Genomic DNA, 144179 nt, shown 5'->3' on the forward strand with positions numbered 1-144179 from the left:
TTAAATTTCTAAATAAACTTTTACTTAATAAACAGACCGATTAAGGACTGTTCAAAAAAAATTATCGACAATTTGCTAAGTAACTTCAATGTGTTGGATATAATAAAATTTATCGACCGATTGTGCCGCATAAGGGACTAATGTTATGGCAAGGCTATGTTATGAAAAACTTTCCATACTAATTCGTTCTAAATATTGACAAAAGCCATGAGGTTGCGTTTTTCTCAGGTTTTCAGATAGAAACCTTAACCTAGAAACCGCACAAACGTCAAAAAACGATCTTATATAACAGGGTCTATCTGAACCAGCTTCATAACTTACGAGTGACGTTGCACTTTATGTGTAAACCGCCTGAATGCACAGCAAATACATGACATTTTGATGTATTCAGTACAATTTTGTAGCGTAATGTATGCAAGTTGCATCGTAACATGACCTTGCAATAACATTGGTCTGCTGTGCGGCAGAATCGGCCCATTAATGATAAAGTCGATATTTGATGTCTTCGTTGCGAATTTAGATATTCCCAACAAAAATTAAAAAAAAATTAAAAGCCTTTTTATTGAAAACTGCTCTTATGAAATTGTTAGTTTTGTTAGATATTATTCAGATTTAACAGGATATACGATTTTCGATGTTTACTCAAGCTTTACCCCACTATACCCATCTAATATACAACAGGGTGCTTATACAAATGTTGTTGGACCAATGCAAGATTGGGACATTGAACCCGCAATCGCACCGAATGCAATGCATTTGCATTCATTCTATACAAGATAATGCTAGTGTAAAACACTCGATAAAATCTTATGTATGTATCCAGCTCGTTATCACGAGATACTTAAGAAAGAAGTGCAAATAAAACCATTATATGGGTTAAAGTAAAACGATGACACCTATTGACAAAGCTTATAACTAGCTCAAGACACTTTTGGATTATGGAATAAACACATAGTTTACAAATTATTGCACAAAATAGTTTTAGAAGTAAAACTTCATTAGGCGCAACTAGGCGTAACTCAGCGAAAATGCAACGGAAATACGTTGCAAATACTGATTCATCATTGGTTATCGAAGTGATCATTCGAAATCAATTGATGTGATTGGTCGAGATCGTCTTGTCACGTGTTTTGTCTTGTACGACAACCATGTAAACGTCAAATGTCAACCTAACTTACGTTAGAGGTTATGTCGTCATGAAGGGTATTTTTACGAATAATTGCGTAAGAGGGCCTATGTCAATAGCGTTATGCATTTATTTTTGTCTAAATCACATATCTAAATAACAGAATGCTATATTCGAATCATAATTCACCTGTTAATATTCTCTTATTAATACTAATCGTACCGACGTTTTAGACCGAACTTTTCTTACCGAGTGAATAAAATATTGAAGTTAGAAAGACTAATTAGTAGTAAATCGTTTTTATTTAACCGCATAATTATAAATTACATTATAGTTTCGTCGAAAATGCTGTTCATCAATATCAATTTATCCGCCAGATTTGTAACAATTTTGTCAATTGTCTATAAAAATTACAAAGCCATAGCAAATTAGTTGTTTATTCATACATTGATTCTGCTGACTTTATCAAAACGCATAAAACTAAGAATTTTGTTGAATTTGTTTCTACTCATAGTTTTAAAAAGAAATAAGCGTGCAATTGTTATTTTATTGCTGGTTAGGCTTACATATGAAATTGCAATAAATGCGTTTATATTTTCTCGAGAAAAACTTCAAAAATATCTTTACACCAACAAAAGAAATTATTGATGTTTTTACAATTCAGAGTTCAAAACTAGTGGTGTATAGCATCGTATACACGTAGTATAGTGCTTTAAGGAAAATTGCTATTTTTCCGTACTGTAATAGAATATTCAAATAATATAAAATGTTTTCAAATATATTATTATAAATACTATATTTTTTATTATTTGTATTTTATAGACATAATGAAAGAGCCTATAAATTGGACGATGGTGTTTATATAAGTTTGCATGAAAAGTAAATGCGCAAAACTCAATGTTTCCTTTTGAAGTGGAGTTAGAATGAAGAATCTTGTCTAATATTTATAAGAGTTATATAAACTGAATATCAAAGATAAAATTATTTATTAGTAAGATTAAAATTGAAATCCGAATTATTTTCGATACTCAAAAAAGAATTGGATTTTTTTTCAAATTTCGAATTTAAAAATATATATATTAAAAACAATCGTTTCGTCAACACAAGCAAAAAGTTTTTTGAATCATCAGATGCTTCGTTCTCTCTAAAACTGCCACTTTTTACACATTTAGATCCGTATCGCCGAAACATCTGGACCTGTCTTTGCCAAAAACTAATCACGACTTCTCCTAATCATTACGAATTAAATGTTTCTCCTAATCATTACGAATTAAATGTTTTTTAACCATTCCAATCGGTTCTCGCAACGGTTCTCGCAACAAGCGAGTTTCCATTTTCTGCACTCTTTGGTTTGTATCTTGGAAACGGCTGGACCTGCCTTGTCCAATAACTTATCAGCACTAATCTCCATCAGTAGGAATCGACTGCTTTTTCAATCATTCAAATCGGTTGAGCGGTACTACCGAGAAGGTTTATGAAAAATTGTATCTACGCATACATACACACGCACACATACATTTTTTCTGAGGTATGCCAAAAAGTTCAAAAACCTCTAAAACGTAAAGATATGCAAAAAAATTTATTTTCATATTTTTGCCCATTACTATAATTTGCCCTACGAAAAGTTCACAAGTCATTTGACCCGCCTTTGGTATGATTAGTGTTAAATATATATTTAAATTTAAACGGTTTGAATTGTAAATCTAAATGAGATTCTAACAAGCCTAATACCGTGCAAAATATTCATAAAAATCTCATGAGTGTATATGTATCCCAGTATGGGTATATGTATGAATTTATTTAATTTGTAATTGTATGCGACTTCATCCTCAAATGTATCGTGAAGGCAAGCCATCAGAATATTATTCGAAAGCGAATGCAATATTAAAGCAATGTAACCGACGGCACAAAGTCTAATCACAAAATCGATTTTCAAATCAAAAAGTACTTGCCGTACTTTAGCATAGCGTTTGAGAACTTTGATATATCTGCCTCCTCCGCGCAAAGAGTCGACTTGATAAAACCAACGCGTGCGGGTACAGAAAATACTTCGATATTAGTTGGATCCGTGAGGCAAATGTTTGCATAGAATTTCTTTCATTCGTAATGTTTTCAGATTCCACGGTAAAGTCTCGTGTTTCATATCGGTTTCATAAATTCAATGGGAGGAAAACCTATCGAGCGCTTGAGCTAGCGATAAAAAGTGCAGGGAGTAGATTCAAGATGCAAGTAGAGACTTTGATGCTGAGGAAGTGTAATTGACTAGATAGGTAATAGTTTTATGACAACTATAACTACAGACTTTTCTTAATATATCATGCTTCAAATAAATAACACATTTGTGATATTTATGATTTTTGATCTGACAAAATGCTCAACTCAACACTCAACTTCTTTTACTATTATGGAAAATACGAAAAATATTAAATGTTTCGAAATAGATATTTGCTGTTACAGTTCTTATTCTTATTTTAGCGCAAAATATAATAGCTTATAAATTGAAAAAAAAATATTTTGTAGAGATTAAAAAAATAGTTCCGTATATCCGAAATGGCAGTGCTTGTCTTTGCCACTAATTACCACTTGTCCTCACCATTACAAATTGAATGTTTTTTGGATCATTTAAATCAGATACGCCGTTCTCTCAAAAACTCAATTTCTATTTTCTGCACTCTTTGCTCTATTTCTCCGAAACGACTGGACCTGCCTTAGCCAAAAACTAATCAACACATCTCTCTGTCAATAGAAATCGAATGCTTTTTGAAACATTCAGATCGGTTGATCCGTGTGCCCAAAAACGTGGACGAAAAATTGTGGACACACAAACACATCAATTTTTTTCTAAGGTATGCCAAAAAGTTCAGAAACCTCTAAAACGTAAAGATTCAAAAATTTTCAATTTCGATTTTTAGACGATTATAATAACTTAACCTACGGAAAGCTAAAGTCTTGTTTTTTTATCTAACTAAATTTTTGAACCTTAAATATTTGAAAGTAGATTGTAAATATATCGTTGATATTCTTTTACTTTTTTTGTTAGATTTGTTAGATTTTGTTAGAAACCGCTATACCTGCCTTCATGAAAATTTGATCAATTCTTCATCTTGGCAATACAACTAAAATGATTTTGAATTATTCAAATCGGACGCTCCTTTCTCTTAAAAACTGAGTTACGGTTTTTGGCACTTTTTACCCCATATGTTCGGAACGGCTAGACCTGCCTTTACCAAAAATTAATCAGCACGTCTTCTTATCAATACGATCGAATGTTTTTTGAATTGTTCAAATCGCTTCATCTGTGTTCCCGAAATCGTCGACGAAAATTTGTATCCGCACACACACACATACACACACACGCGCACACACACACATACATCTATTTTTTCTAAGGTATGCCAAAATGTTCAGAAACCTCTGAAACGTAAAGATATATAAAAAATTTCATTTTCGATTTTTTTGCGATTACTATAACTTGCCCTACGGGAAGTTAATTAATTATATAGAATATAATAAAATATATAGTAAACATGTTTTTACTTCAGCAACCAGATTGTATTTCATCTGTGAGTTCTCGCGGACTCGAAGTTTGACAAAAACTATTATTAACAGAATTTCGCTCCGCTCAAACTTTAATTAATAGCGATCGCAATCTGCGTCCGTGCCGTGAATCGATTCCGCGTCTCGGCGGCAAAGTTGAGACTGTTAGGTTATTCTTAAGTATTTATTTCTAATGAACGAGTTCTGGGCGTTGCATTAATCATTCTCTATGTGGCTACCTCGGACATATATACGAGAAGCGAGTCGAAAATATATCTTCCGAGCCATTACGGGGCTGATTTAAAGCGGCACACTCGAAAATATCCAACATTTCTCACTCAACAGTTTAATAGTCGCTGATAGAAAAATTTTATTTAATCATATATCATTTTAAACGTATCATTATTTAATTTAATTGCAGCACGGCGATGTTGGATGGGACAAATAGCATAATATATGATTTTCACTTAATATAATGTAATTTACTTGTATAAAGGCAAATCTGTGATGGGAGAGTACCACATTTACCATATATATTACCTACTATGTAGGTTAGAGCGGGGCTTAAAGGTGCGCGGGTGATAAAGTCCACCACCGATATTTCTAAAACCAGAAAAGTTAAGGATTTTTTAACAACAATATTTGAAAGTAGCGGGAAAAAGATGTATAACCAGCCATCACCTTGATTCTTATGACATTACATCGCGAGATAAACGACAATGTTTGAAAATCCATAACAAAAGTATTTTCTTTCGTTGTTAGTATTTTTGGTTATGAGTACTATTGTTTAGTTTACTAAAAGTTAATAAAATTTCTAAGTATATGTTATTTAATTGTTTTATAAGATGTATTGCTAATTTTAAGTTAGATTTAACAGTTTTTTTTATATAACCTATAAGAGCTTACGCGTGGGTGGGGTAAAATGACCAACTGAACTTTTACCCTGGCAAAGGCGTAAACAATGCAAAATAGTAAATAAAAAAGTAAACTCAGTTAAGAATCAATTTTACAAAAAATGATTTAAATAAATGTTTATTCCAGTTAATGAATAGTTTTGATGAAATACCAGATCCAGGTTTAATGCAGTGTCATTTCCGTAAAACATATACCTAGGAAATTTATATTTTGCATTGATTGAATAATGTACTTATTGCTTTGTAATTTCTTTTAAATTAAGAATAAGATATATTATATATATATATATATATATATATATATATATATATATGTGTGTAAAGAAAGAGAGAAAGAAGTTAATCAATATGGAATATTTTATTATGACCTTTTATATGGTTGTACCCTGAAGGCACTATTAACATGAAAACATATTTTTTTAAAATAAGTATATGAGTTACTTTCCATCAAAGTCTCGCTTTGTAATATTTGTGCACGCTACATATTTTATTATAGTTTTGCCCGAAGGCAGGTTCAAAGTTTATTTATCTCTTTATGTTATTCTGTTTATAACTAACTTTTTACTGCACAATTTTTCAAATTTCTATATTTTCTCTATCAAGTCATTAGCCACGAAGTCAACTAATCCATCATGTGCATATTTATTTGCCTTGGTTATTTTAGTTTTATTTTTTTTTTAGACGACTTTATTCAGAAGAGTCTCTTTATCCAATGTGGGTTCACTGCAATTTCCATTTCTATTCATAATTGAACCTACATTTTTTCTTTGAGTATTCCAAATAAAATGATATTTAAAAACGATATTAATATTATAAAATAATCATTATTCAGACGTTCATACAACTAATAAAAGAAAAAAATATGTTTGGATAAAAAAACAAAAATTCTGCAGAGGTTTCTAGTTCCAATTGGACTTATCCTTAAATATGAATCATACAATTAACTTAAAATAGCACAATATCCAGTAACAATAAAGAATTTATATGTATAGAACACATATACGTGAAATAAAAAAAATTAAAATTTTATGTTTCAAAGCCTTCGGGATATTTTCACACACTTTAGGAAAAATGGATGTAATTTTTAGGTGTATGTGTGTTTGCGTTTGCGTTTGTATCTGTAGTATGTATGTATGTTTGGATACAATTTTTCATGAACGATTTCGAGAGCACGGATCATCCGATCTGAACGATTCGAACAGTTTGATTTCTATTGATGGGTTGACGTGCTGTTCAGTTTTTGGCAAAGCCAGGTCTAGCCAATTCGGGACAAAAAGTGACGATCTGTTTTTGAGTAAACAGGGGTGGCTGTTGAATACACAACTCATAAAACATGTCAGTTGCATTGACAGAGTGAAGCATGTCTTAAAATTTTGAGCGGGCAGGTTCAGCGGTTTAGAAAATCATAAAAAAATTGAAATTTTTCAATAAATTTCTAGAAATTCTAAAAAATCTATTTTTTTTTTCAGATTTTTCCAAAAAAAATTAAGCTTTTGAAAAATTTATATTTGTTTAAGGAATTTACATACTAATAATAAAGTTACGTTTTAAGACATAATAAAGTTTTTAAATAAATTTGTAGTTCCACTGAATGATGACTAGGACTATAGCTGAAACGTAAGGGTTTTAAAATGTTTAAAGGAATACATTGTTGAATTGATGTTATGCCCGATTATTAGACTATGTAAATTCATATAAAATTTAGAATTATACAATATATAGGTACAATGCATATATACGCAGTTTTTTTTAGTTTTTCCAATTTCTCCAACAGTTTCACAATTTCACGGTCCACCTTTTGCTTCAGCTTAAGTCCAGGATAATCTTTCACATCCGTATAGTAATCTTTAAGAACTGAATAGCGCTGAATATCCAAAATGTGCTTCGAGCTATATGAAGCATCGCGTAGAGAAGAAAGGCTCAAGTTTGTGTTACGGTAATAGGCGAAAAGGTGGAAACTGGAAAGCGAACCCGGCAGACAGTAGAGCCAAGCTAGCACCTAATACATAATAGGAAGCCGAACAATTATTTGGCCAAAGTTAGGAGAATAATTCAACAAATACAATCAAAGACGAAGCCCTTACGTAAAAGATTATAAACCTTGAGCAGTGCACGGGAAATTGTATATTTATACGCATTAATTATTCATTACCTGGCCATGAAAACACACAAATTAAGGCGTATATATATATATATATATATATATATATATATATATATATATATATTAGAGATAGGCTTATCACATCCGAAGCCGGATCGGTTAGGATTTGACCCCGCTTAGAGGAGTTGTATCCACTTAACAACTCCACAACTCCGACAATTTGAAACATAATACTTGAAACAAATGTGTTCTCTAGTGTGTTGTTAACATATCTAATGATTCATTGATACTTTGGAAATAGTTTACAAATAGTTCAAACATTTTAGTTCATTTTATTATAATGATTACTATTTTATGCATTTCAATATGCATAAATATTTCAAATTGACAAATACTTGGGAATCAAAATCAATTTTGTAATTATTTTTGAAGAAAAAATATAGAATTCTTTGAATATGTTTATTTTTATATGAAAATAATGCAGTGAACCTTATATATGAAATGAGAACAAATCTTTGTGTACAATATTTTTCACAAAATAATAATACCTCACATTCTGTTATTATCTCCTTTTCGAGAATTAAATAAACATCAAGTAGTTTGATTAGCATACTGTTACTTTCACACAATTATAAAATCATAATTGTGTAAAAGTTATAATATAATACTAACTATTTTTAGCTGGTTGTATACCATTGAAAGAGCTCATTTACGGACGAACATTATCGTATACAGAATGTAGAATACAAAATAGCATTATTTTGATATATTATATACCTGGAAAGTCCTAAAACTGGCTGTGAGACGAGAAAAAGACCACTTTTTTCGATCCAAATCTTTGTATTAGTAAAAAATCTCAAGCAAATATCTGCACATGTGAACAGGTTTAGTACCAGTTTAGGGAAGTCGGATATGACAAATCCTGTGAGTCAACTACACTCGGATTCACTCCGAGGGAGGAGTTGTATCGGAGTGATAACTCCGGAGTGAGTTACGCATCTCTTATATATATATATATATATATATATATATATATATATATATATATGTATGTATATATGTATGTATTTATGCAAAAATTTCGTGCAAACATATTCATTATATACACGTAATTCTACACTATTTTTCATTCTAATTTTTAGTGTATTAGAAGCGCAATTTTTAATTTTTCAACGCATTTTATTCACATTTTTGTTATTTTTATATAATACAAAATAAATTTTTTTGGAGGCTGAATTCAGGTGTAATATATAATGACGGCTGATCATTACTTTTGTTGTTCAATCAAATTATATTTAAGGATATGTTCTAACTGTTATCAATATCAATTAATACTAACTTATTTTTGATAGTCAAGTTATTACATTTTTTTATCCATGAAAAGCTCTGGTATAAGAACAAGTGCTTTAAAAATAATTTAGGTATGTAATGATCAGAACAGATTATGATTAGGTATACAAAGAAAACTTATTTGAGAAGTGCGGTCTTTGAATTAAAAATTATAATCGTTAAGATTTCTTGAATATGCTGTAATGATGTAATGCAATACGAATTACATTACTACTTAAACCCAATCTCCTTTCTACGATTCAAGTATGAATTTGATGTATTATATCTAATAGGCAATAAGTTATCCAGAAGTACCCGTGCATTCTATGTGTTCATAAATCCTTTTTGTAAAGATTATTATATATTGGGTTTATCATAGTTTGAATACCATCGGGTGGAGCGAAAACGTAGCTATCGTAGATTAAAAGTCCGGAAGCGCCAGGCGCTACGTACCGGGCGGAGCGTTTCCTTACCGAGATATACCTAGTACCCACCTCTGTGAAACAGAACCCAGGTAGTCGATAACGATTATTGCACATATTTCTGACACAAGTATTTTATTATACATATACACATGTATATATACATATATATATATAAATATATATATATATATATATATATATATATATACATACAGGGTGTCACAGGCTTTGACGTCAAGCCGAAACGGAGTGATAGTATAGACCTAAATTGTAGTGTATCCCTAGTGATGATGTTATTAAACGTTAGTGTCAATTATCATAATGTATCACTATGATAATTGATCAATTTAAAAATGTCAATAAAAAATTAAAATTTACAGTAGAATTGGAGACAATGAACTAGATAAGTTTCTTAAACATAAAATTTATACGTACTACTGATAACAAACTAATAACAAATTAGTACTAAAAACCAACTAACTCTGGACGTTACCTTAATTATTTTTCTTATCATCCACTCAAAATGAAAATAGGTACTATAATAAATCTAACCGACCACGCAATACTTTTGTCTGACTAAACATTTAGGGACAACAACATCAATTTAATTACAAAAATTTTAACAGATAACTCCTATCTCTTAAAACTCATAAACTTCGTAACCAGTAACAGACAAACTTACCTTTTTTATAAAGTGGACAATTCCACAGTACATAACGATTTACCTGACTCAGAAACTCATTCTGGTGTAATATGTTTACCATACATTAAAGAATTGTATGTTCCTTGGAAAAAACTTTTTTATAAATCTGGACTCCGACTTGTAAACCATTATAGTACAACGACTAGTACTATTTTCACCAAAACAAAAACCCCTTTCAATATCGAACGACTTAGAAATCTCGTCTATCAAATAAATTGTCTAGATTGTAATTTAATTTACATAGGAGAAACAAGTCAGAACTTAATTAAACGTTTACATACATAAACATAAACATAAAAACAATTCAAAAAATCCGAAACAATTTAAAACTATGATTGAAGAGCATATTTATGCTTTAAAACACAATATGGACTTTTCTAACCCAACCCAACTGTACTACAATTTGAACAAAATTTATTTAAACGAAGAATTATAGAAGGATCTTTTTTAACTATTCATAACAATAAAACAATAAATAAACGGAATAAACTTAACACGCTGTGCAACACAAATCTTTTTTATTTAGATAGCATTTCCAAATTTCTCACAAAACAAAAAAAAAAACCGTCGCGCAAAGGATTTGCAATTCGTTCCACACATGTGTAGAATCTTAGTAAAAATATTTTTTAAAAAGTATTTTCTCCATTATATCTTCAACCAGTCTATAAACAACACACTATCTATTTGTGATTTTTAAATTAGTATGCTCTGTGAAAATATTGTGTAATTACAAGTTTAATGTTTATAATACATAGTGTAGTGCATTACCATATCCTAATACCGTGGATTATTAAAACCTTGCAATTTAACACTAAGATCAACTAATTTTAAGTTCTATTAACTCTTTTTATTTTTTTTTCTATTAAATTTTATAAAATAAATTTTTGAAAGAAATTCATGTTTTTTATTGATGTTATGCCTGATTAGTAGACTTTGTTAATATATATATATATATATATATATATATATATATATATATTTGTGTGTGTGTGTGTGTGTGTGTGTGTAATGTATGTATATATACCCGTATGTGAATGTCGAAAAATTTTATTTTCTATTTGAACATATATGGTCATGTTCTTTTCTTAATAAAAGAAACATCAAACCACTAGGGCATGTCAATCACACCTACATTTTGCCTCGTATTCGAGCGACTAATGAATAAGTAATTATATTTTGATACAAGGAATTACAGTCGCTTGGTCTGAGGATCAAACGACAAAAGACAGAAGTTTATTATAAATTTATATTGTTTTCTAAAAATTCTCGCGATTGTCTCGTCTTTTGACCGGAAAGTTAATCAAGAACGACGACTGTGGAAAAAACCCTAGTCAATGATGAGACGTAGACAGAAGATTTTAGAGTGCTTCTCATTCTGTAAAGAGATTTTTGTGTCGTAATAATGGTTAGAATGTAATTAAAATGACATTTTTGATAATTAATTCTAGATACACAAAGGGTCTAAGAATCAAACACATAATAAAAGCATGGGTGGATGATGCACAAATAGAAAGACAGAAATGTATTTTTAGCGAAAGTAGTATTATTAGAAAAGTAGTATTATTAGAAAGTAGTATTATTAGAAACTTTTATTTTCTATAAGTAGATTGTGATTATTTTTATCATAACTGAAACATCATTGTATATTTTTGGTAGGCGTAAATCGTGGGAAAATAATTATGATTATGATGAGATTAAAGTAAGAATGAAGTTTTAAAGTAAATTTGTTTGTGGAGCCCTAATTACCGCAAACAAAATAAGATGGTTAAAAAAACATCAATAATGGTTAAACTAGTGGGGCGCATGGCATCGTGCCTTAAGGCAAATTGCTGGAACTTCCCGTACCAAAAATTATGTTTTTTAAAAAGGTTAATATTTAAAAAAAAATACCTCTGAAAAAATTAGATTTTTGAGAAACTATAAATTTTTGACAAAAATTTACTTTTTTTTTAAAAAAAAAAACTTTTTGAAATATTTTGAAAATTCTGAACTTTTTTCAAAGCAATCGTACTGCTTTAACTGCATATAGAGTAGAAATATTGAAGCGTGTAAGCGCCGCGTCGCCGTATAACAGATAAACATTGGTACGGAACCCATAGGAATGTAAACGAGATTTATACTTATTGTTAAAATCTCTATAAAATATCTGATAATTTGATGTGCATATGTCTAATGATCATTTTTGACCGTCAAATGGCATTTTTTTACTTTTTTTACTAGATCTCCGAAACCGCTAGACCTGCCTTCACGGAAATTTGATCAGTTCTTCACCTTGTTAATTCAAGTAAAATGTTTTGATTTATTAAAGTCGGACGCTCCGTTCTCTTAAATACTGAGTTACCGTTTTTGGCACTTTTTGCCCCATATCTTCGGAACGGTGAGACCTGCCCTCGCCAAAAACTAATCAGCACGTTTCCTTATCCATACAGATAGAATGTTTTTTGAATTATTCAAATCGGTTAATCGGTGTTCCCGAAATCGTCGACCAAAATTTGTATCTGAACACACACATACACGCACATACACACACATACATCAATTTTTTCTAAGGTATGCCAAAATATTCAGAAATCTTTGAAACGTAAAGATATATACAAATTTTCATTTTCGATTTTTTTGCGATTACTATAACTTGCCCTACGGGCAGTTAATTAGGCCATTAAAATTTCTATAACTATAACTATTTCTATAACTTTCTATAAAATCTATTAAAAATTCTATATCTTGTTTGTAATTTAGGAAAGACTAAGTACGGTTGTGACACTTTTTTCTGAAAATCAATTATTTTGTTAATTTACCAGTTAGCTGGAAAAAATATATTAAATGGTAATTTGAAAATTGGTCTTTGTAGAAATACTGGAATACGATGGATTACTCGGAGTGTCACAACCGTCCACACTTCTAGGACAACTGTGACAGGCATAAACATGGGTTGTAGAAACAAGAGCTATTGTCGACAAAATAGATTATAACGACTTTTATCGTTAGAAATTAGTAACACAACACAATTGAATCTTTTAAACAATGCTCATGAGTGTAATATAACAATATAATTTTTTAAACAAAGTTAACAACGAATTTTTGTGAAATCTTTTCTTTTTTTTTGTACTAAATTGTCTTTTCCGTTTCTCTTACTTATTTTGTCTTACTTACGTTAGATTTTTTTTATCTGTTTAATGTTCATCCGAAAAGCACAAGAACCAAAATCACATGTCACAACCGTACTCAACGCAAAAAAAAAACAACTTAAAATCATTCTGACCGAGCTAAATTATCTACGCAGAAACTACTTTCTGATCAACTACTAATATTTAACATAACAAACAAATTGATCTATTTGTATACAAGTAACCATTATTATTAAAAATATTAAGCAAAGAAATTTATGACTCGAGTAATGCGGTCTACAGATCATGTTAATGTAACATAATTCAATAATGGAAACTTGTTCGAACAAACATACTCTTTCTTATTTTGTCTTACTTACGTTAGATTTTTGTTATCTGTTTAATGTTCATCCGAAAAGCACAAGAACCAAAATCACATGTCACAACCGTACTCAACGCAAAAAAAACAACTTAAAATCATTCTGACCGAGCTAAATTATCTACGCAGAAACTACTTTCTGATCAACTACTAATATTTAACATAACAAACAAATTGATCTATTTGTATACAAGTAACCATTACTATTAAAAATATTAAGCAAAGAAACTTATGACTCAAGTAATGCGGTCTACAGATCATGTTAATGTAACATAATTCAATAATGGAAACTTGTTTGAACAAACATACTTTATCTTTCTCTTTTGAACTCTCTCAAAATCAATGTAGGTTAGCTGTAATGGCAACTGCCACTAATTCCAAAATTAAAATTTTGCTTATTTTCAAATATTCAATATGATCATACACTAGCTGACAAAGGATTAAAACTTATTTTAAAGTGATTTCTGAGTAAGTAATACTATACCACTGTAAACTATGTAATTTGGGAAAGATGATGTATGTAGTGAACTCTTGATTTCATACAATCTGATACCAAGGAGTATACATTGTTATCAGTGTTATCCATTCTAACTGGTAAATGCAGAAGAAAATATGTTTGTATGTCAACATTTCTGAAAAAGTTTGAATTGTCGTCGCCATTTATAAAATACACTTTAGAATATATTATATAAAATAACCTCTGGTGGTTTACTTTCTAATAAGTAATAGAACATTTTAATAGTTCATGAAGCACATGGTTCTGAATTCTGTTTAAATAAAAATAATTAAAACACTTTTTAATAATTTATTACTCAATAATATTAATTTTTTACTAATAAATATTATTACTCAATAATACTTCATGTACATAACTTTTCAATCTTTACATATACAGAATAAATGTTCAGAAACTCCATCGGTATCTTTATTTTAGTTGCACAGTTCAATATTAAACATATTCCAGCACTTGTCTATATTCCATCTGTCTTTTCCCGTCGTAGGTTTCTTATAAAATAATAAAAGTATCAACAAGGAAAACGCAAAAGGTAGCGAAGAACTTTCTTTGAACCGCATATTTTCCGAAGCTGTAACATCTAATCTAGCGTGAAACTTTCCGATAGAAATTTGCTTCATGAATTCTGATTATATTTTGCATATATTTTCCTTTCGTATTATATATTTAATATCACCTCTGCGAGTTTGCTACTTATCTTGCTATGACCTAGTAAAGAGAGCAGAAATATTTGTGATAAGTCGCTTTTTGTAAAAAGGAATAATAAATTATTGAAAATTGTAGGATTTGTGAGAAAATCTATTTAAAATGAATGAATCGTTCCGAGTATAATGTGCTCAAGATCTTCTGCTAATGATAATTTTTTATAACATTTATCACAATTTGTTACTATCTATTTTTTTTGCTATATAAAGTTTAATTAGGTAGACGATAATTAGGCAAACATTGTTTATATATTTACTTCTTTGTCATAGTATATCTTAATTTAATAGCAAATATAATAGTTTCAAGGAGTCTGACATGCACTAAACTTGTTTATTTTATGTTATTTTATAGAGAATTAGATCGCTGACTGAAAAGATCATCGTGTCACTTAAAACTTGATTTTTCAGATAAGTGCCCACATATAAATTTCAAAATTTCGAAAGTACAATGGTAGTCCAACATACGAGTTGAATTCGTTCCATAACCAATATCGAAAAATAACTCATATCGAAGTTATTTTTTCTTTATAAATACATAGAAAAACCATTAATTTACAAGGGATTTAGTTTAGTTTACTATTTATTAATTTAATTTATTATTAATAATTAAACAGAAATTTTTAAACAGAAACTTACTATTTATTAAATTAATCGTTGTTTTTTTCTGCTCATTCATGATATTGCGTTAGACATGTTTCGTTGAATAACTTCCATGCTCGAACTGTTGCAACTTTTTTGGGGCAATTTTTATCCACAAATTTTTAGAGCTCAGAAACCGGCTTATTAATTTTTTATATGTCTTTAGCTGGAGTTATACCTTTCAACTCCTTCTGTTTAAATACATTACCTACATATCCATGATGTGATACACTCGTATATCCTTGCCATCCTCATATTTTGAGTAATTTTACGATTTAATTCAGTAGACATGGCCCTTTTCTTTGGACTCATAGTTAGAAAAGTAAATAATATTTTGAAAATGTACAAACAATAAAAATGACAACTTGACATACAAAACTGTACTGTGACTATTAATGTTTAGTTGAAATTGCAAACGTTAAAAAAATCTTCTATATTTGGGTAAATCGTTACTGCATAATTAATATGATTATATAATTAAAATGAATAACTATAATATAATTTACTATCTATTATAGGAAAATCATTGTTATACCTGAAAAAAAATTCATATTTTTATTTTGTCATTAACGTTTTTCGCGAAAATTCTTACTTGATTAAAGCTCGTATCTCCAATTCGGCTCGTATGATGAAGCATCGAATTGCTCCTTTGGGGGTATGGGTATGAACACCAAAATAGTTTATAACGACTTTTATTGTCAAAAATATGCGACTCAAAACAACATAATCATTTTTACAAAGCTTATGAATACAATATATAAAAAACATAATATTTTAAACCAAAAATCTTTGTGATATTTTTTTGTTTTTTAATATTTATTTTCCTTTCTCATTCATATTTTGACCTAGTTAAATTAATAGTTTTTTTTCTGTTTGAATTTCACCCAAAAAGAAGAATCACATGTCACAACATATACATCCCACATAAAACAAAACTAATTGCCGGTAATTAACTAGTAAGGTTCAACTTACACTCAAACAACAAAAAAAATGATATACAACGTATTCAAGTAACAGTTATTATTAAAAGAAATCGAACAAAAAAAATACTTTGATTATTTAAAAGCAAAGCGTTTTACAGATCATGTTAAGGAAGGGAGTAATTGAAAGCAATAATGGAAACTTGTTCGAACAAACATACTTAATTTTTCTTCCTTTGGACCCTATCTCAAAATCAGTATAGTTTAGCTGTTATGTCATGATCATGTTAAGGAAGGGAGTTATTGAAAACAATAATGGAAACTTGTTCGAACAAACATACTTAATTTTTCTTCCTTTGGACCCTATCTCAAAATCAGTATAGTTTAGCTGGTATGTCACTACTTCTCCCATGTATAATATCTATCCATAAAACTATAAATATACAATACAAATCACTTGAGATTAGTGCTATGTTTTTTTGAGAATTCTTTATTTAGTTTAAATTTCGTCAGATCTGATGGGCCGATTCTGTCGTAAAATAGACCAATGTTATGGCAAGACTATGTTACGATCCAGTTCTCATACAAAGTCGCACTGAATACTGTCAAAATGCTATGTATTTGCTCTATGATCAAGCGTTTTATACATAAACTGCAAGTTCACTCGTATGTCAGTAAACCATATCAGAAAGATCCAGATATCATAAGATAGTTTTTTTTTGACAATTGTGCGTTTTCAAGGTTAGCTTTTCCATCTTAACCACTGACTGCAGAGCAACCACATAGCTTTTTACAGTATTCAGATCGATTTTGTATGAGAACTAGATCGTAACATAGCCTTGCCATAACATTGGTCAATTTTTTGGCAGAATCAGTCCCTGAGTCCTTCAGAAGCATTGTAGCTCGAGTAATGACACATATCATAAAACAGGTCATGCTTTATTTGTAACAGAATTGTATGAAGTCGAAATATCTACATGATTCAATTAAACTTTAATTTAGTTTACCATGTATCATGAATTTATCAAAATGTTTTGCTCTGTGTATATTGATACATCTCAGTTGCATGATAGACCAGACCGTACATAGAGTGAGTAGCTGGCAGGCAGGCATCGCGCAATTAAATAAGTTCCAACTCAGCCATTCCTCCGAATTTAATTACTGGCAAACTATGTCACCCTCCGCATAACTAACATCTCAGTAGGCAGAAGGTGGATACATGAAGAAACATCTATATGTGCATAAATTAAATCATTCGCGTACGACGGCACTTCCATATTTCAACGTGGAGAACGTTCGAGGGCGAAGAAAATATATCTTTCCGGGGTAGAGAGAAACTACAACAGCGCAAATTGTTTCAATCAAGCGTATCTCGATTGTCAGACTGTTTTAGTAATATCGTTACGTTTCAAAAGTGAATAATCGCTCCAGAACAATGGTTTTCAAACTTTAAAGATTTAACGTACAGTACTGATACAGCATTTAATAAGCACTAATCGTTATAACAATACCCTTCTTACATTCTTCAATATATCAAGCTATATATTTTCTCATAATCAACCAAATATTCGAATTCGAATTGGGTACCTTCCTTGGTCTGCTTATTGTCAAGCATTAATAACATCAAAATTTACTTGAGACTTTTGTTTGGTTTCTCAAAATTCAATATATCAAGTGACAATTTTTTTCCGGGTAATGCTGCAAGTGCCATTAAGTTATAAAGACAAGTGAATTATGTGTAAAATTTATAACAACTAGAAAGGATATAATTACTGTAATGCCTTTTAGTCGCCGTAGCTAAATTTTGGTACGAGAGATTGAATCTGAATCAGAGATCCCGAGTTTGATCCCGTCTCGAGGAGCCTTATGACAAACAGTAGAGACATCTCTTTTCATATCAATATGTTTCCAAGTAAACATTATCCGGCATTGCTGCATCAATAAAAATATTCGCTCTATTACAGAACTTGTAATAATAAAAATTATCATACAGGGTTGAAACAACTATTTGGGTTGCCATCTGTAAAGCCGACGTAGTGATATTAGGTCGAAAGATCACAATATAAATATATTTACAAAGTAAATATACATACATAAATTGTCTACTAAATATAAATTATCCACAAAATCATGAAAAAACAAGGCTGCTATATTACAATATTTCAAATATATAAAAAGCAATACGTCTGTAGTGCCTTCTTAATTTAGACAAATTGTTATTAAATAGTTGGTATAAAAACATTTATCTACTTTTTCGGAATGTGTGCAGAAATGTTGACCTTTTTCTTTCTTTAAACATTTTTTCAATAAACTTTAATTATTTATCATCAATGTAAAATTCTTTGTAGTATAGCTCAAAACATGAAATTAATATACAAAAATGGTATACTGTTTTCTTAAAACATACAAATTGAAATTAAGTAGAAGTTTAATACATCAAATATAATAAAATAATTTTTCCTACAAATAAAATCTATTTATCAAACTTGACAAAATAATAAAGTCGAATAGTATAATGCTTTTTTCACATCAATTTATCAGGGTTAGAGCTTGCCGTAGCTTTGTGGTTAGTGCTTGGTATTGCAACCACAGGTTTCACGTTCCTTGCCCCCCCACTCCAACAAGCTTGATATCAATCAGTAGTGATATCAATTGTCTCTTGTTCGATTCTTAATAACATATAGCCACTTGCATTAGTTTTATCTCATAACTTTTTTCTTTTCTATTTGAATCACTGCCTCAGAATGCAGCATTTCATTACGATTACAAAATGGCTTTGTATGATAAAATATGTTATATAATGATATTCTGTAATTGTTCTGGTAATTAACAAAATTTATTCGAAGACTCAGTTGTTCATTCTCTTCTAATAGTGATTTTTAACATACTTAATTAGTAGTTTTGATCTAATTATTTTCGAAGCAATGATCTGAAAGACTATTTTCACTTTATATCAGATTCAAAATCTACAATTTCAACTGAAATCCTCATGTCGCTACTACTTGATATCAAGCAGGCCGGGGTAATAAACTAAAAACTGTTAGTTCTGCATTATAATAATATTTACATTCCTTTTTTAATTTACATATTTTAATCTTGTATATATTCAATATCATATAAATCAAAATCTATCTTCTGATTTTTTATATATCTTGCCCTACAGTAGCTATTTATAATAGTATCCCGGAAAATCTGCTTTTACTTGGAAACATATTTTTGTTCTAAATAAAACTTAAATAGAACTTTTGCGCAATATCACGTTGCAAGCAAGCTTCATAATTATATATCATCTCAAAATTCTGTATCTAATTCTTATCCCTTACAATGATACTTAAAGATTGGTCCATTCGGCTTCTATTTGCAGTATCGCAAACGTGTCTAAGTATCGAATTGTATTATCAAGACTTTTCTACTTTACGGATTTGACGTGAATTGAGGGGCGAATGATAATGGGGACGCGGAAAACGTCGTCTTTATTTATTTTGATAAAGATTCATGGCCTTATCTAAACGCACACGCGCCGGGCGTAAAATTTACAAAACCAGTAATGCGACTATAAGCATGCACATACATATCGCTCTCGAGATGGAGATGGAAAATATGATAAATGCGAGATGGATGGAAATACTGATTATTATGGCAGAGAAAAAAGATATACTGAGCTAAATATGTTGATTTAAAATACTTGACATTGCCCATTGTAATATACAATGAAAAGACTGGGTACAGTTGTGCCAGCGTACGGTAGTGATAGTCGTCATACAAAATAAACTGAACTGATTTAGAGATCGGGTCCGAAGTGAGAAAAATGAAGTATGTTTGTTCGAATAAGTTTCCACCATTGCTTTTTGTCAATGCCTTCCATTAATATGATCTGTAGACCGCATTGCTTTTAAAGAGTCAAAAATAAGTTTTTACGTTCGAATTCTTTTTATTCTAACTGTTAATTGTATACAGATAGATAACTTTTTTTACTACTTTGCTGAAAGTTGAACATCAGTGGTAATTTACTAGAAATTAGTATTAGCTTAGATAATTTAGCTCAGTCATAATAAAGATTTGTTATCTAAAGTGTGCGTTAAGTACGGCTGTGACAAATTTTGGGGTACGGTTGTGACATGTATTTCTTGTGCCTTGCAAGTTAATGATATAAAAAAATTAACATAACTAAGACAAAATACGGTCGAAAAAGGAAAATAAAAATAAAAATTCAACGGATTTCACTAAAAAAATTTGATAACTTTGTTTGAAAATTCATTAAATTAATGGCAATAAAAGTTGTTATGGACCATTTTGGTGTTAATGCCTATTGTTTTTAACCTATTTTTATGTCTGTCACTTCTGACCTCAATTGATGTCTCTGCCGTCCCTCCCGTGGACGGTTGTTTTACTGTTTCTTGTTTATATGATTTGATTTAATGACTAATACATTGTATTTAAGGACAGAATTTCAGTATTTCCACGTAGACAAATGTTTAAATTATCATTTAGTTTACTTTCCTCCCAGCCAACTGGTAAATTAACAAAATTATGGTTGATCAAAAAAAGTGGCACAACCGTACCCAGTTTCCTTACAACAAATCAAACACCAGTATATGACATAGCTTGTTTATTGATTTGATTATTCATTAGTTAAAATAATCTTCTTTTTAAATATCTCATAATTAACTTCACGTAGGGTAAGTTATAGTAATTTCTAAATTATTTGAAAACATTTCTGATTCTAGAGATATTTTTAAGGAAAATATTTGAAAAGACCGTAAGTACGTGCTATAATGCAAATACTATAATAAGACTTGTTTATTGATTTCCAATATTTCAGTAATCCTAAGTAAGCAAAAAATGTGATGATTTCAGAAAAAACATGATAATTTATTCTATTCTATAATGATGAAAATGTCATTAATGCTTATCACTATGCTAATTATAAAATACGACAACAGTGATACCCTCAAAAAATTGCAAATTATCGGACATTCCTTGATATTTTCAAAAATATTCCATTTCTAAAATAGTTCTTAAGAAAAATATATTCTATATTTAAGCTATTTGACGTGAATATCGGAAAATATATGAAACAATGCAAATATTTCCAATAGCCTAGTATTTACAAGTTGAGCAATTGTAAATTTTTGAAAATGTTTCAATAAATTTTATAAAAAATATGAAAAATATAAACTGATTTCAGGAATATATTTGTAAAAAATATTTCAAATATAAGCTATATACATTTTAAAAACAAACAGAATGAGATATTAAGCTTATTAATTGTTATAAAAAAATTGATTTCAGAGTTATATTTGAGAAAAATATATTAAAAATAAGCAATATACATTTTAAAAATAAGCAAAATAAGAGATTAAGTTTATCAATGATTTTCATAATCCAAATATCCGAAAAGCGGCTAATTATAAAATGTTTGTATATGTAAATATTCTAAAAATAAACTATTAATCCGCAATTAAAGACCTGAAAATTTTAAAGAAAATTTCAAAAAACTTTCTAATGTTTTGATTACTTACTGAATGAATATTCGAGAGAAAATCGCGTCTCTAAATTTTTATTTTATTTCGTGAAAATTTCAATAAGAAGTTATTGTGAAATGTTGATACAAGCAATTATTATATAATTGAACCATTATTTTTCAGTTGAAATATACAAGTTATTGAAATTAAAAATATCTGTTAACAATCATCAAAATTTTATTAAATGTTTTGAAGAATATTTAAACTGGTTTCAAATACATTCAAGAAAGAACTGCATGTTATTTCTATTTTATTTTAATATTTTAAAAACAGCTTAATTGTAATTTGTTGATGTGTTCAAATATTATAAAAATGGGTTGGCTACATATTTTGTATAATGCTCCAAATCGATATTTTCAAAAGTATTTTATTATCTGGTATTGTATCAAGCTTTCCTATTGCTTTTACTAATATCATACACAATTATATGATGTAAATGCAGCAATGTATGATAAAATTTTGTGAATATAACAAGTACAAAATGTTGAATAAATTATGTCAAATCATATTTATATATTGATTTTCAAATAATTTCGTCCTGATAATTAATAATAATATATATATATATATATATATATATATATATATATATATATATATATATATATATATTACTCACTATTATACATTATACACCCCCCAGTGTTAAGTGGATAATCCTTAATCATATTATTTTTTGTCACAACTTAAAATAGCCGTGATGAAAGTATCATTCGGAAACTTGTTGAAAAGTTGTTATGGAGTTATAGAAGGAAAATAAGAGGAGAGAGTTTTATTTATAAAGTTAACCTCTTATACGCCTAAACTTGTCTAAAATATATTGCACACGAGCGGGAAAGTTCGAAACCGACTATTATACGATATATAAATAGATAAACATCACTTAATAGAGATCGGAGGGAAGACACATTGGCAAAAAAGGAAAAAAATGATATTAAATAATTGAATTACTTAATTTAAAACAGAAAATGATATTACCTGTTTTGATTAGTCATAATATTTAGTATAATCAAGCAGTCAGCTGTGACTCGACATTCGTATTCATTTTTATTATTGTTCTTAAGATATGATGTATTACCAGATATCATCAATAGTTTACGCACACTTTTGGAAACAAATCATCATTAGAAACGAGCTAAATTATCTACGCAAAAACCATAGTTAAACGAGCAAAAACCAATTTCTGGTAATTTATTACTCCTGCTCTACTTGTAGCAAAGTAATAAAGTAATCTATCTATATACAAGTAATAATTATTATTATAAGAAATCTAACAAAAAACTGACTTCTGACTCAGTAAAAGCAACGCGGTCAACAGAACGTGTTTATGTAGAGCGCTGACTCGACACAATTATGGAAACTTATTCGAACAAACATACTTCATCTTTCTTCCTCTGAATCTTATCTCAAAATCAGTATAATTTAGCTGTTATATCGACTGTCACTACCGTACCCTGGAACAACCGTACCCAGTCTTCGCTACATTATTTAATTAGTTATAATAGTTATATTATCATAATTAAGTATCAAATACTCCCTTAGTGTTTGTATTTATATTAATTGTTTCTATAACTGCGTGATATTGTATACTAAAAATATACAAAATTAAATTTTAAAGACTTCTAAAATTGAATTTCTAAAGACTCACTGATTTTCAAAGAACACCATTGTGAATATTTTAGTACGAATAATAGCTTGATGTAACTATTTATATTTTTATGATCTTGCTACGGTTTGCTTGAATCGTAGTTTTCTATGTTTTCATTTAACCGAAACCAGAATATTTATGTAAATATTTATCAAACATCTCAATAGCTCGTAGAATGTTCAACATTCTGTTTGATGTTTAACAGAAAAATACAAATATTGAAGCTTTATGATAATGTGGCACTATTATTTAAATTCATTGATCGTCTGCCTGTCTATTATATTTGTTTTAAAGTTCCATATCCGAGATGAGAGACAGCTTGAAGTGAATGCAGAAAGACATCGTTTGAGATATATGAAAACGTATGAAATTCCAAATAATATTATTCTTTAGTAGCTTTGGAATTTAAAATGATGTTTAAATCAAAATATGCTGTAATAATTGCAAAATACAACCAAAAACAGAAAAAAACTAAATTTTTATAATGCAACTTTCTACAAATTTGACACACAATATTTAACTTCTTATAGTAGAGTAAGTTATAGAACTGAAAAATGAAAATATTTGCGTATTTTTACGTTTAAGAGGTTTCTGGACCTTTTTCCATGTCTTAGAAAATAAATGATATATGTATGTGTGTATGTTTGGATAAAATTTATCGTCACGTGCTCGTGGGCTTATTGTTTTGAAAAGCATTCAATTTTTATAGACGTAAAAACATACAAATTACATTTTGGAAAAGGCACGTCCAGCCGTTTTGGAGATAAGAGAAAATTTTGGAACCAAAGTACAAAAAGTAGCAGTTTTTGAGAGAACAAAGCATCCGATTAGAATTATTTAAAAAACATGTTGATGGTGTGAATAAATGATTAGTTTTTAGAAAAAACAGATTCAGCGTTCAATTTAAAAAATATCTAATCTTGTTTTACATATTTCCGAAATTTATCAGAATTCTGAAAAAAAACACAATTTTTTTTTGCGCAATTCAGTAATTCACATATAGTTATAATAATGCAATTCATGCATATTATTACCTTTCCCCAGGATAAGTAATAGTAATTGCAAAATAATCCAAAATGTAATTTTTTATGCATCTTTACGTTTCAGCAGTTTCTGAACATTTTGGCATACCTTAAAAAAAACTGATGTATATGTGTGTATGTGCGTGTTCGGATACAAACTTTCGACGACAATTTTGGGAACAGAGTTCAACCTGTTTGAATGATTCAAAAAACATTATATTCCTGTTGATAAGGGTCCTGATTAGTTTTTGGACAAGGCATGTCCAGCCGTTTTGAGCGGGGCATAAAGTGCCAAAAATGATAATACAGTTTTTAAGAGAACGGAGCATCGAAATTTAATAATTCAGAAAACGTTTTTCTTGTATTGACAAAATGAAAAACTAATTAAATTTTTGGTGGGGCATATCTAACGGTATCGTAAATCGAGTATAAAAAGGCAAAAAAATGCCAACTCAGTCAAAAATGATCACTAGGCACATGCTCATTAAATTATCAGATATTTAATAACAAGTATAAATTTTGTTTACTTTTCTATGGATTCCACAAATTTTTTTATCCGTTAGATTACGACGCGGCGCTTACGCGATTTGATGTTTTTTATCTACGCAGCTAAGGCAGCGCGAGTGCTTTGAAAAAAAGTTTCAAATTTCCAACATATTTTAAAATATAAATAAAAATTTATATAAAAAGACAATTCTCTTTAAACATTTAATAATTCTCGAAAATCTTTTTTTAAAGTTAGTAAATTTAAATAATAAATATTTTTTGTGCGGAAATTTTCAGCAATTTGGCTTAAGGCACGATGCCATACACCACAAATTAACAATTTATTTATTTATAGAAACGACAAACACCTATGTACAGAAAACGTCATATAATATAATAATAAATTTTCAATTATCACCATACATTTTAAATCCGAGGTCATAAACATTCGAGTCATAATATCTTCTATTCCGAATACTCATTTTGCTCTATTGTATGATTTCTCGGCGCATTACACGGGTTAACATGATTGTCGGTTAAACGCTTCGCAATTTGTTATGAACCCGGAACGTCCTATTGTAAAAGACGCCTTTAGAAAGCGCAGCAAACGCCTTTTCATTTGAGCCATTTGAAATTCTGCATTAGTGCGCCAATTCATCTATTCATTACCTAAACTACTGCAATAATTCCTATAGAAACGGAACCAACTCTCAAATTTGCGACTCGAGCGATTATTCACAGACCTGAGCCATGATTATTCGCAAACGTTTAATAAATTATTCTTTGCAAAGTACACCGTCATTTGCAATCATAAATTTAGATGCTTAAAAGTTTGCAATTCTGAATAATTATTATGAATATTGTGAAAACAGCATAATAGCGCGTAATAAATAGTGGCTATATGTGGTAGAACTTTAAAGGTCCGCGAGTAGCAAGGTACATATCCGCTATCTCAAAAACAAGTAAAGTTGAGATTTTTTTAACAACAATATTTAAAAGTAGAGGGAAAAAGATGTATAAGCCATCACCTTGATTCTTACGGCGTTGCCATCCGGATATAAACGTTAATGTCTGCAAATCCTTAACAAAAATATTTTCTTGCGATGTTAGTATTTTTTTTGATGAGCACTATTGTTTAGTTTACGAGACTTTAATATAAAGAATGCGTTATTCATTTTTTTCACAAGATGTACCCCTCCCCCCGATGGGCTGATATAGATCACCTGAACCCTTACTTTGGCAAAGGTGTACACAATTGTAAATAGTGAATTAAAAAGTAAGTTAAGCACAAAAACCCAATTTTATAATAGATAAATCAAATTGATAATTATTCCACCTCTGCTGGTAAATATTTCTGAAGATTATATACAATGTTATCTATGTATAAAAAATGAACCCATAAAATTGCTTGAATAGTTTAGCTATTATTTCGTAAAACTTTATTGAAAAATAAGAGTTTGTACCTACTGTTTGCCGCCTGGCTATGCCATTTTACCTCACCCACGGGGTAAAAATTTCAGGTGACAACTTTTTGAATAACAGCAAAGTAACCACAATTTTACAATAATGAATTAGCTGAAAGTTTTACTAAACATAGTCAGACAGTTCGGTTGGTTTTCACAATATATTTGCTCAAGGTCCAGTTGTCCTTTATGCCCCACCCTAGCCTATATGCTCATGTTGTTAAAGAAGTAGAATGTTGTTATAATTTTATTAACTTTCCGTAGGGTAGTTATAGTAATGGGCCGAAAATAGAAAATAAAAATTTTAGCTTATCTTCACGTTTTGATTGTTTCTGAACATTTAGGCATAACTCAGAAAAAAACGATGTGTGTATATGTGTGTGTGTGTGTTTTGTATGCACGCCTTTTTTGTCCACGTTTTCGGGCGCAGGAATCAATCGATTTGAATGGTTCAAAAAACTTCCGATTCCTTTTGGTAGGGAGATGTGCTGATTAGTTTTTGACAAAAGCAGATCCAGCCGTTGCGGAGATACAGAGCTAAATGTACAAAAAATGTCAGTTTTTGAGAGAACTAAGCGTCCGATTTCAATGATTCAATGAACTTTCTGCTTGTTTTAATAAAATAATTGCTTTTGAAAATAAAATTGTTTCATTTTTTTTTTCAAATAATTCAGATTTAAATTTTATTCTGACTAAAGTTCTAATATATATTTATATTTATTTATAATGTATTATTTATATAATATATTTCAAACAAATGATTTCAACTTTGAAATTCAGTTTATATAATTCTTATAAATGTTAGACAATGTTACAATATTTATTTATAATAATCTATTTAAAAACATTTAATATTCCTCGAACATTTCGTTACGGTACGGACAGTTTCAGCAATTTGCCTCCAGACACGATGCTATACACCACTAGTTTAGTGTTAGTTTACTATCGTTATACATACAATTTGCTAGACATTTGACCGCATATATAATATATGTAGGTGTGCCATATGTAAATAAAATATGCTCAATTGAAGCAATATACTTTTCGTTTTCAGCATCGTCTGAGTATTCATTAATCCAGCTGCTTTTCGTAATTTATTGATATTTGTTATAATTCAATTTAGCTTCAGCTAGAGATATTCATCATACATTCTCCAGACTCATACAATCTAATTTAATAAGACGTTTGAGGATTTTCATTTAGATTCTCATTACGACGGCCGAACTTCCCAGACATCGATTCGGTCGGAAAGCTCTGATTTTATCAAAAGCTGTAATCAGAGCATGTGAAATATTTAACGAATGAGAGTTTAACGCAACAGTAATACAATGTCTGCAAATGCCAGTCAGTCCTTACAAGTTTCAAGGATACAATAGTATTGCCTCAATGCGATTGTTCGAGAATATGTGTTGTTTGATTTTGCTCCTACGAGACTCGGCAGCGGAATATTTTGCTACTATAGTTGGGGTTCTCTACGAAAACGAAACATTAAAATTTAAATAATGACTACGCATATTTTGAATTGTGTATTTTTGTTGTGAATTGTGTAACAGATCAAATGTCTTATTTCTAATTTTAATGCAATTTTACAAAATAATAGCTACATTATGCAGCAAATGCATTATATAAATATCATAGGTTCATTTTTTACAGAGGTAACACTGTATATAACCATGATCTAGTATTTCGTCTGACATTATCAGCCGTGTTGGTATAACTATTAGTTTAATTTACTCTTCTAAAATAGTTTTTTAACTGTACTTACTTTTTCATCTATTTTTTCTTTTTTACGCCTTTTCAGGGTAAAGGTTCAATTGCTCTTTTTTACCCCACGTGTAAGTTTTTAAGGTTATATTAAAAAAAAAACTGTTGAATTTAACTTAAAATTAACAATACATCATATAAAATAAAAAATAACGTATACCTAGAAATTATATTGAGGTCTCTTAAACTAAATAAAAGTGCTCACAACCAAAAATACTAACAACGAAAGATAATACTTTTGTTTTGGACTTTCACTTATTAACATTTATCTCTTGAAGGCAACTTAGTTAGAATTAGGTTGATGGCTGGTTATACGTCTTCTTCCCTCTAATTTCAAATATTGTTGTTAAAAAAATTCTTAATTTCACTTGTTTTTGAGATATCGGAGGTGTACCTTTATTCTCGCAGAACTTTAAGCCCCGCTCTCCCCTATACATATGTATTAAACTAAAAATTGATTAAATTCAATGAAATATTGTACATAGAAATGTAAGAAAGTAAGAATAGTCCTTGATCAAAATAACCAAAAAATATTTTCCGAATAAATGGTGAAAAGTGTTATTCAAGTTGCTGAATATTAATACTTATTGATTAAGTACATCATTTTCACATTTTCGAAAGTTCATGCAACTTGCCTTAATATAAAATGCCACTTTCAACTACTTATTTTATACAGTCATTGCTTTATAATATTCTAAAAAATTTAATATTTCAGAATATATATATATATATATATATATATATATATATATATATATATATATATATATATATAATATATTTATAGTCATTGCAAATATACTCTTAAATACACAATTTTCACCACTTTATGACGAGAATATTTGTCAGTCGCAGTTTGACCAATTTGTCAACTGTTTAACGTTTAAATTTGGAATGCTTCAATGCTGTTTTCTTGCGATAAGAAAATGTGTGTCTTAATATAATCACAATATTGCAATTTTATAAACGTTAATATAGAAGTGCTATTAGCAAGTTCTGTTAACCTTCAAGTTATAATTGGAAAAGTTGCAAGTGAAGTGGAAAATGTTTATTTCTAACATTAAATTAGATTTGTAGTTGCTTTAATATTAGTTGTTCCAGTTTCGTTTCAAACTTATTGTTTCTTCTTGTTATAACTTAGCACTAAGATATTTCGAATCTCATCTTTAATACTGACAATTTTAAGTTTTACTGAGGGTTGTATCACAATTACATACCAACAAAATGCCACACTGTTGAAATAGTTTTTATTTAAAGATTTATATTTTTCGTGGAAAAAACTATTTCTATAGTGTGGCATTTTGTTTGTATGTAATTGTGATACAACCCTTAGTTCAATTTTTACAAAAATTAAATCTAAGTTTAATTCTGGCCGCCTCAGGAACTTGGTATATCAGATTAATTGCGCACTCTTTTATATTGGAGAAACTAGCCAAAACCTGAGCAAACGCCTTCATCAACATAAACTAAAAAATTCCGAAGCAATTTAAGACGATGTTAACTGAGCATATTAAAAATTTAAACCATAATATAGATTTTTTCAACCCTAAAATTTTACATTTCGAAGAGAACGTAATTAGATAAAGATTCGCTGAGGGGTTGTTTTTGCAATTGCATAACGACAGGCCCTGAACGAAACAAATACATGATTTCTTTTTGGTACTTTATTTTTCAAAATAGAAGTAGTTGAGCGAGGGCCGCGAGTAAAAAGATTAATCGCCAATATATCAGAAATAAGTAAAGTTAGGAACTTTTTAAGTAAAATATTTAAAAGTATAGGGAAAAAGTTGTATCAAGGAATAAAGAGGAAAAAAACAGAAAAATCTGCACGCAAAGTATTTTCTTTTGTTGTTAAATTTTTGATTGTGAGCACTCTTGTTCAGTTCATGAGATATCATTTTGAATTCTACGTTATTTGCTTGTTTATAAAATGTATCGTTAATTTTGAGTTAAATTCAACATATTTTTTTATAAAGCTTCCGATAGCTTACATGAAGATGGGGTAAAATAGACAAACTAAACATTTACCCTGGCAAAGGTGAATGCAATAAAAAACAATTAATATAAATGTAAATTCAGTTAAAAAAATTTATTTCACAAGGAATAAATGAAACTTATAGTTATTCCAAATGCTGATGAATATTTCTTACTGAAGACTAGATCAAGGTTATATACAGTGTTATATTAGTAAAAAATATGTCCATGAAATTTATATTTATTAAATCCATTTAAAATCAAAATAAGACAATGGAACCGTTTGTCCCCTGGCTGTCCCATTTTACCCTGTCTATGGTGTAAAAAGAAACATATGACAAATTTTAGAAAATAGTAACAAACACATTTCTATAATTCAGAATTAGATGAGAATTGTGCTGAACATTTGTTTGAAACAAGTTATGTGTTGTGATATAGTTCATTTGGTTCTGCCAATATAATTACGTAAATTAAAATTGGACCTCTATCCTACATAGATAATAAAATATGGTAACTATAAATGCATAAATACGTATATGTGCTTATTTGTGTGTAAGCATAATTATAATAGAAAATTTTTCTTTATTTGTTGTAAAAGAAACATATTACCAAGAATGAGTTCAAGCTTTAGGTATAAGTCTCCACCGCAATATTATTACTATGTATTTTCTTTAAATCAATAAATATCCAATATCTGGTAATACATATTATGTAGAACATATGTTTTTAATAAAATTCAAGTTCAAAGCAACAATTATCACTTCACACATTACACCAAGGCCTTCACATATATCACATCTCGAATATTATTGCGACGTATAGATTCAAAGTTGCTATAGAAAAATAATACAATAAATCCCCTAGCTCAAAATATTTTTTGTATCAAAATCCCTTATCTGATTACTATTCGCATATCTGCAGAAATACACATGTGGTTGTATACTGAGATCAATATGGGGCAAAGTTTCTCTGCCAAGTTCCCTTGGCTTTGGGCGAAGAAGATTTGAGAACTTCCATTCGCTATAAATTTATAAAGCCCAAAAGACACTCGACATGCATGTTTCGTCTTATTTGTTTGCACTGGGAGATTTTGCTCATACATAATAAGCCGAGGTAAATATTGACGACGAGATAAGGCACCGAGCAAATACCTTGAGGGCATGCCCCGGCAACATTCTTTTTGTTCTTTCAAAGAAAAATCTAAATATATATTTTAATAAAAAATAATTAAATGTGTAAAAAATGGCAACGTCGCCAAAAAGTTCAATTCTGAATTATATTATACTTTCATTTTCATTGAAATTTCTAATGCAAGATGGTAAACTATATAATTGTTAATAAAATTGTGATATTTATGCATATATTACTTCAATATTTTATCCAGCAACAATATTAATATTCAATTATATTTTACTCAAAAGGAATAGTATAAATGTTGAGTATGTATCATAATTTTATTTTTTAATAAAATAATAATTTGAACAAGATATACTTTTCATTTATTGACAAATGAGTCATTGATAAACATCTATAAATTGAACTAGGTTTAAATAGCATTTTGTCTCGAGGAAAGTTGCATGCATATTTCGAAATGATTGAACAATCGAATTTTCTAAATAAAAATTCGTGCGATATTCAACCAAAAAACAAACTTTCTTTTAATCAAATGCATAGTATATGTAATTTATTAAATAAATTTATCACGTTCATAAATGTTTATTGATACAGTATAACAAGTAATCTATCTTGTAGATTTATTATATCCGGAATGAGATTAATCTATTTAATTATGTGTAAATCTAATCTAATAAATTATATATTTTTATAAATCTATATAATATAATCTAAGTTTAGTCAAAAACTGTACCAGTTTATTTCGAAAATAATGTTTTTCTTTGATATCCTCCGGTTTATTCTTCTAGACTTTTAATGAAACTTTGCATGTTGATAGAGTTAACTGTCAAACCAAACACCTTAAAATATTATAGGCCTATGAGAAGTAGTTTAACTATCAATGCAATTTGTAATTGATATCTTTTAGAATCAAATGAAATGAAGGTTAAGGGAATCATTTATTTGTGATTGCTCTTACACCGTGGACCGGTAGACTACCATTTATTATTATTTTTTAAACAAATATATAATATCTGTAAATGTATTGATTAAATAAAGTTCATATAACTTATTTCATTCCACTTCGTGTTCTAAAAATAGTTTTTTATTTTAAGTATGGATGATCTACACAGAGTGTATTTTAAGGTCGCGGTTTATTATTCCCAATGTAATGAATTTTTATAATTAAACCAATTTTTGTAGAAATAATTTCTATTTTCTATCATATTATAGGATGCTTGTTAACACTATGAAGTCTATATTCACGGAACATTTCACTAAACTTTTTTAAAAAATAACATTTCATTAAAAAAAATATCCAGAAAGATCTTTACACCAAAAATTAATCAGCACGATTTCTAACTGATATCGCTCGATCAGTTGCTGGTTTTCAATTTTTGTCGCAAACATGGATGAACAGTTTTGCACTTATCCACTAAATCCACTATATAAATGGTTCGGCCCATCCTCATAAAAAACTAACCTACAAGAATCTATATCGAACTTCATCAAATGGCTTTTACATTTTTTAAATCAGTGCAGCTGTTTTTGAGAAAGGGTCGATAAAAACCAAATTTTTACTAACATATATACACAAAATTAGCAAATACGATTTTCTATCAACAGCACAAATTTTTCTTAGGGAGCTAATTAATATAACAATTAAATTTAATTATTTGGTAATTTCAATTACTAAAAGTTTTAGTTAAGCAGTTATTTGCGTTCTCATTAACTAAATGTCATACAAATATTTTTATAGAAATTTGTCCAGGCACTTAGGAGAAGTTCATTGACTAACGCACCGACAGAAAAAAATACTATGTAAAATAGATTTGTTACAAAATTGGACAAGTTTATTGACTAACGCACCGACAGAAAAAAATACTATGTGAAATAGATTTGTTACAAAATTGCCACCTAATCATTATAAAACTTGACTCGATATTCCATTTCATTTTCTATTTTATATTTCCAATTGTACGGTAATACCTGAACCGTATTATTTCGAAATCAATAAAAACTCTGAATCGTTGTGATATCTCTTTATGCTTCGTTCAATCCCCGTGCACTTTATAAATTTTATACGCGATAATAAAAATGTCAAATGTAAATAATACATCAAGTACGATACATTTAACGGAATTTACAACAGCAGTTTTTATTGAAATATAAAAGCTTTTACAATTGAATACATTTTTTGTATACGTAATTCTTTTTCATACATTTATTACAATTAACTAATTTAGCGAGCTATGGTTTTTGAATGTTGCTCCATATCGCTTTGTGAAAATGTTATGTGATCGATACAATTTGTTAATTCTGTTACCATGATATAATAAAATATTAATATTCTATATAATTAATAAAATCATATCATTTTTTCTGTTAACATTATTTGTATAAGTAATGATATTTACTTCATTTTTATTTCATAAAATAGATTATAATTGTATTTGGAAATATATATATATATATATATATATATATATATAATTAAAATTAATATTAATAATAAATAATACTAATTATTTAAATAGGAAGAGAAACATAAGTATTGCAGACTCTTCAACTCTATATATGATATAAACATTTTTTAGATAATGTTGCAAGTACTGTTTAGTTTAGTTTTTATACAGTTATACTATTCTTCGTAGTTTGAACAAAAATGTATTTAAAGAGTATGTGACTCTATGGACGACTTTTGTACTTGCAACCACTAGGTTTCGAGTTTAAAACCAGCGCTGCTTGTCTCTTGATATCAAACATGAAAACAAAATCATAAATATATTTCCAAGTGAAAATATCCTTACCAGGAATTACGACAAAATATTCTATCATCATAATTAGTAAATTGACATTTAGTTGCTTCTTAATAGACAAATAATTGTTGTATCTATTTCAAATATTGCTAGTATTGATAGTATTAATTTTTGCATGTTTTATTTATGAATTTGTTGAATGATTTTGCGTCATATTCATGCTTTTTATAAATATTTTTATTTATTAATACTAATTATTCTAACAACAATCACAAAAATATGATTTCTCTATGACCTTCTAACTTCAGATAAGATAATTGCAATTCAATGCCTAAATTTTTACTAGACAGGTATTTACTTTAAATGAAAATTGATATCAGTATCACATGATATCATGTTGCTTGCAACGTGGCAATGATTCATAATTCTGGATTGTAAAAATATATTATCAACTATATTGAATAATTTATTAAGTAAATAGTATTAATTATTGTATTAAGAATAGAGGTCTAATGCAACAATAAATGTTCCGTATCAATTCAATGTTAATCTGATAATCTTGGAAATATCAAAAATAAGCTTCATTTATCACTTGAAAATAATACACAATTAAATCTAGACAAGTACATCTCCTTGAATATTGACTTTCTAAAAACGAATCTTTTTTTTTTAAGTTACAGCTTTGTTAGTTTTACTTTTAAATTTTTGTAGATTCTCAAGTTTTACAAATATTATAATTAACTTTGCGTAAGGTAATTATAGTAATGGTCCGAAAATAGATAATGAAAATTTTTGTATTTCTCCACGTTTTGAAGGTTTCTGAACAGTTTGGCATACCTCAGAAAAAATGAATGTGCGTGTGTGTATGTGTGTCCGCATTTTTTCGTTAAATGTGAAAAAATGGCAGTTTTTGAGAGAAATAAGCATCCGAGTTGAATGATTCAAAAAACTCTCTGCATGTGTTGACAAAACAATTGCTTTTGGAAAAAAAAATTCATTTCGATTTTTTTTGTTATCGAAAATAATTCAGATTTTAATTTTAATTCTGGCTAAAGTTTTAAAGCTTACTTATATACTTTAAATAAATATTTTTGACTTTCAGTTTATATAATTCTTACAAATATTAGACAATGTTACAGCATTTATAATAATCTATTTGAAAACATTTAATATTTCTCGAGCATTTCGTTACGGTACGGGAAGTTCCAGTAATTTGCCTTAAGGCACGACACCATACACTAGTGTATCTTATTAATTTTCTGCAATGACTATCACATTTGGTACTTATAGTAATATTAGGTTGTCAAATATCTCCCTTCCGCCTTTTTGTATTATAAACCAAGAGCAAAAAAGCGGAAGGGAGATATTTGACAACCTAATATGTAATAAATGTTAGACATGTATCAGCACCTAATAAATTATCCGAAACAAAACTAAGCAAATTTCCCGAGTTAAAAAAATAATCAATCGAATAAATATAATCATTCATTATATAATACGGGATTAAATTCCTGGTTAACCGATATATAAAAAGGCTTTCAGTATGTCTATATATAGTAACCACGTTGTAATTTATAGGCGGTTCCTGCACGTATACAACTCCTAACGGAATCTGTACCCGGCTCACGATTTTTATTTCGAAGTCCATGAAGTGTGTTGTTGTCTTTAAGAATATCATCTGCGGAAACTGCGGAGCGGCGGACTTATTGGCACGTACACGACACTCGCGGGATATAAAGGTGAGTTTCGTGTTAATTACACACACATGAGTAAGGGTGCATGTATATATATATATATATATATATATATATATAATAGATTAGCTATTTAAATATACTATTTTAATATCTACCATTACTAAATAATGTTACAAGTGATACACGTTACATACGAGCTCGTCATTTATCTCATCATCAATGTATTCACATTGTAACCAAATAATTTAATAATAACTTTGATTTAAATTTTAAATATTGATATTATTAATTTCCCAAAGCAAAAGTTTGTTTTTTCAAAGTAATTTGATTTGATAATTTTATATTTTATCGATGTTTCAAATCATTCTGAACCAAATGGAACCAAATTTGGTAAAAGTAGGTGTGTGGGTATATGAACCAATTTGTGACATAATGTCGATGCTTTCTTAAAAACCGCTCGATCGTTTACAAACATTTAAAATGCATTCAGTTTTTTTCAGTTTGGAATGTTTTTAATGCATTGTGTGGGATATGATACAATATTTTTAATTATGAACATGGTTTTCTACCCTAAGGGTATTTTACATTTCCAAATTTTTCTAATGTCAATGAATGAATATAATTAAAAATAAAAAGATCTATATTTAAACAAAACTCTTAGCAGTAAAATGCATTCGATGTAACTCGGTAAGGAATTAGCGTTGGACAGTTTTGCGCGACGATCACCAAAGCCGTTTTTTGCTGAAAAGTGCAAAATTTTTGTTTACGTTTTAGCCAACAGTCTGTCTTTTTTTTAAATTTTTCAGTAGCAATCAGAATACATGACAATTCTATGAGCTTCACGCATATAAATTTATCTGATAAATATTATATTGTTAGTTAGAGAATCACTTCAATAAGTGATTCTACTATTCTGTTCATATAAATTTGAGATAGTTCTAAGGGTCCTCCATATTATTTTTGGGCAGCTTCTTCTTCAGTCTTCTTGAATTTGGTGTCTCAAGAAGCTGAGTGACTATATAGTTTGTATGATGTTCTAGTTTATGAAAATGTTTTACATTCTTGATTTGTATAATTCTGTTTATAAATTCAATATGAAGATCATCGTGTAAGGTTTTATTGCTACAAACCACGGATTATCAGTAATCTGCCTTAATATTTTCGATTGGGCACGTTGCATTAGCACTAGTTGGATTTGGTGTCAAATGGTGAAAATTTAAAAACGCCTTTAAAAATTCAAAAACTCTTCAAACAATTTTTGCTGGGAATAGCGTTGATTAATTTAGAAAACTATTTTGGACAATTTTGTTCAAAGTTGTTTGGATTGCGTGTGCAACATATGTTTTCTAATGTCTTTTTCACCGGTGAACACGAATCACATTTGAAAAAAAAAAAAAATACGGAAAAATCTCAGGTCTGTACATTGTCTGCTTGATGATTAAAATCTTATAATTTCTGTCATTTTCTGGCATTTTCATTCTTAAATTATCTGTGCAACGGATTTCTGCAACGCTTTTTTTTTTGTTGAGTATTTTTTTGCAACTTGCAGCAAAAATTTGCAAAAATATTTTGAGGTAAACGCATACATGTTTACAGATTACCTAGTTTGCAAAATACTGCTGAGGGCTACAAAAAGATACTCAATAGAGATTGAAGAGCGTTACAGAAATTCTTTCGACAGGTCATTTAAGGATTAAAAGACCAGAAAACGACAGAAATTATAATATTTAAGTTACATTGCATATAATTTCTAGATCAGAGTTTCTGTCGCTTTTTTCGGTTTTCTGCCATTTGACTTCTAATTTTGACTTTGGATTCGTCTTCATTGGTAAAAAACACATTAGAAAACATATGATGCATACGACCTAATTCAGACAACTTATTTTTGAGGACCATTGTTATTGATTTATAGTAATTATTAGCTATATAAATTTATTTTTATCAGATGTCTTGGCCGACACATAAAAAAAAACAATTCGTTAGAGCGAAGGATGATTCTTGAATTTTCTTATAAAATATAAGATTTTTGTTTTAATACATATATAAACCTTCAACATTATTCCACATTGACGAGATTCTTGAATTCTTTACAAATAAAATATCATAGTAAATAGTTCATCCAGTATTTACATTTACGTTCAAATACTACAAATTCATTCAACATATTAAGAAAGCACATTGACACAATATGTGAAGGGGTTCTATCAATATCACGAATAAAAATAAACGCTTTGAATAGTCAAATATGCGCATTCCAGACACCTATTTTCTCCGTCAAGACATAGAATGTTGAAATCACTTTATGTACAAAAGTAAAGGGTGCACGAATGACTATGTATGCAAAAACTTTACTCCTTTTGAAGTCGCATGCAAATTCAATTTTAAACTCAAAAAAAAAAGAAAAAATCTTGAGCACGGCCGTATCGGATACCTGAAACTTTTCGTCGGTTGACAGAAGGAGAATGAGTGGGATATATTTTCGTGTTTTCTTACCGTTTTCGAAAATCCAGAGTCTGTGAAATTACACGGGCTCTGTGATACCCCAAAGGCGTCCGTCCTTGTCATTGTCCGCTCCCCTGAAAATACGGAATCTCCGATCTCGGCTGCCACGCGTAAATATAGCAGGCGTGTGAATAATAAATAGATCAACTTCTTATTTAACATCCGAATTTTATTTTGGGTATGGAATTCGTATCTTTTTTTCTACAAAATATCTCAATGATTCATTTGATAAAGTTTGAATGAATTTTTAAATTAATTGTAACTTGTTGACAGTTCCGTTGAATAATTCAAAATATTATTATTAACTTCCCGAAGGAAAATTTTATGTTTACATAAAAAAATCCGTTTTGCTAATCTTATGTTTTTTTGACGTTTCAAGCCATTCTGAATCGAATGAGGCCAAACTTGCAATGTGTGTGTAAGAGAGAGAACCGATATTTGATCTTCCGTCGACGTTTTCTCAAAAACGGCTAAACCGATCCCAAAAATTTAAAAGCCATTCGATGTAACTCGATAAGGACTAACGCTTGTCAGTTTTGCACAACAAGCCGTTTCTTTGTAAATAACACAAGAATGAAAAAAAAATCGTCCACGTTTTAGCTCGCAATGCTGAATCGATTTTGAAATTTCAAAAATCATTTGAAAGTCATTAGCCAGGCTGCCGTTTTCTTGTAATTAACTGATAAAATAAAAATGTTGACGGCTATTATGAAACTTTTTTCGCGATGGATATCATAGTTTTAAAGAGCATACTAAAATATTAATGCCCTATGATCAGTCATTTAATTTTAAAAATTCATCAAAATTCAAAAAAAAACGACCAAAGTTTTTTCTGACGATTTTTAAAATTAGACTTTTCATTGACGTTATCTTAAAAACCGTTGAAGGGATTTCAGAAATTTAAAAATCATTCGATGTAAGTCGGTTTTGTGCGGCATTTGGCCGTGCTTTTTTTAATTGTAATTAGCAGAAAACTGAAAACTTCTCGTCCACTTTAGCCACAAATTTTGAATCAATTTTAAAAATTCAAATACTGTTTGAAATATATTATTATTTGCGAATCGTGCTGATTATTTTTGGACAAACATCGGCTGAGCTGTTTCTTCGTAATTAATTGTTGAAAAATTTTTTTGATGAAACTTTTTACGTTGGCCCTAAAGAACATACTAAAATATTACGGCAATATAACAAATCGTTTAACTTTAAAAATTCATCAAAGTTTTAAAATAAATGATTATCAAAATTTGTGTCAAAAGTCGCTTTTGTAGTGTAATAAGTCTGAATATGAATTTCGCAAATGTAGAAGCCATTGGAATAAACTCGATTAGGTTTGCAAAAAGATCGGCCAAGCCATTAGAAGTGGCTTTAGAATTAGCAAAAAAATGAAAAATGCTACCAATAATTTAAATTAAATTAAAATAATATCATACCATTAAATAATATCAAGGACTACTTATATGATCTATGTAATCGTGCCAGTATTTTCTTATAGCAGATGCTTAATATTTTATAAAATGATTTATTAAGATAATTGTTAAACAGTTCTACAAAAGTTGGTTGAATTATATAAATTCATTGAAATTTGAATTATTAGGCGCCTTTATGATAGACTAGCACGTGTTTGCGCACTCTAATTAGTATAATTACAGATATTATAAATATGTTTGGGAGATATCAATGGAAAATAGCAATATTTATATTTGAAAGTTTTATCTAAAAATTTAGATCTCAATTTCGGATGATTAATTCAATTATACTCAATAATTATATTCAATCGTAACACTTCTCGAGAAAATTTTGCAACTTGCATTAGGTTTAAAATTTCTTTGTATATCACGTTGTATCAAAAATATATACCAAATAGAATTATAACTATAATTAAAATTTCGTTGATTGAGTTTCCTTCAAAGAGTAAGAGAAAAGAACTAAAGAGAAAGAGAAAATCAATAAAAAAATCAATGTTTTTCGAAGAAAATTGTAATAAGCATGAAAATAATAAAAAAAATAGATGTAAATGTGATAATGTTATAAAGTAAATTGCATGAAACTACTGATATGTGCACGAACACGTGCGATGTGTATGTCTTGCGTGGCCTATCATTCCAAACATAAATGAATTTTTATAATTAAACCACTTTTCTTAGGCTTATAATAATTTAGGATGTTCGTTTATCTCTTTAACTTTATCTCTAAATACAGTTATATTAAAATTGTATAAAATAATAATTACTAAGAAACGGCGAAATTAATTTTTATCAAAAATGATATGTTTCGCACACTTGTTAAATTTTTTAAGTTAAATGTTCAAGACTTTTGACGAAACTCTGAACTAGAGGTCACAATTTGACTTAAACACTTCATCCAATTTTGGTGTCAACGGATTCAGGATGAATTGGAACATCAAAAAAACGTAGAAGTAACAAATCGGGTTTTCTAGCAAAAGCAAACATTTTTGGAGGAAATTTAAAAATATATTTGTTATATGTATAAGTAAGTTAATGCAAGTTACATCACCCAATATTTGGCGTGGAGTGGTGTGAGAACCGTTTTGTTCCTAGAATCGTTTAAATCATCGCGTTTACACTCTCGACAGCGAAGGCAAAATACAAAGTGTTAATTTATTAACGAAGAAGCAATTCTCGTATCGCATTGTTGTTCATACTAGGCGACAGCACAGCTGACGATGTTAATTTCAACACCCTTTTGAAACTGCACACATATATGAAAGGCATTGTACTCGATGCCAGGGATAAACAACGCACTAACAATTATAAAATATTGATGAACACATTTTTTTAACATTGTTGAACATGTTGTTATTCTTTAACTGTTTGAATAAATATTTAATTCAAGTAATACTTTGAGGATAAAAAATTGACATGGTAGATGATCCTTCATTCAGGATCACTAATTTCTCAAAAAAGATCTACTTTTTTCAGTTTTCTGTCTTAAGAGTTTGACAGCAACAGTTGTATGCTTTTGTTCACTTGATTATGAAGCCGAGCAAAATGGGATGTGCTTATTTTGCTAATAACTTCTTGAAATGTTTCGATGTGGAAATCATTATGCAGGATTTGATTGGACACATACCATGGCGGGTTTGCGATTAGTCTTAAATTTTTTATTGTTTTTTTCTGTAAGGACTTGTTTCGTGTATTACTGCCGCATTCCCAGAGCTCAACCCCATAGTTCCAAATGGGTTTTATGGAAACTTTGTATATGAGAACTTTGTTGATCAGAAATAGCTAAAATAAATACTTACAACAACATTAGAAAAATCATATTAAATAAATATTATTTATTTAATATGAATATATGATAAATTATTATTTATTATATATTAACTCATTTGCTGCTTAAAATTAAAATGGCAATCAAAACTATGTGTTTTATATGTCTAAAACTGGTATTCCAAAGAGGCAACTCAGTGGGTAATCATTGACATTCTCATGAAATTATTATTACATTTATTTCTGATAGCGATGAGATATATATTGCAACAATGGCCATTTTCACTTTATATAATATTTAAAGATCTAGAATTTTTAGTGAAAATCTGATATCATTACTGCTTGATAATTATACCCAGGAGTTGCTAGATCAAGTCTTTACTATCTGGCCACGACGGGTTTAATTATAGAAACGAGACTTTTGCATACTAATAGTTAAATCTTTTGGATTTGAAATACATATTTGAGAAGCTTTTAAAAATCGAAATGATTGTAAATTTTTACTGCATGAATGTCGTGTCCCTCAAATCGAAAAAACAATTAATGCAGTATCAAGAGAATATAACAATTTTTTTCACTTGTTGAAATTTTCACCAATTTAATACCATTACTACACCAACATCATTCCTGTATATTTTTGCTAATAACATTGTCATCTATAAAGAATAATCCTTACCGTTTCAACTTAACTTCAATATTAATTTCTCTCAATAAAACAACAAATTTGACTATAAACAACTGATCTTCGCTTCTAACTTATTTTGAATCAATTGACTGTTTAGGCAGTCAAGTTTTTAATTTACTACCACTGTATATTGGCAATTCCACTTTACCATCGTCTAACTTTTTAAAGTTCGACATCAAACAATGTTTTGCTAACAAACTCTATTGATAAAAACTTGCAACTTCTTTAACAATTGACTGCATAGGAGTACGAAATTTTAATCTACTACCACTGTATAAAAATAACTGTATAAAAAATACGTGATCAATTCCACTATACCATAGCCTAATTTTTTAAAGTTTAATATCAAAAATTATTTTGCTGACAAACTATATAGATAATAATTGATGCAACTTTCTCTATAATAGTTTTATTTATCTATTTCCATTTTCAAGACTTTTTTCACGATTTCTGTTCAACTTTTCCAAATTTATATCATCACATATATTTTAATAGTTTTTTTTAAACGGCGTTTATTTTTATTCAAGTTGGAGATTGAAAAATTTGGAATCAACGAAAAAGATTTGTAAAGAATTTTATGTCATCAGAGATTTTAAATCCAAACCATTATATTATCATTATTCAAATTATCTGTCATATTCTTATAGCTGTTTTTTCAAGTTTAGTTTTGTATTAGTGCGATATTTTGTTAATACTCACGTTAATATTATATTTTTTTATTTACTTCATACATTACAGTTTAAAAAAAGCATAGTGTAATTTGTTTGTTAATTTAACAATGGTTTATATTAGGAAACGCAATGGTTCGTTAGTAAGTTGTTGTTGTTTTTTTTCACTTAATTCTTGATATATGAACAATATTATTTCGCCAAATAGAAGTAATTATTATTATTATGACGTAAAATATTGTAGTTAACCGTGTTTATTGTTTTATAGCCCTGTCCTATGTACACAACACCACCAACACAGCACTACTTTCAGTATCCAAGAATATGACACTCTCGATGCGGAGACAACAATACAAAATTTCATAAATAGACATTCAAAGTATAATTCATAACGCTGCAAAGAGATTTACTGCATAGAATCAGTTATAAAATATTTATGGTATATTTTACTTTGATTGTTTATTTTTCAAATACTATAAGTCGAATATATTTTGATTTATTTCTCTTTAGATCTTTACCTTATTTTCATCTTTAACTTTTTTTATCTTAACGTCAATTCCCATCCAAATAAAATGAGCCAGGAGGCTCAAGCGTAAATCACCAATGGATAATATCATAATCTAGCAAATTGTTTAATGGAACAATTTCTATATTTTTTATAGTAAATCATCAAAATATGTTAGTTAAGTTAATGTTTTTTTTTTTTGTAGTATTATTATATTATTTTATTATTTACTATTATTATATATTATTATTATTATTAGTTACTATTCTTATGTTATTATCTTTATTTATTCTTATTTAGTTTATTCTTTTTAGTTTATATACATGAGCAAAGCAGCTCATAGAATGTAATAACTGTTCTGATTGCTGTATAATAATAAATGAATAAAAAACAACGTTAATTAAGAAAAGTAAAGCCTTGTGTGTTCAATTTAATACAATTAAATTAAAAACAAATCATTAATATATTGATAATTATTGATAAATGTAACAATAATAAACTTCTTTTGGTATCACATTACAATGTATCGACATTAATTATATTATTTGGCGCATTAATTTAATGATTTCATAAATGTTTTTTTTATTCAGTTTTTTTCTCTGTCACTATTATTTCGAAAGTTTTAACATTAAATAGGGCCATAATCTAAAACAAACTTTCAAAGTGGTATAAAAATTCTAATCAACCCATTAAAATTTAACATTTTTTAAGGCTGTTCCGTTTATTTGTGAAAAGCTATTTTTGTTTTCTACTGCAATAGTGATATTATTTATAACTACAGAATTTAGATATAAGATAGAGTGGGGCACAAACGATCAATTTGACTTTGAGCAATTATATTGTGAAAACCAAACCAAATATATTACAACAAATAAAACATATCAATAACATTCAGTAAAAATCTCAGCTAATTCTTTATTGTAGAATTGTGGTTTTCTGCTTATTTTGTCTAATTTTTATCTTTAAAATGTCTTATTTTTAATAATAATTTTAAAGAGATTTTGCAAAATAATAAGTGAGTTATTCAACCAATGCCAAATAAAATTTTCAGAGATAATACTGTGTATAATCTTAATCTGGTATTTCGTCAAAAATATTCATAATCAGGTTTGGAATAATTATTTATACTTCTAATAACTGTTTATGCCTTATATTGTTGGTGGAGCTTTTACCTGTGGACCTTTAAGCCCCGTTCTACTTTATAGCATTGATACCACAAATTGTTACTGGTATCAATAACATTACATTTCAAACAAGCAAAATATTCTTTACTATCATTTTATTTTTGTATAATTTTCACTTATTTTCTATCCGAAAGTTTTGCTCGAACGAGCTTTCAGTCTTTCAATTCAGAACAAACACTACATAATTTATTTGCGCTTTTAAAGAGTTGTATAAACAGCATTTGTTAAATCACAATACGCAATGAAAAGAGCCATTTACTGCTCATAATGCAAATTGTATTGCATTATTCATGGCGAGCCAAACCGCATAGAAAAACTTGTAGAACTAAAATCGGGTTTCAACCGCAGATGAATATATTTACTTTGCGTTTCAATGAAATTTTACTCTTCTCGGTCTAAATTGTTTTTCGAAAGTTCTCTATTTGATCAAGTAACTTACTTGTGAGCACTTTTTAATAATTAAGGGTAATATAAACATTATATTAGCTTCGAGGGGTTTTTCTCTAGTGAGTGAATAATATTTGTGAATAATATTGAACTTGGTTTAATATTTTGAAGCGTAATATTAGTGATTATGTTGAATCTCTTATTGATATTAAACTGTGTAAAGTATATATTTAGTTCATAATTTATGTAAATTATATGGATGTAAACACTAGAAATATATTTATTGCTATAAAAACAATTAAACTTTTACTCACTTCTATTTGTTACATTGAACAAATATATGAAAATACAGCACACATTTCTGATTTGAATTAGAATAATATTGTTGCATTGCATATAGAAATGATAGTGTTGCATAGATTTTCCAAAATTATCTTTATTTATCGAGTTACTATTATTTTAGAAATGTTATGTAATTCTTTTCATATATATGACATCAAATTTGAATTCTTCAGAAAATGCAAATGACACAAAATGAATAAAACAATTTTTATAGAAGTGTCTTTGTCATTTACTATTTAAACATATTTGGTTTCAAAGCTCTGAACCTTTGAATATTTCTATGATTTATTTTCTAATATAGATTTAGAATTTATCTTATATTTTTATAACCATGGAAATTCAGATAAATTATTACTGAGACACAAAATTGTAAATGTGGCTTTGTTTAATTTTTTTTGGTTTGCAATACAAGAACCTAAATTAATAAGTTTTTGTATTATTTACGTTTAAGAATACTTACATATATCAATGTCTAGAAACTTCAGCAATATTAGTACTTATTTACACCAATGTGTGAAAGAATCCGAAGTTACAAAATAGCATTTTAATAATACTGTCAAAAGTATAGGGACAGTAATTGTTGCACTTATGTCTAAAATTATTGACTTGTTTTAGACTTTTATTTATTATTGTGATATGCCTCTAATTTGTAGTTTATTGTAGAAAATATTGATGAATTTTACACGTTGCTGGAATTGGTGATCTAGCAAACATTTCAAAATATTGTAGGACTAGAAATATGGTTTAATTCTATATTTTTTAAATTTTGAACTACAGTTTGCGCCCTTAGGATATGTTCGGTTCTGTGTTTTAATTGATTGCCTTTGACGTCTACACATGAATTTAGACTTTTATTTATTATTGTGATATGCCTCTAATTTGTAGTTTATTGTAGAAAATATTGATGAATTTTACACGTTGCTGGAATTGATGATCTAGCAAACATTTCAAAATATTGTAGGACTAGAAATATGGTTTAATTCTATATTTTTTACATTTTGAACTACAGTTTGCGCCCTTAGGATATGCTCGGTTCTGTGTTTTAATTGATTGCCTTTGACGTCTACACATGAATTAAATGCAATTTTAGTATACAAAATAGAATGACATACGTTAAATGAAATAAAAGTGTAATTACACATATTATTGGTTAGTTCAGCCAAAAGCTGTTCAGAATTTTATCTAAGTAGGTTAAATCTCAATTATTATTGGTTCAGTTTTTTATTTACAACTACCGGGAAGTAAATGCAGTTTGTATTAAGACAAAATGTCACTCAAACCTAGTTCAAATTATATTTTGAATTACTTATTAACAGAATATAATTAAGTACATGATAGTTTTGAGATGAACTAATATTTTTATTATGATATTTGTTTGTGATAATAATAGTTAACAATAAAAACTGTTGCCTTACTTTTAGTTCAGTAAACAAATATCTTTGCATCGTCTAATTGTGTTTTGAATTTTTCAGTATGCGCTGCATGTTATACACATGTTTTATTCTATTAAAGCTTTCCTCCTCGGCTCAGAAACTATGCACCGACATGTAGCTTTGTAATATTACGAGCATTACGCTTTGTTTTGAACTAAAGTGAACTGCACACTCTCGTCTAGCACAATTACTAGCGTAGGAAATTTTGATACAGTTTAGAACTGTCTATCTCATTAATGAAGGTAAACTTTTCCCGAATTCACAATATCGTACAATATTCATAAATGAAAACGCCACGAACTGCATGTCCAGATGGGTGCTAACAAGCGACACACAACGCTTATTGTTGCTGTCATTTAAAATTTATACCCAATTTGTCGGATGGCTGTTATTATCTAAGTGACATGAACACAATCATATAAATTGAAATTGTATGCACTATTTGTCGAAAATGTTGCCAATGTACACAGCTATGTTTTCATTTCATGTTACATTTTTTATTTGTTCACATTGTATTGAGAAAATCCCATTCACTGCGCGGTTTTATCAATGCTAGGTTTTTTGTAAAATTCAACAAACAGTATAAATAAATTGACATAGTTCTTTAGCGGCACAGTTTTTGTTATGATAAAAAATATTAGCGAATATTGAATTGGAATAAAAATTCCAATCAAATAGCATACACTGTAAGTATATAGTAATTTATTTATAAAAATATTATAATAAAATATTTTAATTCGAAAATATAATGAAGTAATACATTTTAGAATTAAATTTTTATATTTTATTTACTCGAGTCTTTTAGAAATTTAAGTTGCCTGAAAGTACGTGGCGTCTCCACCGTATTCTTGAAATACGGTCGTGGTTTCATGAAACAAACATTTTTCTCGGTTTTCGTTTTGTACTGCTCTGACGTACTGATTTTTAGTTGGGAGTACGTAAAGCAAGTGGTTAAATTCCGGCCTTTCAACCACAAGCTTCCGAGTTCAAATCCCGCGTTGTGTTTTTCCCACTTTCAGTGAAAGGATGCGCAGCTTATAAGAGTTTCCAAATGCAAACCGCCTTTTCGGGCATTAATGCATGGACTAAAATAATAAGCGCAATTGAAACAAACTCTTATTAGGCTGCCTTCTTATAACTAATATTCCAAAACTAAAATGTTAGATGTTAGGATTGATTTTTTACAGAAATTAAAAAAAATAATTAACATGAACAATGAAACTTTGACTATATTACTTTATATATATATATATATATATATATATATATATATAATGTGTGTGTATGTATATATATATATATATGTTTATTTTCTATGTATTACTGAAGTTTATTCATGCATTTTTTGATGCGAAACGCACATGCCGCCTGTGCGTGTCTGAACGCGGCCCTTAAAGCTTTATCGGTCGAGCGTTTATACAATTTTATGTATTCCAAAAGAGTTTGTCGCCTTGTTTTCCTTTTCTGTTCTTTTAGATGCCTCCTTGATATTTTCCGTATTCCTTTTCCATGCAGAACATGATCAGAAGCTTTCAACCTTTGCTTTGTCGTTGTGTGTTATACAATTGTTATTTAAAAATTACACTTCATAGAATATGAAAATTATTTTCAAATTAATGATTGAAGTAAAAGATTTGATTGAACTACATTTTGTACGTACATTTTGATTACCAATATAGTGTAGATCGGGGCACAAAGGTTCACTTTGACTTTCAGTAATTAAATTGTTTAAACTAAACAAACAACATTTGTCATGTTTATACATAACTTCACAGAAAAAACCTACTTTAAATACTCTACTTATAATTCAAATCATCCAAGTGGCAGGGCTCGCGGCGGTTCGGTTATATTAATCAAAAAGAATATAAAGAATTTTGCTCTACCAAATATTTGTGCTAATTTTCTACAAGCGACTCAAATTTCTGTTCAAACAAATTTATATAATTTTTGTGTTTCTGCTGTTTATTCAAAATTAAAAATTTCTTGTTTTCAGTATTCTTCATTTTTCTCTCAATTAGGTAGTAAATTTATCTTTTGTGGTGACTTTAATTGAAAACAACTGTCTGTGTTCAGTAAAATTCCCAGGTAACTCAACATTATAGAAAAATGTTTTTTGACTACTTCTTTAAATTTGTCACCTGTCCCTCCATGTGCTAGGTAAAAAGAGATAGCTAGTGGGTAACCTGATCTAGCCTTTTTTAATTCTGAAGGAATTTTATATAATAAAGCTACCGTTGAATAGTTTAAAGATAACAATACATTTTACACAACATTAGTTGGCGTATTGCTCATAACCCAAGGGCTCTAAACCAAAAAACTACCAACAAAATATAATGTTTTTGGTATGAATATTGACACATTTTCGTATATCTCTTGATAGCGACTTCGCAAGAATTAAGGTGATGGCTGATTATACATCTTAGGCCTTTTACTTGTGTTCTATTTTATGTGTGAACATAATTAAGGTATATTATTTCCATTTTTACATAATTTATGCTTTAGTTAATATAAGTTATAAATTTTAGTTCAAAAGGAGCATCATTAGTTTTATTTTTAAATTATTGATAATTTCAAAATCAAGTAATTTTTGTGACATACATTTTGCAAAAGTTATGTTCATGTTTTCTAATGTCTGAAGGGTTTGTCAACCCTTAAGGCGGATGTGCGTGCTAGAACGCAGTAGAGGTTATTTGCATATATATCACTTGGCAGTAATGTCAATGTTTCTGCAAGAGTTCGGTTAACAACGGCGGTGCCAAAGTTTGATGTATTGCTTTTACTCTGTGCTCACATATATGCACAGATGAATCTGAGATATCGTTACAATGATGTTTCCTTGTAAACAAATCATAATAATTCAATCTGTACAAGAGATGTAGAATATTCACAGTTTCAAGTATAAAATTTCATATAACTAGTATTTATTGATGAATAATATTGAAGCGCAAACAAATCATATAGTAGTTTGATATAATAAATGTAAAATACTCAGATATGCAAGAATAAAATTCGGTATGTTTAAACATTTTTGATTAACAATGTTTTGGTGTTATTTATATGATGTTGTCTTACATAATATGATTTGTAAAACATTTTTTGTATAAATAATAATAATAATAAATAAATTTATTTGTTAACAATCTGTTGATAGCTCATATATCTATATACAGTTGGATTTTATCATTTGAATTTTTATAATTGGTTTTACGCATTATTCTTCATGATCTAATTTCCCTTCTCGGCTTAAACTTCAAAGATTTTTTAGACAAAATTGTTAGACAAATTTGTAGGAAAGACTGGGTACCGTTGTGCCTGGTTACGGTAGTGACAGTCGTCATAACAGCTAAACTATAATGATTTTGAGATAGGGTCCAAAAGGAGAAAGATGAAGTATGTTTGTTCAAACCAGTTTCTATTATTGCATTGAATCAGCGACCAACATTAACATGATCTATAGACCGAATTGCTTCTAAAGAACCAAAAGTTAGTGTTTTGTTCGATTTCTTTCAATAATAATTGTTACTTGCATACAGATAGATTTCTTTGTTTGTTAATCTGCTGTAAGTTGAACATAAATAGTTAATTACCATATATTATTTTACCATATATGTGACACGCATATGTTGTGACATGCATTTCTTGTCTTTTTGGGTGAAATTTTAACAAATAAAGAAAAATCTAACTTGATTAAGACAAAATACAAAAGGAATGGGGTAAGAAAAATTCGATACAAGAAAACAAAAGATTTCTTGTTTGTATAATTTAATTGTATGACTAATCCATCATATTTAAGGTAAGTATTTCACTATTTCCATGTTCGCAAATGTTCAAATTACCATTTAATATAATTTTCTCCCATATGACTATTAAATTTACTGGTCAAAATAATGGTACAAACGTACTCAGTCTCCCCTACTATTGACAAGCACATTTTTATATGCATCGGTAAATTTCATTTAGTTTAATTTATTAATTTTTTTGTCAATTATCATTTTACTTGATAAATACTTGATAATTTTTTGGAATTAATAAACGTTTGGAATTAATTATACTATTTCTTTACTATACTATTACTATTATATATAAAGTGAGGTGTACATTTGATAATTATCACATATACATTTATTAATAATAAAAGGTTGGCATCCGTAGCTTTTCTTCTATTTTATTTTGTTTACAACAGCAATCAAAATACAATATTGTATGAGGTATTTAGTTTAATTCATTCACTCACATTTATAAACACAAATGAAATCATTTCGATAAATTTTTGCATGTCAATAGTTATCACTCGAATGAGTGATACACCAATTATACTCAGTTCTCCAAAGATGTAGTAAAGTTAAATAATTTTGTCTTAAATATTTTTGAAGTAAAACTTCTTTAGGCGCGACTAGGGTGTAAATTCGTACAAGTGCAACGGAAGTGCGTTACGGCAGATAAGATAAGATAAGAGTCGAGTGTCAATAATTTGTTATTTGCTCTCGATGGTATCATTTCTATACGAGTCGATTGTGATTAGTCGTCGTGTATGTGAATACAGATCTGACGTAGTATGCGTACCGGCATCAAATACAAGCAGTCAATGAATGTATGTTAATTTTAATAACGTTAAGTTCTTCAAAGACAATTACGTGATGAGTGAAGTTGCGAAAACAATATTTGTTTAGGCGTTGTTCAACATAATCCAGTGTGAACAAATATTATAGAATTTATTAATCAGCAATTACTTCATTTCTCTAATGAAGGTTTATTTCTAAATGCTAATTACAATGACAAACCGGTCATGTCATATTTGAAGTATGACTTTAATTACATTATTGTTTTTAAATATTATACATATTTTTAATGCTATCATAAATATATAATTTATAATTTATAATTTACCATTATATAAATGTGTATAATGATTGATACTTATAATGTGTGCAGTAGCAAATAAGTTTTACTTCAATCGCGTGTGAACCTTAAGCGCACTTTTTTTCTAACATACAATTTATAAAAAAATATAGTAACTGTTGTGTATCAATCATCTATAATTCCACATAAGGCAAAGAGAATCAAAATGAAATATAATCCTTAATTCATCCTATCAAGTCGAGCACTTCTAGAGCGCAAATTAATTCACTTAAAGATCGAATCTCACGTCGGTGTATTTTTTAAACCGTCGACTATCCAACGTTAATTTTCATTGTGAACGCTTGGCCGATAGCCGATAAAAGGATTCGTATGTAGTTACAACGTCGTCGACGTGTATTCTTTTGGTTTTCGTTGGAAATCCGTTATTTCTATGTGAGTAAAAGAGACTTAACAAAAATAGATGTGCCGTAATGCCGGCGACTAATTCAGATTCGTTAAATGGCCTCGAGGGAATATGAGGGGCGAATCTCACTGAACGAGCGATCGACGATGGCGGGAACTCAGGGCGGCGGGAATGCGGTAAGCGGGACACGGGCCTTTCGCTTGGCATTAATTCTCGATGGCGCGCTTTCGATCGCTGGCTGCGGATTGATATATCGCACGATATATCGACGTGAGAATTCATGTCTTATTTATACTTGCGAACAGGATAATATATATATATATATATATATATATATATATATATATATCTTATATATAAAAATGGAGCTGTCTTTCAAATGTCCGAATAAAACTCGAAAACGGCTGAATGGATTTGGCCAGTCTTAGTCTTGAAAAATTTGTGCCAATCCAGAGATTGTCCAACAGGTGAGATATTATTTCAAAATCGCGTAGAAACTTTACATTTTTAATTTGAAAATTTTTGTTGATGCGTAATGTGAATAAAACAATGGACGGTGGCTAATACTTGAAATGTCAAACGTTTTTGACAGATGATTTTCGATTATGTTTAATAGGGTGTTTAGGTGAATATTATTTAATTATGATTAAATTGTAGCAAGTAGTTTTGTTTGTAGTTTTATTTACATACAAAAACGTTAGTAAACGGGCCGCAAGTGTTACTAGAAACTCAAAATATCAACTTTTTTGAAATGTTAATATGAAAATGCACTTTTTGACATATTTTTCTCAAACACGATGCTCTGAAAGATCTCATTTGTATAATTATATACTTATTGGTATTTATAAAACATTTTCTAGGTTATATTATTTTTTATTTATGTTATTAAAATACAAAACCTAAATTTGGTATCGATCAAATGGACATTTTGTCAAATAACATTTTCCCAGTTATAATTTCCCAGAATTTATCGAAGAATAGATAGTAATATATGAAGGTCCGTGGTTAAAAACGTCCACCACCGATGTACCAAAAATCAGTAAAATCAAGCATTGTTTAACAACAATATTTGAAAGTAGAGGAAAAAAGTTTGTAAGATAAAAAATATATAGCTAAAACCTTGATTTGAAAACGGTAATCTTTGTAATGGGGAGATAAACGGTAATCTTTGAAAATCCATAATAAAAGTATTTTCTTCCGTTGGTAGTTTTTTAGCATTAGTTAAAAATGTAATTATTTTGTAAAATACCTTTAAAATTATAATAAGGATTTAAACCTTTTTGCCACCTGCCCGTTTCAAGTTACCCCGCCTATAGGGTAAAAAGGTGTAGATAACGAATTTTTGAAAGACATAAAAAAAATACATTTTTACAATGATGAAGTAGCTGGCAATTTTACTGAACGTAGTCAGATAATTGTTCGTTAATTCATCGAATGTTACTTGAAACTTCGCAACTTAAAAATTTCAAGAAAAAAAAAATTGAAAAAAAAATTATAACAATTTTTTTTCCAAAAGCAATTATTTTGTTAAAACAAGCAGAAAGTTCTTTGAATCATTCAAATCGGACGCTTAGTTCTCTCAAAAACTGCCATTTTTTGTACATTTAGCTTTATCGGAATATCGGAGTATCGGAGTATCGGAATATCTGAATATCTGAATATCTGAATATCTGAATATCTGAATATCTGAATATCTGAATATCGAAATATCCGAATATCGGAATATCTGAATATCTGGATATCTGGATATCTGAATATCTGAATATCTGAATATCTGAATATCTGAATATCTGAATATCTGAATATCTGGATATCTGGATATCTGGATATCTGGATATCTGAATATCTGAATATCTAAATATCTGAATATCTAAATATCTGAATATCTGAATATCTGAATATCTGAATATCTGAATATCTGAATATCTGAATATCTGAATATTTGAATATCTGAATATCTGAATATCTGAATATCTGAATATCTGAATATCTGAATATCTAAATATCTAAATATCTGAATATCTGAATATCTGAATATCTGGATATCTGAATATCTGGATATCTGAATATCTGGATATCTGGAATATCTATCTGAATATCGGAATATCTATCTGAATATCGAAATATCTATCTGAATATCTGAATATCGGAATATCGGAATATCTATCGGAATATCGGAATATCTGAATATCTGAATATCGGAATATTGGAATATCTGAATATCTGAATATTGAATATCTGAATATCGGAATATTGGAATATCTGAATATCTGAATATCTGAATATCTGAATATCGGAATATCGGAATATCTGAATATCTGAATATCGGAATATCGGAATATCGGAATATCGGAATATCGGAATATCGGAATATCTGAATATCGGAATATCTGAATCTCGGAATATCTGAATATCTGAATATCTGAATCTCGGAACATCTCTAGAAATTGATTAGAATATTATACATTAGGGGGCGTCCATTAATCACGTGAGGTTTTTAGGGGGACGGGGGGGTTGACAAAAAATCACGAAATATTACGAGAGGGAGGGAGCGGTATAGCAAGGTATCACGTGTAATTATTTTTTTACTTTTTTTTATAAAAAAGTTCAAATATTTTAAAAAAAACTCAAAAATTTTACAGTTTTTTCACGTAACTAAAAATACACGTGATGTTTGGTGGGGGAGGGGGGGTAATTTTGAATATCACCAAATATCACCAAGGGGGAGGGGGGGTCTAAGAATCCGCAAAAACTCGCTCAGGTGATTAATGGACGCCCACTGATTAGCAAAACAACGTTTGCCGGGTCAGCTAGTATATATATATATATATATATATATATATATATGTGTGTGTTTTCTTTTTTTACACATCTATTCATGCGGGATACTAATTCCAATATCCACTGATGATGACATTAAATTGTATAGCGAAAAAATATGTTTTTTCTGCTAGTTTTTACAAATTTTCCATCTGGTCTGTTTTACCCCAGAGGCTTGGTAAGAAGCTACAGCCAGGGGGCAAATAGATCCAATATCTTATTTTTAAGTTTTAAGGAATTTTACGAAATAATAGCTACGTTATTCAACGAACGCATAATATAAATTGTATGGGTACAATTTTTTACAGATATAACACCGTGTATGAACTTGATCTAGTATTTTGTCAGAAACTTTCATCAGCAGAGTTGGAATAACTATTTATTTAATTTATTTCTTGTAAAATCGCTTTTTTAACTTAATTTATTTTTTTATTTACTATTTGTATATTGTGGTAAGGTGTTGCCAAGCAATTCATGCAATATATGCAAAAATTACCTACTAATCAATATTTCCATTAATATTTTTTTTCAGAATTATGTTATGTATGCGAATATTACTTTAGCACTCAAAGAGCTGACAAAAAAAATTAAAAATCTTACTAAATCTAACTAAAAACTTTAATTTTCAATAGTTTACGTAATTTTCAAAAATAATCAAAATTTTGAAAAATTTCAAGATTAATCAAAAATTTTTAAAAACTCGATTTTTTACAAAAATTTTACAATAGTTTGAAATTTTCAAAAATATCTATATTTAAAAAAAAGAATATCTTCAAAAATTTCCAAATTCTCAAAAAATTAAAAAAAAAACATTGTATTTCAAAAATTTCAAAATTATTAACAAAAATTAAAGTAAGCTAGTTAAATACTAGTAAATATAACGCCTCAGATGTGGTCAGGTGTATTAGTGTTTTAAGATCAATTATAATGATTTTTTTTTGTATATCAAAGTTGTATTTTTTTAAAAAGTTTTTCCTCCTCCTTACTGGATTACATTTTCTCTGCTAGAAAAATTAAAAACCCCAGATTGATCTAAATTAAAACTATGCCCTTAATCAAACAACAATATAATGTAGAGTAAAACATAAAATGATTAAATACTACAAATATCAAAAGTGTTATTTCAACACTCTGGGAAATAACGTGCAATGAAAAATTCGCCGGATTAACAAATCAAAACTCTTGTTTATTCCAAATTAGAGCTACATCCTTAGTTAACGATCAATTTGGCATAGATGTACGAACATAAATTGATACTACAAACTACAAATACTAAAAATTCTTATCAAAACGAAATATGTCTCAGGTTTGATTAGGTACACCAGACTTAAGACTTTATCAATAGACTTAACATTTTATCAAACTTTTCTGAGTTTCATATAGCACGCGACTAGTATTCTGTTAGAAATGTTATTTCTATATACTGGGAAATAATATATCTTAGGATTGATCAAGAAGCATCAGTTTAATATTCTAATATCGATAATAACAATAATTTTTTTCTTTGACATTTCTAAGTATCGCATCACACCCAGTCGTGCGTTTTCTTCAAGAATTCGTGGAGTGAAGAAATAAAAACCCCTGTTTGTCCTAAAATAGAACTGCACCCTTAGTCAAGGAACAATTTAGTATAGAGATACAAATGAATGGGCACGAGAACATTGTCACTGCCATTTCGATACGAGGACAACGGCAGCAAACACAGCAGCGCACATATCGCCAGTGCCATTCCACAGGAACAATCCGATCTATATTTACATTTATTAGCCATTAAACGGCGGTTTGCCTTACACCGAATGATTTTAGGGAAACAAAGCCATGCAAGCGCTTTCTGGCAGACAGATTTGTTTTTATTCAAATATGTTCGATTTTCTTCCTTATGCCATTTATAAAAATACAATAGGCTGCACTCTTAAAAATGTAAGAAATTTAGACGTTATTTATTTATTAACTTCCCGTACGGTAAGCTATAGTAATCATCCAAAAATCAAAAATAAAATATTTTGCATATCTTCACGTTTTAGAGGTTACTGAACATTTTGGCATTCCTCGGATAAAATGGATATGTGTGTGTTTTGTGTGGATACAAATTTTTCCTTAATGACACCGAATGATTTTAGGGAAACGGAGCCGTGCAAGCGCTTTCTGGCAGACAGATTTGTTTTTATTGAAATATGTTCGATTTTTTTCTTTATGCAATTTCTAAAAAAACAATAGGCTGTTCCCTTAAAAATGTGAGAAATTTAGGCGTTGTTTATTTATTAACTTATCGTAGGGTATGTTATAGTTGTCGTCCAAATATCGAAAATATAAATTTTTGCATATGTTCACGTTTCAGAGGTTTCTGAACATTTTGGCATTCCTCAGATAAAATGGATATGTATGTGTTTTGTGTGGATACAATTTTTTGTCAACAATTTCGGGCGTCAAAAGACAGGTTTAGCCGTTTTGGAGATAGGGAACTAAATATGTAAAAAGGTAGTTTTTGAGAGTACGAAGCATCCGAATTGAATAAATAAAAAAAACTGTTGCTCGCATTGACGAAAATTGTTTTTAAGGAAAACAAAAAAAAGTTCTTTTTTTCAAAAAAAATATAAAAATTAATATCGAAAATAATTTGAATTTTAAATTTAATTCTAGCTAAAATTATAAGGCTTACTTATATACTAAAAATGTCACTTAAAATAAAATATTGGAAAATATGTAATATTATTGCTAAAATATTATTCATGCTGATAGCTAGTTTAAAATGTATAACGTTAAAATTATATAAATATGGTTAGAGTGTTATACCTTCGGGTAGCAAACTCATATATTATAATCATATATTGTATGTGTATGTAATAATGGCTTTTTTTATAATGGTTTCGTTACGGTACGGGAAGTTTCAGCAATTTGCCTTCAGGCACGATGCCATACACCACTAGTTTTGTAATATATAATTACTATCACTAATCAATTGATTGTAAGTTCTGTAACTATACAATATTTATAAATTCACAATAAACTTCTGGTTCATTTGACATTTGTGGTTTGCCTTATATCGAATTATCTAACAATAAGGAAAAATGCAGTTTCTGACTAGCTTGTTTTATTCTATTGAAATATTTTTTAACATTAACTTTAATAGTATTACGTCTACTCTAAATAAATATCATAATTGAGCTAAAATAAAACTATGTTTCTATATAAAACCTAAACTATAGATATAAAATCAAATTTCTCATACATAGCAAAAGTTCATGTGAGTGTGTCTATTACTATTTTTGAAAATTAACAGCCTGATGATCGCTAAATAATTGCTAAATAAAGTTTCTAATTTTTGACGAGAAAGAAATTTGATTTTTTTTAGAATCTACCTTAGTAGCTTTAAAATAAATATTCTCATTTATAGGTTCTAAAATAATTCAAAATAATTATCTAGAATAACTACAGGTTTTGAGGCACTAGTAAAATACTATTATATGAATAACTTGGTCATCCTTTTTCAAAAAAAAATTGTCAGATTTTTATACCAAAGTTTTTTTTTTTGTAATTTAACACTATTAAACAAAAAAGAAAATATCACCTTATATGTGAAAAAGAACCGGTTAGATTTTTCTGAAACCAAACTTTCAAAGTAACTTCTGTAATTTAATTCAATATAAAATCTCACGGTGTGAAGATATTGCATGAAAATATTACAGTTTTATCTGATGTGATTTTAATATACATATATATATATATATATATATATATATATATATGTGTGTGTTTTAAAATCTTATATTTTTGTCTGGTATTTAACTAATTCCTAAGAACATATATTAAATTATTATTATAATTTCAACTTTGGGATAAATTTAATTATTTCTTAGCCATATATAGTACGACCCTGTATGGGGTTGAAATAAAAATTTAAATTCTACAAATTGGGGTTACCCTAAACTGCCCTAAATTTATTACCTATACAGGGGTTGTAAACAAAACATTTATTTTAGGCAATTACTTTGAAGTTGTATTGCTGATTCCATGACATTTAGTGATATAATAAAAATTCGATTTATTTAATCTTTATAATAAATAAGTTGAATATTCGATCAAAACGACCAATCAAATTTACTTGACAAAGAATTGTTCATTAAATTATTACACTCGAAATAAATTTGCATTAAACCAAACGAGCAACAAGTTATTATTTATTAATTAGGTATTAACAAGTGTTCAAAAATTCAGAACAAATATTTTGCCTAAACTAAAATTGTTTTATTTTTAATAAAATGTATGAGTTCAATACTTAATACTGATAATATTAATAAAGGCTCTGCTCCAACTTTACACCGTAGTTTTTTTTTTGACAGTAAATTTGAGTATATATGTATTATTATATATTATATATAACTACACAATATATATGTATAATAAAACAATTATCTACAATTACACGAACTTACCAATTATTTTGATTTAGCACAAACCGTAGATAAATGATACTGACCTGCAAAGAGAAAATATTTTTACTATTGCTAATTTTTGATATATTACAAAATAAATTTGTATTCGATCATAGCTTACTGCTGGTCGAATGAAAATAATATTTTAATTTCATAACACGAGTGCATACGACAATTACAAATGTGCAATTTCGTAAACAGTGCAAATGAACATATCCATCATTCTGAACGTTCGTTATTAATAACATAAAACAAGAGAAGTTCTACGAATAACAAAGCTGCTACAATTTTCAATTAAAGCAGATCTTTCTTCATATAGAAATATTGTGCGTTTTTCTTTTTTCCAACGAGATATTTTTATACTCATGAACTACAAGTTCAATCGTTATATTCTATTTTAATTAAATAATAACAAAAAGGTTTATGGAACAATTTACTTTGAAGAATGATTAATAACAATAATGATAAAATATTTTCAATTTATAAAATACGTGTATGATATTTGTCATTTTTATTGAAGCTGGCGATTGAAATTTAATTATCTACTCAACTTCTGTGATTTGTCAAATTTTTGTCAGGAACCTGTAATAATGTATTATATTTCAATTATTTTAAAAGTTAATGGTAGTAGTTACAGTATAACAATGTCCCATAAATGTTTTTGAATATTTAACTTCCCGTAGGGTAAGTTATAGTAATCGCAAAAAAATCGAAAATGAAAATTTTTATATATCTTTACGTTTCAGAGGTTTCTTAACATTTTGGCATACCTTAGAAAAAATGGATGTATGTGTGTGTGAGTGTGTGTGTGTGTGTATGTGTGTGTGTGTGTGTGTATGTATGTATGTATGTACGTGTGTGTATGTATGTGCGGATACAAATTTTCGTCGACAATTTCGGGAACACGGATCAACCGATTTGAATAATTCAAAAAACATTCGATTCGTATTGATAAGGAGACGTGCTGATTAGTTTTTGGCGAAGGCAGGTCCAGCCGTTCCAAAGATACGGGGCAAAAAGTGCCGAAAACGGTAACTCAGTTTTTAAGAGAACGGAGCGTCCGATTTTAATAATTCAAAAAACATTTGACTTGTATTGACAAGATGAAGAATTGATCAAATTTTCATGAGGGCAGGTCTAGCGGTTTCGGAGATCTAACGAAAAAAGTAAAAAAAAATGCCATTTGGCGGTCAAAAATGATCATTAGACATATGCACATCAAATCATCAGATATTTTATAGACATTTTAACAATAAGTATAAATATTGTTTGCATTCCTATGGGTTCCGTACCAATATTTATTCGTTAGACGGCGACGCGCCGCTTACGCGCTTTGACATTTTGTCTCTGTGCAGTTAAAGCAGTACGATTGCTTTGAAAAAAGATCTTCTAAAATATGCCAAAATAAAGAAGAAAACATTATTTTTTCCAAAAAAAATTTAAAAAAAAAAAATTAGATTTTTTTTTGAAAAATTTTTTTTTTCAAAAAAAAGTAATTTTTTGTTTAATTTATAGTTTCTCAAAAATCTTATTTTTTCGAAGTAAATTTGTTTTAAAAATGTCAATCGTTTTTAAAAAAATAATAATTTTTGGTACGGGAAGTTCCAGCAATTTGCCTTAAGGCACGATGCCTTAATTGCCTTAAGACAGAATTCCACTTACAGCTAGTTTACTTTTTGTTTTATGTTCTGAAAAAAATCACTAAGAATCTAAAATAAATGCATTATTCAGGCTGTAATAGAAAATGTATTCATTTTTGTGTAATACGCCTAATATTTATGTGCTCTTAAATATTTCTTTTTATTATATTCAATTTTTTTAAAAATCTATGTAACCGTAAATCTATAAAACCGTAATTTCGTTGCAAAAACTTTGAAATAAAATTTTTTATTAAAAATAATTTATTTATCTCTATTAGTACTTTACACGTATTCTATATACACATTAAACATATATATATTATTAAACTTTGATTACATTATTTTACATTATTGAAGTAAAACTTCTTTAGGCGCGACTAGGGCGTAAATCTGTACAAATGCAACGAAAGTGCGTTACGGCAGATAAGATAAGATAAGAGTCGAGTGCCAATGATTCATCATTTGCTCTCGATGATATTATTTCTATATGGGTCGATTGTGATTAGTCGTCGTGTATAAATCTTTGGAGTTATTAAAATTCAAAATATTTTTTAGTAAAGACAAATATTACAGCTGTTTAAAGAATGAGATTATATTGCCAGCCCAAAAGTAAAAAAAATACAAGCAGTCAATGAATGTATGTTAATTTTAATTCATGAAGTTCTTCAAACACAATTACATGATGAGTGAAGTTGCGAAAACAATATTTATTACAGAATTTATTAATATGCAATTTCTTCATTTTTCTAATGAAGGTTCACATCTAAATGCTAATTACAATGACAAACCGATCATGTCACATTAGAACTATGACCTTAATAACATTATTGTTTTTAAATATTATACATATTTTTAATGCTATTATTAATATATAATTCATAATTTATCATTATATAAATATGTATAATGGTTGACACTAATAAATGTGTGCATCACGAGTATTACCATAATACTAATAAACATTATTCAAAATTGTAATATGATGTATTTATTTTTACTTAAATGCCATATTATATAGTAGCAAATAAGTTTTACTTTAACCGCATGTGAACCTTACGCGCACTCTTTTTTTTATTTATAGAAGTGTATAGAAAATAAAATATGAGTGTAAATATGTTTTTGTAAGAAAATTTTGTTTAAAGAGTAAGAGTTGTTCAATGGATTTTTTTCGTCATAAAAATTAAATATTATTTTCCTGAATGTGAATAAATAGTTATTCCAACTTTGCTGATGATCATTTCCGACAAAGTACCAGATAAAAGATTTATACATGTCTTTGAAAAATGTACCCAGTAAATTTATATTTGTTTGATTATTGTAGCTATTATTTCATTAAATCTTTTTGAAAATGAAAGTAAGACATTGCTGACAAGATCTGTTTGCTCTTTGGCTGGCCCATTTTACATCGCCTATGAGGTAAAACGTATCAAGTGACAAATACAATTTAAAAAAAAAACACATTTTTACAATGATGGAAGGCTTATTGAACATAGTAAGATAGTTGTTTGTTTGATATGTGTTATTTGTTGTGATATAGTTGGTTTGGTTTTCACAATATAATTACTCAAATTTAAATTGAACCTTTGTGCCCCGTCCTACCCTATTTTATTGATATATTTTGTACTACAACATAGCCTTATAAAAAATATTGTACTCTTAACACCCCACTTACTGAACTATATTTTATTGAAATAAGTACAAACAAAAGTATTATTTTTATTTCACGTGGGAGATCATATATGCATGTAATGTCTACGTGAGATAGGATAACATCGTCTCGGTATTCCCTCCGTACTATTTTTGCTTTGTAATAGAATCCAGCATGTTGGGACGTACCGTACGGACTAAATGACCTTTTTAGACCGTTACGCTTGATCGCGTTTAACGGCGAACGAAAAGTTCGGGGCGGTCCAATGTTCCGACGCCGTTTATGTTCTTCCGAATTCCACACATTGAGTATTTCTCACCCTCTATGTTTTTACAAAATTCACCCTATAATTTAGCCATAGAGCACCTAAGTTATGTGGGATGTAAGGCACTTAAATATTGGAAACACTATACAGTTTTATTCGATGTCATACGTACATAACTCTTGCCATTGAGATTATAAACTATCAGCGCACATATATAATGAGTACAGTTTTTTTTAAAGCAGCAAGTCCAAAGTGTGTTTTGAGCATGACAAGAAATTGTACTATATTATCAATAATGAATATACTACCTTATTACTACAATGACCATATTTTTTTGAGTCAAAACCGGGACGCAATTTTTAGTTATGCTAATCCGGGACGTGGGAGGGGGAGGGGGGTTTGTTGAGGCTTTAAAGTAACAAATGCTATTTAAGGATATAATAAAAAACACATTTTATATATAAATCAAATGTTTTAAATCAGAATTGCTGACTTTTAGGGAACTTTATTATTCGGTTATATATACTACACTTTTTTATCTATGATATTGTATTATAACTTAAATTTTTGAACTATGTTTTTTTGATTTTGAGTCTTGTATTAAACTCTATTCTGTTTTCTTCATAATTAATTTGAAAAAATAGCTTTTATTTGCTTGTATGTTAGTTTTTGTTAATTTACATAATAATTTTCAAAAAACCGGGACTATCCGAAATAAAAAAATAAACCCGCTACACATAGTGGAAATCTGGGACTGTTCCGCCCAAACCGGGACGTGTGGTTGCCTTATTTATTAAACTATAAATAAATAAACTAATTAAGAGTCAACATGTGAATAATTGAGTTTAATTTATTTAATTTAAGAAACGAAAAGGAAAGAAGAATAAAGAAGTTTTGAAAAAACATACTGAATTTGTTAAAGTTCGGTTCAAGTTTGGCTGTAAAAATAGAAAGTGAAAATTAGTTATAGTTAATAAAAATAAATAGATGAAGTATTCTTTCGATAAGCGTTTTAATGATTATTATTAAACAAAATATAAACTATTTATAAAATGTGTTTATAAATAATGTGAATAATCTGTTAAGTCTTTAATATGAATTACATATCACAACCGCACCCAAAGCACACTTTTGGAGACAAATCATCGTTAAGGCAGCTTAATAATTTACTTAAAAACTAATTTCCGGCAATTAACTACTTACAAGAAAACAATCAAAATACTCAATCTGTATCAGTTATTGTTACGGTTTAAAGCTCATATTGATGTTTGGCCCAATAATGGAAACTTGTTCAAACAAACACACTATATCTTTTTTCTTTAAACTTTAACAAAAAATTAGTATAGCTGTGATGACGACTATCACTACCGTACTCTAACACAATCGTACCCCGTCTCCCCTAAAACGTTTACCATTTTATAAAAATACTGCCAAATTTGCTGATACATGGCGTTGCTAACTATGAATCAGTTTACATGCATGATATGTATATAAATGTTGTTCGATGTTCAATATTTATTTGATATAAAATTACATGTAGAATATAATGAGAAATATATTTAAAAATATCTTGCATGATTTTCATTTATTAATGGTAAACTTTTAAATTTATGTTTTGTTCAACTTTTTTATGTTTATTATTTGTACTTTTTTATATTTATTATTGTATGTATAAATTTTCTATGTAGTTAACATTAACTTTTTCGTAATTTATATATTTAGTTGATTATTTTATACTTTTATTATATTATTTTTTTATATTTTGTTCTGTAATATATGCACAGAAGAAATTTGAATTGAAGGCTCCAAACGCCTGTGAAAAAATAGGACTTACTGCAAAAAATTAAATCTCACTTATGGTCAGTTTTTTTTATAATTAGATGGATCTCTGTATCGTAACCTTTTTTTACTACTATATATACACACACACACACACATATATATATATATATATATATATATATATATGTGTGTGTATATATACTAGATGACCCGACATACGTTGTCCTGTACCCATATCTACAATTTAAATTCCAATTTTTTTAATATTCTACCCTATACTTTTTGATATTCTATTTGAAGTCCTTCCATTTATGGTCTTAGCATGTTAATTCCAATCGATATAATTGCTTCAATTATTTAATAATACATATTAGTCTATAATTATTATAATCGCGTACCTTATATTAGTTGCTTTTTGGCAATTTTTAAATTACATTTTTCTTACTAATGATTTAATAAGCAATATTACTTTAGTTAAAATGTTAGATAAATTAATTGGTAAAATCTAGTTCATATGGTACTGTTCAATCAAGATAAAACAAAATGCATTTTTGACACATGAAATAAGATTCTAAATCATTTTTTGTATTAGTAGAAATATTCTTTTGTATTTAAATAATTTTGTAAAGTGAAGCAAAATACAACATGTTTAAGTTCAAAAAAATAATGTATATGCAATTTTGGCCGTTTGTGTTATTTATTAAACTAAATTATATATTTTCTACTGCAAAACATATATTGTATCTTATATTGTTTTGCTCACTGAAACTGAATTCAAATTTCAAGATAATCCGACATTTTTGGCAGATGACAGTTTTCATGTCTCGAAATGTTTTCATTGTCAAACAATAATATGTTGTTTTTTGCATTTTTTTCCTATTTATTTCTATAGTATTACTATAGTTTCATAACATCTCACATCTTTTTCCTAAACAAACTCTAAAAAGATTTATTAAGTTCCGAATAACCGTTTAGGAGGAGTGTTAATTCATACATTATTACAGAATTTTATATACAAGATATATATATATATATATATATATATATAATATATATATATATATATATATATATATATATATGTGTGTGTATACATTTCATTTCCATGAAATATATGAAATATGTGAACGGTGGTTTGTCTAGGTATTAAAACATATCGGCGCTTCCAGTGCGAATAATCTATTGGGAATCGAAGAATATATGTGCAATAAATATTTCAGCACAGGCAGACATCGAGTTCGTCTATACAGATTGCTAAATCCATCGTCTCGAATGGATGTCTTATTTGATATTTGAGATATATAAAAGATACGTTTTGTACGCTCAAACGATTTGTATTCTAATAGAGCATCCGAACAGTGGAAGTCTTTCACATCGTTTACATCGGCTTCGATCAAAACACGCTTCGTCATTGATTCCGAAAACCTATCATTTGATTTGATATCGATCGATCAATTCAATTTCCGTTGATATTTCTCTTATCTATGTAACCGCTTATTTAGCGCCGCGCGGGTAATACAAGTTCGATCGGTTTTGCGAAAGCAAAGAGCTTTTGCAAAACCCGAAAAATACAACTAAATTATATCCTGATCGAACTGGGACAGCTCGACGTCTGCGGATATTGCGGCTCAATCATGCCACTTAATGAAATCATTTACGAATATTGATAATTGAAAATTAGGAAATGAATTCAGTTTTGATTTGAATGAATATTGCCATGAGTTGTGTGAGTTAAGAATGGTTATACTGATTGAATTATTTGTTTTTCTTAACTTATATATATATATATATATATATATATATATATATATATATATATAATGTAAGGTTTTTACGTTTTTTAAGTATGTATATAAGCCTTGGTTTGACTCTTTATAGTATATATGAATAACACAAATAAAACATCTGAACTGAGAAGTACTAAATAATATAAGAACATAGTTATGTAACAAAATAACTTTTTGATAATAAAATAAAGTAAATAAAGAAGACTTGTGAAATAATGGTTGTATAATTACCAATGGTTGTACCATATTAACTCTGTAAATACAAGTCAAACAGTAATTCAAGAGTGCTCTCTGAACCCTACTTTTACAATTTTTTTTATTTACTTTATTTTATTATTAATTTTTCATGTTATAATTATGTGCTTATATTAATTAGTGCTTCCCAGTTTATATGTTTTGTTTTAATTATTTATATGCATTGAAGATCAAACCATTGAAGTCAGACAAAGACTCGAAAAGTATGGTTTGGCAATAAAGAAACTTCTTCATTAATTTTTTTTTTATTATCGGATATACGTAGGGTAAGTTATAGTAATCGCAATATAATCAAAAATATTTTTGTTATATCTTTACATTTCAAAGGTTTCTAAACGTTTTGGCATGAATACGAAAAAATGGATGTATGTATGTGTGTATATGTATGTGCGGATACATTTTTTGTCGACGATTTTGAGAATGCGGATCAACTGATTTGAATGATTCAAAAAACATTCGATTCATATTGATGAGAAGACGTGATTTTTGGCCAAAGCATGCCCAGCCGTTTCGAAGATATGGAGCAAGAATAATTGAAATAACATTTTACTTGTGTTCTCAAAATGTAGAATTGATTAAATTTTTAGAAGACAGGTCTAGCGGCTTCAAAAATGGATTAAAAATGTAGGAAAAAATGCCCATTGGTATGTGATAGTGTGTGATTTTAAATACGTCTTGTAAAAATGTTAGCAAAGAAAAAAGAATGTAATGCTAAATAAGTTATAACACATTCATAAAAGTCACTATTGGTCATTATGCACTTCTATTCAAAACTTTAATTGAATATGTTTTTTTATTAACATCCCGTAGAGTAAGTTATAGTAATCTCAAAAAAAGGAAATATAAACATTTCTTTACATTTCAGATGTTTCTGAACATTTTGGCGTACCTTAAAAAAAATTGATGTATATGTGTGTTTTCGAACACATTTTGGTCGACGATTTTTCGGAACACACGGTTTAATCGACTGATTAATTGATTCTAGTTGTGCTGATTAGTTTTTGGCAAAGGCAGGTGTAGTCGTTTCGAAGATACAGGGCAGAAAGTGACAAAAATGAAAATATAGATTTCAAGAGAACGGAGTGTCCGATTTCAATAATTCAAAAAGCATAATACTTGTACTGACTAAATGAAGAACTGATTAAATTTATTGGTAGGCACGTCTAGTAAATGTAAGAAAAATGCTATTTGACGGTCCAAAATGATCATTATATATATGCACATTAAATTATCAGATATTTTAAATAGATTTTAATAATAAGTATAAATTTCGTTTACATTTCTATGGGTTCCATAACATTGTTTGTCCGTTAGACTGTGACGCGGCGCTTACGCGCTTCCATATTTTATCTATATAGCTAAAGCAGTGCGATTACTTTGAAAGCCAGTTCACAACTTGCAAAATATTTCAAAATATAAAAAAAACTTTTTTTTTCTAAAATTTCTTTTTTCTTCAATTTTTTTCAAAGTTCAAAGAGAATTCTTAATCTTTTTTTGAAAAAATATTTTTGGTACAAAAAGTTCCAGCAAATTGTTTTAACGCACGATGCCATACACTACTAGTTTTTTTTATTAATATTTGAAAAACCTTTTGCTCAGTAGTATTAAACGGTTGATGATCGATCAGATTCAAATTTCAAACCGTTGGATTATAATAAGCCACAGCAAAGAGTGGCCGAGAATATGCTAGTATATGTATATATATATATATATATATATATATATATATATATATATAATTTTTTATATAATTTTGATGTTGAAATATGTGAATATAACATTTGTGCACATTTGGCTTCACTCTTGCATCGGAATACAGTATAGCGGGATGTATTTTACAAATTCATAAAATAACTCATTCAAAAAAATTTATTATTGTTACATTTAAAGTGACAAGAATTGGTTTCATTGTGCATTGTGAACAATTATAATTAGGAAATAATTAGGATTATTACAATTACATGTAAGTTCATACCATATCACTTCTTATATATTAGTTTTAATTAATAATTTTATCTGTACCTTCAAAATAAAGTCCACTGAAGATGACACAAAACTATGTGTCGAAACGTATGGAAAAAATAAAAATGTTTTAAAGTCATACAAATTTTTTAATTGATGTATTGCCCTGAAAACTGAATATCATATATATATATATATATATATATATATATATATATATATATATATCTAAATATGTATATTATAAGATGTTTACTTGGTATAATCTTTAAACCAATATGTTGTATTTCCTCTTGAGTAAAAGTGTTTCACATCACATGAACCAAAGTCGGTTATAAGTTTCACTTATATATTTGACATACGTTTAAATAAAACTACATACTCGTGCAATCTTTGCTCACCTTTAAAGTGCTTTATCAAAAAGTTTTTAAAAAATTGCAAAGTGGCATGTGCAACGACAGCACCAAAATAAGCTTCCCGTATTAGTTCCTGGACTCCAATATGACAAAACTTTAGCCATATCACTACTTCTTGCTGCCCTCAGAATCGGGTCACAAGAAAAGACATACATGAAATTCAAAGATACAAAGTCAAGAACACACAGAAACTAAAACTGATTGAACATGGAGATAGTTGACGGAATTATTTTGAGCAAATGCATAAATAATATTGGGTTCTATAATTTTGAAAGTGTTGAAATTGGTTTCGAACTCTTGAACTTGTTAGGCTAAAAATAATGAATAAAATAAATAAAGAAAGAGTGCGCGTAAGGTTCACACGCGATTGAAGTAAAACTTATTTGCTACTGTACAAGATGGCACTTAAGTAAAAACAAATACATTATATAACAATTTTGAATAATGTTTATTAGTAATATTGTAACATTCGTGATGCACACATTTATTAGCGTCAACCATAATACATATTTATATAATGATAAATTAAAAGTTATATATTTATAATAGCATCAAAAATGTATATAATATGTGCAATTCAAGTCATACTTCAAATATGACATGATCGGTTTGTCATTGTAATTAGCATTTAGAAATGAACCTTCATTAGAAAGATGAAGTAATTGCTAATTAATAAATTCTAAAATATTCGTTTACATTGTGGATTATGTTAAAAAAGGCCTAAACAAATATTGTTTTTGCAACTTTACTCATCATGTAATTGTTTGAAGAACTTCATGTAATTAAAATTATCATACATTCATTGACTGCTTGTATTTTTTAACTTTTTCGCTGGCGATATAATCCCATTCTTTGAACTGCTGTATATATATGCCTTGCCTAAAATATATTTTTTATTTTAAAAACTTCAAAGATTCATAGAAACTACGAATAATATAGAAATAATTTCTAATCAATAAACTTACAAATCATTAAACTTATTAATCAATATTTTCAAGAAACACTGTAAAATTTTCTTCTGATTCAGGCATTTTTCATTAAATGAAGATTTGTACCACGATGTAACTTTAAAATGTTCATTTATCTATGCCGATTTCCTTGTGATATCGATACGTATACAACGTTGATGCCGGTACGCATACAACGACAGATCTCTATTCACATACACGACGACTAATCACAATCGACCCGTATAGAAATGATATCATCGAGAGCGAATGACGAATCTTTGCATTAACACGCGACTCGGCCGTAACGCACTTCCGTTGCATTTGTTCGGATTTACATCCTAGTTGCGCCTAAAGAAGTTTTACTTCAATAAATATTACCTTACTGTAATTTATAATTGATCATGCTGGTTGTATTGATGCACTAGTTCAGAACTGTTGTACTTATTAGATCGAATAGAATAAATTTATTACTTTATAAATTTCTCGTAGGGTGAGTTATTATATTCGTCCAAAAATATAAAATGATTTTTTTTACATTTTTTATGTTTCGAAGGCTTCTAAACATTTTGGCATACCTAAGAAATATTTGATGTGCGTGTATATAAGTATGTATGGATACACATTTTCATCCACGTTTGTGGGAGCACGAATGAACCGATTCGAATAATTCAAAAAACATTCAATTCTTACTAATAGAGAAACTTGTAGATTAGCTTTTAGCAAAGACAGGTCCAGCCGTTTCAAAGACGAGGAGCAAAAAACGCAGAAAATAGTTGATTTGAATAATTCAAAAAAACGATCAATTTGTAATTATGGGAAGAAGTGGTGATTAGTTTTTGAAAAGGCGTCCAGCTGTTTCCGAGATACGGAGCTAAATGTGGTAGTAATTTTTATTAGAACGGAGCAATTGATGCTTGTGTTGACAGTGTAAAGAAACGAATAGTTTTTGGAGAAAGCATTTTTTTATTTTATTATAATTTACAAAAAAATTTTTTGGAATATCGAAAATAATTCGGATTTTAATTTTAATCCTAGCTAAAATTCTAAAACTACTTATAAACTTCAAATAAATTTACAATTTAAAAATAAATTTGCAATTTAGTTTATATAATTCTTACAAGACCTTCTTACTTGTTAGAAATATGAAAAAGATGAGAAGATCCTTCATTCACTCCGCTTAATTTAGTTTTATTTCTTTACTTTTAAAATAAACATATATATTGGCGTCGTCGTCCAATTTATGAGCCATTATATTTTGTCTATAAAATACGAATAATAAAAGTTACCATATTTATAAAAATCTATTTGAAAACATTTAATGTTCTTCAAATATTTTATTACGTTACGGAAAGTTCCAGCAATTTGTCTCAAGAAACGATGCCAAGCTCCACTAGTTTATCATGTTTAATTTTTTCTTGTGCTTAGCACTTTCGTAGACGGGAATTCATTTTCATTGCAATGCATAATGACTTGGATGCTATAGCATTCGAATTTTAAAGTCAATGATTTTGAATTTAATTTTATATAACTTTACTCTTTTGCAATTTTTATACCTGTCAATGTAATAACTAACTAATTTTTCAGGTATTTTCGTATTAGTTTATCTTTTCCCATAGCTATATAAATGTTTGGGGGCGTTGATTAAACATGTGATTGAATTTTTAAGGATTTTTGAACCCCCCATCCGTGTATTTTAGTTACAAAAAAAAAATGGTAAAATTTTAGATGTTTTGATTGTTTTAGTAAAAATTCAGGTAAAAAATAAATTCACGTGATATTTCACTTTAGCCCTCCCTTTCCCTCGTGAGATTTTGTGTTATTTTGTGAGAAAACCCCCTCCCCTCCCCTTAAAAACCTCACGTGATTAATGGACGCTCCCTTTGGGCAAGCAAATTGCGTAAAATAGAACAAATTACATGACGTGGATGTTATAGCATTCATGGTATATATCGATTAAAAGATTATAATTTGACTACGTTTATAGCAGATGCTTAATCAAATTTTGGATATTTAAAAAAATGGACAAATTTAAAAATAAAATGATTCAATTTATGTGGCTTGCTCTTTTACTGTCCGCGGACGTGTTAAATATTCTTTCCATGAAAATGTACACTGTTATAAAATATATAGATATATTAACTTCCCGTAGGGTAGTTACAGTAATGGGCCAAAAATCTAAAATGAAAAATTTTGCATTTCTCCACGTTTTGAAGGTTTCTAAACATTTTGTCATACCACAGAAGAAATGGATGTATGTGTGTTTGTATGTTTTTTGTGTCCGCATTTTTTAGTTCACGTTTTTGGGCGCACGGATCAACCGATTTAAATGGATCAAAAAACATTCGATTTCTACTGATAGGGAGATGTGCTGATTAGGTTTTGGCAAAGGGAGGTTCAGTCGTTACGGAGATAAAGAGTAAAGAGTGCATAAAATAGAAATCGAGTTTTTGAGAGAACGGAGTATCCGATTTGAATGATCTAAAAAATATTCAATTTGTAATGTCTGGAAGAAGTGGTGATTAGTTTTTGGCAAAGGCAGGTTCAGCCATTTTGAATATACAGAGCTAAATGTACAAAAAAATGACAGTTTTTAAGAGAAATTAGCATCCAATTTGAATAATTCAAGGAACTTTCTGCTTGTGTTGACAAAGCAATTGCTTTTGGGAAAAAAATCAATTTTTTTTTCATTTTTTTTTTATATATCGAAAATAATTCAGATCTTAATTTTAATTCTGGTTAAAGTTAAAGTGAATAATACTAACTTTGTAATTCAGTTTGTATAATTCTTATAAATATTAGACGATATTACAGAATTTATAATAATCCATTTGAAAACATTTAATATTCCTTGAACATTTCGTCACGGTAGGGAAAGTTCCAGCAATTTGCCTTAAGGCACGATGCCATACACCACTAGTTTTATTGTTATTTCAACATTATTACATTAATTACTTTTATTAAAAAAATTAAAAAATGTGAACTCTTTTGATAATAATCACCTCACATTTAATTGGCGATAATTACTATAAATGTAAAATTTAACGTTTACTGGTTTACTCCCTACTTTTACTTTACTTGTGCTTTATTACTACGACGTCCTTAATTTTTTTCAATTACTTTTATTACAAAACAAGAAATATAAATTTCGACTGAATATATTGCCGCCTGTGATAATAATCGCTGAGTGTTATTATAGGGAGTTATCACGATAAATGCAAATTTCTGTCGAAATTTAACGTCGGCCCATGGGGTTTCAACTTTCCAACAGTTCACTATAAACAGTAACTGAAGCAAACTATGTATAAATGCGTGGAAGTGAATGGATTTGCATATTAAAATATTAGTGGTTCTACTCAACTTTCTCAGTCACGTTGGCCCTGAGCAACTTTTAAACCCGTAATATAGTTCAAATTTGAAGCAACCACAACTTTGTGAATATTTTAATAAAAAGTACTTAGTCGCTTCAATTAACGTATCAAAATTATGTAAGACCACTTTATATGCAACGTACAAAAGTGGGCTCGATTATAATAGGAATTTTCTAATTCATCGTTCTATGTTATTTACATAAAAATCTAGATCTGTGAAACGCCAATAAATTTTAAAGAATAATAATTAACATATAAACTAACAAATGATGAATAAAAATGAAAAGTACTAAATCACATTAAAATAAAACATTTTTAGTGTACTTTATATTATTCATTCTGTAATTCTTCATATTAACTGCCGCGATAACTGGTAACTTTGAATATTGTACTTTTTTCTTTATTATTTGGTGTACGCCTTTAAAATTAAATAGTTATTTCAACATAAAAACTAACTAAGTTTTTAATATATTTGTTTTTCTATTATAATTTTCTTTAAATTAGTTTTCAGTTTACATAAAGATACAATTATAAAAATATGAAAATAACAATTTTGAATAGATATTGTGTTTGAAATTAGCTTTTGTGTTCAGAAATACATGATTAATAGTATAATGTTATTGAAAACATTTTAATTTTTATTTGTGTTTTATTGGATAGAGATATTAATTTCCAAGTAAAAATAACTTTTCTAAACAGGAAGAAGAGTAAAATTCACAAAAATACATAATAAATATTTTTGTATTAATTGTATCATTATATTTTAATTAATTATATAATAATTTTAGAGCTGCTAGATGATGACACATAATTAATGTCGAATTTTAAAAAAGTACATTTTATTTTTAATTGTATATTTTCAAGAAGATGTCCAACAAAACAGCAGAAAAAATATAGGGTAGGCTGGGGCTTGAAGGTAGGCAGTTAGAAAGGTCCACCACCATTATCTCAAAAACAAGTAAAAGTATTAATTTTATAACAACAATGTTTGAAAGTAGAGGGCAAAAGATGTATAACTAGCTATCAACTTGATTCATACTACGTTGCTATCTGGAGATAAACAGCAATGTTTGAAAATGCATAACAAGAGCTCTTTTTTCGTGGTTAGTTTCATTGATTGTGAGCACTGTTGTTTAATTTACGAGACTTTAATAAGAGCATTGTTATAATTAAGTTGGATTCGATAGATGTTTTTTTATTACCTCTTTAATTTGGATGTTTTAAAAAGGGCTTTTTTTTAAAAAAAAACCAACTAAATCTTTACCTTGGCAAAAGTGTTAAAAATAATAAGTAGAAAAGTAAATTATGTTAAAAATACAATTTCACATAAAGTAAAATAAATTAATAATTTTTCCACCTCTGCTAATGAATATTCTGACAAAACACCTGATCAAGGTTATATATAATATTATCTATGTTAAAAATGTGCTCATTATGCATTGGTTAATAACGTAGATGTTATTTCATAAATACCATTTTAAGATAAAAATAAGACATTGAGTGCGTTTGCTCCCTGTCTGCCCCATTTTAACCCGCCTATGGTTTAAAAAACCAAAGCGTTTTGAGAAAAAGCAAAATAACAGTTTTACGATGGTTAATTTCCTGTAAATTTATTGAACATAGTTAGATAACTGTTTTGTTATATGTGTTAATGATATGATATGAGATTTGTTATACGTGGTTTGGTTTTTACAGTATAATTGTCAAAAGTAATTAGATCTCATTGTCAGTGCTACCCCATATAAATACATATATATATATATATATATATATATATGTGTGTGTATGTATGTATATATATACGTATATTTATTCAATAAGCGACCAATTTACGATGTCAATTGTTAGTGATTTTACGACTAGACGTTGAGTCTTTTCGCTTTGTTTATAACCTGTCGGGCTGCGCTCAGGGCCAATTCCATATGCATATGGAAGCCATTCGAATAAAGTATCGTGCAATCTGCATTATTACGTTTTATTATATCATATACGACATGTCCACTATTGCCTGCCCACTATCTATGTAATTTGTAGAGTACCCGAGTTCCAATTAAGCACGACAATGCCACGAGGACATAATAGAATACGAGAAATTCATCGAGTTTGTGTCGATGCATTAAAAATAGACTTTTTTCTTTGTTAGTTCAAGAGTTCAGTACTTATATAAAGTAGATTATAGTACATTTGTGAGGATAAAAAATTAGTAATTATGTGGTATGACAAATACGCCATGCCATACTTTATCATCAATCGACTATATTGTCATATAAACACACATTAATTTTTTTTAAATAATTGTGATTTTTTCTTGAATATTGTTTTAGCTTTATGAATAATATACTTGAATAATATAACTATGCTTTTAATTTCCAAATTCTTTACCACTTACATATGATAAACTGGACCGAATCTATCTTATTTTTTTGTATTTTGTACCACAAACGACAGAATATAATTCTTCTGATTCAGTTGGTTTTCCACTTCGGTTTCATTTTTGTTCAATTTTGGCTTTCATTTACTTTTTTCTTTACTTTTGTATATTTGTCTGATTTTTTTAAAATATTTTTCACAAACTCTTGTTGTGAAGCTTTTATTCGAGGATTATCCATCAATACTGTTAATTGTTTTTAATTTTGCCCACCAACACCAAAGTGGTCTAAATTTTGGTGGCAAAATAGTTTTTTGTAGATTGGAGCAACTCATAGTTGGTTCGTTCACAATTTTGATTTCATTTATAATTTTCTTAGTGAAGGATTTTTAGGTGTATTTTTTACATCTCATGATAATTATTTAAACCATTCAGAAATCACTAAAATTGTTACACATTATCAAAAATTGATAGATATCAATATTATGATATATAAAATAAAAAATTAGTCGATAATATTAACGCAAACAGAAATCTTATGATATTAAAATTTTATATTACATGTCCAATCCAGACAAGAAAATATTTTAATATTGTTCAAGATCCTATCGAAAAACACCTGTTACTACTTACCCCTGTTGCAAATAACCCCTAGCTCACCTACTTCACATAATACTTATGGGCCGCTAATGTGACGTGTTTAATGCATGTTTTTAGTAATACATTTTCTATCGATCTATTAAATTAATTGTAAGTGCAATTTATTAAAGAAAATCGTCTTTTTAATTAGTTCGGATTAAATGCTAAATAATTTACTTAATCGGAATCAGAAAATTACTGTAGACTATATAATGTCAAAATGTATAAAAGTGTAATGAAATTTGATTTATACAAATTGCTTCAGAATCTGCCAATAAATTTATCAGTTGTAGAACAACGAACTATCAAATTGAAGAATTCAAAAATCTCTCCTTTTGTCATTTCTCAAATAACAAAACTCATTTATTATATATTTACTATTGACTTCACACACCATCTTGTACTTTATACCAAATTCTTCTGGTTTATTCGGTATGTTTTGTATAAATCTGCACTTACGTTTCAACAGAAACAACTCCCTAAATAACATTATTTTACCATCAGTCAAATTGACTAAATGCAGTTGTTAGGTCACATAACATTTTTTTTTGAAAAATAGAAAAAATAAATAAAGTTAACTAGTGCAAAAAATATTATTAGTATATTCTAAGAACTGTCATGTAGTTTGATAATGATTTTTTTAACATTTTTTTTAAAAATGTCTAATTCATACACAAATTTGAAAACGGTCAATTTGACCGGCGTTGGTAGGTTTAGTGTTAAGGTGCATTCTACAAGTTGTGTGAAACCTAAAAAAAACAAACCATGACTTAAAATTATTTGAATTCACATATCCACTGCAGTCTCATTTACTCCTAATTTATTCCTATCATATCTTTATTCGCAAAAACAATCTGGAATTTTGCACCGTCAATCTAAAATTTTTTTCCTTCCAGCCGCTCACCGTCCGAGCGGACGAGAATGATAAATGATATTGGCACAATTAATAGCCGAGACTTTTGAAAGCTTTTAATTCCCTCCCACGTTTTATTCGCCTCACTCAAAAAATGAGGCAAAAACATTCTGGCACTCATGGACACAAGCAAAAGTTTTCACACATTTCCTCCTAGAAAGGGCGCCGATAATAATACTCATAATAATAATGATACTAATATTTACTAATATTTACTAATAATAATAATACTAATATTTACTCGTTTTATAATTATTTTGGTTACGGTTTCAAATTCACCGGCTAAACATATTTTGAGAATTTGATTATTGTTAGTATTATAATTTTTTTTTATAAAAATATTATGTATTCGGCTTCAGTTTCAAGTACAAAATACAAACGTTTATTTATTTCAGTACCTTTCAGTGTGGTGTATTTTTCATAGTCGATTTAAAAATTTAAACTTATAAAAACATATTATTTATAATTTATGAATTTTAAGACGATTTTTAACTTTCGGTAGGGTAAGTTATAGTAATCGCAAAAAAAGAAAATAGCAATTTTTGCGTATCTTCACATTCTGAATATTTTCTGAGTATGTGTGTGAGTGTGTATGTGAATTTATGTATGTATGTACGTATGGATACAATTTTTCGATAGGGAGATATGCTGATTAGTTTTTGGCAAAAACAGGTCCAGCTGTCTAGGAGATATTTGGAGATATAAATATGCAAAAAATATCAGTTTTTGAGAGAGCATCCGATTTGAATGATTTAAAAAACTTTCTGCTTGTGTTGATAAAACGATTGCTTTTGGGAAAGACATTTTTTTCAGTTTTTTTTAATTTCCAAAAAATATAATTTTCATAAATTTTATTCTTCGAATATTTCACTATGGCGCGGAAAGTTACAGCAATTTGCCTTGAGGCACGATGCCAAACACCACTAGTTAAATTTAAAATTATAAGAAAAGTTCATATTTAATTTATATTTTAAATTTTAAGCAAATGTCAATAGTTAGTTATGAATAGTAATAAAGCACTAGTAAAACATATTTTTAAAAATAATTCAAGTAGGTATAATAATTTTCATATAATAGACCATATTTTGCTAAAGTTTTCTTATGAATTACATAATTTGGTACTAAACTGACAGACATTGTCAGTGCCGATAAGTCAATGCCATTTTAATCCATTTTTTTGTCAGCATATTCAACTTCAGACACCAAACTTGGAAGTAATAGTTCTTTATAATACCTGTAAAATATCGGAAAGTAAATTTGTGTAATTCACAAATGTTAGACAATTAATTAATATTATCTTAATATAATTAATTTATCAAAATATTCTGTATTCTGCTTCTTCAAATTCATATTCTTAGTAATTTATAAGTCCTGTCAAAACTATCAAAGCTAATTTGTATAAATTGCAGACGTTGGCAGTCAGTTATAAATCGTCAAGAAGTATACCAAATATATTTCAACTGATCTCTAGTATTAACTTAGATTTTATTTATTTTATGTTCTATATATAATAATATCTTTCAAATATGAATAAAAAATACAGAAAGTACAAAATAATGCATGCTCGAATTACTTTTGAGCAACGTTATTAATCACAATTTTATTAATCTAAAATTGTATTTTATTTTACTATAAATTTTATTTTATCTACTTGAAAATAGGAGGAAAACCTTTTTTAATAATGTTTAAGTAAAAAATCAATTCAGCTGAATATGCATAATGATATGTTTAATTTTTGTGCTTATTAATTGAAATGAAATCAACGTTGAATGAAATAAATCGCGATTTTATAAATTAACTAAGTTTTCGGAAAAACAAATTTATAAACTTGTTATTTAAGATCAAATATGTAATTATACATTACCATAATTAGCTGTAATATTATAATGACGTATTTTGAATTTTGATTTATTTTCTTTGTTACTATATAATAGAGCTTCTTCGTGGTTCTGTGGTGAGATCTTTAGCCTTGTGATCCAAAATCTTTCATCAGTGATATAGGCGTTTATTTAAAAATAAAAATTTGAAATATGGTCAAATAAAAATAGTCCTTCCCGATATTATTATAGATATGATAATTATTGACAAAAATAAAAGACGTAGTTGAAAAGCATCACCATCATAGCTTATAGAACTTTTAATTGCTAATTACTAATCAAAAACAAATTGACATCATTACTAGGTTTATATATCATAAAAACTGTAACTCTACTATTTATATCAATAAGTCAACAAAAATACTTTCTAATTATAATTCAAATATAATTTTTGTCCCAAAATATTCATCAAACCCCACATTATTTTGGCTATGACGAGGTTTACCATCAAAGCCTCCATGAATTAATGATATACATAAAAATATGCTCTTATAAACATTGCCAAAGCCAATTAACAAATTCGCCGACTCATCACTACCCATTTTTATTGTTTATTTGGACAAGGGACCAAGGTTAATTACTTTTGTAAATATATAACAATTGCTTTTCATTAGAAAAACAGCTTTTTATTACAATAGAAACCGTGGAAAATTTTTAGAAAACCTTATTGAAGTATCTTGTTAATCATACTTTCATACAATTTCTATCGGATATATAATCGTGTGTGTTTTTGCTGGTACCGTGTGAAATACAACAGGATTTTTATGATCATGGTTTTGTAAATCCTTGTTTAAAATAGATAAAGGTTATACTATTTGTTATATTCAAAATACAAAATATAGATCAGCTTATTTTTAAAATGCGTAATGATTGTAAGCTATTAGATACCTAATTAATTAAATTGTTAAAAAACCTATGTTTATTGTAATCGACTAATCGTTAAAAAAATCAAACTTAAACATTGGTAATTTCTCGATTCTGCAAAAATTTCATACTTTACTTCTTTTTGAGATAATGGTGTTTGTACTTTTTTAAATTCTTTATTCTAGAACCTAGCGCAATAAATATATTGAAATTGAATTGAAACTGGTTGAAGAAATGTATATATTTTATAATAGGTTAAAATCACATTTAGATATTCCAAATTTTCATTGCTTATAGTGTGTGAAAAGTTATTTTTATACATACGTTACTAATTAGGTCAAATTTTGATATCACACCAGACAACACATCAGACTTACAATCAAAAACATTATTTGGTTTTTCTACACTAAACTCTTAATAAACTAAGTAATTAATTGCAAAATATAGTATTTTACTTTTTATAGTATAGTAATTGTAAATGTTTTTTTTTTAATAATTACACTTATTTTTTGTTTCAGGTGAGTTTTTTTTAAACATGATCCGGAATATGATCAAATGCATTTGAACATGTTGGTTAGAATTTTTGGTATTGGAATATATATTAATGTAATTTTTGTTAGGAGTGTTAATGTTTTGTTATCCATCCTTTTGGCTGGGCCATACCGATGCTCTCAGCTGGTGCATTTATAAGCTTTTCATTCTTTGACTAGAAAATGCGAAAAATGTGGGTATGTAGTGACCGTTAGCACTCATACAGAATAAAATTAAATAACTGGAATAAATTACATAAATTCTCACAAGAAATATCAATATGTTTACTGTCCGGCACTAAGGGACGACTTAGTGTCCGGTGCTAAGGGACAGACATTTTCGTTCATTTGGTGGCATCTACTAAAATTGGTTAAAAGATCTAATGATATTCTACCATTTTACGGATAACAATCAAGTACAACTTTTATTTTTGCATACCACTGAAATGTAAATTCATAAATATGCTAGAATTACTTCCATTGATATTTAGGTGACTCCGTGATTTTGCGCCTAAAACAGGAAAGGGTTGCCTTCGCCGTGGCTGTGTGTGTCGCAGGCGAGGCTTGGCGCGTGATCCTGTACCTGTGTGCCCCCAGTGCCCCTTTCACTTGTATTTTGAAATGAAAAGATTTATACTCGCTTAAATAATACGTGTTAAATAGAGTGTCCGGTGCTTGGTGCCGTCCGTCGTTACGGGACATCACTCTGGCTTAGAAAAAATGGATGTGCTTATGTGTGATTGCATACATATTTTTGTCGGCGATTTCAGGAACATTGTTCAACCGATTGGAATGATTTAAAAAATATTCGATTCTTATTGATAAGACGTGCTGATTAGGTTTTGGTCAAGCCGTTTCGAAGATGCCGCTTGGATACATTGATTATTTTATCTAAATAGTTTAATTTCAATATATTGATTAAAATGATTATGTATGCATATCGGGAAGTTTGTGCAACTTGTCTTCGGGTACAATGCTATTACAACTAGTTCCGTTTCAAAATCATAAATTTCTTAACAAAAAATTACAATCTGCCTTTATAAAGTGGATGCTCTTATTGCAATATTTGTTTTATTGGTGAAAGTTTCCAAACATAATTAAAAGAATATGAAATAATTTAAAACCATATTCTTCCATATATGATTAATTTGATTTTATACCAGTCGTCTTAACATGCTTCAGAAAGAATAAACGTCGACCTATGAAGTTAAATGATGTACTTTTTTGTATATTAATGCTAACAATATATCTTCACTAAATAACCAGATTGTAATACATACGAAAATACAAAAATATATATTATAATGCAAGCAAATACAGTGTAAATACGTCAAATAAATGCACTGAGTCATCGACATGTCAATAGCTAAAGCCGTAGAAAATCGATACTGTCAATTTGAATGCTTTTATGAATTCTGTTCAACGGGCGAAGTGTTTATAAATACATGTGACTTTAAAAGCTTTTTATTACGGCGCTTTTCGAAGATAAACAGGATTTGCTATGCACACAGCAATAAAATCAATATCAGGATATTTCAGTCTTATATTTAATCAGAAACATAAATGTTTCGAGTTTCATTAGTACCATTCGAGAAATTTTAATCCGATTTCATTTCAGTGTGATACCAGAAGTAATTGTTAAACTGGTTTACAACGAAGCTTAAAATATTTCTAAAAGATGCATAGAAAAATTATATAGCTAATATTATAATTTGTCGTGTTACATGTTATATGTATCAGAATGTTAGTTTCACAGTAAAATCATTCAATTGTTTGTATTAAAACTTACAAAGAAATTGGCACTTTTAGGCACAAACTAAAATATAGGTATTTAATTTAAAATAATTAACGCCCTAAAATATTCATGCAAGTACTATCGTTTTATGTAGTAGGGAAGACTGGGTACGGTAGTGACAGTCGTCATAACAGTTAACCTATACTAATTTTTAGATAGGGTCCGAAGGTAGATTTATGAAGTATGTTTGTTCGAACAAGTTTCCATTATTTTATTAATATTGTCTGTGTACCGCATATGTTTTAAAGAGTCGAAAATAAGTTTTTTTGTTTGATTTCGTTTAATAATAGCTGTTACTTGCATACAGATAAATCACTTTGTTTGTTACATTGTTGTAAGTTAGACATTTGTAGTTATATTTTTTAATTAACTTCCCGAAGGAGAAATTGAATGAGAAAAAAATTGGAAAAAGTATGTGCGTGTGTGTGAGATCAGGTTTTTGACTCATCGTCGACGTTTTCTCAAAAACGGCTAGACCGATTTCAAAGACTTAAAAGCCGTTCGATGAATCTCGATAAGGACTTGCGTTCGTCATTTTTGCGCGGCTATCAGCCATGCCGTTTACTTGTAAATAGCAGATAGTGTTAATTTTTTTGTCAACTTTTTAGCCCGCAGTTCTGAATAGATTTAAAAAATTAAAAAACTGTTCGAAAGATATTGGTTAGAAATTAACTTCATTAGTTTTCTTTATAAGTTCTTGCAGTTAACTGTTAAAAAAAATCGACGATTTTTATTAAATTTGTTAGAATTAGAACATTCATCAATGTTTTCTCAAAAACGGTTAAGTCGATTTCAAAAATTCAAAAACCATTTAATGAAACTTCATAAGAACTCGCGTCAGTTAGATTTTTGATACGATTGCCTGAGCCGTTTTTTTTTTTTTTGTAATTAGCTGATAAGTGAAACAAAATCCGCCTACGTTTTAGCTAAAAATTCTGATTTTAAAAAATCAAAAACTATTCAAAACATATTATTTGGGAGTCGTGCTGATTGATTTTGGACAATGATTGGCCAAGCCGTTTCTTTGTCAAAAGTTGCTTTTGTGATTCAATTCATAGAAATTTGGAATAATAAACTGCAATTTTAGGACATATATATGCACGTATCTGTGCAATATAATTACAGAAATTCAAATTACATTTTAATTTACTTTTCTCAATCCTCATTACCAAAATTATTGCTGAAAAAAGTAGCACAACCGTATCCAGTGCCCCCTACATATTGATTAATTATTAGACAATATATTTATTGTATTAGTCATATTCCAGCAACCAAATACAAAATACATAATACAATTATTTATTTGCACTAGTTTCGACATTAGATGTGTCATCTTATAGATAAAATAAAATATTTGAACACATTATTATAAAATACAATTAAAAAAATTATAAAATAAATAACCTTCATTATAAATTAACGAAAACTAATAAATCTCTAAATTAAATAGAAAGACATCCATAATGTATTGACAAATGTTGTAAAGTAAATGCTCGTTTTTTAAAGACTGCAAGAAAATCGCAAAAATTTTTAAATAAATATTTATTAAAATACCAGATGTATTTCAATAAAACATTGATTTAAAATTTACCTGAATGATGACAATCATCTAGTCTCAAAACTAGTAGTATAAAAATTAAAGTCTATAAATACATATAACATAACCATTAAAATAATCATAACCATTGTTAACATCGTAATTAAATTAACACATTTTAAGCTATTTCAATAACTATTTTTTTATTATACATTATTATCTATTAAAGTTCATTGATTATTCTAAACCTAATTGAACGGTTTTATCATCTATTAAATTATTATTACATTTTCAGTCTCTATTTTTTCTGTTTTCGTTTATTTTGCAATCATTAAATTTTATTCTAGATTTTGTACATATTTATGTATGTACATTATTGAATTCACTACACTATTACTGTAAAACTAATAATGTTTTGCAATAAAAAAAATCAATCTCATTTGCCGCTACTATAATTTCTTACAAAACACTTTTCTCTAAATCGAAAAGTGTAAAAGTTGAAGCACCGAACTCAATTATTATATTTTCAGAACGACATGTTTTAATGGTAAATAAATGTTCATTGTTGGTAATGGTAAATCGTACAGGAAAATATAAAAATAAATTACTTTTTTAGAGTTGTGTACTCAAAACTATCATGATACCATCGACCTAATTTAGGTTGAATTTTGAATTAACTAGGAAATGTCTCTGAAAATGTAGGGAGAAGTCTCCTAGTGGCGGACACCTAAGGTTATTTATAAATAAATCGAAAAATAATTTACGAAATGTTCATTAAATTATGATTTATATTAGATAACAAAGTTAGAAATCAAACTTAATTAACAAAACCGCAATCTTTGGTAAAAAATAAATAATACTATCAATCAAACTTTGGTATCATAAAATATGATTTTAAACAGTGGCACCTAGTGCCGGACATTTCAACATAACCTGCATTGATCACATATGTAGTCATCTCTACCCTCTGGAAAATCTGCATATGTGTCTTTGACAAATATTCTTTGATATTGCAAAAAAAGTCACTATTCATCCCCTATTTTGGCTGGGCCACACCGATGCTTTCAGCTGCTGCATTCACTATAAGCTTTTTATTCTTCGACTAGGAAATACAAAAAAAGGGGGTATGTAGTCACCATTAGCACTCATACAGAACAAAATTAAATATTTGGAATAAATTACGTATATTCTCACAAGAAATATCAATATATTTACTGTCCGGCACTAAGGGACGACTTAGTGTCCGGTGCTAAGGGACAGACATTTTCGTTCATTTGGCGGAACCTACTAAAATTGGTTCAAAGATCTAATAATATTCTACCATTTTACGGATAACAATCAAGTACAACTTTTATGAAGAAAACACAAAAGTAACCGTTTAATTAATTCTGTTAATTCTTAAGTTTTCGATGAAGTTTCTTTTCGCCAGAAAATTTAATGTTGCATTTTATGTTTTCCTGATGTTTAAAGTCATTCTGAATTTTCAATTTTCCGTATGGTAAATTATAGCAATCGCAATAAAATTGAGAATGGAATTTTTTGCATATCATTAGGTTTCTGAAAATTTAGGCATAACTTAAAAAAATTATGTATATGTGTGCGTTTGTGTGTATGTATGTGTGTGTATGGGCAAAACTTTTTTTGTGAGGGTGTGCATGTGCAGAAACTTTCCGTACCGTAATTTAAAATTCTTTAAAGCTTTAATTTTTTTTAAATTTTTGATTTTTTCAAAAGCGATCACGTTGCTTAGCTCTTCTAAAACAAAACACCGTAAGTGCTACGTCAAAGTCTAATTGTTGAACATTACAAATCAAATTATTTAATATTTTATAGAGATTTCAATTAGAAGTATAAATTTTGTTTATATTTATGTAGGTTCCGTACTGAGATTTACCCGTTAGACTGCAACGCGGCGCTTAGACGCTTCAATAATTCATGTCTGAAACAGCTACGTAGCGGGATCAGTTTGAAATATTTTTTTTTAAATACACAATATAAAAAAAATGATTTTTTTTTCTTCAAAAATCTATTTTTTCTCAAAGTTAAAAAAAATACAGTTGCTTTAATAATTTTAATTTTTGGTACGTTGGTACGTATTTTTAGAAGTTCCAGCAATTTGCCTTAAGGCACGAATCCATGCAACACTAGATTTTATATGATATTTAAAGTTATATTAATTTTTTGATGAAAATATTCAAAAATTTTTCTAAATATGTTATCTGGATTTAAAATAGCAAGATAACATATTTAGGATTTAGAATAGTATAGTCAATCTCGTTCTTTTTAATAAGGAGTGCCCAATACAGCTTATAGAACATGTAATAGTTTGATTGCAGTAAAGTTACAAAATTTAAAAATATGATATACCTACTGTTTAGTTATTTACTAGTATGATTAATATACTGAATTTGTAATGATATTGCAAAACTAAGTATAATGCTATAAATAAAATACGAAATATAAAAAATACACCAACATAGTAGAATTAACAGTACAAATTAGGTATTTTTTATATTTTATACATTACGCCTAAGTTCGTATTGATAAATTAAATAATTAATAATATAATAAATCATACAAATTGAATATCAAATATTTAAGTATACAGAATATAAATTTAATCGTTTATGATATATAATAAATTGAAATATTTCAAATAAGTCCTAAAAGAATACTTAATGTTGAATACATTGAATATGGCTAGCAGATTGGAATTGCGCTTATTCTTCACATCAACCTTAGATTTTTCTTCATTGTCCTTGATTTCTGTAGATGTAGTTTAATAATGCCACCACTTTTGCCTACTACCATTGGCTGGTGGTATATTCCGGAACGGATGCCACTGATTTTGTATAGATTTAGGCATAGGCATAGAGATATCGATAGGACGATCAACAATATTGTACGGTCCTGTAGAATATGGAATTATATTTGCATGTCGAGGTGTTCCCACTGGAGCTGGAAAATATTCCAATTGCGCATTTGTTAGACATGAAACATAAATGTCGTCTATTAGATTTGCAACGTCTTCGCTCATATTGCTATTAGCACACACTGATCTTTGTCTAAGATTATTTGTATCATGTTCTACATTTGAGCTATGGCCAAATGTTTTAGAAATTCTGGCACTGGCAAAATCCACTTTTGCCCAATCATAAGACATATCTATATTCTTTCCGTATTGCTGCTGTTGTAGTAACGAATTTGGAATTTGTTGCTGATGAGTCATGGAATCCCACATAGAAGATAACGTGTTATTTACAATAAAATCTGGTTGAAATTTGATACTTATTTTTTGTTCCGGAGGTATTCTAATGTCGAAAGCATTCATATTTAAGATGCTACTTGATGGCAAAAGAAACTTATGAATAAGATTCGCTATAGAATTTTGTTGAAAATTCATATTATAGGCCATTGATACACATGCTTTCTGAGCCTCTTCAAAAGGATCAAATTCAAGATCATCATCTGATGTTGCGCATAAATGATGATTAGAAAATTGTTCATTTGATTGTTCTATGTTGGCATAATTTTTTTGAATATTTGACATAGAATCGTAATATTCTCTATTTTCTTGTGTATGATTAGAACTATTGAGAGTTTGATCTTCACTACTCCTATTGTTAATTTTAAATACGATATTTTGCAATAATTTTAGATCAATACTTTCGGGGTACTTCTCTACAGTTTTCTGCATAAATGTATCAAGCACCTTTTTTTCATATTCTTGGTGTTTACCAAGAATTATTTCTTCTTGCGTGAAACTGGCTTCGGGATCAAAGTCATGAAGAAATCTGCAGTCATATGTGGGGCATGGTAAATTTTTCACAAAACTAGTACAGTACCTGTTAGTTCCCATAAACGTTTGAATATATCTTCCATCTATTTCAGTATTATTTACAGCTTGAATAGCTCTCAATGCATCATCATTATGATTATAAGTAATAAATACATTAGGTGCAAACTGCCTTGCCCCTTCATATAAAACATACTTAATGGTAATATTTGAAATTTTTCCAAATTTTCCAAAATACTCTTTCCTCCTTAATATTTTTGGATTTGCTATGTAAGTCGGAATACCAATAGCGAAAACCATGTTCTTCTGTAACACTCGGAGATTAGCCAGATATTTCTGTTTTTCTAGAATTTTTAAATTACGTTGTTGTTCTTCATGTCTCCTTGTGCCTTTTAGAACGGCTATTTCATCTTGTGATAAAGAAGTAAAATTTTCAGGGTTCTCAGGATAAGTCTTCCAACATTCTGGACATGATCCGTCACCATCTGTTCTAAGTGTGTGCCAACAAAATCGACATACCTGGTATTTACATGCACATGGAAAAAAATCCAAATCGCCATCTTTTAGCACTTCCAGACACAAAGGACATTCTTTAGCATTGTCTTCCACCACGTTTATTTCTTTAATGATATTTATATTAGTCATAGTAATAATATTATTTTAAGTTAAATGAAAAAAACTCACAAAACAACCGAAAATTACACACAGTTGTTAAGAAAACCTATAAAAATGTATGCGATCCGCCTCGCACGTTCAAAGCACAACGACTAAAATCTCCGAAAACTATGACTTCTGTAATTTGCGATTTGTATAAACTAATAACACTATCAATAAATACGCTGATGATAATACGCAGGAATTAATTCATAAACAAAAGCACAAAAGTAAAACAATTATAGTCGAGCAAGATATTATTATTATTATTTGATTGCCGTAAACTTATCAATATTAGTATAATGAACAATATGCGCTTTTTAAATCTGTTTAGTGATATAAATTGTTGATATATTTATATTAGTATTTATCTTGTTTTCGAAAGCTGTGACAAAAATAATAAAACATATTTTAATTAACATTCTTGTGATTTCTGCGATTTGATTCCAGTTGGTCCCGGTATTATCAATTTAACTCTTTATGTTGAATATAATAAACATGATATTTTTCTATTCAATTTTCTCATTATCATTGAGCTGTTGGTATTGCAATAAATATTCTGGTTATATATATATATATATATACGGTTATATATATATTATATTATATACATATATTTATATAATATTTTATTATATATATAGTTATATATATTATATATGTATATATATATATATATATATATATATATATATATATATATATAATATATATAATATAAATAAAAAATCTACTTTAAATAACAGACAAAGAAGTGAGTTTCATGTGTACCAGCAAGCCCCCGAAAGTTTTCAATATATATGTATATGTATATTTATATATATATATATATATATATATATATATATATATATATATATATATATATATATATATATATATATATATATATATATATATATATATATATATATTGAAAACTTTCGGGAGCATGTTGGTACACATAAAACTCACTTTTTTGTCTGTTATTTAAAGTAGATTTATTTACGAATTTTTATATTGTAAATTTGTAGCGTAAATTTATTCAAGGTGAACAAATAACAGAATCATTTTTTTACAAAATCCTTAAATTTAAAAAAAAATATAGTTCGACCATCGTAAAAGATGAAAAAAAAAACTAGAAGGTAAAAGAAAGCTTTAAAAACTATTTCTGTACTGACCGATTTTTATATTTATCTATGAAGAAAATGCAATATTTAATATAGGTTTTTTATATTTTTTTTATTATTGAAATTAATTACTTTTTTATAATTTATTGAATATGTTTGATATCAAATAAATTTACATTTATTTTTCGTTCAATGCATTAGTTATTCATCATATTAAAAACTTACTAAAAGGTTTTTTTTGTAGCAATTCATCAATTTTGAGAAATAGGTGATAAGATAGTCGGATACTACTTTTATTTATACATATTTATTAACATTTCTTATAAACATACAATAGTTTGTTTGTACGTTTTAAGCGTTTACGTTAAATGCTTATAAAACATAAATGATGAAATTTATAACGTTATAATAATATTTATATAATATATTATTGTAATTTAAAATGTAAAAATATTCAAAACCATTGTTATTATTTATTGATCAATTTTTAACTTCCCGTAGGGTAAGTTATAGTAATCGCAAAAAAATCGAAAATGAAAATTTGCATATATCTTTACGTTTCAAAAGTTTCTAAATATTTTGGCATACCTTAAATAATGGATGTATGTGTGTGTGTGTGTGTGTGTGTGTGTGTGTAGTAATAATGGATATGTGTGTGTGTATGTGTGTGTGCGGATACAAATTTTCATCGACGATTTCGGGAACACCGATCAACCGATTTGAAAAATTCAAAAAACATTCTATTCTAAACATTAAACATTGGCAGGGTTAGCCATTCGGAAGATACGGGGTAAAAGTGCCAAGGTCGGTAACTCAGTTTTTAAGAGAACGGCGTGTCCGATTTTAATAATTCAAAAAACATTTTGCTTGTATTGACAAGATGAAGAACTGATTAAATTTTTGAGAAGGCAAGTCCAGCGTGTATGGACTCTCAATAATAATAAATTAACTAGCTGTAAGTGGAATTCTGTCTTGAGGCAATTATGGCATCGTGCCTTAAGGCAAATTGCTGGAACTTCCCGTACCGTAACGAAATGTTCGAGGAATACTGAATGTTTTCAAATAGATTATTATAAATATTGTAACATTGTCTAATATTTATGAGAATTATATAAACTGAATTGCAGAGTTGAAATTATTTGTAAAGTATATTAGAACTATAGTCAAAATTAAAAATAAAATCTGAAATATTTTCGATATACAAAAAACTAAAAAAAAAAAAAAAAAATAGAACAAAATTTTTTTTTTCAAAATCAATTATTTTGTTAAGACAAGCAGAAAGTTCTTTGAATCATTTAAATCGGACGCTTAGTTCTCTCAAAAACTGCCATTTTTTACATATTTAGCTCCGTATCTTCGAAATGGCTGCGCCTGCCTTTGCCAAAAACTAATAAGCACTTCTCCCAATCATTACTAATTGAATGTTTTTTAGATCATTCAAATCGGATACTCCGTTCTCTCAAAAATTCGATTTCTATTTTCTGCACTCTTTGCTCCGTATCTCCGAAACGGCTGGACCTGCCTTTGCCAAAAACTAATGAGTTCTTTTCCCTATCAATAGGAATCGAATGTTTTTTGAACCATTCAAATCGGTTGATCCGTGCGCCCTAAAATGTGACTGGAAATTTGTATCCATACATACATACACACACACACACACATACACACACAGATTTGCGAGAGACGTTTTAATGGACCTGCGTTCTATAGAGAGAGAAAGGGCGAATGGCACTTCGCCCATTTAAAAGATAAGTATAATGTTTATTAATTATAACATTGTTTATAACAAGTTAAGAATTGTTACATTCTAGATCCTCCCCCCACGAAGTAATGCCTAACGGCGGTTTCCGTGGGGACCAGAGGCATGGGCAAAGCGGAGGTTTTAGTCGGTATTATACCAGGGCGGTATCGAGTCCGACATACCCAGACAGAAGACCGGTCTGGGATGCATAAAAGCATTTCCTTCGCTATACAAAAAAAAAAAAAAAAAAAAAAAAAAACATACACACACACACACACATCCATTTTTTCTGAGGTATGCCAAAACGTTCAGAAACCTTCAAAACGTCGAGAAATGTTAAAATTTTCAATTCCGATTTTTGGCCCATTACAATAACTTACCCTACGGGAAGTTAAAAAAATGTCCTTTGGCGGTCAAAAATGTTTATTGGACATATGTACATCAAATTAACAGATATTTTATAGAGATTTTAATAATGTGTACACATTTTGTGTGAATTTTTTTGGGTTTCATACCAAGATTTTTCCAGCAATAACCTTAAGGCATGGAAACGGGAAGTTTCAGCAATTGCCTTAAGGCAAGATGCCATGCACTCCACTAGTTATTGATTATGTTTATTCTTGGAATGTTTAATTACAGTATGTAAAGTTCCAGCAATTTCCCTTAAGGGACAATGCAATGCGCCACTAGTTGCGATTGCGATACAATTTATAATTTTGAATATCGGGATATGTTAATCCTACATGTATATAATTTACAAGAAGCGTGTTTTTACAATAGCACACTCTAAGCGTGTATTATCTCTAAACACGAACTTTTCTCTCGGAATTGAACGCTTGACGAAATCATTTTCTATAATTCAATCCGGCAAGTAAAACCCCGTATCTCCGTGGTGAATATTATAACCTAAAATTTGCATTTAATTTGAATATCAATCCGAAAATGAATATAATAATATGCGCCGGGGTCGGTTATTACAATAGGTGCCGGCAAACAATTCTCTGCACTGCGCGCCAGGGATTACAACGGATAAAATGTAACGGAGATACATTGAAACCACATTTAGGCAAGATAACTGATATTCGAATGCAAATTTGGATGTAGTTAGTGCCGTTGGAAAACAAACATCTGATAAAGTAACTTATCGTGTGTTTTTGAAGCAAAACTTTATTTAAATCAGTTGGGTCAGATCAACTCACGCGCTATCCATTCATGGAATACGAAGGTATAATTACATTTTTTGGTTGACGTTATTTTTGAACTTGCCATAGAGTCGGTTATAGTAATCGCAAAAATATCGAAAATGAAATTGTTTATATATCTTCACGTTTCAAAGGTTTTTGAACATTTTGGCATACCTTAGTGTTCTGATACAAAATTTCGTCGAAGGCAAGATAACTGATATTCGAATGCAAATTTGGATGTAGTTAGTGCCGTTGGAAAACAAACATCTGATAAAGTACTTATCGTGTGTTTTTGAAGCAAAACTTTATTTAAATCAGTTGGGTCAGATCAAATCTCACGCGCTATCCATTCATGGAATACGAAGGTATAATTACATTTTTTGGTTGGACGTTATTTTTGAACTTGCCATAGAGTCGGTTATAGTAATCGCAAAAATATCGAAAATGAAATTGTTTATATATCTTCACGTTTCAAAGGTTTTTGAACATTTTGGCATACCTTAGTGTTCTGATACAAAATTTCGTCGACGATTTCGGGAACACGGTTCAACCGATTTGAATGATTCATAAAACATTCGATTGCTATCAATAAGGAGACGTGCTGATATATTATTGAACATATAATTTGAACATGGCAGGTTCAGCCCTTTCAAAGGTGCAGGGCAAAAAGTGAAAAAAATAGTAACTCAGGTTTTAGATAACGGAGAATCCAATTTTAATAATTTAAAAAACATTTTTCTTGTATGGACAAAATAAAGAACTAATTAAATATAATGGTAAGGCAGGTCTAGGGATTTCGGAGAACGAGTAAAAAAAGTAAAAAATGACATTTGGCTATCAAAAATATCATTAGACATATGTACATCAAATTCAGATATCTTATTATTATCAGATATTTTAGAAATTTCAAAAATAAGTATAAATTTTGTTTACATTTTGTGGGTTTTGTAACATTGTTTGAATTTGTTTGACGTGAAGAATAGTAACCCAATAAATTAATATATAATACCTATTAAACATTGAGTACAATATGACATAATAGTAGTATACCATAAATCTATTACAGGAAAAATATAATGGTTCAGCGCATCTCATACAAAATGGTACTAAATACTGTCAAAATGTCATGTGGTTGCTGTGCAGTAAGGTCTTAGATAGAAAACTTAACCTAGAAAACGTAAATTATCAAAAAAACAATATCATCATAAATGCATCTTTGTGATGCGACATAAAAACGTATAAGCAAAATTGCATTAAATGTGTGAAAGTACCTCAAGAAGACCATGTGAAATATCTCGGCATATACCTCGATAGAAAACTTAATTGACGAACTCATATAAAAAAAGAGACAACAGCTTGAGATAAAAATCAAAAAGCTTTACTGGTTACTAGGGACTAAATCCAAACTAAGCTCATACAATAAGCTAATTTTATATAAATTTTTATTCAAACCAATTTGGTGCTATGATATACAATTGTGGGGTAGTGCTCATAAGACTAATATAGAAATAATACAGAAATTTCAAAACAATTTCTTTAAAATTGCCTTAGGAGCTCCAAAATATGTTCCCAACTGGTTGATTTATGTCGACACGAATACACTTACTATAAATGAAGTAATAACAAAAACAGCACACAAATATGGAAACAAGCTAATCAGTCATCCAAATTCATTAGCAAATTTCTTGAAAACAGAGAACTATCCAAGAAGATTAAAAAGAAAAGCGACATTGGATTTAAGCCATCAACTCTCCTGATAAAAAATGGAAATAACTTAATCATTATTTATTAGAAATTATTTAATAAGTAAATAGTTAAAATTATATAATTATTGTGACTCTTATATCGAATGGAAAAACAACTACTGAGTTGTTTTTTCCAACATGCCCTTGTAGTATACAATTTCCCTTTTCGGCCGACTATTGTAAATTCATCAAATTTATTGAATGTCCTTCACTGGACAGTTGTAAATAAGAGATAATAAAAAAAAATGTGTGAACCGCCTGATCACACAGCAAATACGTGTCATTTTGCCATTATTCAGTACCATTTTGTATGAGAAGCGCTGCGTAACATATAGCCCCTACGTAACATTGGTCTATTCTTATAAATCTTTAACTTATGAATCATTCAAATGTAGATGTAAAATTTAATATTGATTAAGTCAATCCATGCAATGGAAGTTCATGCAACTTTCCTAAATGCAAAATGCCACTCACACATAGTTGTTACAAGTCTGATCCATGAATTCTCCAGTATTTAAATTATTAGTAAATCATATATGAATTTTATGGTAGCTAATGTTTATAGTATTCAATATTTTTATTAAATATCATACGTCCATATAGCCCAATCTTCCCATTTTTTAGAATATTCTACATGATCATCATATTTTTGTTAAAACCATTCCATGTCATTTTCTTCTATAAACGGTGTTGGAATCTAACTTTTCCTGTTCTAAACGTCTTCCGGGCTATGTTGAAAACGGACAAGTACAATATAGAAATCCAAACTATAGATACTAATAGATGGATCATGTTTAATTCCAAGTTCAATGTTCTTGAATACGGAAGCCAAAGTTTCCAGTTCCGTAGAAGTTACTTGGCATCTGCTCGTATTCTCGGACTTTAAGACCTTGTTCCAAAATCTCTTTGGCTTTACAAACTGTCTAGCAATTTTTAACTATCGAATAACTATAAAAATCGAAGATGAAAATTTTTATATGTCTTTACGTTTTAGAGTTTTCTGAACATTTTGACATACCTTAGAAAAAATGGATGTGTGTATAGATAAGAAAACGTGATGATTAGTTTTTGGCAAAGGCAGGCCCAGCCGTTCCCTAGATACGGGACAAAAAGTGTTAAAAATGGTAATTCAATTATTGAGAGAACGGAGCGTCCGATTAGAATGATTCAAAAAACATTTTATTTGTATTGACAAAATGAAGAAATGATGAAATTTTTGGCAAGGAAAGACTAGCGGTTTTGGAGACCCAATAAAAAAGTAAAACAAATGCTATTTGGTGGACAAAAAAGATTATTAGACATATGCACATCAAATTTTCAGATATTTTATAGATATTAGGTTTATCCGTTAGACTGCGACGTGTATCTTAACAATTTTAATTTTTGGTATAGGAATTTCAGCAATTGTCCTTAAGACACGATGCCATGCACCACTTGTTTTTCTTACAATGGATACCATAAAAATGGATGGATTTTTGAATCGTCGGGCTGCTGACTAATTTGAACACTACTTATATAGCAGATTCATTTACTAATTGACGAAATTATCTTACAAATAACAGGGCAGAGACAGCATAGGTCTATGAGCGACGTATATTAAAAGTTTATAAGTTGTCATTTTTAATTTCCTGTAATAATTGGCCAAAAATTAAGTAATGGGCCGAAAAGCGAAAATGAAAATTTTTGCGTTTCTTGACGTTTTGAAGGTTTCTGAACATTTTGGCATACCTCAGAAAAAATGGATGTGTATGTGTTTTGTATGTCCGCATTTTTTCGTTCACGTTTTCGGGCGCACGGATCAACTGATTTGAATGGTTCAAAAGACATTCGATTCCTATTGATAGAAAGATGTGCTGATTAGTTTTGGCAAAGGCAGGTTCAACAGTTACGGAGATAAAGAGCAAAGAGTACAAAAAATAGAAATAGAGTTTTTGAGAGAACGGAGCATCCGAATTGAATAATCTAAAAAAAATTCAATTAGTAATGATTGGGAGAAGTGGTTATTAGTTTTTGGCAAAGGCAGGCCCTGCCATTTCGATGATACAGAGCTAAATGTCTAAAAATGATGCAGTTTTTGAAAGAACTAAGCGTCCAATTTAAATTATTCAAAGAACTTTTTGCTTGTTTTAGCAAAATAATTGATTTCAATTTTTTTTTCAAAAAAAAATTTTTTTGTATATCGAAAATAATTCAGATTTTATTTTTAATTCTGACTAAAGTTCTAATATACTTTAAACAAATAATTTTAATTTTGCAAATCAGTTTATATAATTCTTATAAATATTAGACAATGTTACAATATTTATATCTATTTGAAAACATTCAATATTCCTCGAACATTTTGTTACAGTACGGAAAGTTTCAGCAATTTGCCTTAAGGCACGATGCCATACACCCCACTAGTTGAAAATTTAATATAGATATAACATATATGTATATATATATATATATATATATATATGTTTATTGTGTGTGTTCTAATATATAGATCTACAGCAATGTATTAATATTTGGATGCAACCGCAACGTTCATTGCACATTGCATGAATAAGCGAACTCCTGAAACTACGTGTTGTAATTGACAACAAAACCATGAAACCAAAATGTCCAGTGAGTTCCATAAATTAAATGGGGATACCACAAAACTGTGTAATTACTTGTATAATTGCGATATTCATAAACTAATTGTAAGTCAATAACGTTGCCACGAATTAAACAACAAATTTTGATAAAATTTAAACACACGAGTCTTTTGAACTGTATTCATTAAAAATGTAGCGGTTTATATGGTTGTTAATTTATTGAAGTATTAAAACTGTTTAATTTTATTGTTTTAATTAACATTTCAACAAGTATTTGAAGCCTATTAAATTTACACTCATTTATTTTGTGTGTTTGATACTAAATCGTAATTGTATAATTTACATTATTTATCGTAGGTATTTAACGTATCTGCTAATAAATATAAAATGATAAATATAAATTACCTATTCATTATCCTAATAAATAATATAAAAATTCGATCGACACAAATAGATTGGAATTTTATTTCTCCAGTCATTTCTGCACAAAATTGATTGGGTCATTTTAAATTAGGTATGAAATTATCACTATTATATCAGTAACGCAGTGATTTTATAAGTAATTATGCAATTCAATTTTATAACTGCAAACTTATTTTATTTTATAATCATTTAATAAAATTTATTCATAATCTGAAAATTTATCCATTTATTCAAATATGATTTGCTCATATTCCAGCCGCATAAACAATATCTACCAATTTATAAAAGATTTGCTCACCATAATATATGTTCATTTACTTATCATATTCTAAAAATTTTTACTTTTTATCAAAATTCTTTATTTCAAATATTTATAAAGTTATTTATCATTGTCAAAATTGTTTTCATACCCTAAGTGCGGTTTTCAGTTTAGATGATTTCTATTGAATGTTTAGGTTTGCTAACTTAGTCTAAATGCTTATTTTGTTAATGAATAGAGTCTCGAGTTTCTCGATTTTCCGTTTGGCATTTAAAGATGGAAAATCAAATCGAAATTTTTTGTCATATTTTACATTTTCATTTCTACAAAGGTAAATTGGTATCTGAAGCTCACAAATAGTTATGAGCTGTTCATGGTGACAAAACCTTAAAAAACGTCAGTGCCAAAATTGTTTTGCCAAATTTTGTTCTGGTGATTTTTTACCCAGCGATAAAATCTCTCTCGTCTTCCAGTTGAAATTGATTAAAAAGGAATTGTCTATTTTGAACAGTTATTGCCAACCGAACAATCAATTTTGATGTCTACATTAAACAACTGACAAAGTTATTGAACAACTTTATGGTCATCACATATATTTGGACACTCGGTAAAAATTATTTTAGCTTGGTTGGGATGCTTTGCAATATCCACCTGATCATGCACCTTCTGATTACGTTTTGTTTTGATTTTTAGAAAACTTCTTAGATGTAAAAAATCCAAAGATTTTGATGGTGTCAAATTGTAACTGATTCGGGTTTTTGCTGATGAAAAACAAAAATTTTAGGGAAGTGATACTGTTTGAAAGTAACAAAAAATTGTTGACCAAAGTGTAATAATAATAATACTAATAAAGGTAATAATATTTCTTTGTACTCCAATAACTAACATTATTGGATTACAAAATACCAATGTAGCAGTATTACATTGCCAAAAGATATGAATATCAAAAATTAAGTATTAGCTTTCACTACACCCTATTTATAAAATTATAGAGAAACAAATACTTCATTCATATCATGTACGGAATTTAATTATTATATAAAAGATTGGTTATATTTTTATTCTCTACTGAAAAGATGCTGGCTAAACGACCTTAAATGAAACACTAAGCTTCACTCATTGGAATGAACTCTAGATAATTATTTCTTTCTTTTTCCTTTTTTTTTTCTTCTATTATTATTATTGTTTTTTCTTACGATTCTTCTCATTTGTGTTACAATAGCTTATAAGATTAAATTGTATCTTGATTGCTATTTTAATAAATAAATTTTAAAAAAACTTATTCTCCACTGCCAATCACTTCCATTTACAAAATCTTAACAAAGCAAAAAAAACGTTATAATCGACAAATCCTCTATCTGAATAAGGCGTTAAATCAATTCTTCATAAAGTACAAAAAACAATTTAAGAACTAGATCCAGTAATGCAGTTTTCTACAGTAATGATAGCACAAAATGGCAAAAAGAAAAAAGTAAAAATACATTTTCACTTATCACTAAACTTAAAACAGGCCATCACAATATTTTTGCTAATTTTTCTTTCACAAATTTGACGTTCAATCGGTCTGTTCTTTCATTTCTGACGCCTAACAACCATACTTCTAAGAACCTTATTTTTTTCGAAAATTAGAATCTCGAAACTCAATCTTTGGTCAGCAATAGGATTTAGAATTTATTTCTATATATGTTCTGTATATTTGCATCTATTCTAAAATCTATCAGAGAATTGAGTGATATTTCCTTCACAATGAACGCATGAAACTATCTCTGTGCAACGTAATTTAAAGAAAAACACTTGCGGACGAGTAATTGCGAGTTAACTGCAATCAATTTGCGTGCAGAATGGGAACTAATAGTGCGAGAGCTTTAAATATTATTCCTGAATTAGAATAATTTTATCTATTTTATATGAAATGATTTTATAGACGGTTTCGGCTATAAGCAAGCTTAATCTCGATATTTGCTTCATACGTTAGCTACAAAATCGCATTGATAGAGGTATGATACTCATTTTGATTGGAATCTGGTACAAGTTAATAATATGAATCATTCATAGAACTGGTTTATTTTGAAGTATAAAATCAAACTTAGTTTTTTACATAAAATTAATTAATGGATTTTACTAGCTCAGTGTTAAGAGTCGAGCTTTGTAATCACAGAGTTTCGGATCTAAATTAAAAAAGGCAACCGCTGGGTTGCCTTGACAAACCACATATTATTTATTTAATCAAATTTTAGTACACGTAGAAATATCGTATAATGATCATGCTCAATATATGTTCAATATTTAGTGTACATAAATATTTATTATTTATAAAGGAATACTTTGTGATTTAGTGGTAAAAACTTTGGCCTTGTAACCACAAAATTACTGATTTGTTTCAATTGAAAAACTAGAAATATAACATATTTGCAAAACAAAATAGCCCTTTTCCGATGCATCAAATGAAAAATATATCATCAGTATTAGAGAAATTCTAATAACACAAATTTATCAAATAGAGATAGGGTAATCGTTGAAAGCGCTTTTCAAAATCAAAGTTGTTAAGGAGAAGTTTTATCACAATAACTCATGGATCTGTAAAGCTAAAAAAGAATAAGTACGTAACAGTAAGCAATAAGTTAAAAATAAGAAAAAGCTATTATAAGAAAGGTAAAGCTATAGCAATCAGTAGTACCTGATTAACAGTAAATATTTTTATAATGCTGATATTATGCAATATATGAAATCCTGATAAGTAATTATATTTTGCAATATGTGGATCAGTACTAGCAAAATCTGCATTATGCATACATATAGGGAGCCGATTCTGCCATAAAATAGACCAAAATTACGGAAAGGATTGTTACCTAGAGCTTATTATACAAAATGGCACTGAATACTGTCAAAATGCCATGTTGTTGCTGTGCAGTCAGATATTTTAATTAGAAAGAACCTAGAAAACGCACAAATGTCAAAAAAGACAATGTTATCTTAACTGCATCTTTGTGATGTGGTATAAAAACATTAGTGAATTTGCATGTTATGTGCAAAAAACTTGTTTGCACAGCAAATACATGACATATTGATAATAACATAGCCTCTACATACTTTTCATAAGTATCTATTGCAACATTGTGATTTTAAAATACCCTTTTCTTTAAGTTTACTGAGACATATTTTTTTATTCAATTCAAATTGCAAACTAATATAAACTGAGATTTAGAAATTAATTACAAGGCTACGCAGTAGACTGATTGAGCAGGAAAAACTTTACTTTACTTGTACTATAACTGAAAGAGACATGTACAGCCAACCCTCCGTTAACGCGGCACTCTGGGTACACGGTTTCCATACTACGCGGAGCTAGAAATCCGACATCTCTCCGACTACACGGACTTCCTATTTCACGGTGTTTATACAACGGCTGATACGTTCCTTGCGCAACCTATGAGTGATTCTAGGAACTTGATATCAAAAGGGTATTAACGTAAGTTTTGTTATCGACTTTTATCTTATAGACATGTCTGATTATATAATTGCTGTCTAAGAAAACGTTTGAACTGACTACTGCGTTGCACCAATTTTTGAATAAAGTGTCTATGTCATACATATCATTTCATCCGTATAACTCCAACTTCAAGTTGTATTTTTTGGTCTCCATACTGCACGATAATAATAGTGCGATTCGTACTAACTTCGAGTCTCTTATAGCACGGTTCCCATACTGCACTATGTAAGTTCCCATAGAACGCACTACGAATTAGCCTGAATTGTATGTTAAAAACTAGTTTTTTATAGAACGGTCTCCATACTGCACGGTACAGACTTGCCGCGTTAACGGAGGGTTGATTGTATATTCAAATGTATTAAGTTTTTGGAAAACAGTGCAGCTGAATTTACTGTATTTAGCTCTCAAAAATGTATAAGGCGTCTATCTATATAATAATAAAATAATGTGTTTGACGAGACTAAAATCTGATTTTCTTCGCAGTCTATGAATTTTATCGGATCAAAAAATAATGTCGTCTAAACGTTTGCATAAATTTCTCCATAAATTCCGTTGGATGATAAAAACCTCGTCGTGTCTGAATAGCCTTAGTAGTAAAACCTTTACCAGATTCTTGTCTAATATAGTGTAGTGTTATGTTGCACAATTCAGCATTTGTAACGACGAACTAAATCGTGATGAGAACGCGTTAACGACTAGACACCATGAATAGGGAAAGAACCAGATCAACAGATAAAACCGCGTGCGGGTTTAAAATCGTTAGTAAGGCACGAGGTGCGTTCCGAATGTGATATTGATCCGTTTTTCTCTCCTACGATACGATATTTGGATAATAGAAACATATTTTATTCAATTTATACTTAATTAGATATACTACCTATACATAATATTAGAGACTTGTGGGACTATTCTGAGTTATTAATTTTGGGTCATGTTATATTATAAATCTGCTGTGGTAAGACAAGTATGTTGAAGATTCGGTAAGCTCGGTGCAACTATTTTTCCATACTAAATCGTTATAAATACCAACCATGTAGTTGCTGTGTAGTCAGGAGTTTTTCCAAGTTATCAGATAGAACATCTACCTGGAAACCGCAAAATGTTAAAAAACGATTTTAGATAGCAGGGTTTTTCTGACCCAGCTTCATAACATACAACTGACGTATAATTTAGTGGCATAATGTATGCAAGTTGAAGCGTAACATGGCCTTGCCATAACATTGGTCTGTTGTGCGGCAGAATCGTTTCTTTATTTTGATAAATTTTGTTTTCGAACTTGATTGAACAATCATCCTTTATCTTTTGGACTCTAAATCAAAATCAGTATAGTTTTACTCAGTGGTGTTGTGCTTTTTTTGTTTTTGCCGGAACGCTAAAATTTAAAATCCGGTTCATAAACCGGTTCAAAAAAATTTGATATAGTTCGATAAGAACTCACAAATCTAACATATTGACTTCTTATATAATTAACTCTATTATATACAGCTAGTCTATAAATTAAATTGCACAAGTATGAGGGAATCATTGAATACATAATTTATATTCTTTAGTAACATTAATTATATTTATTGTGGTATTATTTGTATTCATTAATACTTACAGGTATTTATTATGATATAAAAGTCCTCAAGATTTATTACAATACTTTATAAGACTTAACCTAATAATACGATAGATAACCTATTACCTATCTTACTATACTATATTATTATACCGTGAGATACCTACACCGTCATTAACTTATTATATACCTACATACCCCTTTTACTACTTATAAGTCTTACTTTCTACTACACCTATATTATATAGGTTAACCTTACGCCCTATGTATTATCTCTACCTATCTATTGTCTATATAGATTTGAACCCGGGACTTCCGCGTGGCGGTCGCGCACCTTAACCACTACCCTATCGGGTAGCCCCGTAAATAATATAATATGAGACGCACTGTTGTTCCGCGGTTCATTTTCTAATTAATTAGGTAATTAATACTAAGGTGGCGCGGCGACACGCGGAAAAATCACGATTGATCGTAGAGTTACGGTGGTCTAGTGGTTAAGGTCGTCGCCTGCCACGCGGCAGACCCGGGTTCGATTCCCGGTAAGGTATAATATAGCGTGTAAGGGAAATTATAGGTAATAGGATATATATTAGCTATAGGTTAGGTGTATTCGGTATACAATGTAGGGATTTGAGAGTATATGATGAAATATATAGCGTATGGTATAGTTGTAGTTTACGTATAGGCATACGTAAGGCTATAAAAATACACGAATAGGAACCTATGATGTAGGTGTTAGCGTATAACAAATGCGAATGAATATAAGATTTAATTTATAAATATTATTTTTTCTATAAGAATTTTTAAATATCTAAAATATCCGAATTATCCGTTAAGGCATCGATTACACCTTACTGCTGCCTTTGCCGTTATCACTTCATAGAAAATTAATTACTGCACTTTTAAACGATTGTGTGCACTGTGCGACAATAGACATAGAACTATAAATTTTATTAAATGTTTGAGTAATTTGTGCGAGCTGATTTTCTTAAGATGTTCTTAGTCTCGCAACTTACTGAATTCTAAAAATTCTAAATTTAAAAATATAATATAAAAATTATTACACCGCTGTCTGGAAGGGATGGCAATTTATAAATATACAGACTAATACATACAGAATTTGGAATTTTTTTATAATCCGTAATATTGAGAAAGTTTGCATTAGACCTAAAAAGGGATGCTTATTTACCTAAGCTATGGAAATATATATGGAAAAATTATATGATTTGTACATGAATCCTGTGCTCACTTAAACTAAACAATGATCATAATATATTTAACGAATTTTTAACAGTATTTACAAATTACATTCAAATCACCCCAAGCAAGTGGGTTAAACTCGTGTAATTTTTTTAATTTGCCTCCCCCCTTTGAATTTAAAAATTGATTTTTCTGTGAGGCGTGTGCCCCACGATCGGAATTACTCTTAGACTAGTAATTCCCAACGTAGTACAATTGTGAGTACAATTTTTTAATCTACTACCAGGTTAATCAATAATTGAGTGATCATCAATTCCACAGCACCATCAGATTTTTAAAAGATCAAAGTTTCTATGAATATGCATACAAATCTCAAATTGTAGGCCGAAATTTAGACAATAAGTTTATTGAAATATCAGGGTAACTTTTTTGCTATAAATTGTCAACTAATTTACCAATAAATAAATGTCAATAAAACAATGATTAAATAAAATTACTAATAAATGTTGGATTGTAAAAATGTACAAGCGATCGAACGGCTTATATTTTTTCGACGTTCCGGCGCGTTCCGGCTCGACAACGCCACTGGTTTTACTTTTATGACGACTGTCACTACTGTACCCTGTCTCCCCTATATAGTGTCGACACACAACTAAATTACAACTGAAGTACAAAGTTTGTCCGTGACTGTATAGTGAGAGCTTTAGTCTTGCAATCCAAAATATCGGATGATCAGAATCAATTCTGCCAGGAATCAGTCTGTAGTAATATCAGTTTCCACTTGAAACTATATACATATCTGATTTATGTTTATAAGTGAATATAACCCTTTCCCGGCATTGCTGCATTAAACTAAAATATATATCATTACTAATAATAAATCAATTATAAAAAAATATATGTCAAATATAATCAAGCCAAAAATTGGGTTATCTTCTTTTAAACCACATTTGTAAGAAAAATCATTATATTAGCAGTGACATTTATTGACAGGCAAAGTCATTAACAGACAAAATTATTAACAGATAAAGATATTGACAGACATAATTATTAATTGACAAAACTATTATCAGACATAGTCATGGACATAAAAAATAATTTACTTATGGACAGAAGAATTTAACAATGTGTGTCAGGTAAATTTTGTGATGGACAAATATGTTTATAACAAACAAAGCATTTATTACATTTTATGAGTTATTTTGATTTATATTAATTAATTATAAATTTAGATGGTAGTTACCCCAATGGGTAATTACTATTATATACATTTTATTTGATCAAGTTAATAGACCATAAGTTTTCTTAATTCTAGAGTAAGGGACAGCGAATGAGTGAATTGGGGTGATTTTCTAATTTTTGATGATGATTAGTTAATTTTGTTTTTTAAAGTGTTCAATAAATAGCACTTTCTATAAGTAGTTTTGATTGCGTCTGCTTCAAATTTAGATTTAGTAGAGATTTAGATTTGCATTAGATTTGCTAGAGCAGCCCCAAAGCTCTATTTCGTATGATCAGATAGGAATTATTATTGTTTTTAAAACTAAAATTATGCTTTTCAGTGCTAATTTTGAAGTATGTCCGATAAGCCAAGAATGTTTCCTAATTCTGGATTTATTTGATTTTTGTGATGTGGTGTTTCCATGTTAGTCTCATCTGTACTGACAGATTAATATGTTTATAGACCAATTAATTGACAGATCAATGTATTGTCAGTTAAATTGTGTTGATGTGTAGGTATTGCAAAACTTTCTGCTGAGAACTCAAAGAGTAACTATTCTTTCACTTTTGCTCTCTCTCTCTCTCTCTCTCAGATTTGTTGGTATAAATTTTAATTAGATCGTGTATAGGAAATGCATATATTGTTTAAACTTCTAAGTTAACATTTAATCTGCATAAGTTTTCGCAATAACTTTCATCGTTTATCTACAAGATAATGTAGGTCAACTAAGTTTTAAACGAATTTACTCTGATAAAATTTGTGCAACGAAAACAAGTATAAAGTATGGTAAATGAAATAAGTTAAATGCATTATCGCATTACACACACGCTCACATATATACATATATGAATCTAGAAATATATCTATATTCATGTGTGTATATATGTGCACGTGTAGCAAACTATATCATAATATCCGACAAACTCTCACAAGAAATTTGTCTAGACAAGTTGCGACCGTCTCGAAAGTCACGTATTATTATTTCATATCATGACAGTGTCAAAGTGCCATCATACATCACAAAAATAACTCCTCATTCAAGAAGCATATTTTAAATGTTTTTGCTAAATTAGTATTTCTTATGCTATTGCGCTAGTTTATTATATTTTAACACTTTGCCTGTCTTCATTTCGTATGATAAATCATAAATTAAATATTTATTGTGGTCTGTTATAAAGTATTCCATATAAAGTGATTTTTATATAAACTCAACTTGTATAAAATAATTAGATTTTTATTTGTTATTCGTTTATAACATGACACTATCTAATTCAGAAGTTTCAGATTTTATACCTGCCTCGGGCAGTTGGTGTCAAGCAGTAGTGACATCGGTTCCATTTGGAAATATAGATACCAGTATGTTTCTAAGTGAAATTAGCCCTCACATGCATTTAAAAAAAAACCTTATTATTTAATATATTTTAATAGTTAGTTTATCAGAGTGATAGGTGAAGTATTGGTTGCCATCTATAAAACCACGTCAATAAGTAGTCATCAAAGCAAGTTTATAAGACTAAGAAATGTTGAGTTCTGATTTCTTTTCATGATAAAGAAGATAAAAATATTGGTTTGTTAATGGGTTTCGGTATTAATTAAATTATTCAATTTTAAAAAAAAATGTAGTAAACTTTTTTTACAAATATATATTTCATATATTATGAATATGTTCATGATATTGTTATGAGTTTAATTTAACAACTACATTCAAAATTTTTTTCACATTACAAATAATTCTATAAATTGTCATAAAAATTAGGAGAAGTAATTGTATTATAATTAACAATTCACAAAGACATTGACTGGGCAAATATGAATTATTTTGCTTTTTACTCTCGTTATTTCAGAATTTCATTTTACTAACTAAGCGATAATATTCTTGAGAATAAAAATTTTGATCAATTTTATTCAATTTGATTTCAAACAGTGTTAATTTTCATCCTCCAAAACTATCCTCGGCTGCCCGGGGTGAAAATCAAACCTATTATTTGTAATTAGATGTCAGCAGCTCTAACCACTAATCGAAAATTGCCTCATTTGTTTAAATTAAATAGTTATGTACAACTGTTTATTAATAAAAAATGTATTAACCATTTCCGTTGCATTAGTACGGATTTACAACCTACTCGCACCTAAAAAAAGTTTTACTTTAAAATATTCAGAATTCAGTCGATAAAGAGAACTTTAAAGTTTTTGAAGAGAATTATATCTGATAGTTTTGCCAGTATGTCGAAGTTTAAAGCAATTTCCAAAAAGCATAGCATAGGTTGATCACAGAGTCGTGATAGTCTTTTATCATTCTAAAGAAAACAAATATATTGTTTTACATGTGTCTGAATTTTTTATAAAGATTCTACTTTATGAATTGGTCAGTGGTTTTACCGTATTTAGAAAAATACATTAAAATAACTGATAGTAAATTTGGAAAAGAGGGCATTCTCTTATCACTGCATAGATTTATTCTAGGATAAAATAAAAATTTAATGTCACGTGTTTATAACCGTATGAGTTGGTAATCACAAACTTTTCAAAAGCTATGTCTTTGCTGGGTGATCAAACAAATTACTCTATTTCTACTTCCAAAATCTAACATTTAAAAAGCACAGATGCTAAATAACAAATATCAGATACAAAGAGTTTAAATGTTGTTAATATTTTGACGTTTGTGCCTTATGGAGGTTAGGTATATAAAACAGCATGAAAAGCACTATTGCTAAATAACACTTTAATGATGAGCCGCAACTTTCTGTTGTTACTTTAATATCACATACAAGGAGATTAAATAATGTTAATATTATGACGTTTCTGCTCTCGGGGTGTTAAGTAGCTTTTGAAAAGTCTGTGACTACCAAGTCATACAATTGCAGAGTCTTAACTTATAATTTCTATTTTATCCAAAAATTGGCCTCTGAATCTCAATAATTATTTATCATGTCGATTATTTACACATATCCAGTCTCATTAAATATATTTATATATTACATGTAATATAGTAGTAAATATGTCAATGAAATGCGTTTAACCGCAAATTTTACTAAATGATTTAAATAAAAATAGCAATCCATGTTCTAAGTAGTTGGAGCACTCGATATAGAATAGAGCAACGTGAGCTGGAGAAATGAAACACTTATTTCAGCACAGGGCAAACTGCCAAATGTAGTTGACTTGTTAATCCTCTTATCTCAAAACGACTTTTATCTTCGACGACTTCGTGAAGATTTTCTTAGATCATGATTTTTCAAATTGGTATTTTGTCTTTCTGTATTCTGCTATCGTCTAATCAGCACAACTACATAGTACATGTAGAAGTTAGTTTTTTGAATTACGAGTACAATAGAAAAGTATAACTACTAGGCTAAATATGAGTTGTTAAAGATAACAAAGTCTATGTAAAGTAATTTGTCAATATAAATCAATACAAAAGCTAATATATTAAAAACACTTCCACAATTATAACTGTTTAAAAGGATACATAAAGCAGTTACTAGAAATTATATATTTTTATATATTAGTTGATTTGTTATAAACATTTAAAATATAAAACTAAGTCTAATAGTGATTTAACATGGCTTTGTGATAATATGCCAGTTTAATATCTACCTCGTGCTGCTTGAAATCAAGCTAATAGTGATATAACGTTTTTTACTTGAAAATATAGTTGTAAAATATTTACTAGTGAGTGCTTTCTCATAACCGCTAAAACACGTCTTATATTATATTTTTCAATAAATTGTTAATAAATTTGGTAGGAAAAAAATAGGTAGGCAATAGACATACATTTTATTTAGCAGCAGTATGATGTATTTGAAGTGGACTCATATCTTAAAAATAACTTACTTTCATAATAGTTGTTAAATATAATATTGAATGATATATGTGTTGAATATATAAGTGTAAATAAAATATAGGAATAGTAAATATCAAATAGAACAAAGTGTAGTTGTAAAATGTTTTATTTGTGATTGATGTTTTTTTTTATTTTTTGGACTCGCTGTAGCATTTATTATTTTTATTTTTTGGCTTTGCCTCTTATATTATTCCATTGCCTTAATATATTATTTTATGGTGTGCCTACATCATATTGGTTTTTACATACTAAAAATATTTCTTACATATTTTTTTAATCTTATTGAAGTGAAACTTCTTAATCAGATAAGATACGATAATAGTCGAGTGTCAAAGATTCGTCATTCGCTCTAGATATAATTTCTATACGAGTCGGTTGTGATTAATCGTCGTGTATGTGAATAGAGATCTGTCGTTGTATGCGTACCGGCATCAACGTTGTATGCGTACCGATATCAACAAGTAAATCGGCTTAGATAAATAAACATTTTAAAGTTACACCGTAGTACAAATCTTGATTTAATGTAAAATGCCTAAATCAGAAGAATATTTTACCAAATCAATGCAGCATTTGCGCCGTGTATGAACATAAGTTTATTGAAATAATTTCTATATTATTCGTAGTTTCTTAAATCATTGAAGTTATTGAGATGGAAAATATTTTTTAGGCAAAACAGATATTACAGCTGTTCAAAGAATGAGATTATATCGCCAGCGAAAAAGTAAAAAAAATACAAGCAGTCAATGAATGCATTTTAATTACATAAAGTTCAACACAATTACATAATGAGTAAGTTGCGAAAACAATATTGGCTTTGGCGTTGTTTAACACAATCCACTGTCTAAACGAAAATTATAGAATTTATTAATCAGCAATTACTTAATTTCTCTAATGAATATTCATTTCTAAATGTTAACTATAATGACAAACCGATCATGCCATATTTGAAGTATGACTTTAATTACATTATTGTTTTTAAATCTTATACATATAACGCTATTATAAATATATAATTTATAATTTATCATTATATAAATGTGTATAATGGTTGACATTAAAAAATGTGCGCATCGCGAGTGTTACCATATTGCTAATAAACATTATTCAAAATTGTTATATGATGTATTTATTTTCACTTAAATGCTATCTTGTACAGTAGCAAATAAGTTTTACTTCAATTTTTTTACTCAATGTTCTATTTACTTTTCCAATTTTTGCATTAATTTTGTACACTACTTTCACTTGATGCATATTTTTTATCTATATATTCAAATAAAAATGGATATCACTGCTGCTTGATATTTCATCAAGATCTACATTATTATAAGATGACATCACAAAAAATTACAATTGTGTGTTAATAAAATATCTTTTCTTGATTAAATGTTGAATAGACACTAATTTAATAAGTTTATCATGACCTTCTGTATTTGTCCAATCATAGTTTTGAACTAGTACAAAACAGTGCGCATAATTATTTGTGTTAGTTTTGTAATAAGCAATTAATCGTTCATAATTTATATGTCAGAATAGCGCAATGAAGTTTTACTAGTAAATCCATTATTTCAGAATCACGCTATTTAAAAAGTTTTGTAAACAAAGTAGGTCAAACCGTGTTCAAACAAAAAGGTCACTTTTAACATATTTGTAGAATCACAGAAAGCACATTTAATCGCACACATCATATGCTTGTAAAATAAATAAATGGATGCATAAAGTACCCCCTTCTACTTGTTAAATGTGTACATACGCATTTAATAAAGTTCAGTAAAAGGCAGTTGTGAAATAAATAAAAGTAATAAACTTGGACGCGCTATAAAATTAATTTGCAGTTTACTGCATTTTATTAAAGTATTAATTTGTATAATCAACCATTTGCAAGGTATTAAATCAGAACATTTTTTCACATTTAAGCTAGTTGCATGTGACTGAAAAAAATATGGTGATAACATTTCTGATAACTAATTACTCATATAAATTGCACGCGTTTTTCGAAATTAATTCATTGTTATCATAGAAAATTTATAATTGATATTTTTTATCTATTTTTTCTATAATCATTGTTTGCGTCTTATATATCTTCTTTAATTTTGCATATTTTTAATTAGATTTTTCTGTATTTTTTTCATTTTTATGATTATTTTAAGTGTCCTATAAGCTGTGGTGTTGGTTTTACTTAACACTATATACAAGTCGGTTCAACAGATGGCATCCCAAACAATTGTCCCATCATTGTGTTTTGAATTATTATTCCAATTTCTGTAACAAGGCGACTATGTATTGATACAGCAATGTCGGATCAGGGCTATTTGCATTTGGTAATATATTGCTCTCTATATTTCCAAATGAAAATCGTTGTCACTACTTCTTGATAACAGAGAACTATCGAAGAAGATTGAAAAGAAAAGCATCACTGGATTTAAGCCATCAACTCTCCTGATAAAAAATGGAAATAACTTAGTCATTATTTATAAGAAATTATTTTATAAGTAAATAGTTAAAATTATATAATTATCAATAAAATATTGTGAATTTTATATCGAATGGAAAAACAACTATTGGGTTGTTATTCCAACATGCCCCTTTCGTATTCAATGTCCTTTTACTGCCGACTATTGTAAAATCCACAAAGTTATTAAATGTCCTTAACTGGACAGTTGTAAATAAAAGAAATAATAAAAAAAAAACTATTTTTTGACAACAGACTGCTCGAAACTAGATCGAACCCGGCACCTCTGACTCAGAATCCAACCATTCTAGACACTTGCGAGTCTCTTGTGTGCGAGTCTTTTTTGGTTTATATTATTATTTATTACTGTCTATTAAATAATATTAGGTTGTCAAATATCTCCCTTCCGCCTTTTTGTATTATAAACCAAGAGCAAAAAAGCGGAAGGGAGATATTTGACAACCTATTATTATATAATTAAGTAGTAGAGTTTCCATATTGAATCTGCAAGGTTTTGTGTTAAAATACTGCCATGTTGGGTGCTACTGTGAAATGTTTAAATATTCACCGCAATTAAAATTACAACATTTTAAGAGAAGATACGCATAAAATCTAGAATAGGACAATTATTGAGTTGTGTTTCAATAGCCATTATTAAAAGTAATTATCATAAAAACTAAAGATTTTTTTTTAAACACAAACAAAAAAATCTTTAATTTCAAACATAAAGTTGTCAGTTTGTACTATACAAGTGTAAGTTTCAGCAGTTTGACTTAAGACACGATGCTATGCATATGCACCACTAGTTATTATTTCTAGCCAGATACGAAAAAAAATATAATTAGTGCATAAAATTTGTTGATTGCTAAATATTAGATACATTAATTCTCAAAATGTACATCGAAAAAATTTACTGGTGAAGTAACTTGCTTGTGTAGCTAGAAAAATTTTATAAGGGCATGTTTTAGCGGACAGAATCGCTTCCGATCAATGTAGCGTTTTTCAATTAAAATCGTTTTAATAATTCCGTGAAAAGCAATGTGTAAATCAGCATAAAATAATGCGTATCTGCAATTTGACAATTCAGCCGCTAACTATTATACATCGCTCGTTGTAATGTCTTTATAAGCCTGATCAGCGTTCGAGCACGGCCTTGACAACACCAGCAATTTCGGAGTCACGTACTCGCATCGGGCCTTTCGCCCCGTTCAAATTGATAGGGTTGACAAATAATTCAGAAAGGATTTCCACAGAATCTGATAAAGATTAAGGTTTTATGCATATTTCTAACAATAGACGTCGTATTTATTCATACGGGTAAATTTGGTTTTAGATTTTGATACAAAATCTAGGTCTTTTGATACAAAATACAAATATTCCATATAAATTTACTATAATATATACGGGTGTATGATTTGATACTTCTCCTAAACGATTATTCGGATGTTGGTAATTTTTTCTACAGTTTGTCAAAGAACATTTTTAAGATTTAATAAACTATAAAGCAATAGTAATATAGTACAAATAAATGGCCAAAATTACAAAAAAGCACTTATCATTGCTGGACATTGAAAACATTTGGGATGTCATCTGCTAGAAATGTCAATTCACTTGAAATTTGAATTTAGCTGAAATTATAAGCCTAGATAATATTAGAAAATAATATACAAGAAAAATGTAATGTCTACATTATTATTGCTAAAAATCAGCTGAGATGTGCGAAAAATTAAAATAATATAAGAGACAGTCAACAGTATATGTTGGCAGATGAAATTATATAATTTAGTTTAATAAAAACTAAAATCCAAAAATTGCATATACATTTATTTTTAAAAACTTATTCATGTCGCAATGCGTTACTTTACTACATTATATTTAATTATACAATTATTTAACAATACAAAAAATATTTCTACCAATTGAAAAAATTATTTAGAATTTTGTTTCATGTGTCAAAAATTTATTTGTTTGGCATTGGATACGAAATATTTAGCTGATTTTATTTTGAAGAATGCACATATGAATAGATTTTACAAATTAATTCACCTATGATTTAAACTTAAGCAATAATTTTTATTAAATTATTCGTAATAAAAATGTACTTTAGAAATTATAATTGCCAAAAAGCAACTTATATATAGTACGTGATTATGAGAATTATAAACTAAACTATTGAAGCAATTATGTTGTGTGGAAAAATCAAGTGTGTTATTGTTTTTTACCACAGATACTATATTATTTTTTCTGAGTTTCTTATACTGATTAAAAACTGCAATTTCCAATACGGTTAGCTTATGCTTAGGCCATAAATGAATCACAAAAGCAGGACATCAAATAGAATATTAAAAAGTATATAATAGGATATTAAACAAACTTGAACGTTTGAGTTGCAAATTATTTAATAAGACTTTGTATTAAACAATTGTATGAATGGCATCTGATAAAATAATGTAAGTCAAAAAAAAAAAACTTTTGAGTTAAAGACGTGGGTACAGGGCAACGTTTGTCGGGTCATCTAGTATAAATATAGAGTAGAGCGGCGCTTAATAGTCCACCACCGATATCTCGAAAACAAGTGAAATTAGGAATTTTTTAACAACAATATTTAAAATTAGAGAAAAAAAAAAATTGTAATGAGCCATCACCTTGATTTCGACGTCGCTATCAGGAGATAAACGGCAATGTTTAAAAACAAATAACAAAAGTTTTTTTTTCGTTCTTAGTTTTTTCGTTTGTGAGCACTGTTATTTAGTTTTCGAGAGCTTAATATAAATTTCAAATATACGTCATTTAATTGTTTTAGACATCTAGATCATCATTTAATTGTTTTAGACAACTAGAAGAATATAGTAAAAATATAGAATTGAAAAGTAATATACTTTTGTTCATTTATTCATGAATTATTGCGAATTTATTAATACAATTAATATGCATAATAAATTGAAAAATTTAGAAGCTGTATGTTTCATAAATTTTAGTCGTTGTGCATTCAATATGTGAGGCGGGTCGCATACATTTTTATAGTTTATCATATTAACAAGTGTGTTTAGTTTTTAGAAGCATATTACGTTTTTACTATTAAGGCACGTGTATGAATATACTATATAAAGTGTTGAATAAAGAATCATATTTTTGTCATGTGAACTAATATGATTACATACAATAATTAGCTGAACAACAAATGCAAAATAATACGCTTTCTATTTGACGCTAGTATTGATCATTGAAAACTTTTTTAACCCTTAACGAACAAGTGCCGTCGTAATCGCTACATTGTAAATATTTTATGACGTATCAAGAAGAATTTAGGGCTTAGGGCCAGAAATATTACAAGAATTCCATTCTGTTCAAATCTAATAAATTTCTTAAAAATTCGTCGACATACTGGGCATAGTTTTAGATAATGCGCTCATTCGTTAAAGATTAAAACCGCCATTTGACCAATAATTATATGTTTTGCTTTTCTTTTCAATCTCTTTTTGATCCGGTATCGTTCAGCTGGCGTAAAATGACCCTTATGTATCGACTTTTCCAAACTGCCGCGACCTCTTAACACATCGGCGCCTATTCGCTTCCGTCGCGACGTCGATGCCGTTCATATCTCTAATGTACTCGTATAATGGTCTAAAAGTTGGAGGACATAAAATTGTATATATATATATATATATATATATATATAAACTACAAATAACAAATCTGACTATATTCAGTGAAAGCAGCTAATTCATCATTGTAGAAATTGTGTTTTTTGCTGTTTTTCAAAAATTTGCTATTGTACATTTTTATCTCAATGATAAAAATGCAATGTTTTATTTTGATTTTAAAGAGATGTTACACAATAATAGTTACATTATTCAACCAATGCAAAATATAAATTTCATGGATGATTTTTTACAGAGATTGAGATTTTACAGAGAACATGTAAATGACCACTGTAAATTGGTCAGAAATTCAGCAGAGTTGAATACCTAATTATTTAATTTATCTCTTGTGAAATAGCTTTTTTAACTTAATTTGCTTTTTTTTGCTACATATTTGTTATTTTTTTCACCTTTGTTAGAGTAAAGGTTCAGTTGGTCTTTTTTACCCTACCCAGATGTAAACTTTTATGAAGGTCATATAAATAAAGCTCTTGAATCCAACTTAAAATTAACAATGCAACTTATAAGATGATTAAATAACATATACTTGAAAATTATATTAATAAACAAAACTACAGACTGAAACTAAACTAAAAAAAACTACCAACAAAACAAAATTGCAAACACGTCGTAAGAAACAAGGTGTGTGTGCATATATATATTTCTATTTATGCTTATATTTTATAAAAAGGCTGAAAATTAGTCAATTTAGAGAAATTAAATAAATGATAGCAATTATATATTTAGTTTGAAAAATATACAAATTGCAAATTAACATCTTTTCATTCAATCATTTTCAATATTTTTCACTATCAATCAACACTTGGTTAATCAACAAAAAATGGTTTAACTTCTTATTGTATTCTTCTTGATATTGAATACTTAATGGTAGCACAGATTTTGTCTTAAAACGTTAAACTAAATAATTGTTAATATTTCCTAATTCCATCAAATGTATCCATTATTATATGTTTGTGTGTGTGCGTATGTGAGGATACAACTTTTCTTTTATGATTTCAGGCACACGGATCAACCGACTTAAATAATTCAAAAAACATTCGATTCCTATTGACAGGGAAACGTGCTGATTAGATTTTGATAAAGACAGGTGCGGCCGTTTTGGAGATACGCAGCATAAAAGTCGGGAATTTTTGCGAGAGTTGGGCATCCGACTAGAATGTAGTAACTACATAGTAGGTAGATTGATCCAATATACATTCGATTCGTGTTGATGGCGAGATGTGCTGATTAGTTTTTAGCAAAGACAGGTCGACCCGTTTTGGAGATACAGAGCAAAAAATACTGAAAATTACAGTTCTTGAGAAAACGAATCATCCAATTCGATTGAATCAAAAAAATTTTGCTTGTGTTGTGAGTGTGAATAAAGGATTAGTTTTTGGGAAAAGCTGTTTTTTTTTTTAATTTTAAAGTTTTAAAGTTTAAGTTAGTTTGGTTTAATTTTTAAAGTATTTTTTTTAAGTTCAAAATGAATTGGATTTTAATTTTAGTTTTTGTTGAAATTTCAAAGCTCACTTAAATACATGAAATAAATAATTTCAGTTTATATAATTCTTAGAAATATAAGTTAAGCTCCGCTTGATTATGATTTGATCATTTACTTTTCATGTAAAGATATATAAACGTTTTCGCCAAACTTATTAGCTTTTATATTTTGTCTACAAATAACAAATAATGAAAGTTACTCTCATTTTTAAAAATCTATTTGAAATCATTTAAAATTTCTCGATTATTTCATTACGGTACAGAAAGTTTCAGCAATTTGCTTTAAGGCGCGATGCGGTGGACCTCTATTATTAGTGAGTTTTTAAATGTTTGTTTTTCAATTTTAGCACTTCAGAATTTTTGAAGAAAGGTACGTTACATATTCTCGAAATGTAGAAAAAAATATAACTTAATTAAAAAATAAATTAAATAATTTTTTATGCCTGTAAGGTTTATTACTGAATCATTTATAAGTCGGCATAGGTTTTTCAGTGTAGAAAGACCAATATTTGCCGTCTAGCTATATCCTCGTCCCATAGACGATACAGTAAAACGACAAATGAATCACGGCTTACTTATATCAAAAGACCAAACGCTAAAATCTCATAGAACCGAATACGAAACGCTCGAATCGCGTGACCAGAATGGTCGTCGTGTTCCACTAAAGGTCACAGCGCAGTTTCGGGCCGAGAAAAAACTTACCGGATATAAGCTAAAACATTGTTAATGAAGATGTATTTGTACACGCCTACTTATATGGTTCCGAATAGCCCAAGATTTATTTTCTCTTACAGAAATATTTTTCGGATGTGCCTTACTATTCAAATGTTCACTGTGATACAAACTTCTTAGTACTAAAAGCTTTATATGGAAATAGACATTTTTGGCAAAAAGCGTAGGGTCGTATAGTGGTCAAGCTGTCATTAGATTTTTTAAAAATGTTTCATAAATGCATGAGCATTTATGAAGTTTTCATAAAAGTAATATATTTATTAAGGTGATCACACGCCCCGGATTAGCTGGTACAGTTCCAGATTTTACCATGCGTTCCGGTTATTTCTAGCAGTAGGGGAGGCTGGGTACAGTTATGCCAGGGTACAGGTGGTGTCAGTCGCCATAACAGCTAAAATATACTGATTTTGACATAGGGCCCAAAGAAAGAAAGATGTGAGCAAGTTTCCATTATTGCATTAACTCGGTGCATTAACATGATCTGTAGACCGCGCATTGCTTTTAAAAAGTCTAAAGCAAGTTTTTTTGTTCGATTTCTATTATTAACTGTTACTTGTATACAGATTGATCACTTTGTTTGCCATTTTACTGTAAGTTCAACATTAGTAGTTAATTACCAGGAATTAATTTTGTTTAAGGTGACCATACGTCCCGGATTGGCCGGGACAGTCCCGATTTTCCGCCTTGCGTCCCGGCTTTTTCTAAAAGCAATATTTGTCCCGGTTTTAGGTGTTTTGTCCTGGATTGTCCCAGATTCTCAAAAATGTTTTGAATGCCAATAATCTTTAAATATATTTCAACTAGAAGATTTGAATCGGAAAAATGTGTATATAAACTTTTAACTCACCAACCCCACGCCCTCGCACACATTATATTTTGTCCCGGATTTTATGCAAAAAAATGTTCCATTTAATTAACTTTTCTCCCAGCTATCTGGTAAATTAACAAAATTAATGTTGATTAACTTCACTATTTTCTCTGAATTCAGTTTTTTGTTTCCTTAATATACTTAAAAATTTGTAACACGGTAGAAATAGACATTAAAATGTTATCGTATATAAAAATAGAAATATATTAAGATAAATAAGTTGGAAAATTGTTTAATAGAAGACAATGTTAAAATGAAAATTGTAAGTGATTAAATATTGCAACGAAAGCCGATAAAAAAGTTATTTTACAAAATTTGAATCGGCAATATTGTTCATAAAATATGCGACTTGAAATATATCCACTATAAGCGATATTGCTTAATACAGCTATTTATGAAGGACGTTGTACATATACTAAAATGCTTACATCCGAAAACGACCTACCGAAAATTAACTATATATGAGAAAAAATTAATTTGCTGAAATTTGATAAAAACAACTACTTATCATTACATCATTAAATACGATTTGTTAGGTATAATTTTTATTAAAAATTTAAATATTCTAATAATAAATCTTAAGTTTCCGTCTCGGATTAGAAACAGAAAAACTTTATCTTAGAATAGCTATTCTAATTTGATTTATAATTTAATTTACTTAAGTAGGTATTATTTATTTCATTTCATATTAATTGAAGTATTACCACCCTATATTCATATAGCGTATACAAAAATACTTAATATTAAAGGCAATGAATGTTTTCAATATTTATCCATATGTCCATAGATGAACACTTATCTTGTAATCTAATGAGGCTTTATCTTAAGCATTAGAAATTATGCATGTGGTTCTAAATTATTTAGATTTACTTTTTTTAATTTACACATTTTCATATTTTGCGCATAAGTATATTTTTTAATAAAATAAAAGTATATATTTTTTATAATAAATGCAAAACAACACTAAAGCGTTTCCAATCGCATTTAATGGCAATACGCAAATAGTTCCGTAAGGGTTTTGCGTAGCATAAAGATCATTTGTCTTCATGTCGAACCTTTTTTCTGACAATGAGATACAAATTCAAACAATACAAAGTACTTTATATATTGTTTTCTAAATATATAGCGTAATATTTTCATAAATAAATAATATAATATTTCACAAATAACATGCTTATTATTAGTAAAATATTAGTGTAATTACGCTTTAATTTTTTAGATAGAAATGAATTTATGCAAAATATTCTGTATGAATATTTTATTTATTCATTATAATATATAATAATTATAAATATAAATTAAATATAACACGTCAAACTTGAACAGCATCTGTATTCAATTCGCCTGTTGTTATATTAATAATGTAATATTTAAATATATGATGTGAACACTAGCATCTTCGTGCCTAAATAAGTCAGCCTTGAAAATGAAATAGGGTAAGGCAGAACACAAAGGTCCAATTTGATCTTGAGCAATTATATTGTTAAAACTAAATCAACTATATCACAATAAATAACACATATTAAACGAACAACTGCTTGACTATGTTCAGTTCATCATTGTATAAATAAACGTGTTTTTGCTGGTTTTCTAAAATTTGCCGCTTGGTTAGGGTCTGATGTTTTATTTTTTAATTTTAAAGGAATTTTATGTAGCTACGTTATTTTCATAGCTACATTATTCAACCAATGCAAAATATAAATTTTTTGCGTACATTTTTTACAGACAACCCACAATTATTCATTAGCAGAGTTGGAATAACTATTTAATTAATCTAACTCAGAATTAACAATACATTTTATTAAATAATTAAATAATGTATACTTAAAATTTTATAGAGGTCTTGTAAACTAAACAATAGTGCTTACAACCAAAAAAACTGACAACGCAAAAATACTTTTGTTATAGATTTTCAAACATTGCCGTTTATCTCCCGATTGCAACGTCGTAAGGATCTAGGTGATGGCTGGTTATGTATATTTTTCCCTGTACTTTCAAATATTGTTGTTGAACAAATTCTAAACTTCACTGGTTTCTGAAATATCTTTAATGGACCGTATAACCCGCAAACCTTCAAACCCCACTCTACTCTATATGTACAAAAAAATACAAGTAGAAATTCAATATTCTTGAATTTAATTCTAAAATATGTCTAAAATTCTAAATTGACTAATTGTCACTTTTTACGCGTATCTTGTTGATTCAGTTTGCACCACGTTAGCCAAAAACGATCTAATAAAGAATTGAATTATAAACATCCCCACATTACCCCAAAATCACTCGACATGGCAAAAAAAATCCGTACATCGATAACAAAACGAAATCCAATGGTCCATAACTAATAACATTTGCATCGATACATTGGCATTCGTTGGGGCCGATTTCTATCTCGTCCGCGGCCCTTAAAATGGCATTAAGACGAAAAGTTGTTTGTCTTTGTTTCGTGTTTGTTTTTGTCTTGCGATTAGCCGCACTTTTCCCGTCGGCGAGGCATTAGTCTCCGGGGAGAGCAAACAACCCTTGGACAGGCCGCTATAAATTATAGGAACACACAGCACACAGATTGAATCAATTTGACAAAGTGGGAATGCAACCGAGGAGACGGGAAAGGTTAGACGTTTCAAGATACCAATGTGGAAGATACAAGGATATGTGCAAGGGTGAAATAGATGAAACTCTATTTTGGATATTAAAGTAACACTTATTTGATTATATGCAAGATGAATCAAATTATTCATTAATATCCTGTGGGGTAAGTTATTGCAATCGTCAAAAAATCGAATTTGAAATTTTTTGCATATCTTTACTTTTCAGAAGTTTCTAGACATTTTGGCATACCTCAGAAAAAATGGATATGTATTTGTGTTTATGTATGGATATAATTTTTCTTCGACGTTTATGCGGGAGGACCGCTCAACCGATTTTAATAATTCAAAAAGTATTCGATTACTATTGATAAGGAGACGTGCTGATTAATTTTTGGGAAAGGCAGATCGAGCCGTTTGGGAGATACAGAGCAAAGAGTGCAGAAGATAGAAATCGAATTTCTGAGAGCACGAAGCATTCGATTTGAATGATTCAAATAACATTATATTCGTAGTGATGAGAAGACGAAATGGTTAGTTTTTGGTAAAGGCAGGCCCGTTACAGAACAAGGAGCAAAAAGTGAAAAAATGGCGGTTTTTGAAAGAACAAAGCATCCGATTCGATTGATTCAAATAATATTTTGCTTGTGATGAAACAATTAGTTTTTAGGGAAAGTAAAAAAAATTTGTTTTAATTTCAAAATCTAAAAAAAATAGTTTTTTTTATTTTTAAAAAATAATTTTATTTGAATATCGAAAATGATTTGGATTATAATTTTAATTTTTGCTAAAATTCTAGAGCTCACTTATATATTTCAAGTGGATAATTTTAAATTCGCAATTCAGTTTATATAATTCTTACAAATATGAGATAAGTTTCTTCATTCTAACACTGCTTAATTAAGTATTGTTTATTACGTGAACATACATAAACGTCATCGTTGAATTTATAAGCTGTTATATTTTTTCTATAAAATAGGAATATTAAAAGGTACAGTATTTTTAATAATCTATTCGAAAGCATTTAATATTCATCAAATGTTTCATTACAATACGGGAAATTCTAGCAATTTGCCACGATAACATGCACTAGTTTATTACTCATATGCTAAACAAAAAATTGTTAATAGAATTTTCAGTAAAAATTTATATAGACTATCATGTAGGATACGGCAGGGCACAAAAGTCCAACTAGATATTTAGTACTCATACTATATAAACTAAATGAACTAGATCTAAATATGTATGAAAAAAAAACAACTATCAAATTATGTTACTAAAATACGTTTTTTCCTATTTCTTTAAGTTTTTTCAACTATGTTTTTTATCCTTATAAACAAATTTATTTTTAACTTTACAGGTAAATTACAATATAATAGTTACATTATTCAACCAATGCGAAATACAAATTTTATCAGCACATTCTCTACTGTATATAACCTTGATCTGGTATTTAATCAAAAATAATCATCAGCAAAGTTAAAATAACTGTTAAATTAATTTATTTTCTGCAGTTTTTTCTTAAACTTAATTCACTTTTTCATTACTATTTTGGTATTGTTTTATACCCTTGCCAAAGTAAGGGTTTAATTGGTTTTGTCTTTACTATCGTATGTGAGCTTTTATTGAGGCATCAAACTAAAAAATTACAATACATTTTATAAAAAAAATTAATAAGTGATTAGATAATAAGCTTTATCTATGTAAAAAATGTACCCATGAAATTAATATTTTTCATTCGTTTAATAATGTGGCTATTATTTTGTGAAATCCCTTTATAATTAGATATTGGACTTATTTGCCCTCTGGCAGTCGCATTTCATCGCCTGGTAAAAAGGCTGTATAAAGAACCAGGTAAAAAATTTTTGAAAAACAGCTGCGAGTTTTACAGAACATAGCCAGATATTTGTTTGTTTGATATGTGTTATATAATTTCTTTCACAATATATTGGCTCAAAATCAAATTGAACCTGTTATGAATATTTGTTTTGAATTTGGTTATGAATATTGGTACATGGCCGTTTATCTCTTGATAGCGATAAAAATTAAGGTGATTTCACATCTTTTGCCTTTTGTATTAAAATAATATCGTTAAAAAATCTTTACTAGCTTTTGAGATAATGTAATGAGAAGGCAACTCAACGGTTTTTTTGCCAATATTTGGTATACTAATGATGTCTATATTTTTAATTTGATGCTTCAAAACTGGCCAACTTATGGCTATTCTGAAAATATATTTAATTCAGATATATATATATATATATATATATATATATATATATACTTATTTACTTTTCGTAGGGATAAGTTGAAATCCGAAATGAATGTTTTTCATCCCTTTTCCGTTTCAGAACTATTTGATCATTTTGTGGTTTTTCTATAAAAATATGTATGATTTTATTTCCGTACGTGCGTGTGCTGTGTAGTACGTTTGCAAATATTTTTATTTGGATACAATTTTTCTATAAATTTTTTGGGTAAACATGCTGTTTTTGGTAAATGAAAATTCAATAATTTTAGTAGTGCATTGGAAAAAATGTATAAAACGAACGTTTATTTATCAAGATGAATATTTTATATTTGTGTACGTGCAATCGTGTACATCGCTTATATAATAGGAAGTTATAGAAATTTGATAAAAACTAAGTTTAATTATAAATTTACTAAGCACTTGAAAAAGTTTAAAAAAAAATCGGAAACTAATTTTTATATTTTTTAAAAGATTTGCTATCAACGTCATAGCCAACAAATCATTTTTGCGTTACACTATATTTAAATACTTACAGTCGATTTCATTTTTTAAAAATAAAAGCCTTATTTTTTCAAAATTTTGATTTATTATTATTTCTGCTTTTCGAGGAGATGGAATGTCCTTTTCAAGAAACTCTTGAAAGCAAACGTTGTCTTTTATATATTTATTATTTATTTATATACAATAAATGATTTCAAACATATAAAAAATTAAATAAGTACCGTAAATTAAAAAGGCTCTTAGTTCAAAATAAAATAAAATCAACCTATGTTAGCTATGTTAGCTAAGCAAAAAACGTAACACTTTCTCCTAAAATATTAAACTTAAAAGGTCTTAATTATATTCATATTTGAAACATATAAATAAAACATCTTTTTTGCATTAGTATCAATGTAAATTCAAACCTAAATATTCAAATATATTGAAAAAACAGTATTTTTTGACTTCCTGAAGAAGTTAATGTTTTCATCAAAAAATCTGATTCGTTGTTTTTATTTTTTCTTGACGTATCAAGCCATTCTGAATCGAATGAAACCAACTTTGAAAAAAGTATGTGCATGTGTATGTGTATGTGTATGTGTGTGTGTGTGTTCGTCGTTTTAATTTTGGTTGATTAAGTCAATTATTACTCCTATTTTTACTTTACAGTTAAAATTTACTGTAGATAGCAAGATCTTATTGTAGCAATTGTTAAGTTTATATTATTTCTAATTTAATATATGTGAAAAATGTGAATCGATTATTTTTTATTAAATACCTGTATAATGCAGTTTTTTTGAAAAACGTTTTTTGCTAATGCTGATATTCTCGAATGCATATATTCTTTATATTAAAGATCTGTGTGTGAAACAAAGCCACTTCATTTTTGGCAAAGTTTGTGTAAGAATAATTTGCTTAATAGCTGTTCCTTTAACAGTAATTTGGAAACTCAAGTAAATTAACTACTCTAAATAATTCTCCTTGTGAATAGGGTTGTAAAATATTTTACTGCTAATGACGTGAAGGAACGTAGGTATCATCATATGCCGCGAGTATCACTTTCATTAATAAAATCTTACTTTGGGCAATCAAAAGGGAACACGTATTATAGACTTCGTAGTATTGGTAGCCTTTTAGCCCAAAGATTACCTAAATTCTGTATTTTAATTGCACGTATAAATATATATGTCAAAGGGACAGCGGAATTGATCATTTTCAAGGTTTGATTTAGATATACAAAATTATTTTGTACAAAGTATTCATGAGAGGCTAGATAAGAGTTACTAAAATATTGACCAAACTAGGTAAAGTGAAATTTTTTTATGAGAAATTGCAGAAACTTTTCGCAATGTGTATAGATAAAATAAAATTTAGATCTAGCAATTTTACTAATTGTGACAATAGAATTTTGAAAATTTGACTCGGCTCATTATTGACTGACTGACATTTTGATTTAACTACTTTTTGCAGGTCTGAAATATTTTATGATGTATTATGGAACCATGAACCTTATCATGAAACAATGATTCATCAAAAATTGTCATAAACGATTTTTGAAACATATGAAGAAACGACCCAGCCAATCTTTATCCAAAACTAGCCAACACGATTCTCAACGGATAGATATTTTAATTTTCGAAATCAATTTAAGGATTTTGGTTATATATGTACTAACATTGCAGCTTAATTGTAAATTGTAAAGATGGCTCGGCCGATTGTCTAAAAAACTACTTTATTTCTTTATCAAGTTTCGTCAAAGCAAAATTTTTGTAATCAATGCAGCCACTTTTGGATCCACAAAAAAATTTGTCTCTTTTATACTTTCTCCAAATTTGGTGTCAATTTAAGGATTTTGGTTAAATATATACTAACATTGCAGGTAATTTTAAAGATGGCTCAGCCGATTGTCTAAAAAACTACTCGATTTTTTTATCAAGTTTCATCAATTCAAAATTTTTGTAATCCATGCAGCCGGTTTTGGGACCACAAAAAATTGTGTCTCTTTTGTTCCTACTCCAATTTTGATGTCAATTTAAGGATTTTGGTTGAATATGTACTAACATTGCAGCTAATTGTAAAGATGGGTCGGGCGATTGTCTAAAAAACTACTCGATTTCTTTATCTAGTTTTGTCAAATCAAAATTTTTGTAATCCATGCAGCTGTTTTTGAGACCACAAAAATTTTTATCGCTTTACTTTCTCCATTTCTGGTGTCAATTTAAGGATTTTGATTAAATATCTACTAACATTGCAGCTAATTGTAAAAATGGCTCGGCCGATTGTCTAAAAAAACTACTCGATTCCTTTATCTAGTTTCGTCAAATCAAAATTTTTGTAGTGCATGCAGCTGTTTTTGGGTTCACAAAAAATTTTGTTTTTTTTACACTTTCTCCAATTTCGGTGTCAATTTGAGGATTTTGGTTAAATATTTACTAACATTGCAGCCAATTGTAAAGATGGCTCGGCCGATTGTCTAAAATAGCTACCCGATTTTTTTATCAAGTTTCGTCAAATCAAAATTTTTGCAATCTCTGCAGCTGTTTTTGTGTCCATAAGAAAATTTGTCTCTTTTGTACTTTCTCCAATTTTGGCGTCGAACGATCCATAAAAACTTGAAAACTCGGGAAAGCATAAAATTAATAAAACGTTAAACATAAACTTCTTCTTCAGAAAGTCCATAAGAAATTGTACCGAACGTGTTTCGGATATTTTAAATTTCCTAGTATGGCGGTAAGAATAAATTCTAATAAAATCGTTTGCGGATAATGTCAAGATTGTCTTCATTCCAATAAATGTTCGTACCCGAGATCTCGCAATTATCTCTAAAATACGGCACAGTAATTCGAAGTAAAACTATATAATCTTAACTGGTAGAATTGGAAATGAATAAAATTGTTAATTAATCCCGTCTCGAGGCGAAACTTCGCGCTAAGATTCTTGTTGAGAAAACAAGATTCAAACAGTTGTGAGGATGATTTTGTATTCATTTCGTGCCAAAGTTAATTTCATGTTATTAGTAGAGTAAAAAAGTTATAATATAATTAAAATTTATATTAAATTATAAACTACCGGGTTAGTTGATTGTAAATTTATTAAAGTATCTTATCAAAGTCGAACTTAACTTTGAGTAACTATATTGTGAAAACCAAACCAATTATATCATAACAAATAATACATATCAAATAAGCAACTATCTAACTATGTTCAGTAAAACTGACAGCTATTTCAATATTATAGAAATGTGTTTTATTTGCTGTTTTTCAAAAATTTGTCACCTGGTTTTTTTATCCCATAGGCGAAGTAAAATGGGCCAAAAAGGTCAAATGTTTTTTTTTATTAATTTTGGAAGAATTTCACGAAATGATAGCTACATGTTTAACTAATGCCAAATATAAATTTCATGGATACATGTTTTACAGAGATAACACTGTATATAACCTTGATCTGGTAACTCACGAGAAATATTTACCCACAGAGCTAGAAAAACTATTTATTTATTTTTCTTGTAAATTTTTTTTAGTTAATTTAAATTTTATTTGATTTTTTATATTTTTTATACCTTGGCCAGGATAATGGTTCAGTTGGTCCTTTTTACCCCGCACAGGCATAAGCTTTCATAGAGGTTATATAAAAAATCGGATGAATCTAATTCAAAATTAATAATACAACTTTAAAAAAAAATTAAATAACGTATAGCGTAGGGCGGTGCACAAAGGTCCAATTTGACTTTAAGCAATTATATTGGGAAAATTAAACCAACTATATCACAACAAGTAACACATATCAAACAAACAATTATCTGATTATGTTCAGTAAAACTGACAGCTACTTAGCTACTTCATCGTTGTAGAAATATGTTTTTTGTTGTTTTTTTTTTAAATTATAAATGGGCACACAGGTCCAATGTCTTATATTGATTTTAAAGGGATTTAAAAACAATGGCTACTTTATAAATCAGTGCAAAATATAAATTCCATAGGTGCATTTTTTACAGAAACAATACTGTAATAACTTTGATCTAGTATTTAGTCATAAATATTAATTAGCAGGGTTGGAGTAACTATTAATTTATTTTATATTTTGTGAAATTGCTTTATTTGACTCAATTTACTTTTTTTGTTATTTTTTATTTTTTACACATTTACCGCGGTAAGGGTTTAGTTGGTTCTTCTTACCCCACCCAGGTGTAAGCTTTTTTAGAGTTTATATAGAAAGCGGTTAAATCTAACTTAGAATTAACAATACATATTATAAAAGAATTAACGTATACTTAGAAATTATAGTGAGGTCTTGTAAATTTAACAACAGTGCTCACAAACTAAAAAACTATAGCAACGAAAGAAAACACTTTTGTTATGGATTTTCAAACATTGCCGTTCATCTCCAGATACTGGCTATACATTTTTTTCTTTCTTCTTCAAAATATTATTGTTAAAAAATTTGTTTTTTATATATCAGTAGTGGCCTGTTTTACCCGCGGATCTTTAAGCTCCGCTCTACATAAAGTGCTCGTCTAATTGTAAGTAGATTTCCATTTCACCGTGGTTTGAACCCAAATGCAATGTTTTGTAAATTAAAGCCATTCGTCATAAGGGATGTTATTTGTATCTGAAACGTCGTTTACATGTATGCAATCTCTGCAACAATTTTAACTCTGTAACATTACGTATAATATATTCCCGACGGGCGCGCATAACGGCGAACGCGATCTACAATACACGGCGTTCGTCGGCCTCGCAGTATTTTTCTTGTTCGCGAACATTTTATTTTTGTTTACGTTATCGTATATTAGAAAGTCTATTCAGAGATTATGTTATCTCTGTAATATATGTTATGCACAATGTTCACAGATTGTGCGGTGTAGTTCCTTTTGCGCGGTTTCTCGGCCGCAATACGTGCCTCCGGGCGCGATTTAAAAAAGCGTTACCGCGCGTCATTTGCGCGATTTTTTCCTTATTTTTTGCTATTCGGTGTATCATTATGTACACACATATTTTCCTGTTGGTGGAATGATATATGATTTAAAATTAACTGCAATATGAACGGAGCAAAAACGTTTCATATGCAAATTTTACAGAAATAATTTTGTTAGCTTGATGATGTATGAAAATGAAGTTCGACTAGATGGGCTAGCTATCTGATGAAAAGGAATTTACTATCAACGGAAATTATATTAAAAGTATTTCAAAATTGTAGTTTGCACATAAGGCAAATTTAGCCTGAGAGGCTTCAATGATACGTTGAATTAAAAACTTTAATAATAAATTATTAAATAACAAATTGCAGTTGGGTATTATTTAGTTGCCAAAGTGATACTGATATTGAAGAAGAAACTGATGCTGATATAATTTATTCATTATATTTAAACATAGATTTATATATGTGTGTTCAAATAAATACATATACTATCTGAAAAAGTTGAAATTTTGAGTTTCTAATAACACTTGCAGCACCTTTAATAATGTCTATGTGTATAAATGAAACTACAGATTGAACTACTTACTACAATTAAATAATATTTATCTAAAACATGCTATTAAATTTTATTGAACAGAATTTGTCAAATCCATTTGACATTTGACGTAAGAGCCGTCGTCCATTGTTTCACTCAAATTACGCTTCTACAGAAAAAACTTGAACTAAAATGTAAAGTTTCTACGCGGTTTTGAAAATATATATTATCACAATTTTTTTAAGACTAAGACTGGCCTAATCTGAACAGCCATTTCAGAGTTTTAGCATACCTAGCATAATACCGAGCTCTATTTTTATATATAAAATAGAACAATGCAATTTTTACTTTTCTATATAAATATATATTCTTTTCTAATAATTTTTTTAATAATAATTGTTTCTTAGTGTTGCTTAGGTAGGGTATCTCAAAAACATGTACAGTTAAAAAAAATTTATCAACAATGTTTGTAAGTAAAGTGCAAAAGATATATAACGAGCCATCATCTTGATTTTTTCGACAACGCTTCAGGAGATAAACAGCATGGTTTGAAAATCCATAACAAAAGTAATTTCTTTCGTAGATGGTTTATTTGTTTGTAAGCGCTGTTGTTTAATTTATGAGATCTTAATATAATTTTTAAGTATACGTTCTATAATTGTTTTATAAAATGTATTGTTATTTTTAAGTCAGATTCATTATATAGGCTTTATAAGAGCTTATATCTGCGTGGGGTAACAAGTACCAATTGAACCTTTACCCTGGCAAAGGTGTACACAATAAAAATAATAAATAATGAAGGAAATTAAGTTTATAAAAATGAGGTTATATTAAAGCTTGTTTTTGTAAATATGGGTAATCGACATTTGTGCTAGACAAGCTTTGTTAAACTTTGAACTTTGATATTGATATTATGTATTTTTATTTTAAATTGTGGCAAAAAATATATAGGGTAGAGCGGGGCACAATGGTCTAATTTGACTTTGAGTAATTGTATCATGAGAACCAATAAAGGAATTATATCACAGCAAATAACACATATCAAACAATTGTATTAAATTTAATTATTCAAATTTAATAAATATTTATTTCAACTCTGCTGAAGATATTTCTGACAAAAGGCTAGATCATGGTTATAATATACAGTGTTATCAGTATAAAAAATATGCTTACGAAACTTATTCTTTCATGTAGCTATTATTTTGTAAAATCTTTTTGAAATTAAAATTAAGTCATTAAATCTGTATGCCCCATGGCTGTACCATTTTACCCCGCCTATGGGGTAAGATGGAACTGACTATTTTGGAATCATTTATTCTTGATTTCATTTAACTCTTTCATTGGCAATGGCAGAATAATAAATTACATGATTACTTGTTGGTCTGCATTTGACTTCTTTTATATGACGTGCTTTTCATCAAAACAATGCTTTTGATGTGATGTCTATGCTCATAATGTGCTTGTGTTATATTTCATGTGCTGCTATGGTAGTAAAACCTGCATAATTATACCATTATGATGTATATTCTCACAGTCTTTGAGCATTATCATATATAACTGCAAATAAATGTTTTCTTTTGTATATAAATGATATAATATGTCCTTAATGGGAGTGATAAATCTAGATCTTCATTACACATCTTGAGACATGGAAATTGTTACTTCTGGCGATGCATTTTCGAAGAATTTGATATTCAAATATTGTGAAGTAAAAATTAACTATAGTGCAAAAAATAATAAAGTGATATTTGGTAGGACGGGGCTTAAAGATCCACCACTAATATCTTAAAAACAAGTAAAGTTAGGAATTTTTTAACAACAATATTTGAAAGAAGAGGGCAACAGAAGTATAACCAGCCGTCACCTAAATCCTTATGACTTCGTTACCATGAGATAAATGGCAAAGTTTAAAAATCCATAACAAAAGCATTTTCTTTCGTTGTTAGTTTTTTTTAGTTGTGAGCACTGTTGTTTAGTCTACGAGACCTTAATATAATATTCAAGCATGTGTTATTTTATAGTTTTATAAAATGTATTGTTAATTCTAAGTTGGATTCAACCATTGTTTTATATAATCTAAATAAAAGCTTACACGTGGAGTAAAAAGGACCAAGTCAAACCTTACCCTTACCCAATGGTGTAAACAATAAAACAGTAAATAAAAAGTAAATTAAGTTAAAAGAGGCAATTTTACAAGAGATGAAATGAATAAATAGTTATTCTAACTCTTCTGATAAATATTTCTGACTAAATACTAGATCAAGGTTATATACAGTACTATCTATATAAAAATGTACCCCACCAAATTTATATTTTGCATTGGTTGAATAATAAGCCACATTTTTACCATATCCCTTCAAAATTAAACATAGGTCATTAGATCTGTTTGCTCCCTGGCCGTCCCATTTTACACCGATTATGGGGTAAAAAGGACCAGGTAATAAATTTTTGAAAGCAGCAAAAAGCACATGATGCATTAGCCGGGCGTTTTACTGAACATAGTCAGATAGATGATTGTTTGATATGTGTTATTTGGTTTTCACAATACAATTGCTTAAGGTCAAATTGGATAATTGTGCCCCGCCCAAACCTATGTATTTTTTGGCACAATCTAAATTTTTCTTTTTTTATATTATGTTTTATTGATTTTTATTTACTGATATACAGTCATACCTTGAATATATGTCTTACTCTATTCTTAAATTTTCAAACTAATTTTTAATAAATTATTTAACTAACTAACTTAATTTAAAATATTTTTTTGGAATAGATTTTTAAGCAATCAGAAAACTACAATTTTTCTATAAGTGAAAGTGAGAACTATGTGAGTGTTGAAATAAGATAGGATCTACTTATCTATCTTACAATATGTTGCTTAAAATATAAATTAAATGATTGTACTTATATACTACATATGTAAAGGCCATTTTCTTTTTAATCTTGAGTTTTGTTGGGGACAAAGAATATTATTTAGCGATTCATTTGGGTGCATTATTAATCTGTTGCGTTATTTAAAATATAAATATATTTTTGGCACACAAAATAAACATTTAGTTGCATCTTTATATATACTCATGTTCTTTATTGCTAATAATATTGTAATGCTTGTTGAAAAACTTTATTTTTTGTTCTAGACGTTGGTACAGCATTTCTCTCTGTGTTCTGTACTTCTTGTATCGAAAAACGATATGATCCATATTTTTATGTCTTCAAAATAAAAATACATATTATCAATATCGAAGATCAATTTTAAACGAGCCTTTTCAAGCACAAATGTCCATTACCCATATTTACAAAAACAAACTTTAATAGAACCTTAATTTTTGTAACGTGAATACTAATATATGAAAACGATCATAAATTACCATGCAATTTATACAGGGTTAACACGTGCAAACGCCACTGAGCGTTATATTAACTCTGGGTGTCATCACCCATGCGATTGATGGCACTAATATATCCTGATAATGCTCTACTGATGTTATACGGCATGCTATTATCATTGGATAATATGTAATTTACATTCTAATTATAACCAATTAATTTGCAATTACTATAAATTATTCAAGCACGCATATTCGCCAAAGTCGTGTAATCTCTATTGCCAAATGTACAAGACCGCTCCGCAGCATTATCGGATTTGCTGAGCAAATATAGTAAGAATAGAGGAAATATGTTAAAGTGTAACTAAAACTCACTTGAAATAGAAACTGTTGTTAATATTTAGAATCATTATTTTTTATAAAATTAATACTGTCTTTAATTAATTTTATACAAGTTTACAAATTGACAAAAAATACTGTGAGCATTGCAGTAGAGTGAAGCACAAATAGATTCATTTTGACTTTAAACAATTATACAGTGAAAATCAATCCTGCTATATTACAATAAAGCAAACATAAGGAAATAACACCATCGAACTATGTTCAGTAAAATTTTCAGCTAATAATATCATTGCAGAAATATGTTCTTTTACTATTTTTATAAAAATCCTCACCTGGTTCCTCTTGCAGGGCGAGTAGAGACAGCCAGGGGGCAACTCTGTCTATTGTTTTATTTTCAATTTTAGGTCAAGATTGAACAGCAAAATTAAAAATTGTAATGAACATATGTATTGTTTAACATAATAAACAAAGATTTTTTTTAATGACATTACTGAATTTTCTCAATTAGATTTCAATATATATCTTATAAAAAAACTAACAATAAAAATAAATACTTTCGTTAAAAATAGACAATGTGGCTGTTCATCTTGTGATAGCTTAAGCGTAAGCTTTAAAATTACAAATATATTTATTTATTTGAAGATGCAATAAAAATCAGTTTTCTTAAAAAAGTCTTTTTTTGAACAATTACTAGCTTTCAGCAGGATTTTATGATTATTACTATAATATAGTTTATATTTGATCTTATACTTTTTTATATAGGAGAATGTTTTTTTGCTTTTGATTTTGTTTAAAATGCTGCTCAATTTTTTTTAAATTAACTTACGCAAAATAGCATTCGTGAATGGGAATCTAAAAGGTCATCTTCATGATTTTTGCTATTTTTTGTAAAATTGAAAATAATTGATCGAAATTATCAACATAAGAGGATATTTTAATTAACATTTGAAATTTTGCATTCATAATGTATTGACTCATATAAGCATACCTACTCGTTGTACATATGTATAAATTATTTTCAGACATTTGATGAGTAGTAATTTTATTAGCAAGTAATTGCAAAAATTCAATTTAAATCTTTACTTTTCGAAAGCCCGAAACAATCTGTGGCAAAAGATCAAAATCCGAGACAAAAGGTGGAAATACGGGACTGTCTTGGACAAACCGGGACTTATGGTCACCTTATTTAAGTCATTGGTTGGTAACACTCCTTTTGCCTTCTACTTTAAAACAGTATTAGAAAAAACACCAAATTTTACTAGTTTTGGAGATAATGGGGATAATGGACCCATTTATGCAAGAGATATTTAAGCATTTACTACTATCGTTCCTGGCTAATGCAAAATGAGTAATCTAATTTAATATAAAAACTTAATAATTTCATTTAATTTTAAACAAACGCTCTAAAATATTTATATCAAATAACTATATTCTTTATATAACTAAATAACCTGATCAATTTTAGGACAAAAGTTTATATTACATAAAATTTAATTGTTCAAATCAATTTCATATCATATTTAACTTCCCCTAAGGTAAGTTATAGTAATGGGCCGAAAATCGAAAATGACAATTTTTGCCTGAAATCTTCACGTTTCAGAAGTTTCTGAACATTTTGGCATTTTAGAAAAAATGTATTTGTATATGTGTTTTGTGTGTTCGCAATTTTTGGTTCACATTTTCGGACGCACGGATCAACCGATTTGAATGATTCAAAAAACTTTCCGCTTGTGTTGACAAAACAATTGCTTTGGGGAAAAAAAATTATATATTAAAAATAAGTCAGCTTTTAATTTTATTTTTGACTAAAATTCTAAAGTTTATTTATATACTTTAAATAAATAATTTTAACTTTGTAATTCAGTTTATATTATTTTTATAAGTATTAGACAGTATTAGTATTTATAACAATATATTTGAAAATATTTAATATTTTTCGAACATTTTGTTACGGTACGGAAAGTTCCAGCAATTTGCCTTGAGGCACGATGCCATACATTTTAAATTAGTTCAAGTTTTAACTTATATATTATAAGAGCTTTTGTTAAGAACCTCAACCAATGCAATGTATGTATGCAAAATAACTCTCTATAATTTTATCTGGATTTTTTTTTTGTTTAAACAAACATCCTAAAAGTTTTATTCTGAATAATAATATATATTTTTTTACTTTCTATAACTAAATAACTGATGATTTCAGGACATACAATCTATATCACAAACAATCCAATTACCCAAATCAGTTTGATATCATATTTTATGTAAACGAAATTCGAGCCTTTTCTGAACTAATACAGCGCATGACTTCGCAGCAAGATATTTTAATCCACAAAAGATTTCTCGTCGGCAACTCCCACATATTTTCAGCATCGTATAACTCGCACTGACTATCAAGTGAATAAATAAAAATATATTACCCAGGCGGTGCAAACGTATAAATGTCTCTTCAGACCGTACGGTTTGTATGTGCTCGACAATAATAAAACTTCATTATAAAAATGAAAAAGCTAACATGGCGTTGCCTCGCTTTATAATTATAACGCATTCACGACGATGCTAATTAGCGACTCCAGGAGCTAGTTAGTCTGATAAACAATGCAGCTGGTATATGGTTACCGACGATTTTTGTTTCTGCTTCTAGGTCATTTAATGCTGCTCATTTTTAGACGCACTTATTTTAGCAGTCTACTAGAAATTCTAGTCACATCATTACTTGATCGTAATTGTTGAATAAATACTCTTCTTTCTTTCTTGTGAACTTCTCAACGGGAAAAGAAATATAAAGACATCTAAAGATGTTTTTTACAACACTGTACACGGATTTCGCCACTGAAAAGAAAAGAGCTATTACAATTTGCCGTAGGGCAAACCGCAAAAAAATAGAAAATGAAAATTTTTATATATCTTTACGTTTCAAAATTTTCTGAACATTATGGGCATATCTTAGAAAAAATGGATGTGTGTGTTTGTCCGGATATAAATTATCGTCGACTATATATAATCGAATCGTATGTGTATATATGTTTGTATGTATGTAGTATATATGTGTGTATGTTTGGATACAATTTTTCGTCCACCATTTCGAGAACACAAATTGAATGATTAAAAAAAAAACATTCGACTTGTATTGATGGGGAGACTTGCTGAATACTTTTTGGCCAAAGCATGTGCAGCCATTTCGAAGATTCGGGGTAAAAAGTAACAAGAATGGCAATTTTGAGAGGTCGGAGTATCCGATTTGAATAATTCAAAGAACATATCACTTGTATTGATATAATGAAGAATTGGTTGACTTTTTGGGAAGACAGGTCTAGCGGTTTTAGAGATTTGATATAAAAATTTAAAAAATGACATTTGGCAGTAAAAGGTGATAATTAGAAATATGCATATCGAATTTTCAGTTATTTTATGAAGATTTTGATCAAATTTTGTGGATTTTCTCGCAAAATTTGTTTAAGCAATTTGATATTTCGATTCTAAAAATTAAACCTTTAAAAAAAATTTAAATTATTTAAAAAATCTTAAAGTACGGTACGGAAAGTTCCAGCTAGTTGCCTTAAGACACGATGCCATGCGCCCCACTAGTATTTAAATATATTGCATCATATAAAATGTTTTTGCTATGAATATTGATCCATTTTATACTTATTCGTTTTTTGCTTATTTCCTTCGTCTCCCACCATGTTAAGCTCAACATGCAAGCAATTTCGATTTTTTATATTATTCTGTGGCATTTTCAATAAATCTCGACATTTGCTCAAATAGAATTAAAAATAAATATAATAGAATAATATAAATATTCATATTCTATTGTGCTCAACTGATCATAAAATCGTTTTCTCGTAATCTATTTTTCATTTTGTTGTGTGTCATATATTCCATATGTTGTGAATATAACGCATGGAATTATGTTATTATTTTGCGTTATACAAAAATTGCTGTCATTTTATTTTACCGTTGAAATATTTTTTTAAATTTGTTTTTTTTTTAGAGAAATATATTTTTAATTATAGCGTTTAAATAATTGACGTAAAGCAACGGGCAAAAAATATATAGACCTAAATATAAAATTTTGTTTAAAAAGTTAACAACAATTTCTATTTTTATAATAATCTTTGCAAAAATAAATTAAAATACAGTATATATATTTAAACAAACTGAAATAAAATTTTCATTCATCTGATTATTTTACAATGCGTCTAATTGTTAGTGTATTAGTCATTTTATACAAATTGCTCTAAATACATTAAGTTTATAGTTTTAAAAGCTTTGAAATTAATGAATGGGCTTATTTTTAATTAAAAGTTATTATCATTAAAATACTTATTATTAAAATAGTTAAATTCTGTGAATCTCAAGGGTTTCAAAAATATATAAGTTCTTAAAATTGTAAAAAAACGTGCAGTTTTAACTCACTGTTACTTAAGTTTTCTTATAATCTTTTTTAGATTTGTTTAGTTACAAATATTCAGCAGAAGTAGTTTTCAAATTTTTGGTATTAAATTCTAAAAATATTGCTAATTAATAATTTTTTTAAATAGTTAAGATTATATCATTATCAATAAAATATTGTTAATATTATAGCAAATAGAAAAACAACTATTGAGTTGTTTTTTCAACATGTCCATATACAATATTCCTTTATGGCTGACAATTGTAAATACCCCAATTTTAATAAATTTCCTCAACTGGCCAGTTGTAAATAAAATGGAGATTAAGGAAAAAAAATTAATTTTTTTCTTAAATATGTAGGATCCACAATAATCTAGTTTGAATTTAATTTATATATTTAAATATAAAATATAGTTGCAAATCGGATTCATTTTTAAATTTTTGATCAAAATTGCACTTGTAGATATCATCAAAGAAGATAGTATTTAATATTTTACAGTTCAGTACCTTGTACAGTAATATTCAACATATTATAAGATTTAGCAGCAAAATTCTAGTGATTTTCTCCAGACATTATAATATAAATAAGGATGAATAACATTAGGTTTATAATTGCTGAATGGTTATTTGGTAATATATACATCATAGGTATGATAGCTATTATAGTTATGAGAAATACTAATTTGGCAATTTTCGGTATCAATCATTCTTATTATCAAGGTTTTCTATTCTGAATTGTGGTAAAAATAGCACATTTATACACATCGCTAAATTATAAAGCAGTTAACTAAAAATAAATTAAATTGGTTTGTAATAGTTAAAGTATAATTGTGTGTTTCTTTAATGATTTTAGGTATAATCCACAAAGATTACAATCTGAACTATAATTATAAACATATCATATCGTAATAAAATTAATTATTAGATGCAAGGATATTCAATTATTAAGTGCAGTTTTTTCAATATTTGAGAAAATTTCTTATCTTTAAGAAATCGTTTTTGTAGTCCTAATCCTAACCTTTTATTTGTGTTTGACTGTGACTAAATGAGAGACCGTTCTGAAATTTATGTTGATTGATTGCCGCGGATTACTGTCACTCCTGAGAAAATACATGTTTTATACAAACAGTTGAAAAACACAGAAACAAGAATTAAATCAAGTTTATAGTGCTATTTTAATGATATTACATAATCTAAATCCCGAATCAACCAATTGTAATATCCGTTTTTACTTGAAAATATAGACCCAAATATGTTTTCAAATAAAAATACTCTTTCCGGGCTTTGCCATAACATATCACTTCACAATTTAATATACCTGAACATTTTATCACAAAAAGAAAAGACAACCATTAGATTGCTTTCCCATAATGCAAGAAATAGAAAATACTTTACTACTGCTTATAAAATACAGAAAATTGTTTTAATGGTTTGTTGAATATTAAACAAATTATGTTTACTAGTTACAGTTTTATTATATTTATAAATTAGTATTTTTCAATCAATTATAACTCGAACACTTTTTTATTATTCTTATATACCTCTGTATTTATATTAAATTTATTTCTTAAAATAATCATATCAATGGTAATGATAAGTTCTTTGAAAATTTTATAATCTGTAGTGGAATAAAAATATGTTGTCTACAATTCATCTAGTTGTTTTTCATTTATCTTATTATTTTCTTAAAATATTCATTATATTTAATTATTGATTAATTTAAATTATTTAGTAGGTGCTTATATAATATTTCTATTATTCATGTATGAGAATCAGAGTATCATTTTTAAGATTTATTTTAGGAATTTTTACATTTCTAACAAGGGCACATATGCTATTTTATATCATACTTATAATTAATGTTTCTTTTAAAATATTTTTTCCCGAAGGAGAAGTTTATGTTTTCATAAAAAATCCGATCTGCTAATTTTATGTTTCCTCGGCGTTTCAAGTCATTCTGAATGTTTGTGTGTATGTGAACAGATTCTTTACGGTAAATCGACGTTTTTTCAAAAAAACGGCTGGACCGATTTCAAAATTTTAAAAGCCATTCGATGTATCTCGATGAGGACTATCGTTTGTCAGTTTTGCGCTACGATCGGCCGAGCCGTCTTTGTAAATCGCAGAAAAGTGAAAAATTTTTCGTCCACGTTTTAGCACGCAATTCTGAATCGATTTTGAAAATTCAAAAACTGTTCGAACGATATTGGTTGGGAATCGTGCTGATTAGTTTTTGTTAAAGATCGGCCGCACCGTTTTCTTGTAATAAAATGTTGAAAAAAAATTTCATCTAATTCGCAAATCTAGATCATACTAAAATATTACGGCCCTACGATAACTCGTTTAGCATTAAAAATTCGTCAAAGTTTGCAAAAATTAGTATCGTTTTTTTGGCATATGTTAAAATTAGACTTTTATTGACGTTTGCTCAAAAACGCCTGAACCGATTTCAGACATTTAAAAGCCATTTGATGTATCTCGATGAGGACAATCGTTTGTCAGTTTTGTGCGATCATCTGCCGAGCCGTTTCTTTGTAATTTAAAAAAAGTGTTGAACTTTTTGTCCACATTTGAACTCATACTACCGAATCAATTTTAAAAAATCAAAAACTGTTCGAAAGATATTAGTTGTGAATGATACTCTTCCGAGCCTTTTCTTGTAATTAACTGTTAAAAAAAATTTATGCCGATTTTATGGAACTTTTTTTTGTCGATATATATCATGGTCTTATAGAATTTACTGAAATATCACGGCCTTATGATAAGTAGTTTAATTTCAAAAATTCATCGTTCGTTTGAGAAAACAAATAGTATAAAATTAAAATTAGACGATTTACTTGGTATAATGATAAGTACTTGGACTTAATGAACATACAAAACCATTAAAGTCCAACGGAATCTGAATCAATTATAAAAATTATAGATTTTTGAAAATTTGCTTTTAGAAAATACGTTAAGTATTCCTTCGTTTTCAATCATGTGTAATAAATCCACTCGAAATACTTTTAATCACTCATAAATTAATTTATGTTTTATTGATGAAGTCGATTATTTACACATATTGGGAAATTCATGTAACTTGCCTCAAGGCAAAATACCAATACCAACTAGTTTTGTATTTGAACATGCATATTATCGAGTTTTATAAACATTAATTTTATTGGTATTCTTATACTTTCTTACCTAAACTTACATTTATTTCTATAAGGTTGTTTTATTTTACGTCTGATATATGAGCACTAGGTATCGGACTGATATCACACAGTAGTGATAGTTTTATTTGCTTTAAATAAAAATTAAATTTTCAAAATTGTCATAAAATGACAACAACAAAAAATTACACAATACCGCCCAGATTCCCCGCCCAGTTGGAGTTTATCTCAGTGTTTGGACTTCCTCTTGGGCAGAGCATTTATGCAAATCAAAATTAAATATTTCTGTAACAACAATACCTATATCCATAATATTTTTCCGCAACAATTATTATTTTTTCCACACTTCCGCATTTTACACGTGCGTAAGTCGTTGGTAGAACGCATCTAATATTTTGCCACGGAAGGAGGAATGTAAAATCGCGGAATGTTACATTTATATTTAGACTTTGCATCATATTTCGTTTCATGTATTGTAGATTATTTTCCACACAAAGTCGGAACTCGTGCATCATGAATATATTATGAAGTACAATAAGTAAATTACCTTGCACAGAAAATAGAATTCAATTTACTGATTCGATGCCAGAAATTCGACAAAGTTTTAAATATTATATTTTAAAACATAAATCCAAATTTATTGAGTTAGTAAGCTATCATATAAATATGAGACATAATTAAATACAGTGATTCTAGTGATTCGGTTATTGTGGTTAATTTTTATTATTTTTGTTTAAACTTTAAAATTGTAACAGTAAATAATTTATTTAAACTTCGGAATCGAAGTAGTTTATAACGTTTCTAGAACCACGGTGAAAACTAGTTGGTATTGGTATTTCGCCTTGAGGCAAGTTACATGAACTTCCCGATATCTGTAAATAATCGACTTGATCAATAAAAAATAAATTAATTTATGAGTGATTAAAAGTATTCCGAGTGAATTTATTACATATCATTGAAAACGAACAAACATTCTATCGTTATACAAAGTAATTCTTCTAATTTTAATTTTAACAAACCTCAAAAAAACTACTCATTTTCTCAAACTTTGATGAATTTTTAAAATTAAACTACTTGTCGTAAGGCCGTAATATTTCAGTAAGTTCTTTAAGATCATATAGATATATATCGCCAAAAAAAGTTCCATAAAAATCGGCCTTTTTTTTCCAACAGTTAATTAAAAGAAAACGGTACGGTGGATTTTCACTTAAAACTAATCAGTATCATTCCCAACTAATATCTTTCGAACAGTTTTTGATTTTTTGAGATCAATTTGGTAGTATGAGCTTAAATGTGGATGAAAAGTTTAACACTTTTTCGCAAATCACAAAGAAATAGTTCGATCGATCGTCGCACAAAACTGACAATCGATAGGTCACATCAAGATACATCAACATGTTTTTAAATTTCTGAAATCGGTTCAGGCGTTTTTGAACAAACGTCGATGAAGGGTCTAATTTTGACAAATGCCAAAAAAACGATACTATTTTTTTGCAAACTTTGACGAATTTTTAAAGTTTTAATGATTTGTCGTAGGGCCGTAATATTTTAGTATGATCTATAAGACTATGGTATCTGCCGTCAAAAAAATAATTATAAAAATCGTCGAAAAAAAAATTTAACACTTTATCACAAGAAAACGGCCCGGCTGATCTGTACCAAAAACTAATCAGCATGATTCCCAACCAATATCTTACGAACGGTCTTTGAATTTTCAAAATCAATTCAGAATTGCGGGCTAAAACGTGGACGTTAGCACTTTTCTGCTATTTATAAAAGACGGCTTGGCCGATCGTCTCACAAATCTCACCAATCATCTCAACAATAGTCCTCATCGAGATACATCGAATGGCTTTTAAATCTTTGAAATCGGTCCAGCCGTTTTTGAAAAAACGTTGATATACGGCAAAAATCTGTTTACATATACGAACACACATACACACAAAACGAGTAAAAAAATAAAAAAATAAAAGTAACCCCACATTTGATACAACATTTTAGTAACAATCATATCAAATATTTTTGTCTCGCACATGAGCTTGTGTTTAAAACAATAAAAATCATTACTAATAATATCAACTTACTACTTACAATAAACTATATTCGACCAAGAAACCTAACAAAAAATACTCTTATAAAAATTCTCTACAATATCATATGAAAGCTGTAACTTTTCTCGTCGGTTGGAGGCGAGAGTGAGAATAAGGTAGTTACATTTGTATTCAATTACATTCACGGGCGCACACGAATCCGGTGCAAAAGTCGAGCTTTTATTTAACGTTTTCCACTGAATTCGCACATTATCGCGATTCGCAAATACAACGGCGAGGTTCAACGATACATTGCACATGAACTGAGCTCATTGCTGCTTTATGACACCGACGGCTAATGCTTCGTATTCGAGAGTATTGTTCAATTGAACAACAAACACGAGCCAGATGGAATTTCTTGCCTCGAATGTTATTTAATACGTTGTCTGCAATGTATTTTGTGACACCACATTTATATATCTATATACACATGCATTATTTGTTTATATACTTATCGTTATATTGATATTTTTACTATTTTTATTATTTACTAAAATTGAAATAAATACATTTATAATGACATTGATATAGACTCTATACCAAAGGTGGGGAACCTGCGGCCTCCGGTAGGTTCTTGTGCGGCCTCTTGCCGTCTAGTACAAAATAGCAGAATTACTTCCAAACAACTATTGTACAAAAATCCCACCAAAAACAGTCATATTGTAACATGACATCAGATTACTAGCCTGAAAAACAGACTCTTAGGCAGATACGAAATAGAGATTTATATTAATATTATTTAATATAAGCAATATTTTCGATTTCGCAAGACATCGCCTATTATATGGTTCAAGAAGTATTATAAAAAAATTAACAGTGCAAAAGAATCGTTAGCACCCCGTTAGGGTTGCAGATTTTTATGCGTATCCGTAGTAAAATGATAAAAATTTCTACTTCTCGCAACCAAAAGCAAATCCGCAGCTTTGGCGGAGATCGGAGCAACCAGATCTAACCTAGATATATTGGCAATTTTATGACACCATAGTTAAAAAATGACACAAAACTATATCTTTTTTGTTGTAGGCAAAATATGTGTCTGTATTTATTTGCACATAATAAGTATATAGAATTTATTTATATTTAAATCTTGAAATATAAATATAGAGTAAGGTATTTGAAATGAGAACAACTCAAATGCAAAATATAAATTAACAATACATTTTGAGCATAATAAATACATATTTTAATTAAAATATTTCTTTCACGTTCATTATTGTTGGTTTATACATTATCAAATAATACGCTTATTTTCATGGGTAAACATTATTATTCTCTAAATGGAGTAGGTACATTATTTATTAATAATTTTTTGTAAATTATATTTTTAAATATCTGTCAATAGTGTCTACATACATTTCTTTTGGAAAAAGGTAACATTGCGTTTAATGCATTAATCCTTTTTTTGTTATGATAACTATTGTCATGAATGACAACAAGCAGGAATATTCATACCGAAAGTGTACAAATGAATTTAATTTAGTTTTCCAAAACCCGAAATTCCCTAAATTAACCGTTAACACCTTAGTTTGCAAAATAAAAAACTATCAGTGAATTCAATGATATAAGAAAAATATATATTTTTTTATTCCAAATAATTATGTAAAAATAAGAATATGAAAATCAAATTCAAATCAAAATACTTTAATGTCATTTTTATATAAAAAATGAATGTTTAAATGAAATTAAAACGAACTAAAATTCGACTTTATCGAAACGAAGTCGATTTTATCTCATTACATACGCTCGAAACATACCAACTTTTTTTTTCCAATCTTCAAGAAAAATTAATGAAATTTTGTTCGATTTCCTTCGACACCCAGAAGTTTTCGATTTATTTCCATCTTAAAAAATCTCGACATTTTTTAAAATTTTGAAGTATTTAATCTATTTTTTTCTATATAATGCAATAAATTGTTAAAACTATAAAAAAACTATAATAGTTTTAGAAAAGTCACTTTTTTAGGTCAATCAGCTTTTATGCGGCCTCTTTTATTGCTGCCTAATTTAAGTGTGGCCTCTAATGGCAAAAAGGTTCCCCACCTCTGCTCTATACTATGGAGTAAAGCGGGGTTTAAATGTCCGCAGGTAAAAACTTTCACCATTAATATCTCACAAACGAGTAAAGTTAGATTTTTTTTAACAACAATATTTAAAAATAGACAAAAGATTTAATAATGTTAATGGCCTTGAACGTTGTCATATTCTATAG

Source organism: Ctenocephalides felis, unplaced genomic scaffold (assembly GCF_003426905.1).
Source record: "Ctenocephalides felis isolate EL2017-DRISC unplaced genomic scaffold, ASM342690v1 CF-g0.4_SCAFFOLD_01886, whole genome shotgun sequence".
NCBI lineage: Eukaryota > Metazoa > Arthropoda > Insecta > Siphonaptera > Pulicidae > Ctenocephalides > Ctenocephalides felis.